The sequence below is a fragment of the Leuresthes tenuis genome, unplaced genomic scaffold (genome assembly GCF_036924035.1).
Source record: "Leuresthes tenuis unplaced genomic scaffold, fLeuTen1.0.hap1 SCAF_19, whole genome shotgun sequence".
NCBI classification, from domain to species: domain Eukaryota; kingdom Metazoa; phylum Chordata; class Actinopteri; order Atheriniformes; family Atherinopsidae; genus Leuresthes; species Leuresthes tenuis.
The window spans coordinates 19960213-20082108 of NW_027325373.1; the positions used below are offsets into that span (position 1 = coordinate 19960213).

At 39.0% G+C, this 121896-nt stretch overlaps 8 protein-coding genes across 17 annotated transcripts; 3 read left to right on the forward strand and 5 right to left on the reverse strand.

The window, feature by feature from the left end:
* Nucleotides 1–6098: 6098 nt before the first annotated feature.
* Nucleotides 6099–8366, forward strand: LOC140276941 (AT-rich interactive domain-containing protein 5A-like). Its single transcript, XM_072371802.1, has 5 exons — nt 6099–6276; nt 6804–6954; nt 7520–7572; nt 7895–7992; nt 8085–8366. The coding sequence occupies exons 2-5, from the start codon at nt 6810–6812 to the stop codon at nt 8251–8253; spliced, it is 465 nt and encodes a 154-aa protein (XP_072227903.1). The 5' UTR covers nt 6099–6276; nt 6804–6809; the 3' UTR covers nt 8254–8366.
* Nucleotides 8367–13023: 4657 nt separating this feature from the next.
* LOC140277174 (rhotekin-like) lies at nt 13024–25427 on the reverse strand. Its single transcript, XM_072372099.1, has 13 exons — nt 25410–25427; nt 23927–24126; nt 23446–23492; nt 23300–23353; nt 22983–23100; nt 22660–22905; nt 22482–22576; nt 22227–22333; nt 22001–22129; nt 19450–19612; nt 18471–18569; nt 15947–16034; nt 13024–13149 (listed from the first exon to the last, which is right to left on the reverse strand). The coding sequence occupies exons 1-13, from the start codon at nt 25425–25427 to the stop codon at nt 13140–13142; spliced, it is 1374 nt and encodes a 457-aa protein (XP_072228200.1). The 3' UTR covers nt 13024–13139.
* A 1247-nt stretch (nt 25428–26674) lies between these two features.
* On the reverse strand, nt 26675–41218 carry LOC140276598 (uncharacterized). 2 transcript variants are annotated; one of them, XM_072371359.1, is made up of 29 exons: nt 41109–41218; nt 40312–40392; nt 39734–39936; nt 38995–39643; nt 38752–38855; nt 38575–38640; nt 37513–37668; nt 37266–37399; nt 37069–37163; nt 36911–36965; nt 36675–36803; nt 36321–36542; nt 36104–36167; nt 35812–36010; nt 35619–35728; nt 35162–35519; nt 34846–34980; nt 34282–34318; nt 34072–34185; nt 29982–33978; nt 29718–29866; nt 29447–29625; nt 28765–28819; nt 28508–28661; nt 28281–28414; nt 28133–28183; nt 27800–28043; nt 27404–27710; nt 26675–27309 (listed from the first exon to the last, which is right to left on the reverse strand). In XM_072371359.1, exons 3-29 carry the CDS (start codon nt 39928–39930, stop codon nt 27199–27201), a joined length of 8205 nt encoding a protein of 2734 aa, XP_072227460.1. In that variant the 5' UTR covers nt 39931–39936; nt 40312–40392; nt 41109–41218; the 3' UTR covers nt 26675–27198. The 2 variants fall into 2 exon arrangements, with proteins under 2 accessions (XP_072227460.1, XP_072227461.1); XM_072371360.1 differs by lacking the exon at nt 34846–34980.
* A 13049-nt stretch (nt 41219–54267) lies between these two features.
* LOC140277186 (NACHT, LRR and PYD domains-containing protein 3-like) lies at nt 54268–76733 on the forward strand. 2 transcript variants are annotated; one of them, XM_072372114.1, is made up of 11 exons: nt 54268–54316; nt 68392–68673; nt 69850–71575; nt 71667–71840; nt 72118–72291; nt 72392–72565; nt 73622–73801; nt 73939–74112; nt 74269–74442; nt 74979–75025; nt 75145–76733. In XM_072372114.1, exons 1-11 carry the CDS (start codon nt 54292–54294, stop codon nt 75741–75743), a joined length of 3729 nt encoding a protein of 1242 aa, XP_072228215.1. In that variant the 5' UTR covers nt 54268–54291; the 3' UTR covers nt 75744–76733. The 2 variants fall into 2 exon arrangements, with proteins under 2 accessions (XP_072228215.1, XP_072228216.1); XM_072372115.1 differs by lacking the exon at nt 54268–54316 and adding an exon at nt 67899–68253.
* Nucleotides 76734–78634: 1901 nt separating this feature from the next.
* On the reverse strand, nt 78635–93620 carry dab2 (DAB adaptor protein 2). Of its 8 annotated transcripts, XM_072372121.1 has the most exons (19): nt 93322–93620; nt 89540–89606; nt 89154–89209; nt 87888–88873; nt 87735–87816; nt 85107–85369; nt 83775–83914; nt 83227–83325; nt 82998–83129; nt 82820–82903; nt 82536–82562; nt 82406–82453; nt 82252–82314; nt 80843–81466; nt 80183–80297; nt 79460–80074; nt 79165–79361; nt 78977–79062; nt 78635–78896 (listed from the first exon to the last, which is right to left on the reverse strand). In XM_072372121.1, exons 6-18 carry the CDS (start codon nt 85243–85245, stop codon nt 78994–78996), a joined length of 2352 nt encoding a protein of 783 aa, XP_072228222.1. In that variant the 5' UTR covers nt 85246–85369; nt 87735–87816; nt 87888–88873; nt 89154–89209; nt 89540–89606; nt 93322–93620; the 3' UTR covers nt 78635–78896; nt 78977–78993. The 8 variants fall into 8 exon arrangements, with proteins under 8 accessions (XP_072228222.1, XP_072228221.1, XP_072228217.1 ...); XM_072372120.1 differs by having other exon boundaries at nt 87735–88803; XM_072372116.1 differs by having other exon boundaries at nt 87735–88873.
* A 1575-nt stretch (nt 93621–95195) lies between these two features.
* c9 (complement component 9) lies at nt 95196–100546 on the forward strand. Its single transcript, XM_072372355.1, has 11 exons — nt 95196–95317; nt 95419–95509; nt 95770–95920; nt 95995–96139; nt 97372–97510; nt 97616–97840; nt 97971–98211; nt 98344–98472; nt 98927–99102; nt 99869–100103; nt 100204–100546. The coding sequence occupies exons 1-11, from the start codon at nt 95244–95246 to the stop codon at nt 100359–100361; spliced, it is 1764 nt and encodes a 587-aa protein (XP_072228456.1). The 5' UTR covers nt 95196–95243; the 3' UTR covers nt 100362–100546.
* Nucleotides 100547–105936: 5390 nt separating this feature from the next.
* Nucleotides 105937–108090, reverse strand: gas1b (growth arrest-specific 1b). The gene has a single exon (XM_072372356.1). The coding sequence runs from the start codon at nt 107404–107406 to the stop codon at nt 106633–106635; it is 774 nt and encodes a 257-aa protein (XP_072228457.1). The 5' UTR covers nt 107407–108090; the 3' UTR covers nt 105937–106632.
* A 10244-nt stretch (nt 108091–118334) lies between these two features.
* Nucleotides 118335–121195, reverse strand: fbp1b (fructose-1,6-bisphosphatase 1b). Its single transcript, XM_072371800.1, has 8 exons — nt 120948–121195; nt 120376–120538; nt 120177–120269; nt 119495–119635; nt 119250–119387; nt 118967–119086; nt 118658–118847; nt 118335–118572 (listed from the first exon to the last, which is right to left on the reverse strand). Exons 1-7 carry the CDS (start codon nt 121115–121117, stop codon nt 118659–118661), a joined length of 1014 nt encoding a protein of 337 aa, XP_072227901.1. The 5' UTR covers nt 121118–121195; the 3' UTR covers nt 118335–118572; nt 118658.
* Between the last annotated feature and the right edge of the window lie 701 nt (nt 121196–121896).

Consider the following 121896-nt stretch of genomic DNA (forward strand, 5'->3'; position numbering starts at 1 on the left):
GATACATTTTTACACTGTAAAGTGATGGGAATGTGCAATAGTTCTGCAGATCTGTGTTAGTGATGCTCCTTATCCTTGTTGATAAGGTTGATAGCAGTCGTAAAATAGTTATTTTTGCAATGAAAGGTTTTGGTTCTGAATGACCACAGCCTCCTGCTAGAGGGGAGCAGGAGATGGGATGTACGGGATGGAGGGGGTCAGCTTCAATCTTTGTTGCACGCTTCAGGGTCCCGTAGATGTACAGGTCCTGGAGGGAGGGTAGATCGCAGCTGATCACCCTCTCAGCAGAGTGGATTATAGAGCTTGCTCAGGTCCTTTGCAGTGGCAGCAGCATACCATATGGTGATGGAGGTGGTGAGAACGGACTTGTTGATCGAGGTGTAGAAGTTCATCATCATTTTCATTTGTCAATCTCCCACCTGTAGGGAGACTCATGCCCATCAGAGAAGAGTCCAATGAGGGTGGTGTCATCTGCAGGAGCTTAATAGACTGATGGCTCGAGGTGCAGGAGTTAGTGTACTGGAAGAAGAGCAGAGGAGAAAGAACATAGCCTTGTGGGGGATCCAGTGCTGATGTGCTTAACATGCTGATTCAGTAATCCACTTGCAGGTGGAGTCAGGCACACTCAGCTGGGAAAGCTTGTCCTGCATAAGAGATGGAATGATGCTGTTGAAGGCAGAGCTGAAGTCCATGAACAGGATCCTGGCGTAGGTCCCTGAGGAGTAAAGGTGCTGGTGGATGAAGTGCAGAGCCATAGAGAGTCTGTAGTCGTTCTGTCCCATGAGCCTTGTTTTTTTGGGGAACAGGATTTGAAGCAGGCTGGCACATGGCATGTCTCCAGTCAAGGTGTTGAAAATGTTTGTGAACACCGGGGACAGCTGGTCAGCACAGTTCTTCAGGGTAGATGGAGAGAGGGAGTCAGGGCCCGCTGGGGCAGGGTTTCCTCCTTTTTAAAGACCTGTTCACATCTCTCTCCATAATAGAGATAGCTGTTCCCTTGATGGGAGAGGAGGAGAGGCATTCTGATGTGACCAGTTGTGGAAGTGCCAGGGGGAAGGAGAAGATGGTGATCTGGAGAAGGTGGATGGACTCACTCGGGATGGTGTCAGGAGTGTCCCATTGTCTTTCAAAGCGGGAGTAGAACTCATTCAGTTTGTTGGCTAGGCGCAAGTCGTTAATGGAGTGAGGGGCATTAGGTTTCTAGTTGGTGATCTATCTGACAGTCCCTTTCAGACAGAAGCAGAGACATACACCCCTACTTGAAGTTAATCAAATTATAAACAAACAAACAACTCGATGGAGAGTGCAAGAAGCAACACGCACTTCTGGACGTGATACTATCACATGCCTGATCAGTAGGGTTATGTTATTTCTTAAGGGACAAGGGCCCAGCAATCAGCTACGAGGAGACGCCAGAGGGATGTCGATGTGCTTTTACAAGAGATTTGGGACATGAACCAAAGATGGGAAGGGCAGATGGAAAGGAGTGAGGCAGGGGAAGACTGCTTGAAAGCAACAATCCTCCAGAGCAACGCAACAATGGTTGCTACACTGATGGAGGAACTCCTTTCGATCAAACACATACTCCTGTCCCCCAAACCGTTCTCAGGCCACACCCTCACCCTCCTATCCTCCAGAGCATTCGCAGGGGCCACCCACACCTGCCTATCCACCACAAGATGCTTATTATGCTTATGGGTTCTCAGGACCATCCACCTCTCACTACCACCAGCTGTAGCCTCATGGAGCATGATTTTTTGCACCTTGGACTCAAACTGCACACACCATCACTTTAAACTGACCGTTGATTTTGTCTCTACCATTGTTTTCAGTTTTCATTATAACCATGAATTACGATGACATTACCATGTCTACACAATTCTCTTACATTGTCCATATCTAATGCTGGTCTCTTGACCATCCTTGCACTGCCTATTTGCACTACCGCCATAAAGCACCTTAGCATTCACACTGCACAATTCAAGAGTCTACCTCAATTTTCACTGAATATTTTTGTATTTTGTAAAGTGTGTGATATTTTTAAGAGATTATACCCTTAATACATGTGTGCTTTTATACTTTTGTACCTTGTTTTACATTTCTTAATATTTCTTGTTTGTTGTTGTTGCTGGTGAAGAGGTCAACCAGAAGTGGCTCTATTACCACTAGTTGAAATGGGTACAGCGGCACCTATCGTACCAGGGAATGAGATGCTTTGTGCCAATAATTCGATTTATTCACCACCATATATACTTGGATAATTGCCCTTGCCCAAATAAAGAGCAGAGTTCTAGCTATAATCGAATTAATCTCATCATGTAGACCCACTAACTGACTACTCATTGGTGCTTAGAAGTACTTAGACACACCTATCACTAAAGATTGTCCGGAGATAATTTTGTTATGATCACACACACAAAAACAAACACACTTATCTGTTGCATCCATTTTCATATTTATCCACGCTGTATGAAAACTCCCACCCTTGGAGCAGAGATCACAGTTTAGCTGTGCCTTGTGAATCCTTTTGTATTTGAGAGTTAGCGGTAAACAATATTAAAATTTGAAAACACAAAATGCAATGATTTTCAACTGATTTATACTCAACATTTAATTTAAAATAGGAAAAATATTAAATATTTATATATATATATATATATATTTTATATATTTTTAAAAATATGCTTGTTTTGAAACTGATGCCAACAGGATTTTTTTTCAGACACTTTACTTCTGCTTTGTTTCTGAATCTAAAGGAAAGAGTTTCCCCAACCTTTCTTAATATAGCTGGAATATTCTGTGTGCTTTTTCATGACATTTTTAATATCACACATTTCACCAGGCGACAGCCCAGTTTTGCAGCAGGGCTGTTTAACCACAGAGCCCTGCTGAGGAATGTGGTTCAGCATAGCCTTAAATAACCAAGCCCCTCCCTGAAAACGATGTTGTTTGGATGCCAGCATATTCCTTATTCTATATCGCCTCCTACAAGAAGATATTTCTCCTTATCTAAATCTTCCTAATATGTTATTTACTGTAGATCAATGAAATCAACAAATTCCTTTAATTGCACAACAAGATAGGTTTGCCTTAAACTGATGAACAATTTAGTTGCACAAAGAGGTAAATCCCTCCCTCCCTGCCTTCTTCTTGAGGACTGTTGACAGACTCTTTAACACTCCTTTTACAACTAATCATGTTACTGACCTGCAAAAGAAGTAGTCTATTCAGTTGTTTGCTGTTCTATCTTGTTGGTGTTTTTTTTTTTTGTTCCAAGTACTATGTATCTTTGCCAATCTTTTGCTGCAATATCATTAGTAAAAAACACAGTATTTAGGTGTCCTAGTTCTAGTGAGGCCACCATTTGTCACACTTGTGCTCTTTGTGACATGGAAACATCTTCACAATTGATGTAGCTTAACCTACTTGGTGCCTGTCACTGAAAGGTGTGACATGTTGTGATGTTTACAATACAAATACTGCATTTTGCAAAGTAGCCTTGCAGTCACCCTTTCAACTTTTTAATTTTACTGTTCATTTTTATGTATGCAAATACCATTAAGCTGTTTCATTGGAGTGGTGTGGCATCTCTGCAACAGCAGCTGCAGAATAAGTAGAATATTCAACAACTGTTTTGGATCGCACAAAGAAGCATGTGAATTCAAAATTCCCTTTCTGAAGCTTAGTGTATCATGGGCACGAAAGTAAACAAGTTCTAATGAATTTACATAAAGCAATGTGGAATTCATACCATGGAGGAAATACAGTTCATAACGTAATGCTAACAGCTTGTTTTCACCCAGAAGACTTCCTTAAATAGGCTTCGATTGTGATAAAAACAGCTTGTGTTGTTCAGTTTGATTTGTTTTCCATAACTGAAATATTTCTCTGTACTTTTTTTCCTATAAATTAGTTTAATTTGATTTTAAAACATTAGAAGTTCATCTTCCATTTATTTTATCCCAGAACTGTGTTCGTAGCTGCATATTTGTGTTGATTCACATGGACAGCTATAGATTTCTGAATCTGACACAACTGAATGATGAGCTTTCATTTTTATTTTTTTTTACTTCACACCCACTAGAATCAACCAGAAACAGATATGTGTATGATAGCACCCCACACAGGACCATCCGTCACAAGACAGCATTACCCCTGCTGGATGATTGCATAACATCGAATTCCAAATAGAAGCTTTGGAGGATTAGCTTAATATTCACATCATTTTGTTTTTCCAAATTCTGTGAAAAGTTTCAGTATACGCTTACAATTTACTACAGTGTTATCAGCAGTGTTTTGACAGGACAGAGCTGCACCCAATTCAGGATTCCAATGACCTGACATTTCAACACAAAAGACAACTTACTCTGTTTTACCGCAGACAGATATGATAATCTGATAATAGCAAAAGACATGAATCAGCATCCAAGAATGAATTCTGGGAGGACAAAGCATCAACATCATTCAACGGTAAGTGTAATTATCTTTTTTAGGTAGTCATCCGAATAATCTTAAAGCACTTCCCCTAAATGCCACGCTTCATATTCACATTTTCCATCCAGTCAAAATGAATAAGTACTCCTTGCTCTCTTTTGAGAATATGACTGAGATTGACAGTCAGTGTCACTGAGTTTAATAAGTTACATTCAACAAATATAGAAAAATTATATATGTACAAAATGATGCTTCAGTTTATTGCAGCTTCAATTTTTTCAATTCAGATCATTATTTGGTAATGGCTCTGTGATCAAGTGTTTGTTAAAACTTTGAAAATAGTTAGTCATAATCTGAATTTTACACAAACGCTTGCTGGAAACAATGATTGTTTGAACTGAGATTTTGTTTTCCTAATCCCAATCATATATATTAAATAGAGGACTGCTTTTAATTTACTTTTAAATACTACTTTTAAAAATGTCTATGTTTATCAAGGGGTGTAATTTGATCATGTAAAAAAATTACAAAATACATTGAATTATGAATGAAAACTATCAGAAATCTTTTTAGATTTCAGCTTTGTTTATATCATTTGGTCAAATAAACTCAAATCTAAGCAACAGATTTAAAAACAAAGGCCCACCGATAACTCTTGCAATTGGTTGGGGCCAGACTGGTTCAGCTGTGGTAACAAATCGAACTCCAACAACCTACCCCCTAATCCTGTTTCCACACTGTATCATACTGGATAGTGTGCGACTGGATAGTGTAGTGGTAAGATTGCTGCCCTTCATTTGGGTGACCGGCGTTTGAATCCTGACCTGCCCCCTGCATGAAAGGTACTATCACCAGCAGGGGTCCTTAGGCCAGATCCCCTAATGCTACCTGCCTACCTCTGATATGAGTGTAAGTTGCTTTGGATAAAAGCGTTGGATAAATGCACATAAACAACATAATACTAAATTTCTTAAAGTGCCTGAGCTGTATCTAATTTTAGAATATATTTGATTGGTATAATGGATAATAAGTTTATCAATCTTAACAAAAGGCAACTGTTGAGCACTTACTAATTGGGCAAATAAAAAACTTTATATTGAACATAAGTCGACACTACTGTATCAATTAATTTTATTTATCTATAAAGCACCTTTCATACAAAAAGTAACACAAAGTTACCCTCCCATCCCATTTTCCCATCTCTAGTTTCTGTCTCTTCAACTGAATAGTAATATGGAAATGATCTGCCAGTGCCACCACCTTTTTACAACATCCTGTGATCTGGATGCAATTAGAAAAAGTGTGTTTTCTGGTCAGAATGTTAACAAAGAAATGTGAATTTGGAGAATTTTCTTTGAAAATTAATATTTGCAATAGCAATAGCAACTGCCCTCTGCTGCACTGTTTTCATTGCAAATTGAATTTATCAGTGAACTTGTTGCACAAGGAGCAATAGATGATGTGCTTTGAGGACTAATTTGTCACAAAAGCAAGGGTTACAGGAATATTTCTGCTCATCCTTCTGCCAATGTGGAAAGTGTATTCCTGCACACCATTTTGGGCACGTGTTCAAGAGCAAGTTGAACTGGTCTGACGATAGAAATCTCAGCAGGAAGTTGTTGAAAAAAACTTTCCCTCTGTTTGTTTCCCACATTGTCACACAGTCACACGGGACCAGTGTGTAACTGACGTGACAAGTCGTTAATAAGCAGTCACAGAGATTTAAGTCTTACTTTAACTCATTGGAGGGATCACGAGCCTGTACATTGGAATAACTTGTTCTCTGATCATTAGGGCAATGAGAACATTTTAATCATCTATATTCTCTCATTGGGAACACAGGTGAGAGATATATTTGTTCAAATCCAGAACTGAGTCGCTCAAAACTTGTCTTTCACTATGATAGTGAGTGTACTGCTCATTTTATTGGTGATATGCAAAGCTGTCCTCTTACTCTTCTTCAGAAATTATGATGTGAAGAAAAATCTGGGAGGTCTTTGCTTTATTGGAAAAGCATTATACTGAAGTAGATAATGGCTAGAATAGATATTCTGTGTGTTGTTGCTCTACACTGAGTATCATTGTTGGAATCCAGGAATGAAAGAGTGCATTAATGTTACTTTTGGCTCTCATATCAATGGTATGTCAAAATAAAAACAGATGCTATCAGACTTTGATAAATGGTCAGAAACCTGGATGTATTTGACAATAGTCAGTGAACATGACATCACATTGTAACTAAGTCCATGTGTAGAGGCGTTCTTTAACTTTAAGTGCTGATAGAGAAAGCTGAACTGGCATTTTAGAATGCTGAAATACTATTCAGCTAAAAAGAATCTTCTTTGTTGACTTTGTTTCTACATGCACAGGTGAAAATGGCACACACAGAATTCCAAGAGGAGAGAAACAAAGACCCGTTGGAGGAAATGACAGAAGAACAGTTCCTCAAAAATCTCTATCTTTTTATGAAGAAGAGAGATACACCGATAGAGAGGATCCCCAATCTGGGCTTCAAACAAAGTATTTATACATATTTCTTTACTTAAAACACTTTTATACATAGTGTCTGGGTGTGAGTAAACACTGAAAGCTCTTATTTTGTGCTGAAAAAGATATATCTTAGAACATTAGCAAAGCACAATTATGATATTACTGTTGCAAATATTGAGTCGTAGTGGTCTAAATTACACATGTTGCAATGTCAGCCTTATCAATAAGTGAATAAATTAAGGAAACATGCACACATTCTTTTGAATTTGTATGGTCATAAATAAGTTCTGCAAAAACTATAATTTACTTCTTCTTTAAAAGAAGATTTGCAGCTAACTAAAGATATCATCATTTGATTCGTGTCATTTGGGCACATTTTCTTATGTGAACATTTCCAAATTCCAGTTTCACAGACGTAGTTAATACCTCATAGGTTTATGTCATTGTAAACCAAATATTCGTGTTCAAGTGAGTACAGCTGGGCATAGAAAAATAAGAAAAATATTAAGAATATAGACTGTTTACAATGAAATTCAAAAACTGATCTTGATGATGAAGTGTCATTGATTGTATGTCTTTTCCATTTTTTCCTCAGTTGATTTATTTGTGATGTTCAAGACAGTCAATGACTTTGGTGGCTACCATCAGGTAATATCAGCAAAATATTGTTTTTCATATATATCATTTAAAAGTAATTCTAAATTAGTTATCACAAAATACTTAATTATACATAGAACACTTCCCATATCTGAAAAGCCAATAAATACTGTTTACGTTATCCTGTAAAAACTTAAGTTAAGCTAAATGGATCTTTAATATTGATAATGGCTATTTTTGATTATTCACAAGGAAGTGCAAAGCAAAGTTATTTTGGCTGTAAGAAACATGCAGTGTCGTGTGCTAATGGTTCAAGTTATCCAATTGCCTGCATAGAAACAAAAATTCAGTGAACAATGTTGCATTATTCCAGGTGACTTCTCACCAGCTGTGGAAACAAGTTTACAACACGCTGGGAGGAAACCCCCGTAGTACAAGTGCAGCCACATGCACCCGCAGACACTATGAGAAGTGAGTACAATTATGCATGTGCATTTATCAGGCTGTTGGTGGGTGGTGTGTTTTCTTAAACATTTTGTCTGTTTCATTTGCTATTTTTGTAGGCTGCTTCTGCCATACGAATGCCAATTAAAAGGCATTTTAGAGAGTGCCATACCACAGCATCAGCTAAAGCCCTACCCCGAAAGCAGAGATGATTATGGTGGCCAAAGACCATCCAAACGCAGACTGTTATCACTCCAGCTGGATCAGGTTGGTGTTATTCAAACTTAAACAAGATGACAAAGACACGGTAATGTTGTTTCTGTTGTTTTCCCACTGATTACAGTCATAGACATCATACAGAACACTGATATGAAAAACATTGCTCTGAGTAGCTTATTTAAGTGAATAATTTGGTACTTTCTTTGTTGTCAAATTGTCTAAGTTAGCTGACCTATGTTCATTTACTAGAAAGTTTATTAACAAATTCAAGCAACAGTCTGACATATTCAAGAAAATGCTTTTTTTTTAAAATACATCATTTAGATGAGAGGTCATAACTCACTGTAAACAATCTTATCATCCAAATTTTACCACGAAAACAAAATACTGTATTACATAAAACTATTCTTTAAGCTGATGAGCTGCTTATGTTTCCAACAGAGATCTCATAATTACCGGAGTTTCTACCCTCTGCCTCCACACTACCCTCACTACTATCACCCAAGCCACTCACTTCTGCCATCTCATCCCTATGTCATGCCACCAGTTTTAATACCACATGGCCCCCATGTATCCAAAGCCCAACTGCCTTTCCATCCATCTCATCCACACTCAAATGACACTGCTAAGGATTCACTGGAGCAACTGCGCAACCTGGCAGAGCGGTACAAATCCTTAACTGAACCTCTTAATCTGAGCGTGAAAGCATCAACCCAGGAGTCTAACAGTAACCCCATCTCATCATTCTCCCCACCATCCAACAAGAATCCAAAGTTTTTGAACAAACCCTCCCCACTCTACACCGCTCATCATGGAGGGGTAATGAGAAATAAAGGATGTGAGACTCAAGATAGGGAATCCAGTGAACAAGACAAACACTTTTCATATTATGCACAAACAACGGAGGCACATAGCATCGATGTTGAAGCCTTGACACTTTCACAAAGTTCTATATTTGGCTCTACTCCAACACTGGAGGTAGACAAAGATGCCTCTGAAATTACACAAAAACCCAGTTCTCCAAAAACAGACTTCACAAGGAGACCAGCAGAAGACAGAGAGGTGAGTCCAGAGATAAGAGGGAGTGGTCATATACCACAAAGTCTCTTTCAACCAAAGAACGGCAGGATGGAAATTGAGGTACCACTGTCTGTGTTCCGTAAGTGGCTCGAGTTGTGCGGGTCCTCTGCCATGATGCATGAAGCTAGGGATCCTCCTCTTGCTGAACATGAGGAGTCCTCAGAGCAAAGTACCTGGTCTGATCTGGAAATTCTCCCCAATGACCCAACATTTCACATGAATCTCCAAGACCAAAGCACTGCTGATGATCTAAGGGTGAGGAATAAACTAAGCCCCATGCCAAATACACTGACAGCGAGTCCCCAGTACAGCTCCAGCCAAAACCATTTGACAGCCTACAAGCCTTTGTCTTCAGGTGGAATTCCGAAAAATGTAGCCAGCTGGGACACCTGGCCATTTGATCAGCAGGATATGGATAAGTCGCACAACTTAAAATCCACAGATTTCTGGGACATCTGTGGAAACAAGAGCCTGGCTACCTCGCACCCAGGAAATAATAGTCCCCTCAAAGCTCCACAAGACTTTACCACCAAATTCTATCGAGCAGACACAGTCCAGGCAGGGCAGAGAGCAGAGAAGGAGCCCTCGGCTGTGCCCATGGAGAATTTCAGCTCTGGATCTGTGTTGCACCTCACCACTGAGGAGGTTATGAAGCTGAAGAAAATCATCTCAAGCTCATCATGAAGAACAGATAATGGCCCTATAACACCAACACCACATAAAAGTTGCTACATATGCTCTTCAATATCATGTATCCTAAATGAGTTTTGTATTTTTCGTGATGGAGAATTAAGGCAGCATTTGGAAAAGGAAAACAGTGAGAGAATTTTGTCATCAGAGAATAAAGTAGATTTTTCAGTATTAGTGTTTGACTCATAATGATCAATATTAAGGCCAAACTTTTTTAATGAAATCACCACATGTCTTCAATTGAGAAGAAATATTCTTTCGAAATATTTCTATCATCAAGGAAATTGTTTTTTTTTTTACTATATCAACGCAGTGTCCAAATAATCTTAAATCTGAGGAGTATTTTTTTATTCTCAAAGTACAAAACAAATAAATCTGTTTTCTCTCACTTTTCTTTAACATGACTCCTTTGTAATCTTAACCTTTTTCATTTTATTTGTTATTTAATTTGTGTGCAGTTAACAAAATGAATGTAATTCAGTGAAAAAGAAATCACTCGCACAATGTAGCAGAGCCCGATTTAAAGAAAATTTGTATCACTGACCTTTTTTTCTCTACAAAAATATCACTTTTATAAATGTATATATCTAAATAAATTCACTACAATAAGTGAAAGTTTCATGACTTATTTGTTAATTAAGTAATCATGTGATCATTTTACAAAATCCCTTTTGTTTAAAGTTTATCAACCTTTCCTTCTACAAAGTTTTGTTGCATGTTTGAAAGATAAAGGGGGTGGGGGGGGCACAAGTGTTGTCATGTGGGGGGAAATTTTTTTCTTTCTGCAAGATTTCACTGAGAAAACTAACACAACTCTATCATTCAAAACTATATGATTAGAAACAAATATCATGAAAAATTGCAAGAGCACGGTGAGCAGTAGCAAGTTACACCAGACATCACTTATATCCACACCTTCTCAGCTGCAGCCACTTAAGACGAGTATAAGCATGCACCACCCAAAGATCAAACACTGCCACTGATAACGAGGCAACGTCAGTATATTTCTATGTGCATTCATTTCATGTGGCAAATCAAATGCTTGTTCTTGCTCTTTAAAAAAACAAAAAAACAAGAAGCAAGGAACATTTTTTTATTTTTCTAATTCAGATTGTATATTTACCCCATGTGGCGTTGCAATATTCTAGAATGCACCAGATTTTCTTTTACATAAATAAATGAAGAAAAATGAAGAAAATAAAACATGTGCTTGCTTCAGAAAGCTTTGCTTTTATTGTCTGTTTGAACATTATGCATGCAGTCCGTTATGTGACTATTATAAATGCAATTATTATTTTCAGATGCAATGCTTTTAAGCGTGAAGTATCCTGATGTGACAGCATAAAAATAGAACTGACACTCCCATCTCTGAAATCTCAAAGAAAAACTATTGTGTGCAGATAGCTTACTAACGTCACAAGTCTAATTACAGTTCATTGCACTTACAATGTATCAAATAAGTGTTGTTTTAAACCAGTAACAGAAGGAACAATTAGGAATAAGCCATCGGCTTACAGGCTGACTGCACTGTTTCCTGGGTTTGTTTTGCTCTTTATTTTCCCTCAATGCATTGTTAAGGTGAAATAAATTGATATTGGCGCTATACTATACAATGTATACTACAAATATACACAGGCATTTTACAATCACTAGAGTCATTTCTTCAAATTTTTGGTGTTATTTGCAGACCCAAATTATCAGAGAATCAGTCCCAGGAAGGCCTCAGGCCTTATATCCTCGGGATACTGAATGTTACACATATTTCGCTTTAAAGAAAGAGTCTTGTGAGGTACAAGCATTCATGCTGTTAAATGTTTGAGCATACAGCATGTGCGGTATTTTGACATTGAGAGGCACAATGTGAACTTGCTAAAAGTTCAATGACAAAGTGAAACGTTAAGTGCATTTTAAAGGTTTCCAGATATCTTCAGCTTCCCGAAACCTTAGTGTTAAAACCACTACATACAGCAGCATGTTATTCTTAACTGAATTTTCTTTCTTTTGTCATCAATAACCCCACCATACTACCGATAAGCAGAATATTTCTAATAGACATAATTCAACCTGGATTTTACACATTAAGACATGATTTACAGCACAAAAGCAGTTAGTCTTTGAGTTTTTATAATCTACATCTTGCTCTGCAAGATGGCATAAGAAGGTGTTTGAGAAATTAGGTTCCACACAACATACAGTGGCGTACTTATTAACAGGTGCAGCCATAGGGTGGCTAGTATATATTTATCCAGTGGTTGTCACATGGCAATGTGATTTCATGACCATGCAAATAAACAACACATTGCTTTGGGTATACTTTGTGTACCATTTATAAGCATTTCAAGCTTCTTCCCATGCCATTTTATACAATTAAAATGCCTCGCCAAATAATTAGGGTTAGGGTAAGCGTACATCATACACTTTACATTGCAATGCAATTAATGAAATTAATTTAGCATGCAATGAAATTACATGAAAACATCAACTACAGGACACAGTAATAATAGGCAACATGTATTTCCTGATACCAGACTGCAGGGTGTCATCTTCTGACAGTAAATGGTATGCAATGACACAAAAAAATGCAAAATTATAGTTATCATTATTATTCATACACTATTTTAAGAAATCAGGCTGCACAGGTAGTGGTGCTGTCAAAAATAGGTAAAAAAACAGTTGCCACATGAATCAGCAGCAGATAAGTCAGACTAAGTCTGTGGTTTCAATATAAGGGTTTGAAAGTATATAATGTTAAGTAAATAACTGAAAGTGTGTGTATCGCACCCTTCAGTTAAGACCATCAGGATATACTGAACAGTTAAATTTAGGTTTCACTTAATTTCAGTTTCTGTGTTGCAGTAAGTGACGTTTCTTTCGACATACATGAAATACAAGATATTGCTTAACAATGATACAATGACATTTTCTGCATTTTAAAGGCGATAATTAAGTCAAACTTATCTTATTGCAAGCTTACAATTTTATTTCAAATAACCCTGGTTTATTATAATGTTCGGATACATCAAAGATAACAAACAAAACAGTAAGAAAAGTACAGTAACTGGTGTTCTTGAAGATTTCAAAAGAACAGCATTCATCATGGACTTGTCTGTTTCGACCAGGTATAGTAACCATGAATAGGCAGAACTAGAACAGTGTCTCCTTTCTTCGGTGGTACTGTGGCAGGATCATTCATAACTGGAAAAAAAAAACAGGAACCTGTAGTGCAAGGTTTAAAACGAAATAGCAGTGTACTGAAACAGCATAAACTAGGCCTCATTCTTTCAGTTACTGTTTATTTTAGTTTTTTAATCAGGTGAATTGACATGAAATCATTTCTTGTACACATCTACACACTTTTATGAACAATCCAGTCTTCAAGGAGAGACATCACATCCACCAGCTGACAGCTGAAACTATCCAAGCAGGTATCTCTAAAAACCACACAGTCTCTATCTTGGCATCAGTTGGTATGAGGATATAGTTCCTTTGATTACAAGAAGACATTCAAAACATTATTATAAATCCTCATTGCAAGGATGTGATCACATGCCAGTGTATTCGTAAGTGACACTCACCTCCAGGAAATATACTTTTTTTCCGCCCCATTTTGTTTACAACACAGCAGTTTACAGACTCTATATCAGTATTCAACCTTTATTATTCATTGATGAAACAGCATTGCGGCATGATTAGGGATTAGATGGGTTGAGACTTTTAAACTTCTTTCCAGCCAACCCAATTTCAATGTGCACTCACATCCTACCTTATTACGAAAAAGACATTTCAAGCCCCATGAATAAGCTTATCACGTGTTGTAAATCAATTCAAAAGTGAGATCGTGTCACACCTTTTATGCAAATCAATGGCAGAAGATCGGCAGTGACTTATCTGACTTTCCATATAAACATGGAAAATCACAGCTAGGTGTAAATGGATCCACTGTCTAACTCGCTGGCACGTTCTGTATGGTTATAAACACAACCGAGTATACTGTCTTGCTACAAGAATTCCTGGGAGAGGAAATTTATGGTTTAACTATTTATGGTCAAACAAAGCCAGTGTTGTAACAGTTGGCCTTTGTCATTGTTTCAAGTTGTTACTTGACATTTATCAACTATCAAACTGCTGTGCAACCTGTTCTCAGTGACATCTTTGACCAGTATGTGGCCTTTCTCTGTACACAAGCCGCTCCTGAACATGATCTGTGGCTTTGACAAACAAGTGCAGACTTAAACTTGTAACTTTTGTTTGCCTGCCAGTGTAACAAGTTCAATTATAAATTGGTGTTTGATGACATAGCCCACATTGTATAAGAGGGCCATTTATGTTTCAGTCCGAGAGGTATTTGTCTTGCTTAGCTGTGATGTCATCTGTTAAGTCATGTCCTGACCTGCTGACCTAAAGATTGTGACCTAGGTCACTGTCTATTCTTGCTCACTATGGTAGTGAATAAACAGATCAAACGAGTAATGACCTAACTAAGCAACCTATTACTAAGTCGTGCATCATTTCAAAGCTCTACAATAAATGCCTCGCTGTAATTAGTGCCCTTTTTGAAATACTGACATGATTTCACTGAGCGGTTGACAAATCGAGCACACAAAGTTATTAAACATTTATTGTATTGCAGTAGCTACATTGCCTCTTAGTTGAAAAGTACCATTTTCCCATGTTTTCAACTTAAAACTAACAGTCAAGACTTACTATTGTAAAAAATGCAGCCCCCAAAAATGAAGCTCTCTGATAGACGGGTTTGTGTTGCTTTATTTCTCACTTTAAAATACCCCAAAGATAGTCTATTGGACTCAGTCTTGCAATGTCCTTGACAATGATTGTTATCCTATTCTAAAGCTAAGCCTCTGAAGACTGGGAGGCATACTTTCAGCCAGTACTTTTGTATATTTACAAGCATTCATGGCGCCATCTATAAATGTAATCTCTCCAACGCTTTTTGCCATCATGCAGCCCAACATAATCCCTCTCACACCTCTGTGCTTCATTGCAAGGACTGGGGGTACTGGGGGTAGTCATGGCCATGTTCACACCAGACTTGTTGGACCCATATTTATCTTGGTGCCATCTGACAAAACATCAGCTCAAGTTTAATCAGCAATTTCTTTTCAGTCTTAGATGCCGTGCCTAGACTGATTTAGTATCCTTCGACCTGCCTGTGCTGTCACAAAAATGCAAGTTTCCACAGTGTGCCAAGTCTGACGGACGTGTGACTGCTTTTCAGAACCAAATCTTCAGCATCATTTTAGTTGGTAGGCCACTTCTGGTGTGAGCAGGGGTAACATGGCTCATTCTATACCAGCTGCAGCCGTGTGATGATTTTTTTTAGTTGCTCAAGAAGACTGTCTGTCTCAAGTCATGATCAAGACGCACAGATAAATAGTGCCCAGAGGTTCAAATAAGAACTTTCTGGTGTTCACAAGTCATTTCATAATCATGTTCGTGCAAGTGGGTTAACCGAGTCAGTGGTGTTCTCAGTTTTCTTTGAATCGTCAACTGGAGAAATGATGTAGAGATAATTTTGAGACACTTGACATTACAGAGATATTGTGCAGTGGTGCACTCGCTGACATATCACTTGATATTTACAAGATCTTAAAAATGTAAGATAAGAGTTAGTCTGTTTTTTGTTGACATATTTTTTTTCCGATGTATACAAAACAACAAAATGAAATAAAATAAAATAAAATCCTTGCAAAATATACGGGGTGATGGAAAGTATGTGAGCAGGAATTTGCTCTCTCAGTCAACACTGTTTGACAGTGCAGGTGGATCTGAATTTCCAAAGTTACTATTGTTCTACTGACTGTAAGTCCAGTATTTTGTGGCTTTCAGTGCGAGCCGTGTAGAACTGTCACAAGAAGGATTATGAATATCACATTACACACAGGGAGATGAGTTGGTTTTTAATGTGAAAGTATTTAGAAAGGCAAACCATGGCAAATAATTGGAAGAATCGTCTGTGTGGCAGAAAGCCTACCTTTCCTTGTAGTAAGAGGAGAGCAAAGTGCGAATCTCAAGTGATAAATCTGGAACCACAAGACCCCTTCTTGGACAGGAAGGTGTTACTGGAAACAAAGAGGATGGACAAAATATTTACTGTTGAGCTACATTATCAAACTCTAGATCAAATATTTCATACTTAACTTTTACATAACTTTGTGTCTGGAAACATCTTAGATAAATGATCATGAGGAAGTCAGAGAGGTATTCTTTTCCCTTTACAAGATTATTTTTGCTCTTTTCTTTGCCAGTCTCTTTTAATGATTGGAATGTTTGTTCAAAGAAATATTTGGCTATACAAACAACACACCCACACTTTATGTGTGAACTGTTTTTCATGCTGTGAATTAGAGCTGCATATGTTTTGATCAGCATGACTGATATTTTTTTCTGCAGGTAATGACGATAGTGCACCTTTTCACGTTGACAGTATTTGGCCTGTTGTCCCGGGTAATTGTTGGCTAATGCTCTCTATCTTTTAGAGCCTGCTATTTACTAAAACTTGTTTGTCTGCTTTCAGGCTTCTCGTCACAGCAATGTACTGCAGACAAATACATGACCTTTGAGAATGATATTGTCAGAATTCCTGGTATGGATAGAGAGACGTGCCTTATGAGTAAATGACATTTTGATGCATACATACATATGGATGTTTGGTGCTTTAAATTAGTTTACAATAGCATTCCATTTGAACATGATTCACAGCTTTGCATTTTTTTCTTCTGTATGGAGCTTTCAGTAAAAGTATTTCATTTACACACAATATTCAAATCAATAAGCAGACTCTTTACCCTCATTTGATTTGTGTAGTCAGTGATGATTAGGCCTGCATTGAAGCAGCTATATTAATGATATGTTCATCAAAAACGGACCACATGGCTTGCTCATAGTGACAAAACCCATACCCTCATCAGTATTGAGGTTTTTTGCTACATTTCACATTATAATTTTGCAACTCTGATGTTTTGATTCATTCTCTCATCTTGCATCAGTGAACTTTTCATCTTCCAAATAGCTTCTCTACTCTCCCCATTCAACTACAAAAAGCACGGTTGGTAAAAAGCTGTCAAAAAGCTGGATTATATAGTGTAACAACTAAGGAATCAGCAATATCTGTCTGGAGTTAGTGGCAAAAAGAAATAAGTTGATACCAGAAGTACACAAAATTTGTTGCATATGTCACAAACTGTCAGCTGACAGGGTGATTGTATCACATTAAAAAATGTCACGTGGACTCCAACTGCTAAAAAAAAATACGTTGTTTTTTGTTTTTTTCTTTGTTTTTTTTTTATTTTATCTTTTTAAAGAGGACAAGTTATGGGTTTTGTGTGTGTTTTTATTCTTTTCTTTCATCATGTCAAAGGTCTGCAATGTTATGAAGCCCAAAGATCATCACACCAGAAGGAGCTACACTTTCACAGAGGACACTGCTCCTGAACCACCTGAAAGGCCATGTTTGTAGTCTGTGCTTTTCCTCTTTACTTGTCATCATCACCAGAAAACCAATTTGTATAATTTTCCCAAACAATAGGCATAATTAATTGTTCTATTTTGTACCCCCTCGTCTTCTCTTTCCTCCATCCTCCTGCAAGTGACCTAGAAAAAAAACCCGTCAAAACAAACTGAAAGATATCTCAAGTTCTTAATTTGCACGTAGAGAAGAGAGGAGCAAAGAGGGAGGAGGCTTGCTGGAAACGCTGTGAGAAACACAGGTGTATTCTTTATGGTCTTTTCGGCATCTGGGGTGTATGAAAGGTCGGACTGACGTCCCACATTGTAAATTAAATTGAATATACATAGTTAATGGCCATCTGATAGAATAAATAAATATAGTGGTCGGCTGCAACAAAACAATGGTTAGATGATGCAGCTGTGCCACAGGTCATTTTTAATTTACAGGGAATTAAAATGCTGGTTCTGAAGCAAGCGTGTCTCATTTTGTTCAATACCTGTCATCTCCCACCTCCCTCTCCCTCACTACATTACATGTCCTCACCTCCTCGTATTGCATCTTTAGCAACTAAACAATGAGAGCAGATTGGGCCTTTTGGGAGGAGAGTCTTAAAGAGACAGTAACTAAATGAAATATTTCAGACAGAAGGTGACGAGAGGTGAAGCAACAACATGCAATATTAGAAAAACAATGTTTTTCTTTCTTTTCCTCTTAGCATGTAAGCATCAAAAATATAATGTTGAACCTCTAAATAAGCACAATATAGGCACTTTAAAGGCAGACTGATTTGAAAAGTCTTGACAACCTTTATAAATTAAATATACCAGACACACAAGAAGTTCTGATTTTGTCTATGTAGAAGAACAGAACCAAAACCACAGAGACATTGAATCTGTGAAAATAAATATATAAAAGCATTGTTACATAACTATATTCAGTGATTTGAAGTAAAGCTTAAAGGTACTTTAAGGTTTCAGTTGACTGACTGTGCATCATTGTTTTGCACTTATCACGCAGTGCCTGTGTCAGTTTGCTTGAGCAATGCTACCTATTTCATGGTACAGAGACCCCTGCTTCAGCGTGTTGGCTTTCCTGGAGCTTGGTGCTTCAATCTTCATGATATCGTCACAGCTCTGTTTCCACTGGCCTGAAACAAATAGATTTACTAGTTAATTTGAACATGGGTGACAAAGATGCAGTCAGGAATTAATAACAGCAATTATGCTGTTCAATAGTTTGTAAGCTATTGCAAGCATCTAAATACTGTATTGTAAAAGTCATAGAAGACGTTATACCAGTTGTATCACAAATGAGCATTTTGTACTTTCCCTAAGGTGAGAGTCTGTGCAAAGGCCCAAACAGATTTTTCTATGTTTTTGGATTCTTCCAGCTTCCCTCTGATTCACAAAGTAATTATAATGTGGAAGGTACTCACTATATAAGATAGTTTGCAGACTGCAGAATTTCTATCTTAACTATAATTGAAGGTGTAGAGACATTTAGTTAAAAAAACACACCTTCTTCACACCAAGGAGTGGCAGATTATCACATTCACGTATTCACAGTAATGAAACAACCTGTTTGAACACTTGTTTCTCAAGAATTCCTTATCTCCTAATAATAATAAAGAGATTTCACCTGATCGTAGACCGCCTGACATTTGATGCAGCTATAATCTATATGCATTGTCTCACACTTCAACTATTATGCTACTATATGGTCACAGGTAAACTCATCTGTGCTTTGGTACCTGAAAAGGTTTTAGAATCATGTAATAAACATATTAAATAAGACTCTGATAAGATAACACTACTGCTATATTCTAAAAGGCTTAAAAGGTTTTGATAATAACCTAACATTTGCAAACAAAACAAAACATTCTCAAACAAAACTTCTTTCTAATGTCTCGATTGGTAGCTTGAAACTTGCCCTCCCCCTGCTGATATATATTTGAAGCTGAATAGAAACCAGACCAGAGGCATTTTTACAAACAACAAGAGTGTTGATCCAACCTGACGCAGCCTTACTCAGGTTATAGACATGTTGCTGGAGGGCCTTGTTCCAGCGTTGTGTCTCTTCAGGACTGTGCGTGGAGACAATATAAGTTACATCCTCCCCTTGAAGCTGTATGCCAATGCATATATTATGGCCATGGACAGGATCTCTCTCAGACACACGGATGTGGGTATCCTGGCAAAACATGTAGAATATTTATTCTGCTACTAAGGTGGGATTTCTTGCTAGTGTTTCCATGGACACGTCTAGAACATTATACATGGCTTTGATATTACAGTTGACTTAGTGAAATATTAATAGTGTACATGTATTGACAAAATTCTGTGTATATCAACTAGATACGTTACATATTATTAGGCAATTTCATTGAGTGGACTCTAAGGGGTTCAGATCAACAAAGTCATAATTGAAGATGTACTTTGAAGACTTGACAAGGACACCAGTGGTCTAAATTGGACTTTGGCAGATAAAGAACCTATGCTTTTAAATTATTGATGAGAAGTGCATTGCACCGTACATTTTTGCTTACTTAACTGTCACTAAAATTTGCTGCGATACTTTATCATGGACAGTACATTCCTCCATCATCCCTGCATTGTTTACTGTGAATGTGTCTGTGAATGTATCTCCTGAACAAAAATATCTGTCAGTTAAAGTGGGTTAAATGAGCTGCAATCTGAAGCTGGAAGAACTGGTTTGGAGTACATAACCCCTTCCAAATGGAACGAGCTGAAAACTGATTTTAAAAGATAACGCTGCTTGGAAACAATCAACATAGAAACAAAATACTTGAAATTACATTTAAAAATATGTTTGTTGAATAATATTTACCAGATTTTGAGTCACAAATCTGTGTTTTTTATAGTTTCTTTGTTTGTTTAGTAAATCTTAACATATATTGTCAGAAGTTTTAAGGGAAACCAGTTCTAACGCACAGACAACAGAAACATTGGACAAGGCCTTTTTGTGACAGATGTGTGGCAGATGAACAGATTTCCATTACTGGATGAGCATTCACTTACCCAACAGTATAAGAGTTATTTTAGAATTTTACGTATTTATTTTGATATTGTTTATTTTTTTATGAAAAAAAATAGGGGTTCTTGAGCAATAAGTCTGTAATTCTATAATCATACATTCACATTTAGGTCACATTTAAGTAAGTGATGAGAAATGAATATAGTATTAACCAAAAAAAGCTTTAAAAGACAAACTTGGCATGCTGAATATTTGTAAAAGTCCAATGTCTTTCAAAAAATCTCCAACATATTCTCTAATTTATAGTTTAGTTTGACATTTTGCATAAAAATCAATATAACATGATTTGCAAGTCATTTTTTGGTAGTTTTCTTGTGATGGCCAGTAAATGCACATGTATCAATGCCTACATTCTGCTAATGGGAAATCATGATGACAGTAGGCGTAATACTGTAATATATTAATAACTCAACAGGAGAGCCTTGATGTTCTCTGTGATTAGGAAGAAACATATGTGTATGTATTAGTATGAATTGGAGAATATTGGCCAAACAGCTACAGTCAAAAACCCAAAATTCTGAATCGCGATATTCAGATTCAGTGTGTGAACTATAAGGATATCTACTAGTGGAAATGTAACGTAATATTCATAATAATGTCTTCATCTTGTTTTTGTTATCTTAAAATGACCTCTGCAGTTGCCATTGATCATATCATGCTGTCATGCACAGCCATGTTTCTAAAATAGCCAAGAACTGACTAACCAATTCCTTTCTTCTCACAGTTTTTACAGATTTAGTGACCACAGTGGTATTTCTTTGTTAAAGTGGATGTAACGTAAGGGGTGTTCAGGCTGCATCTATACATCTTTGAAAGATTAAAACCAATCACCACATCCTTTTTCTGCAAGGGTGTAAGAGAAGCTGCAGCGCCAACTGTAGTACCAGTGTATCGTTTGTTCCTTATGGGCTTCTGTAGTGCAACAGGGCAGAGGCATATGAGGTCCTGCACTTTCAAATACATACCTGTTTTTAATGGCCTATTTCTAGGTGATGAAAAAACAATCCAGATTTACCTGCATGTCTATAATAATAAAGTTCTAGTCATTTTATCCACTAAGACACATAAAATCCTACTATGACTATCAGCAATACCTATCAGATGAATGTAGTGGGCTGAGACCTACAAGATGCTCCACGCGAATTTTGCAAAACAGAGCTATAACACCCACATAAAGGTGCAGTACTTTGGTAAGTTAAACTTCATTAGTTTTCACAGCTTTAGTTGTATAAAGCTTTTATAATGCAAGGTATTCATTTGTGTAATATGAAATCACAGTTTAACCAGTATTTTATTTGTATACTTGGTTATCTATTTATTCTCTATAAGTTACTAACGAGATCTTGGTTCAAACTGCACAAAATATTCCAATTGTAATAGGAATAGGACAACAGGTTTCTTCTCCATTTTTTAATACAGCAGTGAACTCTGGTGGCTTTAGCGTGCAATTTCAATTAACATGGACAAAACGTGAATCCATCCATTTATTCACTGCATTAATGAATGTGCTTGTTTTGAACTAACCTTTCTGATGGGGATCACAAGCAGTAGCTTGTCCTCAGACTCCAGATCTTCTTGACTGTGATAACAAAGAAGAGTTTGCCTCCTGAGGACACCATAGAAATTTTCCCAATAATCTAAGTCCTCTTCAAGCTGAATAAGGGCAGAGAGTAAAGGGATATTGTGAATTGTAATAATATATCATTTAAAAGCTGTCACGAAGTAGTAAATTATATAAAAATCTTGTCACCTTGACCTTGAGTTGGCCACATATCACGGGCTGAATCATGCAGAGAGGCTGAGCAACCAAGCGACAGCACATGTTTCCAAACAGAGGCAGCCAGAAAGGGCTGTCCTCTGGAAAACAACAAAAAAAAGATTTGTTGATAGTTTTTAGAGGAAGAAGAGGGTAGGAGAGACAAGAAAAAAGAGATTAGACAAAAGTTAACGAAAGCATGCATGGCAACAAGACAGATCAGGGAAGAAAACAGAGCATGATAATCACCTGTTGCTGAAAGTTTCAAATCATGTGTCTTGAAACCTTCCTGTACATGTTCGATACTCAGCGTCATGTGAGCCAAAAGGTTATACTTTGGCCCCCTTTGACAGAGAGCATCATGGACAATCAGTGGTTTAAAAGCAGACCACAAAATATGTGCATCAGAAGGAATTTTCATGCTTACAGGGCAGACTGGTCTAGTGATAAAGGCAGTGACACACGTCCATTTCTTATAGCAGCTCCACCAGAGACAGATCCCCAAACAGCTGCAGACTCAAATGCTGCACGGATCTTTTTGCCCGAGGAGCATCCCAGAGAGCCCCCCAAAAAGCTCATCCTTTTGGGTGCTAGCACACCTGGGAAGAAATCCTGGGCTGCGCAACTGCTGTACAGCTCGACCCGAAGCTGGAACTCTGGATCTACTTTGTTGCTGCACACAGAAGTGTTTCATGTAAAAAAAAATATAGGAATGAATAGGATTTAAATTCTAGTGATACATTAACTTACAATATTATTGTGTCTTCAAAACAGATATCAGTTAAAGTCCTGTCCACCATGACTAGATCCGTGTCATGGATCTCTGTGCCGCACTGAAGCAGGCAGAACACAGCACAGCGATGCAGCTCTGAAAGTAGACAGAGTACAAGGATGACTTCCAGCTTGAACTAGAGTTTTTTTTCTTTGTGATTATATTCAGAAAACATAGTCAGGTCTTTAGTGCATATGTTTTTTATAAAATGCAACTGATGTTTTTCTTTTGTTCACATAAGTTTAACTGGTATTTACATCAGCAGAGTCAGTTTCTTTGGTCCATTCTGGCTTACCTCCTTTGTTCTTGAAGTACTCAGAGTCTTTCCACATGAGGGGGATTCGGAGATCTACAAAGTACAAACAACAAAGCTAGACATGTAAGGGCTAGTTCCTCTCCCAACTCTATAAATTTGGGGGGGAAATATTTTGATGTACTCACCTGATAGTGCTAATTTTCCAGTACATGGCACTAGATTTTCAGATGGTCTGCATTGAAATGTATTATTCATCAACCAAGTGCAATACATAAGAGAGATGGACACAATAACGGCAACAATAGAGCAAACTAGAGCAATAGCACAAATTTTGACCTCAAACACAATAATGCATTTGACTTAAAAGCAGCAGAAGTGTTCATCAATCAACACAAACCTCATGTTTATCTGAATACAAACTTATAAAATCAATATGCTGTTACATAGATGTGCGCAATGTAAATAAAGCCAACACATCTGTATGGACACTGCTTGGATAAAAAAAATGAAGGCATATCTGACATCTTGTGGTTAGTGGGAGACATGACAATGCCTTGAAATGCAGAACTTGCCATTGCTATAAAGTAAGACCGCAAAACAGACCGTTAAATTCCCGCTCTGCATCTAGTCACTGATCAACACTGATCTACCTGCCCATTATCTCACCTGCATCCCACTCGCTCTAAGATTTGGGCTTTCCTCGTCCTCTGCAGCTGGCTGAGCAGAGCCAGAATACGGGCATTGCAGGTTAGCAGACTCTTGGAGGCTTCCAGGGCCTGATCTCTCTGGGAACAAGCAGCCAGAAGCTTACTGGCCCCTTCCCGCATTCGCACCTCCCTCTCAATCTGCTGCAGCACCTTGTCATCCTGTTAGAGATATGTGCGGGAAAAAAGTAACTTGAACCAAACCTAAAAATACCTGCACACATACATTAGGAATAAACTTTCATTCAAGAGTAAATGAAAGAACAATAAAAGCATGAATTCATTCTTACTTACGATATCACCAACAACTAGCAATTACAAACAAATATGTGAAGGGGGGGGGGGGGTTTAGACATTTTGTTCTGTTATTTGATTTTCTGCTAAGAAGTAGCTGAAAACTTACAAACATGTTACATCACAGCCCAGCACCCATGGGGCAACAGTGTTACTTTAGTACATGACTTTAATCCTTGTAAAATGTCCCGGTGTCAGATCCCCAGGAGGAAACTGATTCCAGGTCAGTTAGATCCCAAAGAAATGTCAGTGTGTTGGAAATCACAAGCACACAAAAGACAATGTTACTTTTGTCTCTGTGACAGGAGATTTCTATCACATCATCCTCATATAGTGCTGGAATTACCTGATGAAACTTGTTTTTAACCCCCTCAGAATTTTGTGCTGTTCTGTTTTTCATTCAGTTGTATGGACACTATCAAGCATCTTTTAATAGCCTGCTGTCAATCAGTTGTTTAAAGCCTGTAAACTGATCGAAGCACATATACATTTTCGAGAGTTTTAAATTAGGTATACCAATATTCAAATTGAGTTTTTAACTCAGTCAAATCTTTCAGCCACGACAGAAAGTGTTTGGTGAAATCTTTCAGTGTGAACAGATCTCAACACTGTTATTATAATCAATTCTAGATACCTATTTCAAAGTGTACTCAGTCTCAGACCCTCTTAGGTTTACTGTGCATTAACAAGTCATGCATTTTAGGTGAGGTACAGCTTTAGGGATCAGAACAATGTTGCATAATTAAGTCATGTTTTCCAGCCTAAGCCTTGCTGGCATGTGTGAATTTATTGTGAACAGATCTCAATTGATAAATTAAGCTATAGTTCCCTCAAGCGGTTTAGAAAAGCTTTTTCTGTTGTCTTTTGTTGTAGCCTCAAGGAAACACCAATAAACTGAAAGTGATGACGATGACAGATAATTTGTGATCAATTACAACAGTTTTACTTCAGACAAACAGCAGACAAAATAATGCATCAATCACTAAAGACATTGAATTAATAAATTAATTTATCTCATGGAAATGAGAATGATCTTTTTCAAAACTTCCTCTGACCTAAATTAATTTAAAATAAATAGATAAATAATAACACACCCCTGTGTGAGAGTTGTTCTAAACTGAAATGCAGTGAATAATAAGACTCTGACGAACCTGAGTGTTATCATTCATGGTCCTTCTCGGCAGTATCTCAGAGGTCTGTTCCGGTCCCAGCACAGTCAGGCAGTACACTGAGTGAGCAAGCTAATCTCACAGCTGACTGAAACAGCATTTAGAGCGGACCTGCAGACGGAGCAGTTAGTTACTCAACAGAGATCAAAACAGTCTTAAGCCTCCATACAAGAGGCTGCAGCACAAGGGATTAGAGTCTCAAACATAAGACTTTCATTCAAGCCGCTCTATCACTTTATCACGTGCACTGTTTAATGATCAATGTCCTTTTACAGCAAGAAATCCATCATGTCACGTACAGCCAGTAAAATTAGGCTAATTCTTAAGGTAAAACTTTTTTTGATATATGAATTCTACTCATTTTATCTACCCTCCCTCTTTTGAGAAAATGGCACCAAAAAGTAAAATGCACATAATACTTCAAAATGTGGGTCTTAGTAATAAATGGATGCTGGCTTGTTATCATAAATAATAACCACAACTGTACTGTCACTTTTTTTTGTGACTAATTGGTAAGATAAAGGTCTGTGTTACTAACAAACTACCATTGTTGTGTGGTGCAGTCTTCTACGGTCTCATACTGTAAATTTTCATCACATTTGATGCCAACAACCAAACAATTTAAACACTCAATTTGCTCATTAACCCTCTCACATTCACTCTGGTCATTTCCCTCTGCCCCTGGATAAGGAAAGAGGGTTGTCATCTATGCTGTAGAGTCATTTCTCACTCAGACTGTTAGACTAATGCTAAGGATAAGTAATGTGTTGTTGAGCAACCTTTTTTGGAGCTAAATTAGTAATTAGTTTGAAATAATACAGATTTTCAAACTTGTAAGTTGATTGAAATGGAGAACTGCCATGAGAATATTTTTGAATATGATTTTATCATATCACAATATTTTACATTGGTGTTGCTTTGACAAAGTCTGATTTCTGTTGATCTGTTGTCAGGAGTGACAGTGTCAAAATGCAAAGACAGCACCTTGACAAATGTCACACGGGTCAGGCTGAATATGGCAAACAGGCATAAGCTTTGAGCTACTGCTGGCTAAAGCAAAGATATATGACTTTATCAGGCTTTCATATTAGTCTGAAATAACTCCCCAAGATCAACTCAAGATTACTTACAGAGATATGAGAGTTCCAAGATAAAAAATAAATAAAAAAAGATGGGATGCTTCCACATCCCAGTCTTGGACCTTAAAGATAACATGGAATGTGATGTAAAACACAGAATAGTCTGAATAGTGCACAACTGTACATGGTACTCTCTTTAATACTCAAAAGATCTACAATATACAGAACAACAACTTTTTTTAACCTTGAGTGGGATCAATTTTACTAAATACAACTAAAGAACACAACTGAGACAGAAAACTGTACATGATGCCGAGTTACTGAGTTATGCATTTCTTGTGTTATGGTCTGAAGGCTGGATGAATGTAGCAGTTACATGGAAGAAAAAATTAAATATAAATCAAAACCATTATCATTTTACAGTATGTACATATTCACAGCTGCTTAATAAAATTTGGCTTGTTAAACATTCAGCTTCAGTCTAAATAATTTGTTCGGTTATTCGTGTTTACGCAGCTAATACTTAATTAGTCATTTCAGTAAATTCAAACTACTGTCCATGTTCAAAGTGCTTGTGAAAGTGAAAATGTATCAAACAGTAAAGAAAACTTTGCAACAAAATTTCAGGCAAGAATTAACTTTCACAGAGTTAGGTCAAAGAAAACATTTAAAATCCAGGAGCCTTGCAGATTTTATCCCTCGTCCACGTCTGTGAAAATGTCACTTAAGAAGTACTGAGACACATTGGTAGGCTCCTCCTCAAAAAAGCTCTCAGCACAGTCGCCCTCCTGAGAAGCTGAAGCCTACAAAGAACAAGAGATCAGCTTTAATCAAGTCCACGTGAGTGGATGAAAGTCCCACTGAATTAAGGCCTACATCCACCTGCATCCCTCTTACCTCGGCTGTGCATTGCGGAGCTCCGGGGGCTGGATCCAAGCGCTCAGAAGTCGGGCTGATGTCGACCTCTAATGGTACCGGTGATGTAAGAGATGTTGAATGGGCTTCTTTTGGTGGTTGTGTAATACTTTGTGTGGGAGCAATATCATGTGATGCAGAGGCCGCAGGTCCTGGAGAAGATTGTTTTCCTGCTTTACGTGGACTTTTCTTCTTCGACTTCTTAGACGCTGCTTTGCTAGGTGGAGGATCCCTTGCAGGAGAGGTGTTTTTTGTCTCAGAACGGTAGGAAGGGACATCTTTAGCATTTCTGTCATCACAAAGATATCACAAAAGGGTCAATTATTCACAGTTCAACAAAAGATTTCACATTGAAACTTTTCTTTTTGTTTTCCTCACCTCTTCCGAAGACTACTCCTGACATTTTGTGAAGTTTTTAATCCCAAGCTGCTGCGAGGTTTCTTCCCTCCAGTCAGAGTCTCCTTATCCCCGGTTCTTTCATCAACATCTTTTGGCTGCACAGAGGGCTCGTGTTGGTCTGAGTCCTGGGTGGTGCTTGCTTGGCTGGGCACCACCTCCGTTTCAATGGCAGCACGAGTGGTTTGTCTTTTCCTTTTAGTTTTAGACTTAACTTGAAGTTTGTCTGGTTAAAGAAGAAAGATTCAGGATGGAAAAGATGTGGCAGGTTTGCAGGGAGCGAATGTGCCGAGTACGTATTTATGTGCTGCTTACCTTTTCTTCCGGTGTCATTACTGTCCAAATGCGGCTGGAGCGTAGCATTTCCTGTTTCATTAACACACAAAACGACAATTAACTCAATAACTCATCTACTGACCCTGAAATGAAAATTGAATATGGGTCCTCGTGCAGCTCTTTGCACCTTCACTTGCAGCTGGTTCTGTACCAATGTCTTTTCCAGTCATCAGGCCCATCTCACTGCTCTCGTTTGTGTTCGCAGGCACAGCGACATGAGACACAGACCCACCTCCTGCTGCCAAACTCTCTCCAGAAACACTACAATGGGCGAGGAAGGTTGCAGAGTGAAACATCAAATAAAATAGCCCCATACCTTCCTGGATGGTTAGCGGATAAAACACGGACACAAACCTTGGCTGTTGCATAGATGCATCTGTAACAGGAAGATAAGACAGGTGCTCAGCTCCACTACTCATCTCCTCCCCAGCTGAAGAGACTGGGATCTCAGTTAGAGAGAGAATGAAAAATGGTTCATCGGGATCTGAAGGCACCTGCTCTGGCAGAACTGAGAGGGAGACAGAGGCAGGATTACATCAAGAACCAAATGGTTTGGACATTAAACTTCAAGCAAAATGGTGTCAGTGGAAGAAAACCTACGACTGACTTACTCTCTGATAAAAGTGGATAACCTTGGATCCCCTCTGTACTTGATGCTGGTGCATTCTAGGATTTAAAGAATCAAAGGGAGACATTTGAGGAGCAGCAGCAGCTTGTAGAGCAGTATTACAGCCTTTGTGAGCTCAAAGTTGTGCCGTGGTACAGTGTTTCATTGGTAGCAGACAGCAGTTGTTCCCAACTTTTATTAGTTAGATCTGCCATCTACAGGACCTGTCACATACCAAATATGCTTATTTGAATTCATCTATAAACTTCTCACGCTACTTCATGGAAGTGCATTTTGTTTGGTAGGTGATAAAGTCTTAAGTAGTTTTTTTTATTTATTATTCATTCAACACATTAAATCATTTCAGCTACGACATAAAAGCCTTCAACTCACAGTCTTGACTTATCCTATGTATTTAATTTTTTTTTTAACAAAACCATCTTAATTTTCAGGGAAAACTGTTTATTTGTAAATCATCCCTTTGGTTTTCTGGACACAAGTTTTAATCTCAGTAAGTTTAAAACTGTAATACTCCTGCGGCTTACGAAGAATAACAAATATCATATTTAACTCTGACGGCCAAACTGAAATATTTCCTGACAAAAGAAAGTATTTGGAAAAGAGCTTTAAGGTTTCAGTTTCAGGGTTAGGAGACATGGAATAATGCACTCATACGTTCATCTTACCTCGGTCGAAGACAACTGGGCCACACAACCCAGAGAGGTCTGAGCATTATTTGAACTGGAGTAAGAGTCACTTGGTTTATCAATTAATCTTTCTATTGGCTCCTGATGATCAGGTCTGGGTTCAGATACAGATTTGTCACCAACAGAAGTTTCTTCAACCTGGGAGCAACTGCCAGAATCTGTGGAAAAGGATTGATGATCAACCACAAGATATAAGAGACTGTGATCTAACTAGGGTTGGTTAAGGCAGGGAAATCTTAAGGTGTCAAACCTGCTCCTGTTGGGGTCGTGTTCTGTACTTGCAAAAGTTGTTGAGGACGACTGCTGCATTGCAGGTTGGGCTTGGGTTTAACAAGCCTTCCTCTGCGGACTTGAGGAGCTTTTCTTGAGGTCTTCTGCGAGTCAGACGTAGGATCCGTGCTTTCAGAGGGAACAAACACGGTTACCGGAGAATTTTTTGTTCAAAACTTTTAAAGAAACTTCTGGAGGAAATTGAATCTAAATTGTAAGCCAAAGGAGCGGGGGTGCGTCTTACCCTTGGACAGAAGGGTACACGGGGCTGGCATCAGAAGCTTCAGAACGAGTTTCTGTCTCAGCTGGACCATCTTGTGTTGAAGCCAGAACATCCGAAGCTGCAGTTAGATCGGTTATTGGTTGGTTCTTTGACACGGTAGCAGTGGTAGTAGCACTAAGGTCCACCTTGCAATCCCATTGTGAAGCATAATCTGTCTCTGCTGGAAGGTTTTCTGACATCATCTCTCCTGCTGACCGTGTTTCCACACTTGTGCCACTTTTATTGTCCCCACATTGCTGTTCTGATGTTACAGATGATGAGGTTCCCATATGCTGGCCTTCTGAAGGTTTACTACTATCATCTGACTTGGGTTTTCTGAGGGTAACCCTACTGGATGATCCTAAATTAGGTTTGGGTTTAACTTTCGGAAACCGCGGCATTCTTAGAGGTACATTTTGTTCTACACAATCAGAACTCAAGACTAGATCACATCCAACGTTTGTCTTCTGTTGTTCCTCAGTTAAAGAGAATTCCTCTACACATGTATGAGTAGAGGCTAATTCCAGCAATGGTTCTGGATCTGAAGCACCATCAGAATCTTTAGCTTGGCTTAGTTTTTCTGGAGGGGTAGTACTGCTAGATGGCTGCGCTTCTACCTCTTCTACTGTGTTGTCAAGGGATTCAGTGCTTGAGGCGGAGCTTTGAGGCGTGTCCACAAGCTGCACGAGTGCGACTGGGTTTTTTGTCAATTCAGCTTTAGATCTTGCAATTTCTGATGCCTGTGGTAGGTTTGGCTTTTGAAATTGACTCCTTACATGACCAGTCGATGCCACTGCATCGTCTCTTTTACTTACTGATAACTTGTCCATACATTTGACAAATGGATGGTCACTTTCCTCTTTGACAGGAGCTAAATCGACATTTGACACATGTCCAACTTGAGATTCTAAGACTGTTGAGTTGGCTGTCCCTGCATTATTCAAACTACTCTCTGCTCCAACATGAGATGTGAGGTTCTCCTCTGGGAACTCTGAAGTTATCTCTGCCCGCTCACCAGTGAATTCAGGCTTGACCTCAGAGAAGTTCTGGTTTTCTGAGGCATCCTGATCTGATGTCAGTGCAACCAAGTCTACCTTTCCAACAAGTCCAACATCAGTGCTTTGACTTTGTATTTCAGGTAAGAGGTTGTGTTGTGGCTCCAGCCCTGCTACCGTTTTTTTGTCAAATTCAGGATCTGGATTAAGACTCGAGTCTTTCTCGACTGGGTCTTTCGGGGTTTGACATTTAGGCCGAGCAGCTCTTGATGTCTGTGGTAGGTTTGGTTTAGGTTTCCTTTTTTGTAATTGACTCCTCCTTAACTGACAGGCTGATGCACCTCTTAAATCTTCTTGACTGACTTGTAATTGCTGCACAGGTTTAACAATGGAAGCAGGATTGCCACTGCCTTCTTGTGCTGTGGCTGACTCTACATTCAACCCCAGTCCTACTTGTTGTTCTGCGACTGCCCGATCTCCACGACTCTTGGTTGCTCCATCGTGTGATGTCAGGTTTTCATCTGTGATGTCAGAAGGTGACACTTTGTTTGTGGAGACATTCCCAAGCTGGACTTCAGAGAAGTTTGGGTTCTCTGACACACTTTGACCTGATGTGGCTGCATCCATGTCTATCTGACAGACCGGTCCAGCATATGTCTTTTCCTCCTCTGTGGGTGTTACAGTGTAGCCTGCAGGAAGAGAAGCAGGATCAAAGCTTTCACTATGTTTGTCAGGAGAAGAGCCGCTTGTTGGCTGTGGTTCCTCATCTATTGCTGTCTCTTTATGGAATTCAGGATTTGGACCTGGTTCTTTCTCCAGTGGCTCCTCTGAGCTTTGAGGTTTAGCCCTTGCAGCTCTTGATGTTTGTGGCAGGTTTGGTTTGGGTTTAATTCTCTGTAATCGACTTCTCCTTAACTGACAAGTAGATGCAACTTCACCATCTCCTCCACGTACTGGCAGCTCCACTGGTCTGACAAACGTAACAGGCTGAGCGCTTTCTCCTCTGCCTGGGGCTGAATCTAAATTCGATGCCTGACCCACCTGCGATTCTAGGACCACATTATAACAGCTACTCTCACTTGTTCCAACATGCCGTATCACGCTTTCATCTGTTGACCCAGTCTCTCTGGCGGCCTGCTCTTTACTGGGCTCAAGCTGGACTCCAGTGAGGTTCTGGTTTTCTGTGGCACTCTGATCTGATGATGCTGCCTCTATGTCCATCTGACCAAAAGGTCCAGTATACGTCTTACTCTCCTCCTTTAAAGGAAGCTCCTCTGTGGCTGTAAAAGTAGAGTCTGGCTTAAAACCTAAAGCAGGATCAGTCTGTGCACTCTGTTCTTCAGGACAGGGGGTGCATGTTGGTTGTGGTTCCACCTCTGCGACTGTCTTTTCATGGAATTCTGGATATGGACTTGAGTCTTCCTCTACTTCTTGGTTTGTGGTTTGAGGTTGAGACTTCCCAGCTTTGGGTGTCTGTGGTAGGTTTGGTTTGGGTTTGATTTTTTGTAATCGACTCCTCCTCAACTGACAAGACGATGCAACTTTGGTCTTTTCTTCAGTGACTGTTAACTTTTCCACAGGTGTAACAATCATAGCAGGACCGACACCTCCTTCTTGGGCTGCGGCTGATTCTACACTTGACCCTTGTCTAACTTCTGGTTCTGTGTCAGTTAACGCCACATTTTTACAACTACTTTCAGCTGTTCCAACATGAGATGTCAGGTTTTCGGCTGTGAAAGCAGAGGTTGACCCCGTGTCCATGCTGGTCTCCTTTCTCCTGGGCTCAAGCTGGGATTCAGAAAAGTTTGGTCTTTCTGTGACAGTCCGATCGGATGATGCTGCGTCTAACGCTTGATCAACAAGTCCAACACAAGTGTTTCTTTCTTTCTCTGCAGGCTGTTCTTCTGTGGGCGTAAGAATAGGACATAGGGTGGATGTTGACTGGAGCTCCACCTCAGCTGTTATTGTTTTGTGGAATTCTGGGTTTGCAGTTGGGCGCGAGTCTTCTGCTGCAGTCTCTTCTGTGGTTTGAGGTTTAGACCTTGCCATTTTTAATGATTGTGGTAGGTTCGGTTTGGGTTTGACTTTTGGCAATCTACTCCTAGGTTGGAATGGAGTGGCAACTTCACCCTTTTCCTTTTGACTGACGGGTAAATCTTCAGCAAGTGATGGGAGATGTTTGTTATGTTTGTCTTGAACAGGAGCTGAATCCGAGCATGAATCTGTTACAACTTCTGTTACTGTAGCGCCTGAGGTTGAAACAGTCTCAGGTGTTTCGTCTGGGGAGTCAGATGTTGATTTTGAATCTCTGGTGCCCTGATCCCTGCTGGGTTCAGAATGGAATTCAGAAAAGCAGCCACTCTGTATTACCAAAGACCCATGATCTGATGCTGCTGCTTCTGATTCTTCCCGATAAACTAATTCCTTGCTGTCAGATGGCTCTTCTGATTTCTTGACTTCAGTAGTGGCGATTTCATCTGGGAGCAATACTGGAGCAGAGTCTGATATCTTTGTGTTTTTTTCTTTAGGACCTGCTGGTGTCTCATTGACTTGACAAAGGTCAGGGACAACTGTGTGGCTCTCTTCAGCTTTCCTTTCTTTTGATATCTCCGTTTGGGATATTGACTGTACAGTCCTAGATGTTCGGCTAAGGTTTGGTTTAGGTTTCACCTTAGCAAAGCGCCCCGGCTTGGTTAGTGGTGATTTCCTGATGTTCTCTGGGTTTGACTGTAACTCAGTGGTTGGTTCCAAATCACAAACAGCCTTCGGTTCATCACAGTCCGAGTCATTGGGTTTAGCATGAGGCATGCCACCACTGTCTGTTACGCTGCTTTGTGGCTCCACGCTGTCAACAACCTTTGATGTTTCCATGGCTGGCTGACAAAATGCTGCAGACACAGAGGAAATGGCACTCTGCTCTGGTGCAGTAGACACTATCTCTTCCTTGAGGCGGCTGGGTTCTTTCACACCAGCAGATGTTGCCCCTGCAATTGCACACAGCATACAGGAATTCAGCCTCAAACTAATTAAATTCTACACCAACGTTAGGAACATTTTGTGGTTTTGGTGTCACCCACCTGTGGAGCTCTCCTGCGTGGTCGTTTCATTCTGTGACGACTGTGAGATGTGAGTCAGGTTGCCGATGGTCAAGAGCGTCTCAGCAGCCTCATTATAGCTCTGGTCCTGAGATACTGAAATAAAAAGACGCATGCACAATAAGTACATTTTAAAACTGTCTGAACTATATTTCATTCATCAGATGCTGCTAAGAATAACCTGCAAAATACCTTCTGTATGTTCCGAGGAAAGAAAATCTATAACATCCTGCAAAAGAAAGAAAAAAAGATTTATAAGTGACATCAAAATCTTCCCTTACAATGTACACACAAAACATGGACGATTGCCCCAGTTACAATTCTTTGTTATCTTCTTTCTACATCTTTCTCAGCTGCTGTCACACAAAGGTTTGTTAATGCTCTCACACCACCTAAAATACAGGAACGGAACCTCTGAACCTGTGAGAAACAGTCCTGTAGACAGTTAGAGTACGATTATGTAGCGATAGCCTTATTTAGTAGCAGCTCTGGTCTTCTCACTCAGTTCAGATGTTTTGTGTTTAGCAGTAGAAACGCACAACAAAACGGTAACACAACATTCAGGTGTCTGTCACACTTTCACATCCTATTGCCTGTAGACACAAATCCATACATTGAAAGTTGAAATGCAGAGACAATGCAAAAATCCTAAGAATACACTGGATCTTTCAAGATTTACAATAGAAAGGATAATAAAAAATGTGTGTAACTGGGGATCATGACCATTTGACTGCATTTTAGGCATTGTTCACTTACAACCAACAGGTCCAACTGATGTTCACATGGCTCAGTACTGCCTGTCTCATGCTGTGCTTGCTGACAAGATGAATCAGGGCACATTGCATCTTGGGAGATGCCCAGCACATCATGCATACTGTCCAAGATATCAAGCTATGTGTAGGAGGGGAGGAGTCAAGGGTGAAGGGTTTAAAATATGTGATGTAAAACCATGCATAAAGAAACAATAAGGCAGAACACAAAAATGTTTGCAATAAGAATTATTATGTCGAAATATAATGAATGAATGGTGTGCATATGTGTGACAAATGAATGGAGAAACTCCACCTCTTACCTCCACCATAGACTCATCCACTTCTGAGATCTCAGGATTTGAGGAGTGCAGACTGCTCGGCACAAACAACGAGGAGTCAGCGTCTTTGTAGGAGCTGTATGTGAGCGGGTGCTCCGCTTGCCCATCTTCATCCTCCTCGTCACTAAAGTCTGACTTGGAAGACCTGAGGGTGACCAATTTGGGCTTTTTTGACTTCTGAGCCGACTGTGGTTTTGATGATTTTCCCCTCTTGCCTGTGCTTTTGGTTTTAGATTTCGAGGCCGAAGGTGAGGAAGGAGTGGTTTCAGATGCAGGGGAGTGCGTATCCTCTTTGGAGGGATAATTCAACGGCTGGGTGGGTTTAGGCACTCTGCCATATCTACAACACACACGAGGACGAGAATGAGTGGCATTAAAAATAGCATCTTTTGAGTGTGAGGAATGCAAAATTTAAATGGTAGTTCTTCAGGAAGCGTACCTGGTTGGTTTCTGGGGTTTAACTGTGGCATCCTCTTCTCCAGAAGAAACGTCATCACCAGCAGACTTCGCCCTACTGGCTTGGCTCGAGGGGGATTCATCTTTCTGTCTCTGAAATATAAGCAAAGCTCACTGTGAGAAAACGTCACATTATGTAGAAAGATTTAATGCTTCTAAATTGAAAGAGAACTAACCTGTTCTTTAGAGACTCCATCAGTCACGCTTTCATCCTCTTTATCGGACACCGTTTCTTTGGCCTTTGTGGAAGGCAGAGGCTTTTTCCCCCGTTTCAAACCCAGAGGCAGCAGTGGTTTCGGTGCTCTGCCTCGTGAGAGCTTGGCTGGCTTAACAGCTGAGCCTTTGGCTGCATTCGCGTTTTGAGTCTCTTCAGACCTGAACGTTAGGACAAAACAAGGAGTTGGAATGTCACTGACGTACACAAAGGAAAATACCTCCTTCAAAAGATAACCTGTAATGTTTTATTACTTGTCTGAATTTGGCTGGCCTTCAGGAAGTGCTGCCTCGGAGTCTTCAGGTAGGTCAGCTTCACCTGAACAGATAAAAACAAAGTGAAATTCAGCAAAAAGCAAGAGAAAATGGGCCATAAGGTCACATAAACAACAGATTTACAATAGTAAATGTTGCCAGCAGAACAAAATGACTTGAAATACTTTAAGAAATAAAAAAAAAAAGGTTCTTGTACTTTGCCCGTTGTTCTTTGAATCCGTTTTGTTTTTCTTGTCACTCGGTTCCTCAGTCAAGGCCTCTGGTTTCTTCTTTCTTTTGCGTTTCCTCTTCGGCTCGGGAGCAGGAGCTTCTCCCTCATTACGCTGGTCCTCGTTCTCTTTCTCTCCTTCCTTTAAGTCAGGAACATGATTCTCATCTTCCTCCTCTACGTCACTCAGTTTCTTGGCAGACATTTTGCCTGTGGAGGGAAGGAGAAGCCAAGGATTTACGAAAACTGATAAGGCAGGACTGTAACCCAAAGAAAATTCACGTTTTGAGGAAATAACATACAAGATTTACAAAAAAAAAAAAAGAATTCAGGGATTCTTACCCTTTGCCTTAGTCTTCTTGGTTGTATTTTTCCTAGCAAGTGACTTGAGTTTTTTCTTATTTTTTTGAACTTCCAACACTCTCTCCAGCAGTTTAGTGAAGTACTCTATGTCCAGTTTACGCCTTTCTCCTATGAAATAATAGTTAATAAATGTAGCATCAAAATGCACACATTGAATACAAATTCTTTCACGCAATATTGAACCAGCTGAAGGCAAACTCCGAATGAGCACTCACTGAAAGCCTTGTCAATCCTCCAGGAATTCTCCCGCTCTTCTTTTTTGAATTTGTTCTGAAAATAAGAAACATTTTTGTGTATTTAGAGACAATAAAATCAGATTTTTCATTTTTAAATATTTTTTTTCAATACATGCTAGTCTGTACTTATCGCTGACCTTGATCTCAGACCGAGTTCTGTGTGGAAACAGTTGACAAATCATGGAAAAGTCGGTCCCCACCATGCTAACTGCCAGGAAGAACATGTCTGTCTCTGATAAAAAGCGAACAGAAAAACATATAAACATGTATAAACATGTAAAGAAGGGTATCAAAGGAAAATACAGCATGTGCTGGGAAAATTCTCCTTATCAACCTTCGATGGACCACGGTTTTGCGTAGGTCCCTTTCCTGAAACTTGAGTAAGTTGTAGTTGAGCCACGTTCAAAGATGGGGTCTCGGCCCTGAGCCGGGTTCGGCCCTTTGGCTCGCAGGACTTCCACCGTTAAACTGCACGAAAGAAACAAAATCAAGCCAACAAATGGCTCAATCGTTTTCAAGTTCACAATAACACACAAATTAAAAGAAAACAGTAAAGATCCGGACAACAAATGTGCACTGACCTTTCTTCATCAATGATCAATGAGCCATCTTCTGCTACTCTGACCTGAGGAACCATGAGTGCTTCCTCGTCCTCTTCTTCCTCGACTGCCGACTCCTCTTCCCTTGAACTCTCTTTCATAGGGCAGACTTCAGGCTCCTGTGCTGGCTCTGGGGATCTTTAGGAATCATATAAAGGAGAGGGTCCTGTCTCGTTATTTACATTTCATTATATCAGTTAGTTCTATGTCGAGACAAAAGTCATAGCATGGAAACAGATGCAGATTATCACCACGATTTCCACAGCACACGAGCATTCAGTCGAATAATAGATTTAAAGACTTTGGCTGTACTTTTAAGAACAAAGTCTTTGAATCAGATGAGCAGTGACGGAACCGACTCACACCTCTGCATCTCGTTCATTTACAGGGTTTTCGTATCATTCTTTAGTTGCAAAGGTTGTGGGATATGTTTAATATTCTGATGTCAAAGTCCGGGTTTCTGTCCCACTCATTTTCATTACATGTTTAATGAATGACATACCAAAAATCACTTGATTTTCCTGCTTTCCGACATTGCTTGTTCACTTTCCTACATATTCAGGACTGTCTTTGTTTCATTAGGAAGCATTTCCAAACTAAATGTATTGTTTTGCATCCACAGGCAACTGTTTTTGATCTTCAAGCGCCCATAACCAGACTGTCAAAGAGTCTGAGCAAGTGTTTTTTGTTGCAAGGTTACAAAACCAGGATCAGTTACTCTTCCATCAGTGGTGACAAATCTTATACATTTAGTCCCACCTCTTCCAGTCCCAATCTTTTTCTTGATGCAGCATTGTTGCAAGAATTAAATTACTGTCAACCAAGAGTGCAGCAAATGCTGAACTTTACAGATGTTTATCGGGAAACAGACACTGCCAGCCAAAAAACAGAAACCTATGGATGCAGACCCCAGTGACCTGAATATCTCTGAACTTCTGCTGCAGTGTGTGTGACTTAAACCGTTAGATATATGTTCAAAATGACCACTGAAGTGCACTGACTAAATGATTCATTATTTTTCAAACTGAAGTACATCAGACATACTCTTCTCTTCCAGGTGAGGGTGGAACCACAGTCTCGTTCTCCTGGGCCAAGTCCTCTAAACAGGTTCTGCACAGAACATCATCATCAGGCTACATCCTTAAGGTTCAATGGAAAACATCGCTCCTGGAGCAGAAACTAAAATGTTACGCGAGCTTGACAAAACTGTGAAATACTTACGTCATCGGGTTAGATGTTGGAAGATAATGGATTAGGTCCCTCATAGTCATTTTTGTGGGATCCAAAGTAAATTCCTTTGAGCGGGACTTGGCTTTCTTGAGTTTCTGCAACATAAAATGACACCTCTTGCTTAAATTATTCACATCTAAATTATAGTAACGATAATAACCAGCATGTTCATATATATAGAAATCTTGAAGAGAAGAGAAAATAATGAAGCTGGACTGAATAAGCAGAACCCACCTTTTCTTTGCATCGCTCCTGTCTGAGCAGCTCTCTGAGCTTCTGGGCCTTTACCAGCCTGTGTAAATCTGACGGGCTGTTCAGAAGTCTGCTCAGGGAAAGTGCAGATGGCGTCAGTGAAACCACACTTTTGGAGGATACTAGAGTCTTGGCTTTCTCTGAAATTTCTGTAGCTTCTTTATCTAGCAGAGAGGGCGGTACTTTATCTGGTGGTCTGGGAGGACCTTCTTTGGCCTGACTGCTTGAAATGTTTTCCGCTTGTTTGCTACTGTCTGCTGGCAGATGGGTTTGTTCTGGTGAGTTTTCAGCTGTTTCCACAATAGATGGTCCTGAATTCTCAGAGGACACGTGGGGGAGTATAGGTTGTGTTTTGTGCTGCTTGCTGTCCTCTGAGTGTCTCCGCCGCCTTGGGGACTGAAGTCCATGAGGGACTGCTGCAGTCCCAGCTTGGCTGGATGTTGATGGCTTGTCAGAGTCTGCGCCAGAGACTTCAGCAGTTGTTGTAATGACTGCTTTGATGGGGGATTTTGGGGTCCGGGAGAGGGTGGGTGGGCGACCAGGGGCCACTTTGGGCTTGATAGAAAAACGCTTCCTTCTCTGGAGTGCTGCCGATGAGCTGGTGCCTTCTCCATTTTGGTCATTCCCTTCTCTAAACAGTTGTGAAAAGACATATTTTCATCACACAATAAAAGCAGTAATTACAGATTATTAAAGAAATGGAAGCCACTGGGTCACTCACCCTGAAGCTGGGGCCTTTTCTGATGGGGTCACGTCTGTTTTGCTTGCGACCGGGGCAGCATTGACACTCTCGTCTACTTCTTTTGGGGTCTCACTGGCCTCCTGTTTTGCTGCAGGGGTTTCCTGAGGTGTTGCTGCTGTTGTTCTCCCTGCGATACTGACATTGGGGCGAACGCTAAATCGTGACCGGCGAAACATTTTGACCTGAAAACAGGACCACGTGGGTGAGTTTAGGTTGCAATAGTCAGCACGCATGATCTGTGTTGCTAAAGGACATTTGACAAACATGGAACGGAATCAATGACTTAAGACGTGTTTTGCATGAAAAAAATTCCCAAACCCTAACAGCATGTGTACAACCCAAAACATATTCTCAGATAAAGCTTTGTGAAACATTAGACAATTTCAAATGTTTTCCATTGTCAAAGCTGAAACAAAATCCACCTTTAAGCATTTTTCATTCAGTTGATCTAAACTTTTTGCTGTTTCTAGAAGGTTCAAAGCCTTGAATAGAACAAGCTTTGTAGCACACCACAGAACATATAAAAGAAAACAGATAATCTGAATTATCCACTTTACCTTGTATTAATGTGACATTTATTCTGCCTCGTAGTCCGCCTCTTCACTACATCATCCAGGTTTTCAGAAATACAGCATAGTCTATTAAGAAGGTCAATATTTCTGTCATTCTCCAGTCTTTACCAGAAAAGAATGGTACAACATATCTAACAGCAAAAAAGGTGTTTGTCATATTCTGATAATTCTCTAACACGTAAAATTGCATTATGAATAAATAAATTGATGTAGACAGTTTGAGTTTGCACACATTGTGAGAGTTTGGCGGTTTTCCAAACTGGGAAATATTAATTATTATGTAGAAGTAATTATTAGACACCGACTGTAAGGAAGTGGGTTGACAATATCAAATTATCTCCGTTTGCTGTGCTACAATGTAGAAACTTTAAAGAAACAATGCAACGAGCCATCACTTGGTGTATACATCCTACTTGTGTGGCGTTTAAATGAATCAACGTGTCTATGTTATTCTCTGCAAAGCTCAGCTATTTGGCTGACAGGGCCAGTGACGTTGACAATGGAGAGGCCTCCGAATATAAATAATAAGATCTCAAGGGAAAAAAACAAAACATGAAAGTCAAATAAACTGGCACACCTTATAAGAGCAACTGCAGAGCACACAAAAACGCGCCAATAATAGAAAAAACTAGTCGAAAAGTGCACTGCACTAAGCTCAACATCACTTCAAGCCAGACACTATCTGAGCTGGACCGTCGTATTAGTTAAGTAAAGAAGCCAGGACGACTACATTTAGATTTCTAATTAAGTCAAAATGTGAAATTTTGCTTGGAATAACGCACCTGCAGTACAAAATGTCTTTTCTTGGAGGAATTAGCAGTTAAATAACGACGAAGAGAGGCAGCTAGCGAACCCCATGCACACACTAATCCGCCATGTTTTTTCATGACGCGATATTATCGGTAGTAAAGGCGGTTGTGGGAAATGTAGTCAGATGGGTCGAAAGGGCAGAATGAGGCAAGATCGTAAAGTGAGTGTGCAAGAATTGCAAGGAATTTTTGGATTTCATTGATACTATTCAAGGACTCCAAAACATTGGAACAAAATACAATGATATATCAAGATTTACATAATTTAGATAATAATACAAAATAATTTATGAAAAAAGGCCATTATGTATTCCTTTCTTTAAGCTACATGGACGTGAACCATACGGATAATAACAAATGAACTATCTAAAAAAATGTCCAACTGGAATTTTATATAAACTCTTTATCATAGTTTTTTCAGGCAGTCATGACAACAGAAAATAAATGGCCTCAACAAGAATGTTGTATATAATAGATTTCATGTTTTGCAGATTAGTTTTAATAATATAAAACCTTCAACACAACTAATGTTTTCAAAAAACATACTTCCTGAAACATATGTACATAGATCCAAACTAATCCAAACTATGAAGGATCATCATAAAAGGAAAAACTGCTCATTTCAGGTCAAATTGTATAAACCCATAACATCAATTTATTAAGGGTAATTTTATGCAGATTGAAATAAACTATATGGCTGTTCTCATTGATAACCTGTGTATGACAAAGTTTTACTTTGTATACTTATTCTTATTTGAAAAAGAATACCCAACACTTTTACATGTACATACTGCAATTTATATGCCACTAGATGGCAGTATAGATGACATATATCTGACGTATCATAGCGCGACCAAAGTACATTGCATCACAGTAACAACCTTCTCTGACAGCAGCAACTTCCCACCACACTACAAAAGCTTATCAAGAATGGGTCAAGAACAATGACAAAGAGCCCACAGCTTTGATACAATCTCCAAATTTAAAATCCTAATCCAATCGACCATACACTGGAGCAAACCCTGTCCACAGATACTCTACCAAGACACCCACCAACATAGGATCTGTTCTGAACTGTTGTTAGAAAGGTTTAATATTCACCCCACACATAACCGTCTTAGAAAACAGAAAATATTTTGTGTAAACCACTTTATATCAGGTTACTTCTTATGTTAAATAGTAAATACCAGATTAACTGAGTTTTAATGCTCTAAAATAGTTGAAATCCATTAGTACAACGTGGTGTGAAAGTCTGTGTTGACAACTGGTATCTAAATTGCACTAATGGTGCTCCTCAGACAGGTGGATGGTGAAACATCACTTAGTTCGTATTTAGGTTTCATGTTGATTCTGGTGGTGTTTACCTCGACTGAGATTCTGCTGCTGTGGTGCCTGATATTTTTTCAGATTTTACACCACACTTTTAAGTTTCATTCCTCCTTTATGTGCATGGAATATTATATTTACCATTTATAAATGGAATAAATACCATCTTAACTCAAGCAGATGATTTGCCAGTTATGCGTCATTACTGAACACCCACAGGTTTAGAGATATATTATATCTTTAAAACATGCTCTTTAAATAGGGATTTTTGAACTGGGAGGGACCAAGCTGTCAACAAATGATTTCAACTCAATAGGTTATTTTTGAGTAATTTGGGCATTAACTGGCACTCAAATAGTTACTTTTGTAATACTCTATGGGCCAATACTTTGCACTAAAAAGGCATTGTAAAATTATTTGAAATCATAGATAAACAACAATGAACAATGAACAAAGGCCTACCTTTTTTATTTGTTACCGTTTTTTTTTCTTTTTTAGAGAAGACGCTCTGATTGCCTTTTGTTTCTTCATTTTTTTTCTTGAATTGAAATCATCCATCTTTGACACATGTGTAGCAACTATTACTGTACTATGTGAGAGGAAGTGATATTCTAAGATACAAATAACACAAAAGCTTTAAACTTGTGGGAAGATTCGATTGATTTACATTGAAATATTTTCCAATTCTTACAACAGCAAAGTTAAGAGAGAAAAGTGACAAATAATCAGTAACAAACCGAGACATCCCTCCTAGATAAAGGCCAATGAACAATACATGTCTTGCAAAAGTCTGCAATCAAATGAAAAACTATTAAACAATTATCTGTGTGCATTACATTATCTGTTACTGCAAACAACTGTACCTGGTTCAGATTATACAGAAAATTAGGAACATTTAGTGCAAACCTGTCCGTGCTCACCAGGATGTTGATAACAGTCTTTGTCACATCAATTCTGCAGTTAAATCCCGCAGAATACGACCAACCAACCTTTGTGGGTTTTCTCGACATACAAAGGAGGTTTGATTAAATACCAAGACACCCTATGGCGAGACGTTAATGTCGCAAATCTCAAAAATTCTTTGAAAGGTTATAGAGATCACTGTCGAGACCAACAAACTTAATTCAAGATGATATTAATTTGTACTCCCATCCCCACAACTTGCTGTGGCAGCCACGTTGAATGTTTTTGACCCTCAGAGGGAGCGTGTCTATGTTGTCCAGCTGGAGCAGTGAGGTACTCTCAGTAGGTACTCTCTACAAAAATGTCTGAATTGATGATTCAAACATTTTTATAGTTTCATAAGTTTTGTATGGCTGCTTTTATACGATGCCCAGATATAGCATCTTAATTTCTTACTTGGATCCTGTTTGGCCATCTCCAGTCTTTTCTTTATCTCTTTATTTATTGCCTGAACTATATAATTCACAGTTTAAAATAACTGGGCATTGAAAATTACATTAAGCGTGATATTTTGTCTGTGTGCTAAGTGTTTCATGTACAAAGAGTAATACATATGCCGTGATACTGTTATTTGTTGCACAAAGTACACATTCAATTGCAGACTGGAAATGACTTAAAAACGTTCTTGTTGTCAAATGAGTTGTATGAGCTGATGGAAGAAACACAGATCAACATCAATAGGGTTACAATCTTTCACAAAGAATCAGCATTGATGACTTTTTGAGCGTGTGCGGCCTCATGAACAAACTTTGAGGGCAAGGTGTGAAACGTCTAGAAGTTCCTCCTCGCTGTGTCTGGTTTACTGTATGTGCAAGGTCTGCGGTGAGTTTGGTAATGACACTGCAGTAGTTAAGAAAGGCAAAAAGATTCTCACTGTTGAAAGTGGATACAAATGGACTCATCCCCAAGCCTATTGAATTCATCTAAATTTTTACAGCAAATGCTATTTTAAGTCACCTTAACTACATTCTAGTAAGTGCTTATTAGTCTGCAAAAACATAGTTCACTATGACAAAGTTGTTTATTTCTAGTTTGACTTTAACAGTTCCATGTATGAAAATTGTTGGTGACAATCTGGAAACTAAATACTTACCTAATAAGACACCAGTGTGCTATTGAACGGGAATTATGTCACCTTCTATCAACAAGATACTAAAGCAGGAAATTGTGCACCTTGTGAATCAGGATTTTAACGCATATTTAGTTATAAACCAAAATGTATTTTAAACATGTCTAGTATTTTAGGCTGCAATTAGATAAATGCATATGCATTGCTTTGCTTCTGCAGCTTTTGTTCGTTGTATTCTAGATGCTTGTCATTCCAGGAAATGAAAAAAACATGAAGCTTATCACTTACACCCCCAACAAGTAGTTTTTTTCTCCTTCAACAAGAATCGCTCAGAAGATCTTTTATGGTTCAGTCATGTGTCAATCTAAGAGACGCTTCCTCTATTTTTTGGCCATTGGTAAGATGCATTTTCAGTATTTTACTCTTTTTACAGAGTAAAAGAGCAGAACGAGTAAGAGAAAAGGGAAATGTTTTAAAGATCATTGTTACTCTTTAAGTAATAGAATCAGAAAAAAGTATGTTTTTTGACATTAGATATTTTTCTCCTTTACAGTTACTCATACCTCCGTCTCACTTTCAGATGCTGCAGGTTAGTCAGTTAACAAAATTATTATTACATGTTAAACTTTTAAACTTTTAAATAATATTACAGAAATAACGCATGATTCCTTCTTTTCTTAGATGATGATGTCAGATTGCTTACGCCATGCTATGGAAGACTTGAAATCAAATACAACAACACCTGGGGAGCGGTCTGTGATGATAACTGGTCTCTCAATGATACCGAGGTGGTTTGCAAACAGTTGGACTGTGGTACAGCACTGGAGGCTTCTCAATTACCTCGCCATGGTCAAGGAAATGGAACAATCTGGCATGGTGATGTTAATTGTTCTGGAAGTGAAACATTTCTAAGTCAATGTTTGGACAATAACTTTGGGAAACAGAGCTGTGGACGTAATAGCGACGTAGGTGTAGTCTGCTTAGGTGAGTAACATGTTAAGTCATAGCTTGTTGTGGTTTAAACTCCAAGTGCAATAATTGTATCCTCTCTATTTCTACACTGTGACTTTGTTAGTCAATGACTATTTGGTGCTGAAACTTTTTGCAGTCATGCTTTGCGGGATATCATTGATTCAATATGAATCAGTTCACACTTCTACTCTCAACAGAAATTTGCTGCAGATAAAGCAGGATGACTTAAAGAATCCAACAAAAGATCATCCAAAACAGTCCAGGAAATGATGAGTTAGGGAAAGCACGAACTGATCATATAGACATTCAGAGACGGGTAAACAGATAAAAATAGAAAAGCAGCATGAACACTTAAGAACTGGCAAGATACAAATGGTGACAGAGGAGACAATTATATGGGAAGGCATGCAAAAGAAGGTAAAACCAGCATTACATATGAGGGAGTATGTTGGTACAGATTCTCAATTATCCAGGTCATGGTAAAGCTGGAAGCTTGAAAAGCTTATGATTACATCTGAGAGAAGATATCCGTCAAAGAAACAGCTTTATTTCTTGTTAAACATATAAGAAATCTTGTTGCATGTCTTGCCTTGAGCTAGGGTTGTTTGTTAAAGCAACACGAGACAAGTTTGTGAACCTTAAAACTATGTACGTCTGACTTATTTGGAAGTATTAAAAAGAGTTGAAATCTATTGCAACAGCAACTGCAGAGGAGAGCAACACTCACTATCAGAAACAACATGATGTGATCTGGCTAAAATAATTGAATTTATCATCAGTGCCTGTCATATGTAGCTAAAAAGTCAAATGAGCAAGTAATTACTTTATTTCTGAGTATTCAAGGAGTAGCTCTGCACCCCGATCCCTGACAAGTATCTTTTCTTTTGTCTGTTTTGAGCTGCCACACTGAAGGCAGTCTGAAATGATGGCTGGGTATGTCCCAGCCCTACACTGTTTTCAGAAATGCATAGCTTCTTTATTTTAACTTCCCTCTTTTTTATGCAGGGTCAGTGCAGCAGCAGCAGCCAATCATCACCCTGACATCTCCTAATGGAGGACTGGTCTGGAACAACGAAGTTGCAGAGGTCATATGGGGTTACAGCTTTGTTATCACTTGCTTCACCAACTTTAACTACACTCAAGGTCATTTCATCCTCATCTTCTCTGATGCCAACAAAACCGAGCCAGCAGTCAACAAGTCAGCCTCGTTTCACTTCCCTTTTGCCAAATATAAAGACCAAGGCGACTACAGATGTGCATATGAAATAACGCTGCCATCCAGGAAGTTCCAGTCTAACAAGTCGGAGCCAGTCCATGTCATCATTGCATGTAAGAAAACTGTGCAACTCAATTTTTTGCAAAATGTCATCAGCAATTGCATGAGGACTAATGATTCACTGGTTTGAGTACAACTTGATTTAGTTTATAGTGTTTGTTGTTGCAGTTGATACAAAATTATCGTAAATAACATGAATACATAAGCTCTGGTTTTCTACATTAGGGAATAATTGTGAGAAGAGTTTAGCTGATGGCATTCAAGATTATCAAGATAAAAGTGGTTTTTTTTTAATGATAAAAATGATGGAGAGACTATGGTTGGTTTTAAAACGTTTTAATTGAATGATAAATTAATTTGTTGTCTCATGATCTCAGCTCGTATATCCATTGTAACAATGCAAACAGGAAGTGACTCACAGCATGGTGCAAATTTACCAAACTATAGTTGTAAACCTTTTGTCTTCTAGTGCCTTTGATAGTGCTGATCACTTCTGTAACCAGTGGAATCCTATCGCTACTGGTGGCAGTCTTCTTGGTGGTTTGTCTGGTCGTCAGGAGGAGACGACAATTTAAACGGCCTGAGACCGTGGTCCAAACTGAAAGTCTGTGTTCACCAGTACACACATTTACAGATAAATGTTTCAGTTTTTTTATAATATGGAAGGAATTGTGTACGTTTTAAGTTTGAGGTTCAGATATTTATGATAAATATTTTGGTCAATTGTTGTTTCAGTGGCTGTCACAAACTCTTATGAAGGGGATGAGGAGGACGAGGAAGAGAGGGACTATGTGAACATTGAGCAAATGGACAACACAAGACAGATGAACCCAGCAGGAGGAATGGAGGAGGATTCTTATTCTAATGATTATGAGAATGTGGAGTGTGATGATCATGATCATTCTAAGGTCATGGAGGTTTCTGTTTATGTAGATGACAGCAGGGAGGAAAATGAAGACGAAGAGGACACCAGTGAAGATGAAAATGATTATGTAAACTTAGCAGAGTCAGTTGCTGAAGACAATTTAGACATTTATGGAGAAGAGCAGGACTTTTATTCAAATATTTAGTTTTTAATTAATCTTAAAGGGGAAGATGACTGCTGGAATAGGCTCCAGCCCCCCCCCCCCCCCCCCCGCGACCCGATTGTCGGATTAAGCGGGTATAGAGAATGGATGGATGAATAAAGGTATATGAGTCTGAATTCTGTGTCCAGATTAAAGGGGAAATTTGTTTGTTTTTTTTAAACCTGGACCTTATTTCTAGCATAAAATACGTTCATCTGCTCACTGATAACAGTTTGGTGAAAGTCGGCGTCCTTCGGAAGATATTCAGATTATTCTAGATCCACGTATACCCATATAACGGGACTGACAGCTATGAGCAACAGTACACGTTCATTCATTCACTTTAGAGAGAGTATTGTCCTGTTCTTTCACATTATATGGATATACACGGATCTCGAGCAATCTAAATAGCGTCCAAATGATGCCGACTTTCGCCAAACTGTTATCAGTGAGCAGATGAACGTATTTTATGCTAGAAATAAGGTCCAGGTTTAAAAAAAACAACCTTCCCCTTTAATCTGGACACGGAATTCAGACTCATATATCCATTCTCTATACCCGCTTAATCTGACAATCGGGTTGCGGGGGGTCTGGAGCCTATCCCAGCGGTCATCGTGCGAGCGGCAGGGTACACCCTGGACAGGTCACCAGTCCATCACAGGGCCACACAGAGACAAACGGGACAAACAACCACACACGCTTACATTCACTCCTAAGGACAATTTAGAGTCACCAATTAACCTAACATGCATGTTTTTGGACAGTGGGAGGAAGCCGGAGTACCCGGAGAGAACCCACGCAGACACAGGGAGAACATGCAAACTCCACACAGAGTTGAGCCTGGAACCCTCTTGCTGCGAGGCGACAGTGCTAACCACCACACCACCATGCAGCCTACCATCAGTCATACTATATTTATATGTGCTCAAATATTCTTTAAAACACGAGAGTAGGTGATGTCTCTCAGAAACCATAACCACAGCTCCAATTCCTCTTCTCCTTAAACTCGTAAAGATCCTTACGTACTTTCAAGTTACTGTCACATCTCTCTCATCAGTGTAGACTTGAAATACTTATCTAACTTATGCATGGAGAATAATGACATACAAGTCTCTGTACTCTGTTCAAGATAAATTATTCTCTATTGTTTTTAACTGTGGTTTGGTCATAATTTAAGAGAGGATGTGTTAATCTTGAATGCAACTGAAATGCAATTGAAAAACATATAACATGTTAATAAATCATTCTGACATGAGAGAAAACACATCATTGTTGATGTCATCATTTCCCTCTTCTTTTCAGAACTATAATGTTGTGACAGGCCCCACGGCTGAGGCCTCTGACATATTGCTATTATCATTATGACAGTACAAAAGTCACATAAGCGACTGTGTTAGTGTCATTATCAATGGTTTTTTACCTGTTATTCTCATTCTGTGCAATGTGACCAAATGTCTTCACTTTTGTCTCTTTTTTTGTATTGTGGTTTGCTCAGATGCAATGTTTGCAAACCAAAGCTGTGCTGCTATTTTCTTCCTCCTGACAACTCTTGTAAAGAAGTCACACCAGATGTGTTTCCTGTAAGCATTCTGACTCGATCACATGCCCATTAAAAGGGTAAGGGTGTTAACTTGTCAGAGTCGGGGATGGGCTCTGTCTTGGGGAAGGATGTGATATCTTGTACTGATGAAGTGTATAATGGTGCCTTACATCAGGCTCAAAGTGTGGTTGAGCCGGGTATAGAGTCTGGAACTTCCCCTTTTCTTTCTTGTGAGATACTCATTAACGCTCAGGAAAGGGACCCATCATTAGCTAAATGTTTTGTTGCCGCAACTGAGGTTGATGGTTCCACTAGTAATAAGAAACAATAATTTTTCTATTGAAAATGGTTTGAAAAACAAACTGGGTATAACTAAAAATATTTTTTGGCCAGCAATAAAGGCGGACGTAGTACGGTTTTGTAGCAATTATCACACTTGCCAAAAAGGGGGAAAACCGAACCAAGTGGTGCCCCCTGCCCCACTACGTCCTATCCCTGCTACTGGTGAACTGTTTGATCATGTCCTTGTAGATTGTGTTGGTCCTTTGCCAAAAACAAAAGCAGGTAATCAGCTTTTGCTGACCATAATATATGTGTCCACTAGGTTTCCCAAAGCGATACCCCTATGGAGAACTACCACAGCAAACATTACCAAAGCAAGTATTGCCATGACACAGCTAAGAACTGGGATTTTTTTGTTTGCGATGCCAAGCAGGAATCCTTGGGTTCCAATCCAGCTGGCCTTGTGTTTGGCCATGATGTGCGAGGCCCACTAAAAGTGCTCAAGGAGAGTTTTCTGAGGGGATATGCTCCAAAGACTGACCTGGTGGGTTTTGTGACAAAGTGTAAAAAAAAAAATAAATAAAAATCGATGGCAACATGCTACATTGTTAGAGAAGAAGCTGCCTGTGTGTTTCAGGCCAACATGAAAAGATGATTTGATAAAAAAGCTGTGAGATGAAAATTCCAGCCTGTGGACAAAGTCCTTGTGTTGCTACCCATCCCTAGATCAGCCCTAAAACATTATAAAGTTGAGGCAAGGTGGATCTTCTCGGGGGGTGGGTAGGAGAAAGGAGAGCATGTGACATTTGGTGTTTGAGGCTGGCCCAGCCCAAGGTGTGGAGAAAGTCCTTTGGTGTCCTCTTCGGTAGCAGTTTAGTGTCAGGGCTTCAGGACTCAGGACACAGATGCAGGGTCAGTTCGGATTCAAAGAGGTTTATTTTATATAAACAGAGCACAGCAAGGCAGGGCAGGATGAGGATATCCTCACAGAGCAAAAGAAAGAGGCTGTGAAACTCCTAGAGCGCTCTCCACAATAACTATTGGCTGAGGATGAGCGAAGCTATGAAAAGTTACAAACATAAACCGCTCCGCTCTGGGAGGAAAACAAAGGGCTCTTTAAATTGAACAAAACAAAGACACGCTCTCCTAATGAGGCGGATTTAACAAAGGACGCGCTCTTACAAAACAGAGGCACTATAAAACTTTAACCGTAAACCTCGGCACAATATCTTTCAATAAACGAAAACCGCAAACCTCTCCGCCAGGGGAGGAACTATGAAACTTACAAATGAATAACTCTCAAAAAACGGAGGAACCAAAACAAAGCTATGAAACTTACCGTTTTAATAATTACAAAAACAATGACTTTGAAAACTTACAACAAAGATAGCTCTGAAGGAGGATCGCTCGACTTCAGGCTCGAGGAAACTACGGCTGTGGATACAATGGTGCAAGACAAGGCTGGTAATGAAGCTCGGAAACGGAGACAACATACTGGCACAAGACAAGGGAAACGCAGACTATTTGAGAACATAAGGGACCAAGGGGAACAGGTGGATAAACTTGGGAAACAGGGAAGACAATCAGACACTTGACACGGGAGGAAGGGCAAGATACCTGAAACGAGAGGGATAAGTTAGTGATTTTTCAAAATAAAAACAAGAAATGACAAGACAAAGACATGAAACAGAATGTAAATCGTGACATTTAGTGAGTTTGGTGCCACCTGTGTGTGTGTGTGTTGCAGCAGCAGAAGTTAGTGAGGAGGTTGCTGATTACCCATGAGTCGTGAGGGCGTGTAGGCCATGAGGGGGTTCTCTCTCCTTCATATAGGTTGGTTCTGGGTTGTGACCCTTCTTATTGGTTCTTGTGAAAATAGAGGCGTGGTCACCTCTTGATGTTAACTCCATTTATAATAAAAGCTTATTACTTTCACCATACTGATCTGTTTGATTTCCTTCATTCTTCCCAGCTATATACATTGTTGCTCCCCCCCTCTCCCCTTTATCTGATGCCACAGCCCATACTTATTACTGCATAATAGATGACAATTACTTTTTTAAGGGCACATGCTTTGAATACTGGTGTAATTGCTGACTGACACAAACTCCAAAGAGGCACCACTCAAGTCTATAGATAAATTTACAATGGAGTATTTATTTAACAGGTTTTAAAAGTATGTGCTGCCAACGCTCAAAAATATTCCAGAAAGAAATGTTAACCAACTTGCTCTGCTGTAATCAGCTGCTCTTGGACCTCAAGAGTAAGAAGTACGGAGGCATTTCATTGTTCCTGGGTAACATTTGAAGGTATGTTTATATGTTGTTTAATGTTGTTTAGCAGTTTGTGCCTGAGCAGCTTGTTATTCAGAAAACTAAAATAACTAAAATAAAAGGAGGCTCCTTCAACCAGCTAAAATGCAGGGCAGGACTTGTTTGTGTCATACAGAGTAAGGTTAGGCAAGTTTATTTGTAGAGCACAATTTGTACACAAAGCAATTCAAAGTGCTTTACAGCTACATAAAATCACAAAAGACAAATAAAATCATTCCATAAAGCATAAAAATAATCATTCATTCATTAAATTAAATGCAAAAAGTGCAGATAAAATAATCTCATTTGTCATATGCACAGCTAAACAGAACTGTTTTCAGCCTGGATTTAAACATTGTCAGAGTTGAGGCCTGTTTCACGTCTTCTGGAAGACTGTTCCAGGTTTTAGAAGCATAAACCTGAAACGTAGCCTCACCTTGTTCAGTCCTCACTCTGGGCACCAGCAGGAGATGCCCCAGTTCACTTCTCAGAGTCCCAGTTGGTTCATATGAGTCTAACATGTACTTTGGCGCTAGACCATGAAGAGATTTGTACACGAGCAGAGCTGTTTTAAAGTCTATTCTCTGAGCGACAGGAAGCCAGTGCAGAGACCTGAGCACTGGACTAATATGCTCATATTTCCTGGTTCTAGTCAGGACTCGAGCAGCAGGTTCTGGATGTACTGCAGCTGTCTTACAGCCCGTTTAGAGCCCAGTGAGAAAACTGTTACAGTAGTCTAATCTACTGGAGACAAATGCATAGATTAGTCTTTCTAAATCTGGTTTAGATGCTATTAGAAGGCTACATCTGTCATGGTTTCACTTCTGTATTGTGTTAACATTCTGATGTTCCTCCTCAACACTCAAAAGCCATTCTGAATTCTAACTAAACATTGCTGTTTCCTTAAAGATTGAGTTTAATGTTAATCTGTCATATTGAACAGATAAACTGTTGTTCTTCAGGGCCTCTGCTTCATCACAGCTAATTAAAGAGTAAATAACAGATAAAGTAGGATTACCACTTTTATGTGATGAAAATAGATTCATGATTTATTTTTACTAATTGTGGGTTAATGTGCCTTTATTTACCTCGGGTTGCACAGGGAGCAACCTTTGGTCAGAGGCATTCTGGGAGAGAAACGGAAAAACGTCTGTCTTAACTTTCTCTCTTTCACCTGCTTGAACAGATAACGTTCCTGTTACACTGATCTTAGACACTGGGAGACATAACACCATGTCTCAATTTAAACTTTAGGAGGTTTGCATCAATATCTAAACAACTGTAAACAACTGTGTTAACTGCATTCATTCTGTTGCACCAGAAATGAATGACAAGTAAGTGTGTGACAGATGAATTACTTTTAGCAAAAAGTAGTATACTTGAAGTTAATTTTTTTAAGTATGCTTGAGTATAAGTATAGAAAGTATACTACGGACAATGTACTTGTAGTGTACTAGAAAGTATACTAATTTGATACTTCCTCGGACTAAATTGGAATATTTTAAGTTTACAAAAGTACACTCATCTATATACTTCTAGTGTACTAGTTATATACTTCCAGTTCACATTTTAGTTTCTTGAAGTCTACTTTAAGTATACATACGAACTTAGGATGACTAAAACTAGAAAAAATAATTATTCTTTCTAGTATTACTTTGCATATTCCTTGTAGCATGGTATTTATATTTATGTATTTCGCAGACGCTCTTATCCAGAGCAACTCACACTGATGAGTTGGTGGGGGTTGTAGCTACTTGGATCATTAAAGATGACATTGAAGACATTTAAAAAACAAAGAGCCTCTGTGAAATCAAGTCCTTCTTTGCTGAGTCAACAACTTGACCTTATTCTGTACTTGGATCAAGATAAACTAAGTATTAGTACTTTGTGGCAGAAAGAAGTAAGAACTATACTAAAGTACAAGTATAAGCTAAGTATAAGTGTAGGTCTTAGTATTAATGTACTTAGTCTTAGACTTTTCTTTATACTTTTCAGGATAAGCAAAGTATACTTCACTATACTATTCTTAAGTAAATAAAATATAATTTATAAAAATAAACTTCAAGTATACTGCCTCAGTTTTAGTATGGAATAAGTATACTCGTAGTACACTTGGATAAACTACTTTGCTAAGAGTAGAGTCTGAGAGCATCTGGTGGATGAATTGAGAATGGCAGGATGGAGGGAGGACTGCAAGTCGGTGCCATTTGCACGTCTGCCTCACAGCATGAACAATCATTGACGATGTCAGCTGAATTTATCTATTTTTTTTGGCATCCATATTACCAATCTCTTTTCTCTGTTCTTTTTTTTCTTTTTTAGAATGATTTAAACACAAACTGACAGTGGATGACAGCTTTAAACTCTCAATCAGGTTTGAGCCATGTTGTGAGCTCCTTTGCATGTAAAAAGTGTAAAAGCTGTATAATTGATCAAATAAATTACATGTCTATATGTTACGAGTGTCTTGCATTGAAATGGCAGATTTCTGCAGCAGGCTGAGGACTTCAAAGAGTTTCCAGCGATCCCAAGATGCAAACTGGAGAATGCAGACAGGATGAACAGAGTGTCGGAACTCATAGAAACATACAGCAAAAATGCGATGGTAGTGACCATTTGACCTTTTGAATAATAATAATAATAATATGTTTTTTGGAGAGAAAAGTTCCTATTAGTTTCGCTAGGTTACTTACGTGATTGATGCTAACTTTACAAGGTTGGTTGTTCTGCCTTTGCAAATAGATCAACAAGTTACCATTTCATTTTTACCATTATTGGACTCTAAGCACTGTCAGCACTTACCAGTTTTGTGAAATGTCAGCTTTTCCAAAGTACTTCTTATCTTTATTACCAAGTTTAGTTATTTTGAAAGGATATGTATCAGAACCATGGAAATTTTAAGATTGTGCCATGTACCAGATCTATGAAACAATATGATCAGTCAATAGTAACAAATCTATCTCTACAAGAAACTATTCAAACTTGCAATTTATGTTAGAACCGATGGACTGGAATAAGTATGACTGGTACAAACATTGTTAAATAAACAAGATTTTATTAAAAATGATTGAAACAAAAACAATCGTGTGTGTGTGTACAAGAAAAATAAAAAGAATAGGAATAATAAATAATGTACATTGTTTTATTACAATGATAATGATAAATAATGATAATAATCAAAAGTAATGGTAACAGTGATAGCAGCAGCATCTTAGTATTAGCAGTAGAGTCTTTGTAATGTTTTAAAACCTATCAATTAAAACAACTTTACATAATGTCACCTGACAACAAAAAGTTAACAGGACTTTAGTGAAATTATCACGTTAATGTCACGTTAGCATGTGTTAACACATTAGCTTCCTTTACAAAGCTTTTCAGTTAGGTCCCTAAATCAATTACATTTTTAACATTAACATCGACATTTCATGCAAACCAAATGTAAAAATAACGATGTCTATCAGTTAACTTCTGATGTAAAAAAAAAAAACTCCTAAAATGCTGTGATTTCATTAACTTACCAGTAATTGTTGTTGAAGAGCAATTGAGTTCAACGCAGCTCCGTGCCCACTGTGGAACTATTGGCGTCTCCAGAACCCAGAAGTGTCGTCCGCCATTTTTTACAACGAGAGTCAATGGGAGTGTCGTAACTCTGTATGTACTCTATTGCTCTGATGTGGAGGTGTCTTTTGGTGGGCGGCGCTTTAGCTGGGACTTCGTTATGGCTGCTGTGTTTACACCGCTACTGGGAGCGGATTTAATCTGTACTTTAAACCTGCAGGTTGATGTTACAAACTGCCGCCTTATCGATGCCCTTTCTTTCGCATCATACCCCTGCCCAGGGAGGAGTTGATGGCAGTTGGCGCCCCTGCTGCGATTGCGGTTGCCTGAACAACGCCACAACCCCTCACCGATACCCTGTCCCACACATACAGGACTTAGTGCTCACTTAGCTGGCGCCATAATCTTTTCCAAGATCATCGATCTCGTGCGCGGATACCACCAGGTGCCAGTCCATCGACAGGATGTGCCCCAAACAGCTGTAATTACACCCTTATGAATGCATTTCGGCCTCAAAGAGGCGGCACAGACATTTCAGCGTGTGATGGACTCTGTGCTGCGAGACATGTCATTCTTTAGTTTGTTTACTTGGATGACATTCTCGTAGCCAGCACGTCTGCTGAGGAACATCTGACACACCTCCAGCAGCTTTTTTAAAGACAAAAAATGTAAACAAACGACACACGCGACCTAACTGTTCTCTCATCTGGACGGGAAGGAGGGGTTTACCCGCGGTAAACAAACAAGGAGCATCAGTAACGTGTGTGGATACTTTGTTTTGTTGCATTTTTCCTTGTTTTTTGACAAAAATACACGCAATACACAACGGATAATGTAACGATCACTAGGCTGTATAATTATGTAACAATAAAAAATATAGCTACAGGATTATAAGTTCTCCTCACATTAACTCAATGTGGCTCACCACTAACGGATGCAACTGCTAAAATCTTAATCTACCGGTCGAGGAGAAAAGTTGTCATTTAAGCATGCGCCTTGATGCCGTAGAAATCTTTTACCTGGGTCCATCTTGTGTAGGCATTGCCGATATTTACTCTAGTTTTCGCCCTTCTCCGGTCACTCTGCTGTTGGGATGGATAACGCACCGGTTGCCAGGTTTCTGCCATTTTACCCAGTGTCTGCCAGCTGTGGTGAACGTAGAGACCAAACCGTATTTGGCAACCCGCAATGATGGGCCGCTATTGGCTGGTACGATTGTCGAACCCGTCAAAATTTCTTGAATTACTTAATTCTAAATATACAAATATATTTTTTTAAGGAAACGCTACTCTGTCATTCTGCACCCCTCTAAACGCCTCGTGGATGTATTATTTTTAAAAAATATAGCTTTTCATAAAAATCCTATATATTCAACCTTTAATTTGTTGAGAGAAAACGGACTCGACTCACCTCCGTCTCCTGTCTCGTCAATATTATTTACGTCTCCACACATGTCTACATACATGCACAGATTAGTACTTACATACATATAATTACTAAAGCTAATGATAGTACTAACACTTGTATATTTGTACATGCGTACATGTATGAGTACATACTTTACATGCATGCATACTCCCATATATACATAGATTTATAGATGAGTGCATACATATGTACATATATATATATAAATGTACATACAAAGATCAGTAAATACGTACATAAATAAGTACATACATACACATACAATGATACCTTCATTTGTTTGTTTGTTTTAATCCAATGGCCTACTCTTGTTATTGTAATCTTTTGTTCATCCTTTCAGAAATCCTTGAAATCTGCCAGAATAAACTGAAATCCAGCCTGAAAAAAAAGTTTCAAAATTTGTTTGAGGGACCCACTAAGTCCATGAAGCAAGTTTTGACCAATTAGTCCTACATTGAACCTGATATAATAGTGGAGAAGTCAAGTCAATGTGCTGCATCTCACAAAAGTACAGAAGAGCTCTTCAAAACCATATTCAGTGAACCTGTGTTGAGAATAATAATGACAAGTGGTGTGTCTGGTATTGGGAAAACATTAATGACAAAAAAAATTTGCTCTGTATTGGTCTGAAGACATAGTTGCAAACGATGTAGTATTTCTGTTTCCATTCACTTTCCGAGAACTGAATCTTCTGAAGGGGAGAGAATTCAGCTGGGTGGAACTTCTTCATCACTTCTTTGCTGATATCAAAGAAGCTGAAAACTGCAGCTTAGATAAACTCCAGATTATGTTTATCCTTGATGGTCTGAACATGTGTCAACTCCTTTTACACAATGAGATCTTGACTGATGTAACTGATTCAGCGTCAGTAGATGGTTTGCTCACAAACCGCATGAGGAAACTGTTTCCTGTGTACTGTTTCCCTCCTCTATAAGCTTCCCGGGTGTGGTCATGACAAACGGACAGAAACAAAGATTAACCAACTTGCTCTGCCACCATTAGCTGCTCTTGGACCTCACAAATAAGAAGTACAGAGGCATCTTATCATTCCTGAATGACATTTGAGGGTATGTTTAGATGTTGCTTCATGTTGTTTAGCACTGTGTAACTGAGCAGCTTGTTATTTTAACCAGCTAAAATGCAAGGCAAGACTTGTTTGTGTCACACGGAGTATGTCGTGCAGTATGTTGTAAAAAGAATTATAGGGCTGGAACTGAAACAGAAAAAGGTTAATAAAAACTTTTTTTATGTCTGAAGGCAATGCAAGTCAAGGCAAGGCAAGTTTATTTGTAGAGCACAATTCGTACACAAGGCAATTCAAGGTGCTTTACAGCTACATAAAATCACAAGGCCAATATATACATTCCTTAAAACATAAAAATAATCATTCATTAATTAAATTAAAAGCTTGTCTCACATCTTCTGGAAGACTGTTCCAGATTTTAGAAGCATAAAACTGAAAAGCAGCCTTACCTTGTTCAGTCCTGACTCTGGGCACCAGCAGGAGACCCGTTCCTGAGGTTCTCAGAGTCCCAGACGGTTCATATGGCTCTAACATGTCAGAGATGTACTTTGGCGCCAGACCATGAAAAGACTTGTACACATGCAGAGCTGTTTTAAAGTCTATTCTCTGAGCGACAGGAAGCCAGTGCAGAGACCTAAGTACTGGACTAATATGGTCATATTTCCTGGTTCTAGTCAGGACTCGAGCAGCAGGTTCTGGATGTACTGCAGCTGTCTTACAGCCCGTTTAGAGCCCAGTGAGCAGGTTGTTACAGTAGTCTAATCTGCTGGAGACAAAGATTCAATAAGCTTTATTTATTTAAGGGAAATTGCTTTGCAACAGTTATGATACAAGAGGGAAAGTAATAGAATGAAATAAAGCTAACATAAAATAACATAAGTAACTGAATATAATCTGTGCAGTGTGCAATTCAGCAGCCTCTATAAAAAACAATACATACAAACATATGAACAAGTGATTTGGAGATAGTGCCATTGTGTAAAGTGGCAGTTGACATTTGGCCTTAGGACACAGTGTTTCCACTGAGCCTCTCTCGACCTGAGGTAGATGAATTAAACAGTCTGATTGCCACGGGCAGAAAGGACTTCCTCTTGGCGTTCTGTCTTACATGGATGTGGAATGAGTCTGTTGCTGAAGGTGCTTCTGTGGGAGGTAAGCACCTGGTGGAGAGGATGAGTGCTGTTGTCAAGGATATTATGCAGTTCACACAGCATCCTCCTCTCAGACACCATCAACAAAGAGTCAAGCTGGTCCCCCTAGACGGAGCCAGCCTTCCTGATGATCTTGTTGGCGTCTGCTGCCCTCAGCCTGCTGCCCCAGCTCACCAAACCAAAAAAGATGACGCTGCCTACCACCAACTGGTAGAAAATCCTCAGCATGGAATCCATAACACCCCTGTACTCCTCCGCCTTCCCCTCACTGACACAGCCTACAATTGCAGAGTCATCCAAAAGCGTCTGCAGGTGGCTGGACTCAGAGTGGAACTGGAAGTCAGAGGTGTACAGGGGAACAGAAAAGGGGAGGAAACAGTTCCCTATGGGGCCCCTGTGCTGCTAACCACAGTGTCAGACACACAGTCCTGCAGTCTGACATGCTGTGGACGACCCGTCTGATAGTCTGTAATATAGGAAACCGGGAGAGGGTCCCCCTGCATCGCTGTCGGTTTACTCCCCAGCAGGGCAGGCAGGATGGTGTTGAATGCACAGGAGAAATCAAAATACATGATTCTCACAGTGCTTCCCAGTTTGTCCAGGTGGGTACATGCACGGTGGAGCAGGAAGATGATGGCGTCCTCCACTCCAAGGCTCGGCTGGTAGGCAAACTGAAGAGGATCCAGTGATGAGCTGACCTGGGGCCAAAGAAGTGACAGGACCAGCCTCAGGTGGGACCTCAGCACCACTAGTCATTTTAGGTGCTGGGACGTGCCTTCTTTGGTACTGGAACCAGGCAGGATGTCTTCCACAGCACAGGGACCCTCTCCAGACTCAGGCTCTGGTAGAAAATGTGCTGCAGGACTCCACTCAGCTGGGCTGCACATGTTTTGATGACCCTTGGGCTGACACCATCGGGACCTGCTGCCTTGCCTCCAAAGCTCCCTCCTCACCTGCTCTGCTGTGAAGGTCTGTGTGTCGTGTGTGTTGATGGAGGTGGGGATGATGGTGGGAGAGAAAGAACAGGTAGGGTGTAGTCAGGGAGGAATGATGGGGGAGGGGAGTAGCGGGGGCTGGAGATTTGAAGGTGGATGGTTGTGGAGGAGTTGGGGGAGGGGTAGTCCTGAGCCCTCTCATCAAATTGATTGAAAAACAGATTGAGTTCATTGGCTCGTTCAGGACCACCCCCTGCTGTCTGGCTACCAGATTGCTTGTCGCCAGTGATGTTCCTCATGCCGCTTCACACGTCTTTCAAGTTGTTCTGCTGGAGTTTGTGCTCCAGCTTCCTCCTGTATCTGTCTTTACCCTGTTGGATCCTCTCCTTAAGCTCCCTCTCAACCCATGTCAACTGCTCCCTGTCCCCTACTCTGAAGGTCCTCTTCTTCTCATTCAACAGGACCTTGATATCGCTGGTGACCCATGGCTTGTTATTGGGGAAACAGCATACAGTCACTGTGGGAACAACACTGTCCACACAGAAGTTCATGTACCCTGTTATGCAGTCCGTGAGATCATCAAGGTCCTCACCAAGCAAAACTGAAGTGGAAGTCGCTGGATTAGAGTTCTTATACAGGGGCTGAAGGTGGATGAGGTTGCAGTCTGATCTTCAAATTGGAGGAAAGGCAGTGGAGCTGTAAGCCTCCTTAATATTGGCATACATCAAGTCCAGTGTCTTATTTTCCCTGGTGGGACAGTCCACAAACTATTTGAAGGTGGGCAGTGTTGCAGCCAGAGTTACATGATTGAAGTCCTCAGATATCGCAATGAATGCATCAGGGTGCTGTGTCTGGAGTCCCACGACGATGGTGTGGATGTCGTTAGTGGCGAGCGCAGCGTTAGCAAACGGAGGAATGTAAACAACCAGGATGATCACGTGTGAGAACTCATGCGGAAGATAATATGGCCTCACGGCAAGCAGTTCAATGTCCGAGCTGCACACACACTCCTTCGCAGTAACATGTCCAGGATGACACCACTTGTTGTTAATACGAATAGCAAGTCCCCCACCTTTCCTCTTGCCACTCTCACGGTGACTCCTGTCTGAAACAGTCTGAAAGCCGTTTCACAGTTACGTTTGACTCCGGGATGTCCTCATGGAGCCACGTCTCAGCGAAACACATCACGCTGCTCTCACGAAACACCCGCTGAGTCCTCACCAGGCCCGCCAACTCTTCCACCTTGTTGACTTGGTGAAGGAAGGGAGCTAAGGTTTATATATCCGCTTCTTCTCCCGATGCCTGCCTTACATCCCCTACACTTCCTCCTCAGCTCTCTGGGGATTTTAGGCCTCTCCCGTATCAGCGCGGATGGTCGTAGCGACACCCGCTGATCTTGAGTGTAAACAGTAGCCCCGTCACAGTCAGTGGGGTTACATGGAACTGTAAAGAATCGGATTAATGGATAATTACAATAAGACCGAGTTATTAAATTCATGTTTACACCGGATCACATTCTTCGCAGTCGGATTAAGACCCCGAGACAACTCGGTTGATAGTCGCACTGCACATGCTTGTATAGGGTGAGGCACTTGGTGAATTGGACTTTGCGTTCTGCGCACACTCGAGATTTTTTCCTGGGGTAGTGATCCGGAAGTCGAAGGTAACGACATTACTGTTGTTGTTGCCGCCGTTGGAAAGAAACAAACAACGCGATGAAGAATGCGCCGTTGTGCATCGCGTTTGTGCAATAACCATGCTCATCACAAATTAAATGTAGAAGGATGTTGCTTCATCTTACTCTTCGTTCGCTCTCTTTCTCGAATGCCTGAGTTTGTTGCTGTTGTTGGTGGTGAAGAGTTCAATCGAAAGTTGCTCTGTTAGCAAAAGTTGAAATGGGTAAAGCGCCACCTATCGTACCGGGGTATTACATGCTTTGTGCCAATGATTCCATTTATTCTTTTTTTTTTTTTATTCCATTTATTCACCGCCATATATACTTGGATAATTGCCCTTGCCTAAATAAGAAGCGTAATCCAACTATAGCTATAATGAAATTAATCTTATCATGTAGACTCACTGAGTCTTGAGCCTGGACGGAGACGCGGTCGGGGATAATTGACCAAAGAATGAGACCTACAGACAAAAAACATAGTTGGCTAAGTTTAGCACAGCCACTTAATGAAAAAAGATAGTAAACAATAAATAAGAAAAAATAGCTAAAAGTGCAGAAAAGGAGAGAGAACAACTGTTGCTGGCTGCCGCTCGACACAGCACCAGAAGCCGGAAGACATTCCTGTTACACTGATCTTAGACATTGGGAGCCATAACACCATGTCTCAGTTTTAACTTTATGAGGTTTGCATCAATATCTTAACCACAGCAAGGTTACTGGTTCAAAGGATGACCAGAACATAACTGAAACCATGATTAAACAAACTGTGACGAGTTTTGGTGGAGTGCGGTAAATTCAAAAACAACACGAGAGGAAAAAAGTGAAATAAGGAGTGTTTAACATCATCACTAGAGTATAGAAGGTAGGTAGAAAAGTAACTTTACGGAGAGTAGAGTGGGGGATATCGGCCGACGGCCTGTACAGGTCCGGTAGCGATATCCTAGCGCTACTTTTGGTAAGCGGGTGTAAAATGGAGGGGGATAGAGAGAGTTGTAACAATACGGAGATGAGTGAAGAGGAGTTTGAGATTGATAAAGAGGGTGGTGAGTGGGAGCAAGTAGGGAGAGGAGGAAGGGGTAAAGGGGAAAGTGGGAGAAAGAGAAAGAAAGAAGATAAAGATAGCGTTGAAGACACAGAGAGTGAGGGACAGGAAGATGAGGAAAGGAATAGGAAGAAGGGAAACCTTAATGTTGTAGTGAGATTTGAAGGTGAAGGGGGAGTTAAAAAAATGGATCCATTAAAAATTACAAAAATAATCAGAACACAAGTAGGGGAAGTCAAATACGCTAAAGTGTTAGGAGATGGAAACTTGCTAATCGGGTGCAACACAGATACACAAGTGGAAAAAGCTCGGAAAATGGTGAGTGTAGGAAAAATGAAAGTTACAAAAACGGTGAGAGTTGGAGAGCAGAGAAGTTTTGGATGTAAGGGAGTGATAACAGGGGTTCCCCTTGGAATCAGTATGAAAGTTGTAATAGAAAACATGAGAGTAAGAAATACGACAGTTAAAGATGTTAAAAGAATGACAAGAGGGCCTGAGAAAAAAGAATCAGAAACAGTGGTTATAGAATTCGATGCAAAAACGATCCCAAAAGAAATTTATTTTGGATTTATGAAGTATAGTGTTAGAGAATTTGTCCCAAAACCAATGAGGTGCTTTAACTGTCAAGAGTACGGACATATTGCTAGCAGGTGCACAGGGAAAAGAAGGTGTGCAAGGTGTGGAGGGGATCATGAATATGGGAAATGTGGGACAGGTGTGAAACCAAAATGCTGTAACTGTGGAGGAGAACATAGTGTAGCATACTGGGGATGTGAGGTTATGAAGAAAGAGATAACAGTGCAGCGGATGAAAGTGAATGAGAAAATATCGTATGCTGAAGCTGCCAGGAGAGCGGGAAAGGAGGATGATAAGCAGAAGCATAGAGAGAAACAAGTGGTGACGGATGTTGGGCAAGAAATTGAAAAGAAAATGGTGGAGGAGAAAAAAAGATTGGTGACATTTGTAGCAGGGGTCATAAATGCGACTGCAGATGTTAAATCAAAAACAGAAAGAATACAGATCATAGTCAAAGCAGCAGTACATCATCTGGGTATGAGAGGGATACGATGGGAAGAAGTGAGAGATGAGTTAAGTGTTCAGGCCAGTCAAGATTCCTCATGTATTGGATAGTATTAATAATAATGATAATCCTTCAATGGAATGCAAGAAGTCTAATTGCTAATGGTCAGGAATTTAAACAATTCATATATAGTCAGCAGGAAAAACCAGACATATTGTGCATACAGGAATCATGGTTAAAACCAAATTTAGATTTTATTATCACAGGATACATGGCAGTCAGAAGGGACAGGGAAGAAGGGGTAGGAGGTGGGTGTGTCACGTTTGTTAAAGAGGGCATTCCTTACAGGGTTATCGATATAGGAGTTGAGATGGAGACTATTATAATAGAAATATGGATAGGGAAGAGAAAGTTGGCAATAATAAATTTTTATAACCCATGCAGGAAGTTGGATATAAAGAAACTGGAAGAAATGGGGGGCAAGAGCAATGGAAATACAGTGTGGTGTGGAGATTTTAATGCACATAATACATTGTGGGGGAGTGAGAAAAATGACAGTAATGGAGAAATAGTAGAAGAAATGTTAGATGGACAGAATCTGGTTTGTGTGAATGATGGAAGAGGGACAAGGATAGATGTAAATACTGGGAAGGAGTCGGCTATAGACCTGACAATAGTGACGAATGTATTATCACCACTGTGTGACTGGAATGTGTATCAAAAAGGGACCATAGGAAGTGATCACTACCCTATATATAATAAAATAAATATAGAGACAGTACAGGACACGGAGAGAGTAGGGGGAAGATGGATCTTAGAAAAAGCGAATTGGATAGAGTTTACAAAGGAAAGTGAAAAAAATCTGGATCGGGTTAATGATAATGTGGAGGTGGAAATGATGGAGAGAGACATAAAGCAGGGGATTATATCAGCAGCAGACAGATGTATACCTAAAAGTTCAGGGAGAAAGAAAAACAAGTTAGTACCATGGTGGGATGAAAAATGTAAACAAGCAATAAAAAGTAGAAATAAAACGTTTAAATTAGTTAAAAGGTACCATAACTTTCAACACATGATTCAATATAAGCAAGCACAAGCAATGGTAAGGAAAACAATAAGACAAGCAAAGAGGTCGTATTGGAGGAAATTTTGTGGATCGATTGGGAGCAAAACTAAGATAGGAGAAGTATGGGGAATGTTGAGGAAAATGGGTGGGGATAGGAAGGATTGGACTTATCCAGTCCTGAGTTCTGGAGAGGAAGTGGCTATAACTAATAAAGAAAAGGCGGAATTAATGGTTAAAACTTTTGTTGCGGTGCACAGTTCAAATAATTTAACTGAGGAGGGAAGAAATGGAAGGAAGAAAAAGAGAGACGAATACAGGGAGGTGTTAATAAGAAAAGAAAGTAGAGAAAACGAAATAGATGTACCATTTACAATTAGAGAAATGAAACGAGCAATAGAGAATACAAGAAGGAGTGCGCCAGGCAAAGATGGGATATGTTACACTATGATCAAACATTTAAGTGAGGGGGGATTAACAAAGATATTAACATTATTCAATAAAGTCTGGAAAGAGGGGAAAGTACCACGAAGTTGGAAGGAGGCAATAATAGTACCAATTAGGAAGCCGGGGAAAGATCATAGTAAGACAATAAATTACAGGCCCATAGCACTAACATCCCATATAGGTAAGATAATGGAAAGAATGATAAATGAAAGAATGATGTATTATATAGAAATAAGGGGATTGGTAACTAGACATCAGAGTGGGTTTAGAAGAGGTCGGAGCACTATTGATCCAGTAGTATGCATTGAAGACGACATAAGAAAAGCACAAGTAAATAGAGAAACAGTGGCAGCAGTGTTTTTTGATGTGGAAAAGGCATATGACATGTTGTGGAGAGAGGGATTGCTAATTAAAATGCATCGAATGGGAATTGAGGGAAACATGTTTAACTGGACTATGGATTTTTTAAATGAAAGAGTTATACAAGTTAGAATAGGGTCGGAAGTGTCAGAGAGCCATATGGTAGAGAATGGTACACCGCAGGGGAGTGTGATAAGTCCAACGCTATTTACAATAATGATAAACGATATATTCGACAGTGTACCAGCAGGAATGGGAAGATCTTTGTTTGCAGATGATGGGGCGTTATGGAAGAGGGGAGGCAACATAGATCACATAGTTAAGAAACTACAGGAAGGGATAGATCAAGTGGAGAAATGGGGAGAAGAGTGGGGTTTTAAATTTTCAGTGGAGAAAAGTAAAGTAATGTTCTTCTCAAAAAAGAAAATTAGTGAAAATAAAAAGTTAAACTTGTACAGAAAGAACTTAGAGAGAGTAAGCAGCTTTCGATTCTTAGGAATGATAATGGATTCTAGATTAACATGGAGGGAGCATGTGAAGGGAATTGTAGAGAGAAATAAGAAAGTATTGAATATTATGAGGTGTTTGGCTGGGTTAGAGTGGGGTGCTGATTTTACAGCATTAAAATATATATACATAGCATTAATAAGGTCTAGAATAGATTACGGTTGTGTGGGATATGGATCGGCAGCAAAATCAGTCCTCTCGCAAATAGATATAATTCAAGCCAGAGCATTAAGAACTTGTCTCGGAGCAATAAAAACAGCACCAATATGTTCACTACAGGTTGAAGCAGGAGAAATGCCACTAGGGCTCAGAAGAAAACAGCTAATAGCCAACTACTGGATAAATTTAAAAGGACACAAAGAAGAACATCCAGCAAAGACAGTTCTGGAGATGTGCTGGGAAAAGGGGAAGGAGGAAAAAACGAGTTTTGGGTGGGTCAGTGAGGGTTTAGCAGAACAACTAAAAATACAACATGTGGAATTCAGCCCAACAGTTCTTTGGACAACAATACCAAAATGGATGCTACAAGAAACAAATGTAGACTTAAACATGTGGAACATCAAGGAAAGAAATAAAACAGCAGATCTAGTGCAGGAATTTTATAACTGTGGAGGAAAAATATAGAGAATATGTGTATATATATACAGATGGGTCCAAAGAACAGGCAACAGGAGTAACAGCAGCAGCAATGGTGGTTCCCATTTATAATAAGACAATTTCAAAAAGAACATCAGATCATTTAAGTATATATGCAGTAGAATTATGTGCAATATTGATAGCAATTGAATGGATGGAGGGGGTGAGGGATAGGAGAATAGTTATATGTAGCGATTCATTTTCATCACTCTTAAGTATTAAAAGCGGAACAGCAAAAACACATCAGGAAATTTTATATGAAATACAGTTAAAAACATCCAGGTTAATGCAACAGGGGAGGGAAATAGTGTTCATGTGGGTACCAGCTCATGTAGGAATAAATGGAAATGAAAAAGCAGACAAAGCTGCTAAGGATGCAGTAAAGAAAGAGGTGGTGGAAATGAAAGTAAAATTATCAAAAACAGAAGGGAAAAGTTTAGTATGGAAAGAAATAAACAATCAGTGGAATCTATATTGGAAGAATCAGGAAAAAGGAAGACATTTATATAAATTACAAAGTATAGTAGGCGAGGCAGGGTGTTATGGACAGAACAGAACAGAACAAGTCATTATTAGTAGGATAAGAATAGGTCATTGTAAACTGAATAATACACTTAAGATAATGGGGAAACATCCAACTGGGCAGTGTAGCTGTGGGGAGAAAGAAACAGTGGAACATGTGTTGATAGCATGTCCCAGATATGGAAGGGAGAGGGAAATAATGAAGATAGGGCTGCAGAGGGCAGGAATAACAGAATATAATTTGAAAAACATAGTAGAATCTGCTAAGTCTAAGGAAGGGAGGAGAATAACAATAAGATTCTTGGTAAATACTGGAATAATTAAAAGAATATAGAAAAGAAGAAATAAGAAGGGAAAAAAAGAGAGAAATTTAGTCCAGTAGATGGCGGCATATGCAACACCAAGGATGCCAGCTGCCATTAAACATCAAAGAAGAAGAAGTACTGGTTCAAAGTTCAGCTGGGGCCTTTCTGTGTGGAGTTTGCCTGGTCTGGTTTGCATACTTTGGTTCTTTCTGGGTACTTCTGTTTCCTCACACTGTCCAAAGACATGCGTGCTAAGTTAATTTCTGATTTTAATTTGACTGTTGCATTGATTTTAAGCATCTCACTGATGGTCCTGTGAAGGACTGGTGACCTGTGACCACAGGGCTAGATTTCAAAACTACTTGGATAGGGTTACAATATAATCAAAGTTAGGGCTGAATAACATAATTTTTACAATGCAGTCATGCTGTCATGAATGCCATTTTCACCCTTCTCATGCAGTGTTTTGCATGACCACAAGAGGTCACATATTCTATGAACATTCATTGACGATGTTGGCTGAACTTTTTTTTGGCATCCATATTACCAATCTCTTTTCTCTGCTCTTTTTTCTTTCTTTTTTAGAATGATTTCAACACAAACTGACAGTGGGTGGCAGCTTTAAACTCTCAATCAGGTTTGAGCCATTTTGTGAGCTCCTTTGTATGTAAAAAGTGTAAAGGCTGTATAACATGACATGAGTGTCTTGCATTAAAATTGCATGCTTTTTATCTTATTTTATTCATAACTTTTAAAACTTTATTTTGTCATGAAGAAGAAAAGATGGCAACGTCTTCCGACTTGTTGGGAATATTGGAAGATTTAGCAGAGGAGGAGTTTCGGAAGTTCCAGTGGTTTCTGCAGCAGGCTGAGGACTTGAAAGAGTTCCCAGCGATCCCAAGATGCAAACTGGAGAATGCAGACAGGATGAACACAGTGTCGGAACTTAAAGAAACATACAGCAAAAATGCAGTGGAAGTGACCATTAAGGTTTTGAAGATGATCAGAAAGAATGATTTGGTGCAGCGTTTGTTGACTATAAACCCAGCATCAAAAGGTAAGCTTTGAAAATACATATAGAAGACAAATGTAAGTACTGAATTTGCTACAGTTAATGTATGAATTATACTTGTCAAGGCAGAAATATACCAGCTGCTATGTGATTGGCTGCTCTTACTGTTCTGTGCATCAAGCCATACATTTACCATGCAAGACAATATTTATAGGTCCTACCAGTCTCACGGTAGCAATCTGGCAATTCTGGCAAATGCCTCTGAAAATGTGGGGAGAAAAGTTGATCAAGGGATTGCAGAGCATTTGTTGCTGAAGTAGCCCCGGTGAGTGGGTGGTGGTGTTCACTTATTTGGGGTACCTATGCTGTGATGTAGATGCAGAAATTGCTGTCCTCACCTTTCACCGCCCCTTTAAGTGGATCCAACCATGATAATGTCATATTTCAGAAGTGAATAAACAATTAAGGCAGGTAGTAGTTACAGAGAGCTCAAAGAAAGAAAATAAACATATCTTGAAGTGCTGCAAAGAGCTTCGAGAATTGTTTTCAAATTCAACATATTGATGCCACTGTCAGTACAAACATTAAGTTTATTCTAATTGCTGAGATAATGTCTGTAGTTCACAAGTCCTAAAGAAGGAGGTGGACAAAAGAGCCTGAATGTAGGCTGACTGTAATGGAGAGCAGTAGGACAACCTTACAGGTGAAGTGTCACCTTCTCTAATCTATCCATTGCCATCCTATTGGGAAAAGGTCAATGGTTTACTTGGGGAAATCCCAGTAGCATTTACATCACTTCTAACAAGTGTCTGATTGTTAGAAATTACATGATTCAGAGTGAGTTGTAAGATAACTGCTCTACTGAGTCAGCAGTAAATTGGGAAAAAATATGGCTGTTCTGGAAAAACATCGCCTTCACCAAAATATGAGAATAACTTCTCCAAATGACTTAGTTGACGTTATCATAAAGTTATCACTACATGTCCTTCCCTGCAATATATGTTTTGAGTGTAAAGTAGAACACACACACACATACACACACAGATGAGTACAAACATACGTCCATAAAACATACAACATGCATCCATACATACTCATATACATACATAGATGAGTACATACATACACATACAATGATACCTTCATTTGTACATCAAATATTTGTTTGTTTTAATCCAATGTCATCCTCTTGTTATTGTAATCTTTTGTTTTTTCTTTCAGAAATCCTTGAAATCTGCCAGAATAAACTGAAATCCAGCCTGAAAAAAAAGTTTAAAAATTTGTTTGAGGGACCCACAAAGTCCATGAAGCAAGTTTTGACCAATGAGTCCTACATTGAACCTGATATAATAGTGGAGAAGTCAAGTCAATGTGCTGCATCTCACAAAAGTACAGAAGAGCTCTTCAAAACCATATTCAGTGAACCTGTATTGAGAATAATAATGACAAGTGGTGTGTCTGGTATTGGGAAAACAGTAATGACACAAAAATTCACTCTGGATTGGTCTGAAGACAAAGTTGCAAACGATGTAGTATTTCTGTTTCCATTCACTTTCCGAGAACTGAATCTTCTGAAGGGGAGAGAATTCAGCTGGGTGGAACTTCTTCATCACTTCTTTGCTGATATCAAAGAAGCTGAAAACTGCAGCTTAGATAAACTCCAGATTATGTTTATCTTTGATGGTCTTAACGAGTGCCGACTCCCTTTAGACTTCCACAACAATGAGATCTTGACTGATGTAACTGATTCAGCATCAGTGGATGTTTTGCTCACAAACCTCATCATGGGGAAGCTTTTTCCTGCTTCTCGAATCTGGATAACCACAACATCAGAGGCAGCTCATCAAATCCCTCCAGGGTACATTGACATGGTGACAGAAGTGAGAGGCTTCACTGATCCACAGAAGGAGGAGTTCTTCAGGAGGAGACTCCACGACAAAAAGCTGGCCAGAAAAATGATCTCCCATATTAGCGCTTCACGAAGCCTCCACACAATATGCCACGTTCCAGTTGTCTGTCAGCTCACTGCTACAGTTCTGGAGGATATGTTGAAAACAAGTGAAAGAGGAGAGCTGCCCAGAACTCTGACTGAGATGTACTTACACTTCCTTGTGGTTCAGTCTAAATTGGCGAATGAGGAGGGTGAGACATCTCCGCTCTGGACCACAGAGATGATTATTCTATCGCTAGGAAAACTTGCTTTTGAGCAGCTAAAAAAAGGAAACATGATCTTCTGTGAAACAGGTCTTAAAGAGTGCGGCATAACTGTCAGAGCAGCTTTTCTGTTCTCAGATGTGTTCTCAAACATCTTTAAAGAAAAGTTTGGGCCGAACCAGAAGAAACTTTTCAGTTTTGCTCATTTGAGCATTCAGGAGTTTCTGGCAGCTGTTCATGTCAACGTGTCATTCATCAGCTCTGGTGTTGACCTCTTTTCTGAGGAACAACCAGCCTGTAAAAGAGCTGCAGTCACTCCAGACCACTCTTCAGTAAAAGCAATGTACCAGACTGCTATAGACGAGGCTTTGCAGAGCCCAACTGGACAGCTGGACTTGTTTATCCGCTTCCTCCTTGGTTTATCACTGCAGACTAATCAAGTACACCTTCAAAGCTTATTGAAACTATCAGGTAATAGCTTACAGTGCAGTCAAGAGACAATACAATACATCAAAGAAAAGATCAGGGAGAACCCCTCTCCAGAGCTATGCTTCAACCTATTCCACTGTTTGAATGAACTTCAGGATCATTCTCTTGTGGACGAGATCCAAATGTACCTGAGTTCAGTAAGTCTGTCCTCAATAAACCTGTCCCCTTCTCAGTGGTCAGGGCTAGTCTTAGTCTTACTGTCATCAAACAATGAGCTGGATGTGTTTAACATGAAGAAATTCTCTGTTTCGGAGGAGAAACTTCTTCTGTTGCTGCCAATCGTCCGTGCCTCCAGTCTATCTCTGTGGGTACACAACTTACTGTGCATGTTACATATTGTAAAGATTATACTTTTAGGTTATTGATTTTTTCTCTCTCTCCCCCTCCACTATCAGTCTTAGTGGCTGTAAGCTGTCTTGGACAAGCTGCAAACATCTGGCATCAGTCGTGAGCTCGCAGCGCTCTAATCTGAGAGAGCTGGACTTGAGTTACAACCGTCTTAAGGATTCGGGAATCCAGGATCTCGCAGCTGGCTTGAAGAATCCAGAATGTAGATTGAAAACTCTCAGGTCGGTTTGTCACATTTAATGTGACTTTGTCACAGTTAAATACCTTTAAGTTAAATTAGTGAATGCAAGTTATCTAAAGATGTTGAGAAGTGAATTCGTTCACTTCTTAGAAGATATGCATGGTCGGTGTTATAATAATAATGATTTAATGGAGAATAAAATGAAAAGAGACAATTAAGAAAAAGGGGGTTCAGGAGGAATTGCTGTGGATATGAACAAAGCAATGTTCCACGAGGTCGTTCATTTATCTTTTTGAATTATCTTTTTTCTTCTTCAGGCTGTGTGGCAGTGAACTAGCAGGTCAGAGTTGTGATGCTCTGTCCTCACTCCTCAGCTGCAGGTCTGCCAGTCTGAGAGAGTTGGATCTTTCCAACAATAGACTGCGTGACTCAGGATTAAAATCGCTTTCTGTGGGATTGGAGACTCCACAAAGTAAACTTGAAACTCTCAGGTAATCAAGTTTACATCCCATATTACCAACACATTAATTGTGATATAGAAATCAATCCATGGCAAAGCTGATGTTTGCTTTTCTTGCTTGCTCTTTTTAGATTGATCTGCTGTGGGCTGACATGGATCTCGTGTGATGATGTGGCCTTCTTCCTCAGCTCCCAGAACTCCAGTGTGAGACACTTGGACCTGAGTATGAACAACTTGCAGGATTCAGGAGTGCTGGTTTTCAGCAGCGGTCTTGAGAGTTCACGCTGTCAGCTGGAAACACTCAGGTCAGGTGGCCTTGCTTACTTTTTCAGTTTACTGAATAGCATCTGGATGAAATTATGTTTTTGTGGGAATACACCTAAATGTCTTTGCACCCCCATACTGAAAAGAGTGTTGCAAAATAACTGGACTTTTCTGGGATCTTCTGATTTGTTTTTCTGGAGACTGCTCTACTTAAATTTATAGTTTTTTTCATTTCTTCATTTTTTTGTAGGGTGTATGTGTAAATTGAGCTTTTTGGTTGATCCAAATCGTGTTGGATGGTTATCGTCTTTCGGCATTTCAGAAGTTTGGTGAAAGAAGAACAAAGATCCACAGACAGTGAATGAAAATGTTCAAACTTAATTCAAATGATGCACAATGAAATTCTTTTTAGACCTTTCAAAGGGAATGTTGTGATTTATTTTTCTTCTTAATCAGACCTTTGAATTATTTCTTTATCTAAATACACATAGGCAGTAGGCAACCTAAATGTTCCAAGATCATTTGCCTTAGCAAGTCATACTTCTAACCTCAGGCACAGGACATCCAAGCATGAAAGCAAAATGGCAGCAAATGTAAAATAATAATGATAATAATCTAAGGTAAAATTATATGTCCTTTGTAAAAACTTATTTCTGGCTGAAACAAAAATTCTCAGGTTGTTGTATGTTGAAACATTATCTTGCTCTGCTGAAGTAGTATATACATCCACAAAAGTCAACTGCAGGGTGCAGACAGGATGGTGATGAAGCAACACAAATTTAAGACTTTTAGTCTGGGTTTGATTCCTGAGTGGAATCCTCAGTGTTACTGTTTGTGTAGGTTCAGATAAAAGTTTATACTTCTTTTCTGGTCTGTCTTTGGTTAGGTTTAGGTATCTATCCAAAAACTTTGTTACTGTTGACTTGATATTAACAGGAAAATGCCAATAGATGATTTCTGCTCTTTACTGAATAAATGGGTCTAGAATCATCTTGAAAATGTAACAAAAGGTGAAAAATTAAAACAATCAATCTAAATGAATTTACAGTTTAAATACTAATTTGAAACTTTTTGTTTTATCAACCATTTGTCCTCAGGCTGAGTTTTTGTAACCTGTCAGAAAAGAGCTGTCAAATCCTGGCCTCAGTTCTTGCCTCTCAGACCTCCCCCTGCAGGCTGAAAGATCTGAACCTGAGCCACAACAACCTGCAGGATTCTGGAGTGATGCTTCTTTCTGCTGGACTTGAGAGTCCACATTGTAACCTGAACACACTTGGGTGACTTACCTTTAAAATGAAAAGTTTTATTTTTGTCTAAAAATAATAATTTACTTTATCTAAAAATAAAGTATGAGTGACTTCTAATACATGACTATATTACAGCCTCTCAATCAATTTCACTTGCTTTTATCCAGGTTGAGTGACTGTAAGCTGTCACAGAGAAGCTGTGAACCTCTGGCCTCAGTGCTCAGCTCCAAGACATCCAGTCTGAAAGAGTTGGATTTAAGTGACAATGACCTGAGGGACTCAGGAGTGAAGCAACTCTCTGTTGGACTTGAAAGTCCACAATGTTTTCTGGAAACTCTCAGGTCAGAATGGCCACTTCAAGTTCAGCTTTAGGCTCCAACACTGTGTATGAGCTCAGGACTGTTTGTACCGTTTTATAATTTCTTTTGTCTGTTCTAGAGGCATAAAACAACAGTAATTAACTAATCATCTAAATGAATGTGCATTGATGTCAACAGGCTGTCAGGCTGCCTGGTCACAGAAGAGGGATGTTCTTCTCTGGCTGTGGCTCTGCGCTCCAACCCCTCCCATCTCAAAGAGCTGGACCTGAGCTACAACCATCCAGGAGACACTGGAGTGATGTTACTCTCTACTATACTGGCTGAACCCCAGTACAGGCTGGAAACTCTCAAGTATGGGCCACAGAGTAAAATAAGATATCAATTCTCTGACTGTATCTATGTGGACATTCATGTAAAAGAGTTGATATTGGCATGTTGATAGCATCAATACCACCAAAGATAACGAACATTCAAAGATATATTAAAAAACATTTTGGCGAGGACAGTGTGATGATGATGTCAAAAGAATGAAAATACAGCATTTATGATTTATGATTTTATATTCATCAATGATCGTTGCTTTTTATGAGTCTCTGTGAGATGAACAGAACCATCCTCTTAAGTCTCATGTCAGTTCTAATTAGAGAAAGCCAAAGAGTTTAGAGGAAAGAGAAGAAATTCCATCAATATTCAGGCACTAATATCTTCTCTTTTTTCCAAGAGAAACAACTGATCAGAAGGCTGCACATTAACACCACAAATCCCTCTTAGCAGTTCATGTCTGTGCTTTCTAAAGATTTATTGAATTGTGTGTATTCATACCGTATTCATACCGACTCAGGGCCAAAGAAAATGATACCCTTGCCTGATGTTCTTTAATATTTCAGAGTGGACCATGGTGGAGTGGAGAGGTTGAAATGTGGTCTGTTAAAGTGTAAGTATATTTGTTCCTCAACAAAAAAAGGACCATGACAAACAGTTAATATACCATTATACCACTGTTTTTTGTTTTGTTATTATTTTTATTTCTGTGTGTTTTGTTCTCTCCAACAGATGCCTGTGAACTCACTCTGGACCCAAACACAGCACACAGACATCTTCATCTCTCTGAGGACAACAAAAAAGTGACAGACACAGGCAAGGAACAACCATATCAGTATAACCCAGAGAGATTTGATTCTGTCACACAGATACTCTGCAGAAATGAACTCACTGGCCGTTGCTACTTGGAAATTGGGTATGATGGGCTGTTAGACATTGCAGTAACATATAAAGGAATCAGCAGGAGAGGACTCAGTTGTGACAGTTACTTTGGCAGCAGTGACAAGTCCTGGAGTTTTAGGTATAAATACGGGAAGATCTTTGTTTGTCATAACAACATAGAAACATCTTTAGGTTTTTCTCCCCCATGGGCAGGTAGAGTAGCAGTGTATCTGGACTGGCCTGCTGGCACACTGTCCTTCTACAGTGTCTGCGATGGCAGACTGACTCATCTCTACACCAGTTACTCCAGATTCACTGAACCACTCTACCCTGGCTTTGGGTTTGGGAATGGGGGTGAAAAGATGGAAGAGTCCACAGTGACCCTGTGTCCAGTTGATGGGGACGAAAATTCTCACTCTTCTGGGGCTTCAAGGATTGTTACCTTTTAAGTTTCAGTTACCAACCCTAATTTCTATGGGTAATATGTGCTCCCATGTTGCTCTGGGTTTCATGCATGCATTCAAATATCAAAAGTCTCTTGATATTTGAATACTTGAAATGAGCATGTCAGGCTAACGAGTGATGAGAACGTCTCCATAAGTGATACATCAAAATACAAGAAAAGAGCATTCTTAGCATGCCTAGCGAGCTGATTCTCCTTTGGTGAAAAGTTTAGAACCAAAACAGTAGTTCATGCAATGTCAAAACCGAAACACAAATGTGATTTGTTTGTGAAGACCGACAATGAAGTAGAGTCGTTGTTCAATGTAAAGTTACAGCAACAGTTGGCATGCGTGAAGTAGGCTGAGAAGCCCAAAATCTCACTTTGTCATGTACATATTACTTACTTTTCTTATTTTTAAAAATAGTTTTTCTTACTAAAAATGCATTTGCATCAGAATGAGAATACAAATTGTGAAAGTTTGGTGAAATATCTGTGGTAATGTGGACAGGACCTTGCTCTTAATATCTCCTTAAATGATTAATCTTACCATTGATATGATGAGTTATTCTTGCTCTTTTTGTCTTCATTGCTGAGAGAAACTATCAGAAAATGGCACTAATGTCTGAAATTCATAAAGGAATGTCTGTCAGGATCCATGTATTTTATGTTTGGTATTTTCTTATGTTTTGGGTTTTTCTGTGATCTGGCATTCCTTTGGTCAGCAGTTGCCACCAAACTAGATAACTTCCTGTTTTACTTTGCAGAGTTTCCCGTGTTTAGTTGTTGATTTTTACTTCCTTTCCTGTGTTACATGTAGTTTTTATCAGTAATTATAACTCACCTGTCTTAGATCCCCTCATTACTCCTTCTGTATAATCTACCACTTGGTTTCAGTTATTCTCTGTCAGGAAACCATTTAATTTTCTAGCAGTTGCCACTTGTGTTGTCCATGCTGTCGATGTTCTTTTTGGATTAAATACTTTTTTGGATCATCTGCCAGCTTCGGTCATCTCTCTTGCTAGATAAAGATATGCATTGTAATAAAACTGTCTATAATGAAGCAAAGCTATGCCATCAGTGCTGAAAAAGGGAGAAAACCAGAACCTTTTTGGTAAACATTACAAAGCTAAAACCTAAGCTAAACCTTTTTTTTTTTTTAAAACGGTGGCCAGAGACAATGCAAACCCTAATAAAGAACTGCATAGATGCTGCACAATAATCAGTGTTTTCAATTCTGAGAAACATATTGCTGCCTGCAGTGCCAACCCTGGTTGTGCAAGTGATGTAGCTGCTGCATGTGCAAAATTCTCAGGCTCTTTGCAGCTACGCTTTATTAAAATGTGGCCACATTTGAGTTTATTTCAAGCTCTAATTAAATATGAACTAAACTTAATTCAGTTCCTTAATAACTTGATACCTCCAATATGGCTGGGAGGGATCCTTACCAACAACAGAAGTCAGGAAGAAAGACGTCTGTAGATGGTGTATCAGAGGGGTGAAAGTTCATATTTCTGTCCGCAGATATCTGGTTTGGCTCTCATACAATGTTTAAAACTATAGATTTTTTGATAAAGTCATCTGATATTTTATTGATTAGTTTTACACACTAAACCCTTTCATATTTTGATTTCTTCAGACTTGTAGCCCTAAAGCTTCAGTTAAACAAATTATTAGCAAATATAGTCGCTGAAATATTCCTTTGCAAAGCATTGTTCATGGTGTGTTTAATGTCAGTACCTTTTGGTGCTGTGTTTAAGTATTTGTTTCTTGCTGCAGGATTTTTTTATTTTGATTACAGTTAGAGATTGCTTCAGGTGCATCACAAGCATCCAAACACACGAGAAGATAACTTCTGTAAATAATGTGAAATTGTATTGATGTAGTAGACTTCGGATCAAGACCTGATGACAACTGCTCTTTAAGAAAAGAAAATGCAGTGTTTCATGTCCTATCTGAAGACAAGGCTTTTGTATTTAAACTGATCTTAACTGCTTAGTTAAAGACACCACTGTTTGGAGAGGCACACAGACTGCACACAGTGGCATAAGAAGACATTTGAGAGACACACAGTTTGAGTGGCATAGATTGTGTGTCTATTTCCCCATTTTCATTCTCCATTACATTTGCAACTTTTGTAATTGTAATGAGCAATTTAATGGGAATAGATGCTGCCAGCAGGTTATGCTTTCAGTTTTCAAAATTGTGTACGTTTTATTAAGAACCTGGCAGTGATGTCAAGGCTCACAATAACCAAACAAAATTTATTCCAGTTTTTCCCCTTTAAGACAAAAAAAAAAGTATTAAAATAATTGTGCTAAACGTTACAGCATGAAACCCCCTAAAAATTGCTGTTTGACATAATTTACCAAATACTTATTGAAAGCTTCTAGTTTTGTGAAAGAGTTCTTAGCAAAAGAGGAAAAATTTTTCATATATATATATATAGAGGCCCTAAATAAAGTAATTTCCCTTCAAATCTCAAATAATTTCAAGGATTCAGAAGTGAAAGCAAATTGTTCATGACAATCATAGCTGAAGGAACTGAGCTTGGTCCAGTTAAAAATGCTTTGCTGGAAAATGTTCTTACCAATGAGTAAATGTTTGAGAAAGCCTACAACTAAACTTGTGAACAAATAGTAATGCTGGGATAAATGTTTAAAAAAAAAAAAAAAAAAAATCCATTCCAGGCATGAACTGAGGACTTGCCAATATAAATAACAGAGCAAACCTCTCTCGCAGGCAACTGTCCAACATAAATAAAAACTAGATTTTTCAGTAAGACATGGGACTTTCAGTAAATCACCCAATTGATAACTGCCTGCCAAATCTCTGATGGGAACCTGTTGATTTACAAAGTCGGTGTAAAGAAAGCAATGGAAAGCAAACCTTGCAGTGTTCTGATTTATTTCTTCAACAAAGGCAGCATCAGCAGTGAACCTCTAAACATTTACCACAGCACATTTCTTTCCTCAGCAGATCGTGACATAACATTTACTTCTTGGATCAGCGGTCGTTGGAAACAGGGAAACTATTAGAACCATCAGAAGGAGAGGTGTAAAGGACAAGAGTAAGAGGAGTTCATCATTTGGATTGTCTGGCACACAATAGCATGTCCCAAAGTTGTTCGATGTGAAAATCTCCATTTTCTCCGGCTAAACTGTGAAGGCAAAAAAAAAAAAAATTTTTTACTATAGTGTGATAAAGCAAAATAAGGAAGAAACATGAACAGCTACTTACTCGAGTCAAATTTGTAGTCAAGCAAATGGATTTCCAAAAGCATTCCCAAAAGCATCTGTAGAACCACTCTGAGCAACAGAAGCATTCTGCCATAACATGAGGGGGAAAGAAAAAAAAAATATTTTAAAATTTCAGTCAGTGACTTTTTTTTGGTTGGGATTTGTGTGGTAAAAAGTAAATCTCTTTACCATAGCTACAGGCGGTGGTCCAAACAGACTGGAATCTTGGGCCCCAAACGCCTTATCAAACATGTCCTGATTGAGGCCTTGCCCCTGTGATGGTGCTGAACTGTTTGGGACTGGAGCAGAGGAGAAGGCAGCATCAAGGAGATCAGGGTTAAAGCTTGGAGCTGGGGTAGCTGAGGCAGGGGCTGGTTTAGGAGCATCTGAACAGGCACATTATGACACAGTTAATGGCAGGTCTCTTGACCACATGCAGATTAACTTGAAAATTTCTGGTTACAGGCAGTTTGAACTAGTTTACCGTTATTAGAAAATGATGGCATTTGATTGATATCAAAGTCATCATGATCTGCAGCATCCTGAGCCAGGCCAACTTTATTGGAAAAATACTGATCAAATGCTGCTGGCTCTTTGCTGCTGGAGGCTGCGACAGAGCTTGGGGCGACCTCCCCTTTCCTTGCTGGGATTGCAGGGGGTTTGGCAAGCTGGAAGTCCTTGAACATGTCCTTTCCAGTCTTCTTCTCTCTGTCACCAAGAGGATCCAAAGCTGTAAAGGCACTGTTCTCTACTATTCGAGGGGCTTCTTTAGCAGGTGGCCTTGGAGGGGGGCGTGATGGACCTTGCTGGTCAACCATTCCTGGGAAAGCACCAGGCTGGAAAGGATTGGAAGCGACAGGTTGACCCCAAGAGAGTTGGGGTGGAGAGAGAGGTGGTGGACTAAATTGCTGTGGCATCTGCTGGCCCCAGGCTGGGGCTGCCATGGGAAGACCAAAGGCAGATGGTTGTGGAAAGTTGGGCCTAGGGCCTGGAGCGGTCACTCCTGGCATGGTAAACATGGTGGGTGCAACAGAGGGAGCTCCCCACATGGCTACAGCAGGAACATTTGTCGTAGCTGCTGGACCCAACTGAAGATTCCCTGAATATGGTAGAGGAACAAAAAACAATGGAGATTTATAAGAAGAGAAGACACAATCTGAAGAAAAGGAAACATCAAATGAGAGAAAGTTCTTCTTGTGTGCATTACCCAGAGCAGCAATGGCAGAGTTTGCAGGTGTACTGTTGAAAAGGTCAGCTGGAGCAGAGGAAACCTCAGAGGGAGCACCAAACAACTCTGCTCCAAACAGGTCACTTGATGCAGACTAATCCCAGAAAAATTACACAGTAAGATTATTACTGCACCATAACCAAAAACATTTATACGATGCATATTTAAGATTAAACCAGCCTTTACCAAAGACGGGTAATCATTTATTACAATTAAGCATGCTCCAAAAAAAAACATATTTATTCTAACAATCATGCAGTTGCATGCCACTTACCAGCGTTTTTAAAATCACTGAAGCATGAATGTTAGGGGAATAGAGTATAAGCATAGATGAAAACGAGTAAGAACTGTTCAGCAGTACAGTTAAAAAAAATTATATATCCAAGCAACTTCAAGAAGCATGTAACCACCACTGCATGCACAAAGTTGCAACAGATCTACACAATAACTTAACAACATATATTACAGGCCTCGCATCTCATCTATAGTCCATTTTCTAGCATATCTATCACACACCAGTGCGTTACCCCAGCACCCAGAATAGGAGATGTTGGCACCAAATGTGTAGCAAAACCATTTTTAATGCACAACGCATGCAACCCCACTATACTTTTTTTTTTTTTGGCTGTGTAATTTCACCTTTGCACTCCTTCGACCTCGTCCAGACTTAGAGTTCTGTGGAGGCGGACTTATGACAACTGAATCCTTGCTATGAGCTGCTGGCGGTTCAGGACGATGAATGATGCCGTTAGAGACAGGCGAAGTTTTCAAAGAGGAGTCAAAAAAAGGGGTTTTGGTTTTGAGAGGCTGTCCACATTCATTCCCATCCATCATGGAGCTTGTGGTGCCCTGAGTTATATTGCCCCCTAGTGGCCACTGTCCATTATTGAGAGCAGAGATCATGGACTTACTGGATAACCCATTTATCTGCTGACTTAGATGTTCAGCGTCTCCATTTAAACTGTTGTTAAAAATTGTCTTATTACTGCTACCAGCAGTGCTGTTTAGATAGTTATTGTTGGTAGGGGAGATATGCACAGTCTCTGGTACAAAACCAGTAGGTGATTTAGAAAGGGGGTCATCTCTGAAAGGGTCGCTGTCTGGAGCTGGGAAGTAGCCAAAAGTAGAGGAAAAGTGATTCTCTGTGTGGGGAGATGCTTTACAGTCAGGGCCAAAGGATGTTATAAAAGAGTTTCCCTTTATGCAATTTTGATTGCTGTCAACTTCAGCAGAAAAGTCCAGCAAGAGAATTTCATTAGAGTCCTGGTTAACATGAGAGGGACAGTGAGAGACAAAACAAGATTCATGAATCAATTCTGCAGAAAGACAAAGGTCTGTCAACCAAACGAATAATGAATCACATGGTGAGAGAAGACATGGTGATTTAAAGCTGCTACCAGTAGAATATTTTCATCAATACATCACTGTAAAAACACACTTAATGAGAAATCTAAGTCCAGAGTCTACCTTCCAAATCCAGGTCTTTATTAGGTTCTTTCTGGCTTTGAACAGCAGGAAGGTTGAATAAAATATGCTTAGGTTTGTACTTGAAACTTGATCCGGTGAGTTGAGCAACAGTGATGTAAAAGATAGTTCTCAGGAAATATACAAAGCTCAAGGGTCACCAAATTGAACAAATTCTACTTGTAGCAGCTTTAAAGTTAAGATGAACAATGAGATTGGTAAACATGGAGGTATAAACTCAATTCTTAAAAAGACTTTAAACCATTCTGATTAATTAAAAATACATGATTGCTCTTTTTAGAATTGAGTTCACATAAATACACATGAAATAATGTGGAAGGTGCTGAGGTTATTCAGTTAAGCCATCTTCTTACGCAACCAGATCAACAATTTTAGAAAGTATTCAGCAAAAGTTTTTATCGTTACACTAATATCCACAGAGAGAAGTGTCAAAGAATGAAAAGTTCGTAAATGTGAAGGTGTACAAAGTGCACACTGTATAATACTACCCTGCCACACTTCCTTGACCAAGAACAATTCCAATACGTCGTCCAAATTTAGAAACGCTCTGGCACTACACTTACATTTGGAGCCTGAATGTCTGGAGGGGTCGACATGTCTCCAAAAAGGTCAAGCTGCTCCACAGGCTGGAAGAAATGAGCATTCATTTTTAATGCAGGCTTTTAAAAGAAGACCACATTTCTTGTTAGTACAGAAAAACAGAGCTGAGATTCTTACTTGGGCAGTTTTTCCTTTATTGTCCATACTCAAGGCATCATTTCCATTCTGAACATTAAGAAAAACAGTGTTAAAGAGTGTATGAAACTTTTTGTTTTTAAAGAAAACAATAAGGCTTTTAGGTGCTTACCTCAACAACTGCACTGCCATTTTCACCCTGCAAACAGAGGCTGACTGTTAATGATTATACTTGTTTTCTCAAATTTTACTGAGCATGTGTCATTTCAGTGGAATGTCTGCAAGATGTGATTCACTGAAAGAACACAGAGAGGCAGTGTTGACGTTCAGGAGGAGCCTACAGCGTGTGCCCTGTCAGCCCTCCCAAATGACGACACCAAATGCTTTTCTTTCAGAATGAGAGGGGAAAAAAAATTGAAAAAAGTTAAACTTTTCCAGCTTGAATTCAAACGTCACCTTCTGTAAGGATTCTGCTTCTTTCTTTCTCAAGTTGAAAATGACCTGGAAGAGATCTTTCAGGTCAATGACCAAGGGCTCTGCCTGTGTGGTACCAGAAAGGCAGCACATTATCATTGTTGAACCATCTGCCTTTGACATTTTTGCAGCTTTCTGTCATTGTGCCTATGAGTGTTACCTGTTGGGCAGTTTTTATGGCAAAGAACTGATGCTGTCCTTCTGCTCCACATACATATCCAAACGCTCTATTATCAGTTACATCTCTAGCAATGAAGGAAATCTTGTTCACCGCATGCTCATGCTCAATCACCTGAGTGACAATGAGAAAACGTGTTTTTATTAGCACAGCCAATTAACAGTGAACTTCAGATTTTACTTTAAAAATGACATAAGTAAGCAGAACTCACTCCTGATTTCTCATCAATTATCTTTATACCCGACATGGAAATGTTGATCCAGATCCTCTGTTTGTGCTTGCCTTGAGACCGAGCAGCTACTGCCATACCCTGCAGCAAAATAAAGGAATGCTTGTCTATTGCAGCTAATTGTGCATGAAGTCCCCTTCTCAAGTATACATACAAATTCTGTAATGACCAGGGGCAAGGTTGACATGAGCAAATGGAGCCTGGCCCCTAAAAATTAGACACTTATTGCATGTGTACCTTTTCAGATTTCATTTTAAGGTATTAAAATAAGTCACTTTGGAAGAAAATGTCATTCTACTAGTATTAAGAATTAGAAATAAAGGCTTTCCCCTAATACAGGCCTGCTCCTAATAGAGGCCTAGAAGCCACTGATATAAAGGTTTCTGCTTTTATTTGAGGAAATATGGATACATTTAACAGAAAAAAACAAAACTATACCCGAAAACACTAAAAATGCCATTGCTTTAATGCTTTTTTGTTATATCAATATAAAGTGCCAGTAAGGAAATATGCCAGGTCCCATAGTGTACCTTGAGTTTCATCATGGAGTCCTGGCACATCTTGTCTCCTCGGGCCTCTGGAACATCATCAATGCCAATCAGCTTGGCCTTGTACCTTACACCATCTCCTTGAAACCTGCCCAGCAGGTACTCATCTGTCTTCTCTATTACTACAGAGAAAATTAATTAAAAGAAAAAGAGCAGATCTCAGCTGAAGTCTATAGAAAATAAAACAAACAAATAAACCTCTTTTGTAGGCCAGTATCTGCAATAAAAATGGCACATTCAGTTAGTATGCACTAAAATGGATATATTACACTTTTAGAGCTTTTCCCTAAAGTATCTAATTTTTTTTTTCTATATGCAAAAAGGTCTGCAGAGTTACAAAATCCACATCACAGGAAATCGTTCCAAAAAAAAAAAAAAAAAAAAAAAAAAGAAAAGTTTTTTTTTTTTTTCTTTAGTCCAACACACTCTTGCTTTGCTTGTTGATGTCATCTTCATAATAATATCACCTGCTTGTGGCTTGTTTGGGCAGCTGCCTGTTATTAATGTGCTAAAAAAAAATAAATTATTGGGATGGTTCCAAAATACCTTGTTACATTAGAAATGAATAACAAAGTTAACACCAAGTTAGTCGAGTAAGAAATGAAGTAGCTAAAACTTTGGTTACCAAAAAAGCTGCAGTCTTCCAGAATGAAAATGTGCAGACTTCAGTCATTGCTTTAGTTTGTTGTTGCAAGCATGTTATCAGAGTCCTGGAGCTCGATAGTGGCTACAGCGGCTCTCTGAACTCTTCCTGGTCTGCGTTAAGAGTTTTTAAATCATTAGAAATGGTCTCAAGTAGCTAGCTGTACCACACAACTAGAGCACTTTAGCATCTTTCTGCTGAAGAACTCATTAACAAAGATAGCATAGCCAAGCAGGCCACTGTTTTTCTAAATTGGATGGCATGAAGCACCTGTGACAATCTACAGATTTTATTGTGGCACATCTAGGTATGACAGCAAACTCCCACATTTTTTCATAAGTACTACTGCAAATCTCTCATCCTCTGCATAACCATTATGAGAAAAACTGCTTTTTAACATTAAAGAAAGTTCTAGTATACCCCTAGAATTAAATTATGAACCCAGAAATGGTCAGTATAAGGGGCTAATTTCAAGTCTACTGAAATCCTTTTTAAAATCTTTATAAATGCGTGCAAAGCTGATGTTGAGTAGTGGGTTATGCCTTCTCAGGCCAGAAAAGCTGGCTAATCTGGGCAAATACAGCATTTTGAAAAAGAAACCACTTCTTGTTTTTACAGGAAAAACACAAGCTGAAACAAATAACACCATGAGGAATAATTAAATAATTCACCTTTCTTCTTCTCTTTCTTGAATGGGACTTTGGATGTGGCTGTCACAGGGGAGCTGGGTGGCGTGTTAGAGGTCGAGGCTATAGTTGGGGAGCTGGGGTCAGCAGCCATAGATGCGCTGTTTTCCACCTCTACAGACATGGTGTGGGGTCAGCCTCACTGGATTAGCAACAGGTTAAGCAGACAGCAGCTCCTTGTTGTAGGGCAGTGATGTCAAGCAAGCATGTGACTCTTAACACCCACACATGCTTCCCTTTTTGTTTGTCTGGAGCAGAAAAGTAACATAAAGAGTAAAAACAGGTATGAAGGACAAAGATTACAGGTGAACATCCACTCATTCCCAGTAAACCTGCAAATAGGATATTGGACTGTAAAAGCTTTGCTAAGAAGATTTTTTGCACATCATAAGCAATTATGTAATTTAACAATGCACAGTAAACATTTACGAGCACAGAAACAGCCATCAGAGTGAGATGCATAACATGACATATGACCAGTAAATCATACTCATAAGACCACAGAAGACCCACTTTAACCAATTATTTTAATGCTATGCAATTTGACCTCTTCACAACTCTATTGTAATCCTTCCAATAAAGTGTTACATTTGTGAGAATTGAAAAAAACCATCACACAGCCACATCATGTGATCTTTTTAGACCAATAAAAATTCCTGCTGAATCCATGGCTTTGCTGCATCATGGCAGATAAAGTGCATACAGGTAAAAAACAACCCCAGTTTAACACGGGTGCAGTCAAGAATACCTCCAAGAACTACGAAAATAGGCAATGCGACAGGAGACACGGACATCACAATAGTTAAGGGAACCACTGCAGCTGTAAACCACCAACATCACCATACCACATTGATCAATTTTTGTAAAATTATCACCATCATTTTGACGAAGACTGATAATATGTAATCAGCTAAATGAAAAACAAACCCATAAAGCACTCCTGCCATGCACCGATGAAAATTTAAAAAAAAAAAAAAAAAAAAAAAAAAAAGAAAACTGCTCTGCCTGGTTACAAACATACCTTTAGGAGCAGCTCCAGAGGCAGCACTGGCTAAAACACCTGAGCGAAGAGCCTGCAAATACTATAATACAGACCAAAGGTTGAAAATGGGCAAAGGTTGAGCAATTACCTGAGGTTAATCTTACGCTAGAGGAGCAAAAGATCTCGTGATGCCCAGCTAAGCAAGTACAAATGGAAATCTGTGCCTTTAGAGAAGATATGTGGCCCAACATCTAAAAACTTACTACAATGTTGCTTTAAAATTGAGGCAAAATGTAGGAGAACAATTTTTTTAGCCATCCAAAGACATATGTAATGTCAAATATCAAAGACTGAGCAGATAAAAAGGTAGAACCATAAAGGAAATGAGACCAATACAGAATGAGATAATAGAAGCAAACTTGAAGGTCAGCAAATGGAGTTTCTGCATGCCAACAATGATCTTACTATGAGGAACACCTGACTGTACAAAAGAAAAGATGTTCTGGAAAAGCTGTCAGTTGGATTTTAAATGAGGAGTATCAGAAGAGCTACCGTTCAGCTGTAAAACTATAAAATCTTGCCTTTATCTGCAAGTGCTGGTTTTTAAAATCAAGCCAACCAGTAGAACAAGCACTTCTGTTAGGTTCACCAAGATGTTATGCAAACCATTGCAAGCCACTGATGCTGATTTTGTTGCAGTGCTGGGGAGCATATGAAGGCAACCTTAAACAATGTTGATTATCCACTTGCAAACGTCTGACACATGATTGCAATTGTTCATCAACTGCAGCTGAGCGGCAGAGTACCATTAACAGGAGGAGAGCTTAGTAGAAAATGGTGTAATGTCAGCACTTTGAGTTAAAGGTTTACATTTTAACAACCATGGCAGAAGTCATCCACGACTGAGAGGAAAAATCTGGAGCTTTTTACACCATCCATTAATGTCAAAACATAAACGCTTTACCACAGAACAAACGTGGAAATTTATATTTGTCAGCAGAATAACAGCAGTGAAAGGGCAGAAATGTCACAATCCTAGGCCGTCAGGAAACGTAAACTGCTGCACATCTGGAGGAAATCAGGGAATGACTCAGTCTGCAAGTGAATGAGATGGTGAAATACCACAGGCCCACTGTGAACAGACAAGGCAGGCAAAAACTTCCAAAGCAAATGAAAATGCTTTTGAACTTCAACATGGATGTTTGTGTTGATACAGGAGGCATATTTGGAAAAAAACGGAAAAAGAAAAAAAAACCTAAAGAACTTTCAGAAGTTGAAAACATGACAACATATCCCAGAAAGAAAGAAGAATGAAGAGGAATAAAGTGGCTTGTTACCCCTTAAGACAGAAAAGGACCCAAAAATGAGTCACAAAGGAACCACACTGAATTGAAATTGACCTCCTTAAGGGATGCGCCATCCCTACACTTAATATGAAAAACAGCTGGTTTAAAGTTTGTTGTTGACGAAAATATATATATATATATTTACTCAAGTACTTGTAGTTTATAGTTCACCATCCAACACGGAAATACTTTTGTAACTATTTTAAAACGACAACCTGCAGGGCTTTGTCGGCTCCTTAATTAATGCTGAGATGGAAAATACTGTCAAACAACACAAAGACCTACCTGTAGGAAAGCGCACAGTGAGATGTCGAAATCCTGCTGCGCCAACGGAGATTTTAGTTTCTCTGATGACTCCGCGGCTCTGCTGCAAAAATTAGTGGAAATCAAATGCAGCTTCGGAAAACGGTCAACAGTCAGATGTTTTCCGCTAAATACCGTGGACGGAAAGGAGAGACTGCTCCGAGCTCCTACGTTAACCCTTCACTGACTGACAGGACTGACTCACTGCAGATTTCAAATGGCAGGGGGGGGCGGTCTTTGCACATGTGAGAAAATTATACCAACACTCATATGTGGACATGCGTAGGCCAAGAGTGTTATGTCGTTAAGAAAGTACATTGCGTACATTGCGCTAGTTATCACTGATGGTCAATTGTGTCGCCTTTTAATCTCTACTTTACTTCTCATTTTTTGTTCTTTCCTGTTTGATCTAAAATAATAATAATAAAATAAAGGGAGTTGCTGACTGAATCCATTGGAATTTACTTTGCTGTTCACCCCTGTCTCTCAGCTTATTGCTTGTATTTTTAGAGTGCAACTTTAACGCTTTCAACATGGGTGTGTTTTTTACCAATAACATCAAAATTACCATTATATTTCTTTAGCCTGTATGGCTAACAGAAAGCTTACAGCTGGCAGTGGTTGAGAAGGCATAACAATTCTTTATTCAAGACAAACGCTTAAGGGTCAAGGTCAAAATGTTTTGTTTCAGGAAAAATTCTGGACTTCCGGAGTATGGCCAGTGATAGGACATCAGTACAATATATTGTCACTTTAGCTATGAACCAAAACATACTTTAGTTACAGTGAGGGGATTCAAGTGCAGACGCTTTGCCTTTATTTTAGACATTTATATCAAAATTTGAGGATTACATATCTTTGATATGTAGACATTTCTTTTTCAACAGCACAGATATTCTGCCATGCTTAGTTTTGGCTAGACTCAAAAGCAGGATCAAAGACAGGTGTGGTCTGTCTCATCAAGTAGGTAAAACAGTTGGAGCTGGTTCCAGATGTTGCATTTGCATTTGAAGGTGTCGCTTTGAACTAACAGCCCATGACAAGGAGAGCTCTGAAAGCAGAAATCTCATCAGGGAAAATAGCAAAAACATGAGGAATGGAACAGTCAACTTCGGTGCATTCTGAGGAAAAGAAGAACACAAGGGTGAGCTTAGCAACAGAAAAAGACCTGGTTGTCCACGTAAAAAAAAAGAAAAAAAACCTCCTACATAACATCCTGCCAAAAGAGGATCACTCTCCAGGAGGTAGACATGTCATTATCCAAGTCTAACATAAAGAGAAGACTTCAGAGCAAACAGAAAGGATTTACCACAAGGTGCAAACCCTTCATAAACATCAAGACTAGAAAAGACTGGGAGCAGAGAAAAACTAAAGCAATAATAATAAGAAGAAAACTCTTACAAAGTTTCAGTAGTTACAGAGCAGCACTCTTTGGACAGCCTACAAGTATGATCAACCTGTAGCACATTGACACAAAGAACAACATTTGTGGAAGACTTGGAACAATATGGTGCATATCACTTGTTATTGGATAAAGTGGGAAGGCATGTAAATGCATGACTTCCAGCGACACTGTCTGCTCATTTTCAGCCAAATGAATCAAAGTTGTACATGAGATCTCGATGATGAAGAAATGGAATATTCTGAAGGGCTGAGCTGGTCACCTGATCTAAACCTCATGGAGCTGCATTTCACTTCATGTACTCAAAGCTAAATACTGAGAGACACGCAAATAAGCAACTGCAGACAGCCACAATTTGGACTGCAAAGCATAAAAATGAGAACACCTATTATTTTGTGACGTCCAAGGGTCCAGATTCCAGGCAGTTGATTTGACCAGTCAAATTTAAGATTCTGAAAGGATTAAAGAAAGAAAAACAATAAAAAGTTTGACATATCAAAGAGCTGTAATTTCTAATCCAATCTGAAATACTTTCAAACTAAAGATAGACGCTGCGTTTTAAGATAAACTCGTTTAATAACTTGATTGATCCATGAATGATGGTGTTTTGTGTGTGTTAGTTTCTGTACATGGTGGGGTTTTGTGAAGGTAATCTTTGTTTAACTGGTACAATGAAAGATCTGTTTGCGCCTCAGACAATATTGTACTTATGTTACAAGATTTTTGTATAGATTGTGTGTTGTAAGTGAACGTGTGGCTTTCTGTTAGGAATTTAACAAAAACAAATCGACAAGAGAGTCCAACTGATGTGTGATTTGATTTGACACATAAATTCATTCCTGACTGATGAGACAATATGAAGAAAGGGTTTCTCGTTCAACATTTATGATAAAATAGATTTTTCCTCTGCTTTTCTGCCAAAACTGTGAGTTATTAGTATTAGATGACTATCTAACTGAAAAGGTAAATCATATCTTGTCGAAGCACTAACTAAACTGTATGTTGAGCATCATGTTATAGAAAGGAGGAATGAGGCAGAGAACCAAAGCTCCACTGCTGCTAACACAGCACAATTTTTAAAGTGCAGGCCTGACATTTCCTCTGCTATGTGTTAATCTTATGGCAATTACAGTAAACTGTTGGCAGAATATGGGTCATCAACTTCCTTTGTATAAATGTCTATTTTGCTTTTGATGCCAGAGAGTGATCCAGTAATGACAGTTTTCATATCTGCTGCTCTAAGCACCCATTCTTGTTCCCAGGAAAAAAATCTACAAGTCGCACAGGAAGTCTTTCTGTTTCATGTTTGCAGAAGCATCAATAGATGTTTGTTTTGGATAATTAAAAGAAGATCTGTGTCATCAGTATAAGCTGGGATAGGCAAGAAAAAAAGCAAGAACACAAAATTATCCAACACTAACAAACTTTTTGGAACCAAAATAATGCATAAATGTGAACCCTGACGTAAGTGGTGATGTCAGAATGACTTTTCCTTGTGGACTGGCAGGTTTCACTTCCTTAGCCTTGTACAATTTTTATCACTATGGTGGGCTGTTTCCCAACAATGCAGTTCAGATCTATATAGGTCAGACAACTTTAAAGGACAGATTTACCATCTCATTGCTTGTATTTTGGTGTAGAGCTGGCTCTGACCAGTCAAACAAAAACATGCCCTTATATTTTATTCATCTTTTGTTTGTTTTGTTTTTATTGGTTAATGGAACAACTGAAAAATATTCTTAATCATAACATTTTTTAGCGTGATGATTTGCTGTGGTACTCTGCAACCTGTCTGTGGTGTACCCCGCCTCTCGTTCAATGACAGCTCGTTTAGGCTCCAGCTCCTTTTTGACCCTGAGGTGGATCTAGCGGGTATAGTAAATGGATGGTTGGTTCAACAGAACAATATATACAGAGCATGTCATTATTATAGCTGCTGAAGGTGGAGCGAGTTTGAACATTTGCTCTGTTTTGACCCTATATCTACAAAGGGTTGTGAAATGACTAATGCGAGATGAAAAGAAGTTCTAAAACTAGAATCTGTACTGACGTTTAAGACTTTTTCTCTAGCCTTTGATTTTTGATGAGATATTGGATCTTTGAACATTGACCTAAAAAACAAAAAATCTGATAAGTTTAAAGGGAAAAATCATCGTTTGAGCTGTTGATAACTGTTTATCAGGCATCAGAAGCCAAGCATGCTGGAAACCTACATATGTGTACAAGACTCAACTTCTCATTCAGGGCCTTGACATAGATTATTTCATATTCAGGTAACAGGGTACAATGTCTTAAAGTTAGTGATGAACGTACGGTTATGTTAAGTGCTCTATGGGTTTTCCACAAGGATCAGTGTTAGGCTCTTTATTATTTAGTTTATATATCAATGATTTCCCATTTCCACTTTGAAGAGCTGCAAATTTATCAAGATGACACAGTGATATGTGCACATGCTAATACAGCTGAGTTAGCAGCTGCAAAGTTAACTGTGCTGAAAGGGTTTATATATTGGCTCGAGTTCTCATGTGTCAGTTTAGATATAAAAAACAACAACTTTATTTTAAGAAACATTTGGCACTTTTATATGCTCTTTTGCTAACTTTAGACATGTCAGACACCCTTTCACTGGATGCAGCTAACTCTATGATGCTAACCCATCTGTCATTTGTTTTACACCCTGGGGACAGGCAGCCTTTATACAAGCAAAATTTAGAAATTCTAGACAAAAAAAAATCTAATTTGTCATTACAAAGTATTGTACGACTGGACCTCCAGAGTTTTAAGAATTGTTGATGTTCTCAAACTTGTGTTTGGTTTATAAGACTGGAACATAGTAACGCTACATAGTTCTGTGTATACGAGCTCATTAGTCTCTGTTAGGTCCACTGAAATATCTTCTCCTTGAGATTGTACATTATCACTTTGCTGCACCGTGTTTGGAAAAATGATCATTCTCTGTAACAGCTTCTAATAACTTTTAATGGCTGTCCGCTGAAAGACAAGCATAGCAAACAAAGATACCATTACTTTAATTATTTACAGTAAAGTGTGGGCTGTAGGTTGAGAGCTGAGAAATGAGAGCAAAGAGGACAGAGGAAGGATGTCTTTCCTGGCTTTGTATCCTGTGTTCTGCTGACAGAGCTGGTTTTTGAGAGATGAGCCCCTCAGAAGGGGCTATTTTTCTTCTTAGTCACCGTTCAACCACTTTTCCTTTAATATTTTAATTTCTTCATAACAGAAAATGTTTGTTCGTCCTGACAGACAACAAAAACATGATGTAAAAACAAACTGATGGAAATGTAGCTTTTTTTTTAAAATGTCTGATGTTTTAGTTTTCAAGTTTTTTGTGTGCACCAGTATTGTTATAGGCTACAGTAAATAAGAGATGTAAGAATATCTTTCATTTTAGACATTGTTGAGCCTCTCAACTCGGGTGACTCTCTGTTTCAACATCATGTCTGATAATGCTTTGCAAGAAATGATAGTTTCCTGTTCGTCTGAAAGTTACTCATTGCCAGTTTAGATCACAGACACAACAATGCGACCACTTACTTGCATCAAGAAGGATGTTAGATGTCATACATTTGTGTAAAATCTGAAATTGTATTGAGCAGTGATTATGATATGAAAAGTGAAAGAAAATATTTAAACAACTAAATACAGGTGGCACCAATAAGCTGTAACTTATCAGAGGATTTATTTTTATGATCGAATGCTGACAGAGTCAATCTCAGGGGAAGCGTCTTTTCCGCAATTTATGACAGGAAGGCCACACAATCCAAGCTTCAAGTATTTTAGGGCGTGAATCCTGGAACAGGCTGCCACCACAGCCAGAACTTAAGATAGCCTCTTATCTCCAGTCCATAATTGAGGTAGTCTTAGATTTTATCCTTTGTGTTCTTCTGTGTTCTTTAACTACCAACTGCCTTTACAGCCCCTGACCGTTTCTTTCTAAAAATACAACACACAGCACTAAGACAAGCAGCAGTGCAAAAACACAGTCACCATATTCTGAGTTACAAAATGACAAGATTCTACATGCTGTAGTGTGCAAGTTACAGTAAAGCTGGGTAATATGATGCTGTATATCCACACAGTCCAAACCTTCCCCCCAAAAACAGGAAGTCTTTCTAGTCAGGAGGAATATTGGCCAAGCACCTTACCTACCCTCTGGTTTCCTGAGAAAGCTTGGAGGAAACTGCCGAACCTCGTAAAAGTGGTGACTTCAGCACATATTTGTGCCACTCCATCAGGCCATGACCACATACCCCCCCTGACTACCCCAGCCCTGCTTGCAGATAGAGGCAAAGAACTGGGACAGGACAGCCCCCAGATTGACTTTGGACACATCAGGGAAAACTCTGACTGTGTTTATTCAAGTCAGCAGGAAAATATTTGTCAGTGTGCTGAATTTTCTGAAATCTAACATTACTTTTACCTCTCTCAGAGATTTGTCACCCTCTCTTCTCCACAAACAGTTCATTATTCAGCTAATTTGATCATAATCCTTTATGCCCTTTTTTCAAACTTTATACTGCTTTCACCTCTCTACACTGTTTAGTATTCTCACTTCTTTTATAGTTTAGACTCATTGCACTCCCTAATTTTGTTGAACAAAGTACTGCAGACTCAGCAAAAGCTTCTCAGATCACATGGCATACCACTGAGTGCAACAGTTCAAAACTTCCTGTGCATTGTGCAAGGCTTGTCTTATTATTTTCCACATTGGAAAACACTGTATAATATAGGAATGAACATTTGTGCAGTAACGTTTATATTGCAGCCTTTACATTTATGTGTTCCTTTTTCTGAGATAAATACATTATGAATTTCACTCAAATTCTTCTGTTACCTGTTCAGTGTTGCCATCTAGTGGACATAAATTTCCACTGCAGCATATGTGCTACAAACCACTGATGTTTTCAAAAGTTTTTCATATATCATTAGCTGTGATAGCGCGTATGCAAGTAGATGGACTTGAGCCACAGTCGGTTTCCAAATCATAGATGTTGACTTAAAAGCACCATGGACCAATCATGCTAATGTGTTACAACAGTGAAAAGCTACCTCTTCAAATATTTGCTGTCCTTGCTGAAAACCTTACAGTTGCACAATCCTGAAAATATAGAAAGTGATCGATTGTTTCTAATTCCCAGAAGTCCTCAAATAATACCTAAATAATTCAATATTTTTCTTTTTTTATCTTTATTTTCTAATCTGTACTTATGCAGTAAAATAAATTCCAATCAGCACTGTAATTCCTTTTCGCCCAGTGCATGTGGTGAATATTTCCAGCATCCCGAAACTTTGAGAAAGACTATACGGGTTTAAAGCAAAGCAATGGATTCCTCAAAAATATATTCTTTAAGTATATTTATGTATTTGCCAGCATACATTGCAATGATTAGGGTTTCTTCTTTGCATATTCAAGTCAGTGAGTTATCATTTAAAATGTCATTCTTCACAATTCCGTCCAAGCTGAAGAAGTAATAACTGTCAACAGACTGGAGTCATTTAAGCTGTTTGTTCCATTACATCAACAGTTTGTTGAGACACTTTTGTAGTTTCAGTTAAATCACTTTGTCTGAGTAGGTATTTTTCCATGCTTGTGTGGTAAGTGCCATACAGTATCAAAATTATCAAATTAGAGTATTAATTTCATTAATTTCAATTTCATTTACATATATTTTCCCTCCAATGTTTTTTTTTAATGTAGGTTGTGATCTGTTTCAAACAACAGATAAGCACAAAAGAACAAATTGAATGTAATGGAGACAGCGAGTTTTGACAGATGTTGGTAGAAAACAATTCCGACTAAATTATTATCATTGCATCATGTTTTTGGATAGACTTTGCTCACATAGTGAAGAAGACAGAAAAGGAATATTTTTGTGTCTTGGTTGAAACAAATAGAACAAACTCTGGTTCCCAAGAGCTGAATCAATATTGCTGTATCAAAACTCCGTACACATTGATTCCAACAACAACAGCACAGTCATTTTGAAATTGGTTAATCATCAACAAAAAGGCAGCTCACTTGAATAAATTGAGGCAGACAGGGACATAGTTTATCTTCTCAAAGGGTCATCATGAGGATTGAGGTTGCTCTCCAGTTGGGCTTCTACAGCCTGTGTTTAACTCTGGCACTTCTGGAAGGGGGAATGTAAGTATATTTCATTCAAACATCAGTTTAAACCTTTTGTTATTTACTGATGATTTTTGGATATAGGAAAGAGTTCATGCCTGATAGTGTCTATATTTCAGGGGACAGATACTTCCTGAACCTTCAGCAGTAAATTGTGTATGGAGTCGCTGGTCAGAATGGAGTTCTTGTGATCCTTGCACAAAAACCAGAGTAAGTTTATGAAGTCTGTAGTCAATAAAACTTCATTTATGTGCTCATAATGATATTTTCCAATCCTGTGTATGCTTTACATCATTTGTGTAATATTTATAACATTTATAAATGATCAGTTAGAATAAACTACAAATATGGATGAGAGCCTTCAAACATTATTAATATTTGTCTCCAACTCTGTTATTGAAGCGACAGCCTTTCAGCTTTGTAGTTCCACAGTTAAATAGATTAAGTGATGTATCGTTCATGGTACTCAGAGACGTGCCCGAGGTATAGAAGTGTTTGGCCAGTTTGATGGTGATGCATGCCGGGGATCAATTGGTGACAGGCAGTCTTGCGAAACTACTGATGAATGTGTCGTCCCAACTGCTGCCCCTTGCTCAGACTCAGAGTTCCAGTGTTTCACAGGTACTGCAGCCTCTCAAGTCACATATTCTGCCTTTATTTGGGCCCATATTGGTTTAACCCACATCTCTGTACAGGAACATGTATCAAAAAGAGATTAATGTGCAACGATGACTATGACTGTGAAGATGGATCAGATGAAGATGAATGTGAGAGTTTGCGTAAACCCTGTGGACAAGCAGTCCTTCAGAACAATGAGCAAGGCAGGACAGCAGGTTATGGGTAAGAGATATAATTCTGTTTGAATCACTGAGTCAATTTAAAGTAACATGAATCTAAAAAAATATTCTTGACTATACAACCACTTTTTTTGGTTGATGCTGGCAAACACCGCATTAGAACTTGGATGCTCCTCCTCTCCTTAGCAAGCGCTCTTAAAAAGTAAACAGCAGTCAAGAAAGCATGTCTACACAACACTTAAAAAAAAAAACTGTGTAAAGTCTTACCAATAAATACATGCACATTTTTTAGCCCAGCCATATTCATATAAAATCTTCTCTCTGAAACTCGGACTAGTTTACTTAATAATATGGTTGGGAATGAATCACTTCGTCATGTATATGCCCCTATACACTCAAATGGGCCCAGGCAATCCACACTTGCTTTTTGTTGTTTTTGTAAAAACAGTTCAATGTAAATTCCAAATAAAAAAAAAAAACTTCTGTCGTTCATAACATGTCAGAGATTGTGACCGAAAATCAGCCGATTAAGACAATGTAACGACTCATGGTCACTTAAAACATTTCCAGATTGTCACTATGCTCTAATAAGATCCAAATTGCATAACTGCAGCATAATTCAGAGAAATTTAAATGTACGATGATTTCTCACAGAGAAGATTAAAAAGTGGCAGAATGTCTAAAATGTTTTCTAACGCAGTCCAAAGCATCGCAGTGTTACTCGAGTTGCCAACCTTACATGTATACTAGGACAAAGATGGTGGTCCAACTGTATGGCCAGGATGAGTTGTAACCGTAGCTCTACTTAACTGCATGTGCCACAGTGAGGTATCGGAACATAAGTGTAACCTTGATAGAAACCCTGATTTTCATTCTACTTTATAATATCATTGTTTGATTCGTGACAACAGCCCACCATTTTGCTTTGTGTAACTCCTTTACATCTGGGATTGAAAACATTAGACAAAGTACTGGCAGAGAATTAATTACTATTTTTTTGTGTGTGTGTTAAGTGAGCTATTCAACTGCTGATTAGAATTTGCCATTAATCTGCAGAGAAATAAGCTCACACACTTTTAGTGGGTCGGAAGACAACTTTTTAAAAAAATTACTCTAAATGAGCACATTCACGAAATCTCCAAAGTGTTACTTTAAAGTGTACTTAGTTGTACATGCACATAAGAAGTATATTCAAGTGTCCTTGAAAACCCTTGAATTTTTAGTCAAGATAGCAAAATATTGTATTCTAAAGTTACTACTACTTCCATGCTCCAGGGTCAATGTCCTGGGTTCCGATCCTCGAATGAACCCCTTCAACAATGATTATTTCAATGGGAGATGCGATCGAGTGAGGAATCCAGGCTCTGGGCAATCTGACCGGCTTCCCTGGAATGTTGGTGTTCTAAACTATGAGGTCAGCCACAACTATGTCTCATTCGTAAACTGATGCTAAGGGGGCCCATGTGAGCATTGGTTGTAAAAATTCTGTTGAGTCATGGAATCTTTGCTGTCACTGCAGACTCTGGTGGAGGAAAGTTTCTCCAGAGAAATCTACGAAGACACGCACAGCCTATTGAAGGAAATACTGAACGAGAAGACTTTTGATTTAGATGCTGGATTGTCGTTCAAATTTGGCCAAAATGAGCCGTCCATGTCGTCCAACGGTTCTGGGTCAATTGGTGGCGAGGCTGGATTCTCAAAGAAAGAAATGATAAAGAATGTTACAGAATACACCACCATTAAGGTAATTTTCTATGATAAGTGCTTATCAACAGATAGATTCCTGAGAGATGAACCAAACTATAAAAGTGTAACAAAGAATGATGTATTGATTTGCACTTTTATTTACTCACACTTCTCTGTTGCATACCCAGAACAAGAGCTTTATAAAAGTAAAGGGGAAAGTACAGCTGAGCACATATAGGCTTCGCTCCCGTGAACTCCATGTTGCTGATGAATTCCTTTTACATGTGAGATCTTTGCCTTTGGACTATGAGAAGGGAATTTATTTTGCCTTCTTGGAGGACTATGGAACCCATTACACCAAAAATGGAAAGTCTGGTGGCCAATATGAGTTGGTTTATGTTCTAAATCAGGACACCATCAAAGAGAAAAGTATGTGTTCCCCATATGTGATTTAATTGTTCTGATCTTTAGTCTACTGTAATATACTTCTTCAGGCTTGTGTGTTGACTGAATGGAAAATTAATCGGCATCCATCTTTTATGATTCATGATTTTTTTTCAGAAATTACAGAGAGAAGCATTCAAGAATGTTTCAAATTGGGCCTCACAGGAGACTATTCCTCAGGTTCAGTAGGTGTAGATGGACATGTAAAGCCTTCGTGGTGTAATACCACTCCCACAAAAGACTCAGGTCTGCTTTCAATTTTTTTACGAGTGCACTGATGACTAAAAGATTGGTTATATTTCAAGACTAGCTTAGCACAATAGTGACACATTCTATGTAAATTGAAGGAGCTATTTGATGTTTGGTCTTGATCATACTGGCCATGAATTATTGGCAGAACTATCCTGTGAAACACTGGGGACGAAATTTGCCATTTACTATTCTTCCTTACAAAGAGGCACTTGAAAAGTGAGACTAGCATCCTGTAGGTGTTTCATGTGTGTTAAGTGACCTATTGCTCCAGTGATTAATCAGCACTGAAAACCTCATCAGTTTTGGAGGACAGTGTCCAAAGATTTGTTAAAACTAAAACAACATTGTTCTTTATTTTCTAATAAGGAGATTGTGCACTGAAACTGTAAAAATAATACTGTGTCAATTATATGAAATCAGTAAAAGTTTATTCCCTTTTGCTACATAGATAGTAAGGATGGAAAAGCAATGGTGGATAGGGTGTTGACATCAGTCAAAGGAGGAACACTTGACACTGCTGCTGCCATGAGGGCTAAACTGAATAAGGACGGTGTGATGGACATTGATACATATAAGGATTGGGCCCGATCCGTTGGAGACAACCCTGCACTACTCAGCAGTGAGGTAAGAGCTATAGATTGACTATGCAAAGCCATAACATTATCATTAAAGAGGTCATGCTATGATGCATTTTCTTAAGAAATATATATATATCAATATGTCAATTTGCAATTCTAAATGAAAACAAAGAAAATGTGTCAGTTAGCTACTGTGTCTCCAAATAGATACATACACATATATGTTTTATCATGTTGTGGCACCAAGTTGGGTGTGTTCTGATACTGCTTTATGAACTTTATGCTCTATTGACTTAGAAATGGCCAAATTTTTAAAAAAATGAAGGCGATATATGTACATTTTACCAGTTTTGGACAGATTATATTTTTACCTCTCAAGAAATGATTATCTTCTTTTTAAAACTCACATTGACACTGAATCTTGTGTAACTGTAAAATCAGGACATTGGCAAGTTTATTGTACTTTAATTTCCCAATCAGGGGCTCTGTGCATTAATGTTATGTTTATCTTTAATATTAAAATACTGCTGAATCTTTCTATACCTTGTGGGTCAGTTGGTTTACTATTCTGCACTCAAATAACCCAAAAGCAATACGTTGGAAAGATTCCAAATTTGTTGCACACCATCAAAACTCAGTGTGTATACTAATAAGTCTTTATTATAAAAATGTATGTGTCTAGAACCCAAGTGGAACCTTGCACACTCATATAAGACACAAGGAAATAGAAAATATAAACCATGACATGATTTTTTTACTGTTACCATTTCTTGATAAACTGAATAATGTACATGTTCTGTTGTTTCTGGTAGGCAGAGCCCATCTACAATTTAATTCCATTGAATCTCCCAGATGCAAACACGAGGATATCAAACCTTAAGAAGGCCACACAAGACTACGTGGCCGAATATAACGTGTGCAAGTGTAAACCCTGCCAAAATGGAGGCACTCCTGTTCTGATTGATGGAAAGTGTATATGTATGTGCGCTACTCTGTTTGAGGGATTGGCCTGCCAGAACTTCAAGAGTGATAAAGCTAGCAACCAAGGTAAGAAAAATGAAAACACAAAGCGTCCCAAGAGATCAACAAGGCCACTCGTACCACTTCAGTTCTTCTTCTGTGTGTTAATTTAAACACAATTTTGCAGGTCAAAAACCTGTTGTGAGTCAAGAAGGAAGCTGGTCCTGCTGGTCAGGCTGGTCCACCTGTGCTGGTGGGAAACGTAGCAGGACACGTGGCTGCAACACGGACGGGCTTGTTGGAGCCACATGCAGAGGAGACACGAATAGTGAAGAATATTGCTAAGAAAAACATATGACTGTCAAATTTATGTTGTCTTGCTTTCTCCCACTCTCTGATATACCAAACAACACAAAATTAAATCTAGGATTGGAAAATGGGGAAGGTACTAAATCAATTGTAAATATTCAGACATATTGGTTTAGTACACCGTCATGATTCCGACATTTAAAATACACCTTACCAAAGCACTCAAGTCTTCAAGTATTTGTTTTGATATTGTTTCACACCTCAGCTCAACACTGTATACTGTGCAGGATATCATAACAGCTCTAGTTTTTCATTTCACTCTCAATCTCTTAAAACAGTTTGTCTTTTGCTCCCTACTGAATCAAAGGAAGTCAGGGTTTCTTTCAATGTCTTTATTTGTCTTAAATATTGTTGGCTCAAGCATCTATTAATAGGCTAATAGGCTAATAACTCATCTTCAAAAGCATGAGTGCATTCCAGCTGGCTGCCTTGTGCAAATGAGAACCAGATGAGTCTGGGCCGTCTGGAAGAACAGTGAGGTCAACTAAAGGCAGCCAACAGGCAGAGATCAGAGATTTAGGTGCAGGAAATAAACACAACATAAAGAAAGACAATGCATGTGCTCTCTGTTTTTCTTACTTGTCATCAACAGTTCCTAAAAACACACATGTCCAATAGTTCATAAAGGGACACAATTAAGCAAACTTGGATTTCAAACTTGGCAGAATATGAAATAGCAACTCTGAAAACTCCCCAGTTACCCATAAAAGTGAGACTTTGAGCCACCATGTGCAGTTTGGTACCCTGAAACTGAAGCAAATAAATGGAATTCAACGTTATTCATGTTTTCTTTTTGTTACATGTAAAAAAACAAAACATCATTTAGAATATAATTGTAATGTAAATCCAAATTGGATCGTCTGTACTATATTGCTCCACACACAGTGTTGAAAGGGCCATTTTACATAAGTGGGCCATTGAGAACATTACAAATAATATCTTATCCTCTGTGACATATCCGCACATATGAAGGGTCCATTAAACTTTGTGTTTAATGGCAGTGCACGTCACCCTTTTGTCTTTCCTACTTTTCTTCCTCTCTTTTCTTTTAGGAAACACCAGTGCTACTTTAGAGCCTTCTCTCGCTGACAGTGGTAAAATCATCAGTATGGGATTATTCCTTTAATGCCTGTGGCTTTGCTATTACAATAGACAGAAAGGATGGCCTTTGGTCTTTAATTTCTGTGTTTGATCTTGCTTTCACATTCAGTCATTTAGCGGAAACGCAACAAGAATCACCAAAAGTACTCGTGCCACAGAGGACCTTGTTAAGTAAACACTGAAAACGTGAGATAACAGTGAGCAAACTGTGACAGCTTGCACAATATTTAGGAATATGCACAGACTCGTAAAGGTGAAAACTGCTCAGACAAAATTAGTTTTGTTTTTTTTTCCATTATAGCCCAGGGGGGAAAAAATATCTGAAAGAACATAAACCATAATAACAGAACATAGTAAACCTTAATAACACTTGGAGGGTTTGCACATTAAAATCTTGGATATATCATCATTTAGCACCAGTCATTTGAACACATCATTCATTGCTTCTCCTAATAGGAAGTCAGGTAAGGTCACTTCCTATCATCACTGAAATAAAATGATGTAAAAGTCCAAAAACTTGTGTGCGCATGTGTGTTTTGCGGGGAGGGACTCGGGGGTGGATGCATACTTGAGAAATAACCAGAAGGGGTGGTGGCCCCTGGCCTTTTGGATGTCAGCATGATGGAGTAAAAGTTTGGGACCTTATTGAGCTCCAGGGAGACCCTATTCACTTTGGACAGCAATCCAGCCTCAAGCCATTATCTTTGTCTAAAAAGTTTTGTTCTTTCCTTAGGCTTCAGAGGGCAGTTTGCACAAAATAATGAACCCATCTCAATCAATAGACTGTCCAGTTCTGCTTTAATAGAAGGGCTGGAATCTGTTCAAGAAACTAAACAGGTTGAATTGAATTTTTCTTACCTTTTCGACAATTTCCTAATAATTTAATTAATCTATTACATTCTGTATTCAATTTATGGCAAAGAAATATCATAACAGCCAAATCATAAACTTTATTTCCTGAGAAACAGACGGTGAAGTTGGGGCCATGTAAATCACATTTGCTTGACTTAATGTACATCTTGTGTTAAAGATTCAGTAGAGAGAGACAGAGCTAATTAATCAAATATATACTTTCATCATTCGGTTTTTTCAAAAATTCTACCATAGATTTCTTCACTTGCCGGATGATCATCTCAATCAGTTCCATCAGTTTGCTTTCAAAATGTGAGCCATTTGGGTTTTTCATCGTTAGTTTCAGTGAACAATAGGTAAGGGATCATTTCTTTTTAACAAAAGACCCTGAAAGTTTTTGAGAATGTTGCTTCCATACACTCTAAAGTGCTTGGACACAGTTGGAGTTGCCCCCTCCCTACTTCCCTGGGTCACTGAAGGCATTGAAGTTTTAGAGGGCTGCCACGGCAGATTACTCCACACAGCTGTTCCACCACCGTGGAAATGAAGTTATGCCCCTTGTCAGTTTGGTTTTGTGCCACCTTTCGCACTCCTTGAAAACTTGCTCTTCTGTAAGCAGCAGGAGGGAAATGGGAGGGAACCAAAGGACAATCCTTGTCCAATAGATTCAGCAAAAGCTATCTGATTGGCTGATAGAATATTCTCTCTTTGCATCGTCATTCAGCGAGGCTTGAAATCCCCCTGACATTCAACCCAGCACGGACCCTTCCCCCATAAACCCTCAATCATAAATCACCCCTCCTCCACCTTTCCCACCTCTCTAAAGCCTGCTTTTCTCAAGCCCACCCCCTCAACTTCCAATTACTGTGGGTCAGTGGGGTTTATTCACCTCACTTTGCTTTTGCTAAATATGTTTACTTTTTTAATCACAACTTAACTGTTGGGCAAACATGTTCAAAGGTTTAAAACACGACCATGCATGTAGCAGATAACATATTCTCTGACATTAGCAAAGAGGTATTATATGTGAGGATTTAATTTTTCTCTCTTTGAATATCTCATTTAGGTGCATTTTTACAAAGCTTGTAACTTACAGAGCAACAATTCACTCACTCTCTTCGTTCTTAATATTTTTTCTTCCAGATTCTAGGTATTTACATGGTACATACCATGTTTGGTTGGCCTCTACAACTGCCATATGTTTTATTTGAGATGGTATGTATTGATTGATTAGCTGTGATTATAGTGTGTTCAAATCAACACCATCATCATCATCAAACTTTGCTCAAGTGTATATCTGAGACTACAGAATGTCCTGCAGGTCAACAGTTAGGGGGCACTAAAGCGGAAAAAAATGCTAAATTTACTGTAAATGTCTAGGACTCCCAAATGCTAAAAGACTGATCACATGGTTTAGCTTTTTAAACCTCATAGCTACAGTGAAGGCTGCATAGGTTAATCACGGTCTCATGAACTGTTTCAGTGTTGCTTCAGCAGCTGCAAACAGCTTTAAAAGCTCTCAGCAAGTCCACTGTGTTTTCTTTAGGAACTGAAACCTTATCATTTTTCTAGTTAATAGCTAATCATTTGTATATAAGATTGATGGTCCTGATGGAGCATATTCAAAGTTATTGATTTGATCATCTAATAAAGAAGACTAAAGGGTTATATTCTGAAGTTATTAGAACAAACTTTGCCAAATACAAATACTAGAATTTAAAAACACGAACTGCTGGACTGATTGATGAACTATTTGAACTTTTTCTTTGCAGCATGTAGAATCCAAAGCTAATGTAATTACATTATCACTCTGCTATTTGCATGAAAGTACATTTTAGACACATTCTTTCTTTTGACACTTTTTTAACCCCCATTCCTTAAGGTTACGTGGAAATAATTAATTTGTTCTTTTTATTTCAAGAATGGGTAAATTATAATACACTCAACAGGAGAAAGTCAGTCTCATGACTTAAAAATCATTTGAAAAGTTCCACCAGGACTTTTATTTCACTCCCACTCTACTGAGGAAATGTGCTTGGATTATTTTGAATTCCAAAATAGGTTCAAATAATTTAATATTTCAATAACATATAGTTGAGCCCTTCAATAATAACCCAGTACAGAGAACAAATTGCATTTGTTCCCTCTGTGAATACTGAGCCTGTTTTCTTTTCCTTAGTGTATCCTGGGGGATGAATGATTTGAGGAAGGGAAGAGGGGAGGTTGGCCAAGCAACAGTTTGAGTTATGATGAAGCCATTTTAATGAGGTTCTAGTCACTGAACCAAAAGCTCAAGTTGACTATTCTCTATTCCAGCATGGGAAAACAAGCACAACATTCCCATTTTTTTTCTCTGGTGCCAAAGAGTTAATGGAAAACATTTCAAGGCAATGTATTATCAGGGGCCACAATATGACTCTCAACCTTTCATTATCCTCAACAATAATAAAAAGGCATTACAGTCATTAATGGCTGGAATGCATGGGTGCTCTCTTAAAGTGACAGTGGCAGGCTTTTGCTTCTCATAACAAAGACCCAAGAATGTTCATTGTAGAATTCATTATCCATTAGTCTGTTACAGATTAATTAAAGCTTACGTTTCTTTCTGAGTTAAATCATATAGTACAATAAAGTGTGCCCATATGATAACAATTATTCTCACAGGTAAAGTTTAAGAAGACCTTTAAACATTTTGGCTGTTAAGAGTACTGACCTTTACCCAAAATAAATGATGAACTGAGTATCAGCTGGAGTTTGAAGATGCAATAAAACTGAACTCTCTCACACCACTTCTCTGTCTTCCTCTGGGACAGCTGTCTCCTCATGCTCCCCCACTCCAAGAGAAGGGTAATAGAGAAACAGGGTGAATGAAGTGCCCCCACATTGTGCCACTGCACCATTGTGTATTTTGCATCTGCATAATAGAGGTGCCACTCGACTTTTCTATCAATGAATGGGCTGGATGACCTGTCTTTTTCTATAAAAGCAGCATGGCTCCTATCAATAGTTTCAAGACCCATTATGACAAGTGAAGGAGGAGATGCTGGCTTTTTTTGGAGATACAGAGAGCTGTCACATGTGTGTGAACACATGCATGTATCCTGCACCATGCGACCTTCATAAAAATCAAAATTATACAAATATGGTAGTCCTAACATGAGACTGTCTGCTATAGTGGTTTGAGAGGTATATAAAACTCTATAATGTGTATCATTGTCTTTATTATAGTGACTATGTGCCTTAATCATTAGAAAAACTGTTGGAATATACCTTGTGAGTTCTTAATCTGCTCAGTTAAAAAATCTGAAAGTGGTTTAGATTTAACTTTTCTCACTGATATACTTCGATAAAGCATTGCAGTTGCAAATTCCAATAATACCAAAACACCTGTGCCTTGAGAGGAATTTACAACAAGGACTACCGTGCATCAATAAAACAGTAAAATAAATGAAAGTCTAGACTTACATGTGCCCATGTAACTTAAAACAATAAGTCCGAGGTGAAAGAATTAAAAGAGAAAACTGTATACGGACAATGTAAATTTTGAAGCCGGATATTTTCAACCAAATATTACAGATTAAAGTGAAGCAAAGCAGGATTTTTGTTTAAAAATCTGATTTATTTGGTATGCATGTATATTCAGTAAACTTGTTTTCATGACCGATGCTTAATTCTTTAAAACATGACAGGCGGTGAAGATAAACAAACAGAATAAATGCTTCTTGGCTCCATTTGTGCTGAAAATCCCCTAAAAGAAGGAGTTCACCCTTCTCTAGCCTTTTTTTGCAAATCAACACTTTATACCTTATGCAAACATTCATGTTTACAAGGACAAGTGTATCACTTTAAGAGCTTTTTTTGCAGACACAAGATCTGCCTCGGGGTTAAGACACATTTAAGTGGCTTACATTAACTTTGGTATTAGATGAAGTGTTGTTGCTTTCACAACAAGTAAAAAGACTGTAGGCACTTTTAGACTAAACATATTTCCTTTCTGTGTGAACATAATGCTGCACAAAAGCGGGAGCCGCATTTCCTCACAGTGCAAATTACTTTTCACATAAAAAGAAATCATATAAAAATATTTTCACTTAACTATTTTTTTTACATTCATTTACACTCTTGACCCCTTCAACAGCATCATATGACAAACCCGTTTTTAAGGGTAACTAAAATATAGGCTGACTTGATGACCAAGAAGATCTAATCCCCAACTGGCATTATGCTGGGAATTTATGGTTGAAATCAATTTCCAAACATATTTCAATACATGGTGAATATGGCAAAAATAATTTCAGATAAATTTGCTAAAAATCAAGATGGTGGTCAGGAAGTTAAACAGTGTTCGAGAAGCTGAAGAGTCGCTTGAATTTTCCACAAATGGATAATCCTCGACATAATTGTCCTCTGTATCCTCTTCAGAGTCTGAAAATCCGCTTCCCGCGAACCTGTCACTGGAATCGGAGCACAAGTTTTTCATGTTTAATTTGATGTACTCACATATGTTTCTTTCAGTGCCATCGCAGACACAAGTGTCAAGCTGTTGCGCCTTCGGTATGGAGCGCATGCTGGCGATCATTCTGCGGCAATTATCAGAACACCGTCCTCCGAAAAGTTTTCGGCAGTGAAACAAATAATCCCTCATGGCTGAGCTGCAGGCAAGGTCCATTTCGCACTGCAGTCGGGCCTCGGTACAGCCCAAGATGCTGGTCCGCGGCAGGCATGGATCTATGGCTTGTTTTGTGGTCCTGCAGACCTGGTCCCGGGCGCAGTCGCAGTCCTCCAGAGCCGGGCCACTCCGGGTTAGATTGAGCTGGATTAGAGAGGATATACAGTGACTGGGACACTTCTTACTTTCCCCGCTGATGACAGATGCGCAAGCATACATGTACTGATCATAAGCGTAATGGCACTCCGACTCTCCATGACACTTCAGGATGGCTTTCCAACAGACCAGCCGATGGTTGTGGTTCGGAGATCCGCGACAGATACCAATTATTAGGATGAAAACAGCGCATATCAAAACCACCACCCGCTCCGTTAAAATGGCAAGATTTGCCATTTTCATCCTAGATAAAATCTTACAAACATCATGGGAGCGTCTCCATCACGCAGCATCAACGGTTGTTCCTTGATGATTTCACTTGACGTCACAGTTAGAAGTCAATGAAGCGCCGAGTTAAGTCTGCAACTGCGCATCAAGGATGGCCAAAACAAGTAAATCATGTTGAGTTCTTAAAAGTTTCAGCGTCGAAACGTTTCCTGCCAGTTTTGGTCCTTCATGCTATGTCGGTCTGCAGCCACGGGGACACCAAACAGTTAAGGCAAACTTCAACAAAAAGGACGCAAAAGACTTTTAAGTTCCAAGATTGATTCCATAGTTACCTTGAGATCCGTGTTTCCAAAGACACACGTGCTATTTCTCTGCTCACCCGCATCCACTCCAACTGCAATTTCTTGGTAATGCGGGTTATTTTGCAAAGGGTTGATTAGATACTGCAACAGCCACATCTGATTGGTCCGCTAAACTGCTGCGATTCAGTCGTCACATACTGGCAGTGACGCAGACTACAGAAACGTTCTGCCGCCAAGGCTCCTTCATGCAGTTTCATCCTTAAAGAGGCTTGGGACATCGGAAAAGGATTGAGATTGTGTGCAGTATTTATATTTAGTAATTCCTCTTTATGTAAACACCACATTCATGATAACTGTTAAGATATCTGCACACATCAATGACGATGTGTTATTTTTAAGGTGTGATTTCTGGATATGTTGTTTGGAAAGCACCAGAGGCTTTCGCATGAGAAAAAATTAGAAAACAAAATTGTCTTTACAGTTGTTTTCTTTACTACCCATTCTCTGCAAGTGGAAGCAAGTATCCAGTGCTTTATCACTTGGTAAAGGGTATTTCCTATTTACAGAAAATAGCACTTAACAAGAGAAAAGTGTTACGAGGAATAACAACTGCAAGATTAAACCCTGTAAACAAACCTGGCTCGACAGAGCTGTAAATGAAGATTGATTGGATATGTTGAGGCCTTGAGGGCAAAAGAACAAAGAATAGGGAACAAAACAACCCAGTAATTCGGATAACTCTGTTCTTCTGTCCCTGTCACATCACCAAACTATTACCACAAAGATCTGGCAGCTCTCTGGGGGCCTTTGGACCCCAAATTCCAATTAGACAGATTAGAGAGGAGTCAAAACAAGTGCAGTGGAGTTTCTTAGCCAAACACCCCCCTCTATTTCATCCAGCTGGCATTCCAGTCCAGCAGTCAGACTTCAGACTCAATTTTAAGCAACATCAAAGTGGAGGTTATAAAAAGCCCAAATAGTGAGTTGCTCAAGAGTCTCTATTAACTACAAAAGAACCTGACAACAGCCCAGACTGTCAAGACCAAAATCGGCACTTAACAAAAAAGAAATGCTGCTCTACCACTGAAACACTACAGTCTTACATGTTTTTGCCTTGTGTGAAAATGTTGGGGTACCTATAATTCTCCTGTGTCCAATGGCTTCACAAAGACTTCTTTTCAACTGAGAACACTCTAAAGATTACACCCTCGCTACACTCACTTTTATTCAGTTCACGTTTAAGAAGGAGTTCATAATGCATAGCAGAACCAAAATTCCATCAGTGTTGGATGGCAGCCAGACAAGAACAACGGCCAGATTCAGTGGAGCAGGCAACTGCTCTCACTGTAGCTGTACCTCTAAAGCTACTGCTCTATCGCTTACATTCTTTACTTTTACGCTGAATGTCTCAGATCTCACAGATTTCAGTATGAGGTCAGTCCCCGCTTCTATCTATTTCAAACAAATAGGCAGCCTCCTGATACATGCGGTTGTTCATGGCGACTTGCATGTAATAGCGTTTCCAGAATTGGAATGCGGTTCCCCAGAGTAGATTTGTAAATACTCATGCAGAGACAGACATGCTCTTCAGTTTGTCTCCACTGCTGTCAGAAGTCATTACACACAAGCTGCACTGCCAGAACAATTCAGTGAACTTTGTATTCAAGTGCTTCCAAGCCCAGAGAGAGGCAGAAAAGGGGGACATGGAGGAAAGAAGCAATATTAAAGAGCGACCAGGGCTTTTTCTGCTTGCGTTTTTTTATTTTTCTTTGGCTCACGAAAACCTCTCAGATGTCTGTTGCATTCTTTCAGCATGAAAGAAAAAAAAAATCATATAACTTTTGTGAAAACATGAAAGTAACTTAAACTTTTTGTTGACCTGTGCAAGTATGACATGATGTGTATAATCTTTAAGTAAGTCAATTACAGAGCACCACAGTGGTCTGGCTTTTGGATATGTACCTAGTACCTACAAGATTAGACCGCCGGGGTTAAATCACTTGGATTAAGATAATTTGAATTGTAGTCTAATAGTGATCACACCAATTTAGCATTACACATATCAATAACTATCAGATGGATGATTATTACATTTTATTTTTTGCTTACTGACTTCTGAGACTGAATAGTTTGTGTTAAGTGAAAAAACTGGTAGATGGTAAACTTCTGCTAAACATCAGCATGTTAGCCTTAGTGAGAGGCTGCTAAACAGTGCCTATGCTGATGAAGGAATGTACTCAGATTTTTTAACAGAGCCACTGCTGCAGTAGTACCATGCTGCTCAGTCCAGTGATTATAAAGCTTATGCTGGGTGTGCATGACATTTTTACATCCGTTTTTTTCCCTTGAGAAATTAGGCTTTATTGAAGTCAGAAAAAAAAACACACATTATGTGGCCATCGTTCACCTTTGTTCTTTTAAACTGACAGCGGAAAAATGCCATATCAGTCCTTTCGAGAAGCAAGCCAGTGTTGGGAAGAGTGTTAACAGTGTGTAACAAATAGCTAATGTTAGCTTAGAAATGGAGTTGGCCAACTTCAAACACCCTTGGAGAAAATAGAGGTGCAATTCTTTTTGCAGTCATCTGTTAAGGAGCATAAGCAGCATCACTGATGCTGCTGCACTTTTTTTGTGCCACACCTATTTCTTTTCTAATATTTGATTGATTTAGCTCTTAATGTAATAGACCAGAGCTTCTTACTGTAATGAAGCTTGAAAATTGTACACCAATTGTAAGTGAGATTGGATTAAAGGGTAGTTGCTGCTGAAGAGAAACTGCTCCATAGACCCTGGATTGTGCCAACAATAATGCTCATAAAGTAACAGAAGTAACAGAGAACACTGCGATCCACACAACGTATTAATCAAACAACAGAGTTTCTTCAGTCAGAGACTTCTTCAGCTACATTGCAATAAGAAGCAGTATGGAAACTTCTTCCTGCCCACAACAATAGTCTTACACAATGACTATTTGAAATGACAATGTGATTTATGACTTTTTGTTCCCGTTCTTGTTGTTTATTTAGAGTCTGTATTCAAATGAAAAATAAACTCTTTTTTTCCCAGACCACCCTGCCGCTACTCTAAATCTTTCCTGAACTTTCTTCCAGAAAGGATCCAAAAGTGAACCTGACTCTTCATATTTGAGACATTTGTCATGTAATTCCATACTTTCTCCATCCAAAGTCTCTTCCACTTATGAACATCTGTAAAACTCACTGATTAACGCTTATCACCTCAATGTTTTATTTCCATGCAAAAGCTAAAGTATAACAAAAATTTGCAGTTTAAGGAAGGTGATTTTATGTGCTGCTCCTCTTTGGCCATTGCCTGTAACTTTAGCTAAACAGATGCTGTATTTTGAACAAGAAAGAGCTGGTTTAGCTCTCATTCACATTCCGTTGCTGAACCAAGAAATCAACCATAACATTTTAACTGCAGTGCCAGTTCTGCACTCCAGTCAGGTGGATTGTTTCGATTTACAAGCTGTATCGTCATGATTCTCCCTCAGATCTGACTGCTGTCTGGTTTGAGCTTGGAACAGAGACTTAAGGCTTTAAACAACATCACAACATGATTAGATTTTCCTTGACTATTCAAGACTGAGAAATTATCTGGCACAAAATCAAAAAACTGTGAAATAACACGCTCATACGTGCATGTATGAGCATACCATGTACATGAAATAACGTGTTCATTTTTTAAAGCTCTAGAAGCTTTTGCTACCATTTGACAGAGCAACCTTTTACCCCATGTTAGCACTCTTTGTGCTAAGTTAAGATAACTGGCAGCTGGTTGAAATTTTTGCATAGACCAAGAGATTTTGATGGTATTGATTCATTTTGTCATTTTGTGACCAGAAATGCCACACAGTTTTGTAATTACAACATTGACAAAATGTTGACAAGACTGTCTGAGTTTGATAACCAAATCAAATTTCTTTGACAGCTACCACCGCAGTCTATAAACAATAAACACTGTGGTTTGCACAAGTACTCATTTCACTGTCACATGGGGATTGGGCCGCTGCAAAATAACAAAACAAAAGTCAAAAATTCATCAACATAATGTAGCCAATTAAAAGCTATTCAATGCTGATGGAGGAGTCTCCTGAGAAGTCTTAAAACAATTACAAACTTCCTTTTTGTCTGCTCAGTACTTTAGTGCTGGATAGCTATTTTCTTCCTTTCTGTTTTTCTTTTAAGTCCTTAATATAGCAAACAATAACCTCTCTGTGCTAAGGCCATTGTGGCCTATCTGTCCCTGCACATTTCTTTCTTCGGAGGAGGATGTGTGGAGAGGAGAGGTCAAGTTTCAAACAAAAACCAAAACCGCTGTCTGCCAAGAGGTCTTTTTCATTCTGTCATAGCTACACGCCTCCTTCTTTAGTAATGGATGCTGTGGAATTAGCTCCCGAATAAATTTGTTTGGCTTTGCTGTTTGCCATACTTTGCCATAAGCAGAAATTTGATCTTTTTAATCTTGTCATTACATGACCATTATTGCAGACAATCTCTATACCGCAGGTCTTAACAGCTCAGGTGCATTTCAATTGTTCCATATCACACAGATAGAACTGTAGCTGTCGGTGCTCTATTGCTATTGTTTACCTTAATTTGTGATGACAAACCATGTGTCCACTTTTCCTTCTCTTACACTTTGTTTAACAGCCATGATTTCTTTCAACCATAATATTTCTTTCATAAGGAAGCTTAATTAATCACACAGTCTTACTGATAAGAAAACAGCACAGCAAAACAATGGCTTGTTCATTGACTCTCACATTATACCCTGTTTTAAATATTTGGCTTTGATGATTATAACTTTCTGAGTATACTCAGAGTTACATATATCTGAATTAGTAGTTCTGCACTCTTCTGTGTTTCCAGAGTCAAATCCTTTTCCTGTTATGGTGCACAGCTTCCCCACAAGGATGCACTTTGTCTCAGAACATGTGGTATCATCCTAAAACATCTCTTGTGCGATAAAGACATGGCGTGCTCTGCAATCTGGACTGCGTGAAAAAAATAATTCAGTTCTAGCTGGAGCAAAGGAAAAACCTGTCCTCAGTTCTAAACATCCTGTTCTCTTTCCCAACTCAACACATATGCATGCTTGGTCAGGACTGCTTGGAGTCACATAGTCTAATAATCTGATACAGAAGTCCTGCAGTAACTGAAATAGATGCTATGAGATAGTAGTCAAATATCAGACTCGTCACTATAGGAGTGAGGAGCAGCTTGATGCACAGGGGAAAACTGAGCCTCCTAACATGTAGTTAACATGTAGTAGTTGTAGTTGCACCATCCCTCAAACCTTCAAACATGGACCTTGATGATTGTATACATACCCATCATAAATGTAGCTAATGTAGATCACTACCCTACACATGGGCTCATCTGAGCAACAGTATGTGACAAGGTGGGAGTGAGACGGTGTTGATTAAAAAGTTTACAACTATGCAGTCAGAGTTTGATTAGTTATGGCAGTGCTCTGTGGTAAATGCTAATCCGTCATGCCAACCCCATGGCTACAATGACCACACTCTATTTTAAGATAATTTGTAGAAGGAATGTGCAAAACCCTTTTTACTGTGTGCACCTGTATCACAGGAATGGTGCAGTGTGTGAGTTAAAGTCTACTAAGACTGTGAGCTTTCATTTTGTGTTGAGTCTTCAGTTTTCAGAGCCAGGGCAGCTCTGCAAAATGAGGGTGAAGGTAGAATAGTTGAGCTGAAATAGGTAGTCACAGGCTAAGATCTAATGGTAATATGTATATCTTATCAAGCTAATCTTTTCTTGACCTCATTGGAAAACATCACGAAGTTGAGGAAAGTTGTAAGGACTTAGGCTGGCTTCACATTGAAATGTGGTACATGAGTTGTACGTTTTGCTAAATTGCTGCATTGTGGTCAACAACCTTTCCATTGCGGCAATGCTGCTGTCCAGCAACTATCTCCACAATTGTTTTTAAGAGAAGAATGCCTCTGGTAATGTACATAAAAACAAGGTGCAGCGAATAAAGGAACTAACTGACTGACTAGAGAAGTCTGGAAAGCTGGCAGTAGAAACCAACAGAGTTACCAGCAGAGGAAGACATGAATGAACTGGGAAAGGAACAAAGGAAAACCAGGAGAATAAATGCTGATGGAGTGATGAGGGGATGAACAACAGGTGGGGCAATTAGCAACGGAAACCAGGTGTGAGTTGTCTGCTGCAAAGCTAAGAGAGATTAAACAAAGGACACAATCTCACCAAAATAAAAGAAGAAGAAAAAAATAAAAAATGAGAGAAGGGAAAACCAGAATGTAGGAAAACCAAAAGACAAAAACCTATGGAATATGACTGGTTTACATGACTCAAAAAGCGAAGGTATGAAATGTGTCCTGTTGTAACTTAAGAGCAGTAACATGCACCTGCTGAAATTAATTGAAAATCCTTCATTATCATCATAACGGAGAATCTGTATCTTTGATGTCTTTGATATTTTCCCTACCGATGAATCTAAAGATGAGTTGTTGCTGATACAAGATCAATTAGGCGACAAGACACACATCTCTATGTACACATCTCTATTTTTCTATGTACTGTTTTGAGATATATTTAGATTTTGGTGTATGCAATGAATTGAGTTGTGCTTTTAGTCGCATTTCATCGATTCATTAATAAGTGTAATAGAATATTTTGAATATTAGCTGTAAATACAATAGTGTGTCATTTATCCATCCTCATTTTATCACACTTACATTGAGAGTTGTTCATTGTACAATCTTTTAAAGCATTACAGCTGTGGTGGGAGGGGGTGGTATAAGGTGGGATGTATTGTTTTCAATATTTGTTTGTCTTGTTTTGGGTTTTTTTTAAGTTTTTTGCACTTGCACTCTGTAAAGCACTTTGTTTGACAGTTTTGTATGAAAAGTCCCGCTTAAAGAAAGTCTTATTGGTTGACTGATAAATTGATATTTACATATGAATATTCACAAATAACAATTTCCATTGCTGGTAATCAGTCTACTTGGAGAGAAAAAGGGAACAGAACAGTTTAGCCTTTTCATAAGCTTTGACCAAAATATCCCTAATCTGAATTTTATGGCTGCACAGGAAGCCACGAAAAATTAGCCGGTGGGTTTCCAGACTGGGACCACAATGACGAATCGGACAACAATGCCATTTATTCAGTCTGGTAAAGCTGCTGAATATATCGTGCATGTCTGTTTCTATCTTAGATTTTTTTAATTTAATTTTTTATTGCACTTCTGCAGATGTCTGAATTAGATGATCTGTTGTTGTTGTTTTTTTTTTACATCATTTTGTTCCGCTTCATGCAAAACTGAGATGGGAGAGAGGGAGAGGTTGCTGATGTTGTCGATGTTGTTGAGCAAGCTGTCGGCCGTGCAGACACACCACAGACGCACCACTATTACACTCTTCATCAGAGTGTAAGGTAAACAGAACCTGTCTAGACATGGGCTGGATTTCACTCAGACAGTGAGGGCCGACAACAGGAAACAACAGGTACTGACCTGTTTTTTGGAAGAAATTGACATGCTAGTATTCTTTTAACAAAATTAGCTAAAATACCATAGGTCTGATGTAAGTTTTAATAGATTAGATGCATAGCTGCTGTAATTTTAAAAGTGACAAGCCTTCAGCTAATTTGAAACATTTTTATTTCATCTAATTTAGGAAAGAAAAATATAGTGACAGAGTGATAGATGTCATCACATCTTGAACCCTAACATGAGTCAACACACATACTATAAAAGTACATACACATACACCACACACAGTAGCAAGGGGAACATAAACAGGCTGACTTCTGCTTTTCCAGCACATCTAAATATTGACTCTGTAGCCTATAATCATACAGAGTCTGTACAAAAATCGAAATAAACAAGAAGCCAAAAACCTGTGCGTGTTTCATGGGCACCAAAGCTCTTAAATGCTGACACTGAAAAACACATGTTAAAAGAGAAGCGGCTTCGCTCTTAGTTAAAACCAGACAATATGGATTCTATCCAGCATACTGGGGCTACATAAATTATTTTTTGGTCTCTGTATATACAAAGGAGCTCTTTCAGAAGCATTGAGCATCCTGTCTCCAATCACACATCTGCTTTCACTTGATTTTCAACTTTAATATGACTCACATACTATAAATTCACATCTAGAGACTTAGTAAGAGGAATTCCTTCATGCATTTACAGTTCATTGCCAACTTTCCAAGTAACAAGTCAGTTATTATTGTTTTTGATTAAAAGAATAAAGCTCATTGAGATCCATATCAGGATTCCCCCCGTATGTCTGCATGTGCTGACTCTGTGGTCATTGTTATTCCCTGACCATAATGACTGGTCTGTTAAACAGGCTTGATTGATTGAATGAGGCTTTTGTGTTGACACTGTGTTGGATCTTTTTGTTTTTCTCAGCAAGTCCTTATAGCTCATTAGTGTTGTGGCAAATCTAAAACATTTATTTCTCTACAGAAGCCTCCCAGTCAGGGTGTGTTTGTGATGCCAGAAATCATCAGGAGCTAACAAAGAAACACATCATCTAAAAGGAATATAACCCGTAAATGGACTGATTTCTATTATGTTTTCCAAGGTTGATGTGCAATAAAAAATTATCTATATTTTTTTTAAAAACTCCCCTTTCTTGGTGCCAGCTGGATAGAGAGATCAGTACTGTTCACACGTGATATTTGGTCTGTCAGCACAACATGCCAGAAGAGGACCCACTCTATCTGTCGATGAGCATGCTTTATCATAAGTTAACAAATACAACTACTTATTTTTCACAAGATTCAACACTAATGACTGCATAGTTAAGACAGTCATTTTTAAAGCAGTTATATATAATTAAATTTTTGTCTTGTTTATGTAATTTGCTGGCACAACAACCTTGTGTGACAAAATAGTCAGTGTGTTTTTGCAGTCATCTATTAAGGAGGTAGTATATATATATATATATATATATATATATAGTATAGACCAGAGTTTCTTACTGCAATGAAGCTTGAAAATTGTGCCAAAAGGCAGTCAAAGCAGATAGTGTAGCTCCATCAAAGTTACATAATCTGCCTACCAGAACCTCTAATTCTCTCGAATTAATACTTGTTTAACCATCTAAGATCTGATGCAGCGCCAGTGTACCTGTGCCCTAGTTTTGAGGGCAGCTAAGATGTTAATGAGTGAGTCATCCAAAAACTGAAGCATGGAATCAATTGTTTGTGGTTGTATTAGTGTTGTGTGTCTTAGTATTGTTTTTTTATTTAACAAGGGGATAGAACACCTTTATGGAGCAATATACCATATAATGAATGGTTTACTATTGTGTTAGACTAATAGATATATAAAACTTTACAAGAAGCTTATTCTTTGTGACAGTTTCACACTAAAACGTGTATCATGTGGTGGAGTTTAGGACTCTCAGGGAAAGAAACAGTTTTTCTTCAGCTTTTCCTACTGCCATACTGCCTTCTAGAGGCCAGTAGAGTAGGAGGAGTCTTCTATTATTTTTCAGGCTCTGCGGTGGAGCTGGGAGCTGTGAGATCTTCCAGAGAAGGCAAAAATGCAGCTAATAATCTTCTCTGCCATTTTCTTGACCTTTTGTTGCTGAGCAGCTGACGTATCACACTGTGAAGTAAAAACACTCTCAATAGCTGAGCAGCAAATGGTGATGGGGGGAGGGGGGGGGGGGGGTTGTTTGCTTTTTATTTTACTGCATCTAAGGAACTTGTTGACAAGAAGAGTTCCTTTGAGATGTCAATCTGCAGCCACTTAAATGTGGAGATCGTCTCTCCACAGCATCCATGGACACAGAGTGGTCCAGGTTCTGTGCCTCCTCAAACTGATGACCAGTTCAACTCATGATTTAACTTTTTTTAAAAAGATAAAAACTGATGTGTATTTTGCCATTTGTTGAGCCATTCATCTAAAAGTGTTTTGAGTTTGCATCATAAACAACATGAAAAAGATCCCAAATATGTTCAGACAACCACTGAAAAACTAATATTCCAGCCAAATCTAAAAGAGTAGTGTTCCCATTCTTTCCACAAAACAGAAATATTGTTTATTCACATTGGTTTGTCTTAAGAAAAGAACAGCTATTATTGTTACTGGTCAAACTTATTTAGACATCCGAGAAACAAAGTTGTAATTCCAAGTGATGTGAGCTACATGGGCTCGCATCCCAAAATGTCATTATTTCCAAATAGAATGTAATAAAATGAGCTGTGTTCTCATTTTTCTTGGCAGCAATATGAAAGGAAAGCATTGTTCATACATTGAAATGGGAAAGGCTGCCCAAATTTAGGGAAATCAGACCCTTTAAAAGGGCTGATTGTTTACATTCCAAGAGTTGCAAATAAGCCTTGTTGAAGAAAAGCAGATGTTGTTCTTTTTACCATAACTGAATAACTATTTTAGCATCATACTGGGTTCACACAGTTTTTGTACCTGTTTTCTTCAGTGAATATGTATAAACATCTTATTATACCTCGAATGTTCCTGTCGTGTTAACATCATTACTGTCATACAGGTGACCTGCCGTGTGGGATCTTTGCACCATAAAGACACACACAATAACAGCAGTTTGCACATTGGGACCACACAACCAACGTAGAAGTTTGACAAGTCAGGGATGAACATGAGCAAATTTCCGTTTGTCTTTATTTATAAAATACAGGGTAACTCTAACAGCACACAGCAACAAGATGGAATAAGTACAGTGTGAGGCAGAGTTAGATCCAGTGAAGCTCCTGGCTCCTTCATGAGAACAGCAGAAGGAATGTGGAAAAAAAGCTAAATGTTTGTCCTGACTGAGCCTCTTGGTTGTGTTGTCAGTCCTGATCTATGTTTCTCACCTCCAGACTTCATCTGCTATATGTAAGAAAGCCAAAACAACATTAGTATTTTTAGTTTAGTTTTTAGTTTGCTTGCTGATTCCTACATTAAGTATCATTACCTTATTTGTTATGCTTCTTGAAGATGGAGATATACTCTTGCACATCATCAGGAGATCCTAAGACCACAGGGACTCTCTGGTGGATGTTGGTGGGCTGGATGTCCAAAACGTTTTGTGATCCAGTGGTGGCCAAGCCTCCTGCCTGCACCATGATGAAGGCCATAGGGTTGCATTCATAAAGCAGTCTCAGCTGAAAAGCAGGATGAGAAGAGTAATGGAACAATAAGAATCTATATGATGATTGGATTTCACAATTAGTTAACACAGACTATAAGAAGAGTAGATTTTTTTCCAACTCCACCTCCTCACCTTGCCCTTTGGGCTCTTGACATTAGCAGGATATAAAAAGATCCCTCCATACACCAAAGTTCGATGAACATCTGCCACCATTGAACCAACATATCGGCTACCATATGGTGCAGAACCATCCTGAATACAAAGAATGAAGTGTATTATCCAAATTATAATAGCCACTTCATGATATTCAAAATCCTAAATAATTGTCTTTATTTATACAATACATATATGAATACAATAGACATCATCCAAGGTCAGTCTCACATTTGGTTTAAAGCACTGTCATTGGCTTTACCTCTGGGTATTTCTTCTTTTTTAGGTATTCTGTCACATCAGGATGAAAATGTTGTGCGTATCCTTCATTCAAACTGTAGATTTTTCCCCTTTTCTTAATCCTCACATCTCGGTCTACCAAAATGAACTCACCAATTGACTGGAAAAAAAATAAATAATCAGGGAATAAGCAGTTATACACACTGACAGCACTGGTATCAGAGAAGAGTTTTGATGCCATCTGTTACAGTAAAATCTTAGTCTTACGGGGTCAAGCATGAAGCAGTTCACCCCCTGTCCGGTGGAGAGGACCATCATGGTGGCACTGCCGTACAGAGCGTAACCAGCTGCCACGATGTTTCTGCCAGGCTGCAGAGCATCATTCTCACATGGCTCCCCATCTGTTGTCTGTGGAAGAGTGGAAAAGTTGCAAAAATTGGAAAGAAATTCTAGGAATCAACGACATGCAGTACGAATGTTACTTTGATAGCGATATTTCCAGAAAATAACATAATTATAGCAGCATTATGAGTATTGAGCTTCTTATCATCCATCTTCTATACCCGCAGAGAGAACCCACACATACACAGGGAGAACATGCAAACTCCACACACCAAGGATCCAGTTGGGATTTGAACCAGGAACCCTCTTGCTGTGAGACTACTGTGCTAACCACCACATCACCGTGGAGCCCAAGTTCTTTTAATATAGAAGTAAACTAAGTCTGTCTGAACAGCTTATTTAGTATCTGATTTTTTTTTCTTCCTCAGTATATCATCAACAATGTTCTTGCAGTGTTGACACCCAGTAAAGGGTACAGTATGGAACTCTTATTACCATTTTTAGATCTATTCCACCACTGTGGTCATAACATGACTTCAGAATGTGTTGATGTGATATGAAAACTTTATTTTGTTTTGAATAAACATGCAATATTAGAGTCACTGACCTTTCTGTAGATAGCAAAGATTGTTCCAATTGAGACAAGGCAGTCGATGTTAGAGGAACCATCCAGTGGATCAAAGCACACAATGTATTTTCCCTGTAGGATTAGGAGAAAATATGATTTTTTTATTTTTTATCATACAATAAAAATAGTTTTAACACACGATATTGCATGAATTTACATTCTGTGGAAATGCACATACTCTCTTATCTGGTTCCACAATAATGGCTTTTTCATCTTCCTCAGAGACCAGCACACAAGAGGTGAAGGAGGACTTGATCATGTTGATGACAAGGTCATTGGACAGGACATCCAGCTTCTTCACCTGGTCCCCTGTCACATTGGTGCTTCCAGCAATGCCATATCTAACCAGAGAAGAAGGAGGAGCAGAGTTGAGTTTTACAACCTGAAAACTGGTAAAAATCTCTCACACTGATTTGATTTTTGAAAAACCCAATTCAGAAAATGTGACAGGAATAAAAACAGACTGTCCTAAATTAGTAACGTTGTTCTTGACCTCTGCCGTGAGGAGTTGTGCACAACATGAGCAGAGTTTACCTTTGGACAGGGCCTTGGTTAACACTGCATGCTAATACTCGTGCTGCACTTGCATCACCAGTTCATTTACTGAATATATTGTTTTTATTAGCTGGAAAACGAGTGCATTGATAGAAAAGATGTACTGTCGACACATTGAACTTTGAACATTTGAACATTGAACAGACATTTTTGTCACAGTTCCTCATTGTGAATTAGATAAAGAATGCTACTCACAGGTTAGCAATCCCAGCCTTCCTGACAGCAGTAGAAATGGCTTTGACAGCTGTGCAGATGGAGTTGAGCAGGGTTGTTAGCTCACCTGTTCCATGGGCCTTCCTACCCTCTTCCAAAACAAATCTGGTGAGGGTCAGCACATTGGTGTCGAAAGCTCCTTTATCAGACATTTTGCTGTCAGGTGCTGGACTGGGACCTACTGCTGAAAGTGGCAGAGGTGAGAGTGTCTCCAAAGCTAAAAAGGTGGACTCTAGAACAAAGATAGGGGAAGCAAAAGGGGGTGTGCAGCTCTTCCGACCAATCACAAGTACCCTTTCTTCCAGTGAGGGGTTGGTTTGATCACTTCTGTGACTGTAGGTCAAAAAGTGCAAAGTTCAAAGATAGTGGACACATTTTGTTTTAAATTAACAATAGCCTGATTCAGTCAATTTGACTGATGACTGAGTGTAATGGAAAATTAATTCTTATATGCATTGTATTGAGTGTTACTGTGTATAACCTGCAAATGACCGAGCTGCAAGGTACCACCCTGTCCTGTTTTCTAAAATTCCTCTTTACAATAGTGGGCTTGTATAATGAAATAGCTGCACTTTAAGGGGGACAGGGATGAAGCTGATATTTACAACTGTGTCTGGGTAACTTCAACTGTGGTTTGGGGAGGGAAGGTAGACTAGATAATAACGATCAACTATACCCAAGGAAGGATGATGTGACAAGTGGGCAATATAACTGAGTGTTTTTGCCTCAGTGGTCAGAGCAACTCTGTATTTTGTACTTTGTTGTTCTCTCTTGCAAGATATTATTATCAAAAGCCTCTTATCTCCTCAGAAGAAAATAACTGACTGTGCATTACTAAAATTTCCACCACGCTGAGTTTAACAGTTCTCTCTCTTTTTTTTTTCAGTGACGTTCCAAAATGATCTTCAGTAAGTCTGCATTCTCTACAAAA

Coding starts and splice junctions, on each gene's coding strand:
- dab2 (XM_072372122.1), bottom strand. CDS start 85,245: ATGTCTGTAGAGGTGGAAAACAGCGCATCTATGGCTGCTGACCCCAGC. Junction 82,454..82,535: donor ATGGCAGTGCAGTTGTTGAG/GTAAGCACCTAA, acceptor CTTAATGTTCAG/AATGGAAATGATGCCTTGAG. Junction 81,467..82,251: donor CAGACATTCAGGCTCCAAAT/GTAAGTGTAGTG, acceptor CATGTTAACCAG/GACTCTAATGAAATTCTCTT.
- gas1b (XM_072372356.1), bottom strand. CDS start 107,406: ATGAAAATGGCAAATCTTGCCATTTTAACGGAGCGGGTGGTGGTTTTG.
- LOC140277174 (XM_072372099.1), bottom strand. Junction 23,354..23,445: donor TGGAAAATTAGCACTATCAG/GTGAGTACATCA, acceptor TGTACTTTGTAG/ATCTCCGAATCCCCCTCATG. Junction 18,570..19,449: donor GCAACATGTCTATAACCTGA/GTAAGGCTGCGT, acceptor TATTTGTTTCAG/GCCAGTGGAAACAGAGCTGT.
- LOC140277186 (XM_072372114.1), top strand. CDS start 54,292: ATGACAGCTTTAAACTCTCAATCAG. Junction 71,841..72,117: donor TGTAGATTGAAAACTCTCAG/GTCGGTTTGTCA, acceptor TTTCTTCTTCAG/GCTGTGTGGCAGTGAACTAG. Junction 74,443..74,978: donor TACAGGCTGGAAACTCTCAA/GTATGGGCCACA, acceptor TTAATATTTCAG/AGTGGACCATGGTGGAGTGG.
- LOC140276598 (XM_072371359.1), bottom strand. CDS start 39,930: ATGTTTCGCCGGTCACGATTTAGCGTTCGCCCCAATGTCAGTATCGCA. Junction 35,520..35,618: donor AAACCCCAGAAACCAACCAG/GTACGCTTCCTG, acceptor TGTGTGTTGTAG/ATATGGCAGAGTGCCTAAAC. Junction 28,044..28,132: donor TAATGACACCGGAAGAAAAG/GTAAGCAGCACA, acceptor TTCTTTAACCAG/ACAAACTTCAAGTTAAGTCT.
- LOC140276941 (XM_072371802.1), top strand. CDS start 6,810: ATGGCACACACAGAATTCCAAGAGGAGAGAAACAAAGACCCGTTGGAG. Junction 6,955..7,519: donor CAATCTGGGCTTCAAACAAA/GTATTTATACAT, acceptor TTTTTTCCTCAG/TTGATTTATTTGTGATGTTC. Junction 7,573..7,894: donor ACTTTGGTGGCTACCATCAG/GTAATATCAGCA, acceptor GCATTATTCCAG/GTGACTTCTCACCAGCTGTG.
- c9 (XM_072372355.1), top strand. CDS start 95,244: ATGAGGATTGAGGTTGCTCTCCAGTTGGGCTTCTACAGCCTGTGTTTA. Junction 97,511..97,615: donor TTGGTGTTCTAAACTATGAG/GTCAGCCACAAC, acceptor CTGTCACTGCAG/ACTCTGGTGGAGGAAAGTTT. Junction 98,473..98,926: donor CACTCCCACAAAAGACTCAG/GTCTGCTTTCAA, acceptor TTTGCTACATAG/ATAGTAAGGATGGAAAAGCA.
- fbp1b (XM_072371800.1), bottom strand. CDS start 121,117: ATGTCTGATAAAGGAGCTTTCGACACCAATGTGCTGACCCTCACCAGA. Junction 120,270..120,375: donor TTGTGGAACCAGATAAGAGA/GTATGTGCATTT, acceptor CTAATCCTACAG/GGAAAATACATTGTGTGCTT. Junction 119,636..120,176: donor TCTTTGCTATCTACAGAAAG/GTCAGTGACTCT, acceptor ACTCTTCCACAG/ACAACAGATGGGGAGCCATG.